At 44.1% G+C, this 144,179-nt stretch overlaps 2 protein-coding genes and 1 long non-coding RNA gene across 11 annotated transcripts; 1 reads left to right on the top strand and 2 right to left on the bottom strand.

Moving 5' to 3' along the window:
• Positions 1-46,721: 46,721 nt before the first annotated feature.
• Positions 46,722-82,429, bottom strand: LOC115611618. Its single transcript, XR_003992645.1, has 3 exons — positions 82,305-82,429; positions 47,674-47,749; positions 46,722-46,762 (listed from the first exon to the last, which is right to left on the bottom strand). It is a non-coding gene; the product is annotated as an uncharacterized LOC115611618 (long non-coding RNA).
• A 7,246-nt stretch (positions 82,430-89,675) lies between these two features.
• ZIC1 (Zic family member 1) lies at positions 89,676-94,607 on the bottom strand. The gene is made up of 3 exons (XM_030495279.1): positions 92,913-94,607; positions 91,576-91,739; positions 89,676-91,026 (listed from the first exon to the last, which is right to left on the bottom strand). Exons 1-3 carry the CDS (start codon positions 93,886-93,888, stop codon positions 90,829-90,831), a joined length of 1,338 nt encoding a protein of 445 aa, XP_030351139.1. The 5' UTR covers positions 93,889-94,607; the 3' UTR covers positions 89,676-90,828.
• A 174-nt stretch (positions 94,608-94,781) lies between these two features.
• On the top strand, positions 94,782-116,151 carry ZIC4 (Zic family member 4). 9 transcript variants are annotated; one of them, XM_030495277.1, is made up of 5 exons: positions 94,782-94,804; positions 100,116-100,200; positions 105,790-106,410; positions 110,863-111,187; positions 113,267-116,067. In XM_030495277.1, coding segments are annotated over exons 2-5 (993 nt in total). In that variant the 5' UTR covers positions 94,782-94,804; positions 100,116-100,154; the 3' UTR covers positions 113,268-116,067. The 9 variants fall into 9 exon arrangements, 8 of the variants coding, with proteins under 8 accessions (XP_030351137.1, XP_030351136.1, XP_030351134.1 ...); XM_030495276.1 differs by lacking the exon at positions 94,782-94,804 and adding an exon at positions 95,220-95,305; XM_030495274.1 differs by lacking the exon at positions 94,782-94,804 and adding an exon at positions 97,243-97,307.
• Positions 116,152-144,179: the final 28,028 nt, after the last annotated feature.

Below are 144,179 nucleotides of genomic sequence, written 5' to 3'. Positions count from 1 at the left end.
AGTAGGAAAATTCTACCTACCCAAATTTCCTTCATGGTTTCAAGACCTTACATGCTTACATGCATGTTTACAGACATGTCACTTTTTAGTTAGGATGGAGGACTTTCTGGCAAATGGTGTAGTACAAGATGTGTCTGTGCAAAGGGGCAGAGCCAACCCCAGATGCTAAAGTTAAGTAACAATCACTTGCACTGGCCCATGAGGGAAAAATACCTTCTCTTCTCTCCCAAGGTGTTCTCCAGTGCCCCTCTGAATTACTTGGACTGGTGCTGGGAGACCATGTTGTCTTTGCTCCCTTAAACCCGTTGTGTCATACTGCTGTGTGCTGTTAAACAGCTGCCACAATTCATCCCTGGGCTAGCCATACTTCAATAGTGGGTGAAGTGATTCATGCATGTATGGACTGTAAAGTTTGTAAAGCACTTCAGGATCCTTTGACATAAAAGCTGCTACATCACTGTAATTTATTAGCAGAGCGGGTTAAGTCTTAGTGACAATACCCTTGGAGGTAATGCAGCTCAGACCATTAGTCTGAAATGGTCTTGAAAACTTTACATACAAAACTAAATGTATACTGTAAAAGTGTTCCTCAGCTTGCAGTCTGGGGCCACTATGTGTCCACAAAAAGAGTTAAGAATTCCTTGTCATGGTTGTTTCTTTAGATTGTATGTCATTTAGAAGATGGAAATAAGCATATATCCAGAGCCCTCCTTACACTGTATTGCAGTGCAATAGAAGTGGTTGCTGCACTCATGAGAATATTATCTGATTGAAAATGTGGGGAAGGGAAAATCTCTGCAGTCACACATAGTTCAAACTCTGAACAAAATTGCTGAGCACCTCTGTTCAAACCTTCCTTTTGTTTCCTGATTTATCACTGGAGCCAAATTTTCAGATCAGGCCATATAATACATACTTCAAGTGAACCCACTTCCTGTCAGGAAGAAAAAATACAGGATAACAGTGACCAAGAAAAAAAGACTGAACTCTATTTCAGGTCCAGGATGTGGCATTCATATTTCCGTGCTACCTTTGTGGAGCTTTGCATAATCTCAACAGTTTGATCTATGATAGATAAAAAAAAGCACTGTATCCAGGAAGCAAATCCTTACATATATACAGCATGGGTTTTCAGTATCTGTAAGATGTTGGAAATTTATTGCAGGAAGAGAAAGAAGATGATCTGTACAGCATTACAGAGGCCTCTCAGCTAAAACTTAGAAATTTTCTTTTTTTCTTTCCTACATAAATTTTGCAGCTCTGGCCCCTCTCTATATTCCTTGGGGCTAATGTTTAATGTTCTGTTATTTCAATAACAGATTAATAAGCCAAGTAGCAGGTTAACAGACCCTAAGACAAAAGGGAGAATTGCAATCATTTAGTTCGCCTGTATACCTCAAGCCACCGCTGTGGTACATGGCATTGAATGTCATGGGGAGGTGGTTATCTGGGCCTCAGGTCTCTCATTGTCACTGCCTTCCAAGGCAGAGTTTGCCATCCTGGAAATCTTTGATCCTAGATACAAGGTCTGTCATCCAGTCATGTTAAAATCTATACTGTTGAATTGACATTTGATCCAGAACAAGTCAAGGACTGATGCATGTATATAGTCTCAGGGTTGTTACCTCTCTGCTCATAGACTGAGTTTGAATCAAGAGCAGGTTCACTGCTTCACCAGGTTTACACAGTGTTATGGGTTTCTGTGTAAAATCAGTAGGGTACTAAGTGAAATACAGCGGAGTATTATCAGTAGACTTTTAAACTCCACAAAAACAAGATATTGAATTTGACTCCTTTCGTGGTTTTTTATCCCATTGCCCTTTTCCTATTGGCATTGAGTTCTGGTGTAAGAATCTAATCCAAACTCTGTATGTTTTGGAGCTACTACACCCTAAGAAGCAGAGAAGCTGGGGGAGTACAAGACGTCTGATGTTATCTGGGACATGTCCTATGTGTTTTTTCCTTAAAGCAGTGGGACGAAACCTCAGGTTCTCCCTGGGTGCTGAAAGAGCACTGTCTTCCCATTTTCTCAACTACTAGAGCAATGCTTAGTAATAATTAGTGCACAATAAGAAGAGATACCCTTCAGAAACAGAAACAATGGAAGAGAAACTACAAGTAAAACAAAGCTTACTTCAGATTTTAATAAATTAGCTGCCAATGGAGGGAGATGGAGCAGATGGTCGGCCAGAGCATCCTAAGCCCAGGCAGTCCTACACGAAGAAGCAGAAAGCCAACTGGGCAGCTCGCAGAGGAGGGCCAGCTCAGGCATCCAGGGCTGGAGAGCCCACTACTATCCAACGCTGAGGCAAGCAGGCAGCCCAGAGCCCACTAAAATGAAAACACACAGCCTACAGTAAACCTTCAGGCAGACTGCTAAAAAAAATAACCAGTAAGCCAACTAAGTATCAGCAGCTGTTCAGGTAAAACAAACTCTCAACTAAGCACCCACAGGATTCACCTCAATCAAACAAGAAAGAGAGCATCTTATTTGTCCTTTAATCTCTGTTGAACCAAGTGGCCAGAGAAGTTAAGAATCTAGGGCTTGGTATGGTCATATAGGGTGGAACAGCTGAAAGAAAACAAGCTCAGCAGTATCAGATCGTTTCCCAAAGGGCCTCTCATACCACTGCTGGCAAGAGCTGCCTTTCTTCTTGGCAGGCACAGCCGAGCCAAGGACAAAGTGGGTCTGAAGGTTGCCCACACTTTCCTGGATAATATTTTGTTAGCCCAGCGGACACTGCAGGGATAATGAGATGGAATTTGTATTTACTGTTACCCAGCCTTAGTTAAGGCAGGACTTCAGCATCCAGTCCATTGCTTTAACTACCCCTCTTACAAGCACAAAACCAAAACAGATCTTTTTTTTTTTTTTAACAAGACATGGCTGCGTGAAGGATTAAATACGTTTTGAAGTAAGTCTTTATGCTTTGTATAGAAAATTCAGTGAATGTCATCTTTACCCCTGGCAAGCACAGAGCTCATGTTCAAAGAAACTTCTCAAGAAGTGTGAAGGCAGATGCTCTTTGTTTAATGCCACTTACTAAATTTTAGATCAAAATCCAGCAGATAATGGATGTCTCCAGCTAAATAAAACAGGTCATGGACCCAGGAAAACAATTTTAAGTATGGTTGTAATAACATAATGCTTGCACTTAAATTGATTTTACTTTCTAAAATGATTGAATTTCAAAAAAAAGTGTGATTACTCTCAGTTTTTTCTTGATACTAGATTGTTATTATATAGGCTTAGCCCTGAAAGTATCACTCATTCCAGGTATATTTAAACCTAACAGCTGCTGATTCATGATATAAACAGCATGTTTTGCCACTCTTCAGACTACTGTACAAAGTGTGCTTTAGACAGAAAGGCTGTACAAGCTGACCTAGAACAAAGTCCAAATATGACTCCTATTATGGACACTGGTGGACTTTCGTCAGATTCTGCTAGAGGAAGTGTCATCAGGGTGTTCCTATAGCGGAGTATGAAACAAAGGAAATCAATAATTTCAGGAGTTTTTCCCCCTGCTTGTTACTGTTTCCTGTCAGGAGATGTATCAGATCTCAGATAAAAGTGTTAGTAAGCCTAAATAATCTTTACAGGAAATGTAAAGTCATCCTGGTCTGAAGATCTGGACCACATAAGGCAAAAGTGATTTATCTGTTTTATGGCCATGTATACCTACACCCTTGTATATATGGCTTTTATTCCACATTTGATTCAAAGAATGAGTTAATTCTGGAAAGTCTGTATTTTCTTTGCAGTTAAAAAAAAAAAAAGAAAAAAGAAAAAAACTTGCTGAAAACAAAACAATGCAAACAAAGTAGAAAAATATCATAATAGCATAACTATAGAAAGCTGAATCATCAACAGTCTTCTCATATTTGACTGTGATTTTTCGAAGTGCTAAGTTTCTCTATTAAAAAGACATGGAGATCTAGTTTTACAGCATATTTGAAACACACAGAAAAATGTTACATGCTGGGCCATGAAATTGAATATTTTTTATTCTTGAAAGAGACCTATCCATTTCATTCAGATCTGCCATATTTTTAAGTAAAAAAACAATAGGAATCTACAAAAATATTTTGGTAAAATTCGTGAATATCTGCAGGGGTTCTGGAACTGAAAGTGATATTTCTTCCAACCTTCACATGAATAACTCATCTGCTAGCCCTATTCTTATTTAGCTCAAATGAAATAATAAGAAGGATACATAGAAAACAGTTTCCCTGCTCATACAATACTTCATGCTTGTTATAGTTCCATTAATACGAGCCAGGCACTTTTTGTGTTAAAGATTGAAGTAATAGAGCAGCTATGTGTGCCTGTGGCTAAATATTTATAAAAGGCAGTCTTCGTGTTGGAAAAGTTACTGTGTCATTACAAGTAGCTGCATCCTGAAGAGTACACTTCAGCAAAGTAGGTGAGCCATAGGAAGGCAAAGGCAGGGATAAACAAACCAAAGCAGTACAGTGATTTTAACCCTGGGGCAGCCCCCAGGAATACAGCCAGGTATCATTAGAGGAGCATAACTGGTAAGGTAACTCTCCCAAAGCTACGAAGATCAACAAACAACATGCCTTACATACTACAGCTTGGTATTTTTTTAATGAAAAAAATGAAGGACAGTGCTGGTTTTTTACAAGATAGATATTAAACGGTCTGTGCAGAAGCTCCCCTGCTGATTTCAACAGAAATGTAGCAGCACAACAGAGACCTTAGGCCACTTTTTGCAACTGTGTGCTTCAGGTCTTGAGAAGATAGAAATTGTGGGGTTTAGTGTTGCGTCTTGATTATTCAAAATAAAAGTTGGCTTTGCCAAGATTTCAGTTTAAAACTTATGTCACCCTGCCAAAACCAAAAAATATTTCCAACTACACTTGCAAAAACAACCTTGAATATTTTATCTATTTAGTATTTTTAATATTAGTGTTCTCTTTTCACCAAATTTCTATGTATTAGTCTTCTCTCTTATTCTGCCTACTTCATATAACTCAGCTGAGACATTTCCTGAAGAACTTCCTGATTAGCATAATTTACAATGGATAGAGTCAAGCTTTATAGCTATTAAGAAGAAAAATTTGGGTAATGTGATATTATGAAAATATCACTACACCTAGGGTAGGCTGTGAAATAGAAAGCCAAAGGTTAAGTGTCCTTCAGTATGGTTACAGTAATGATATTATGCTTTTGCCAAGGTGTTTTAGATTGGTTTATTGAATGAAAAACTTAAGAGTGGTTAACCCTCACCACCTCAGCTCCACCCACAGTGTAGTGCTAATTAAACAATGTAACGCAAATTAAATAGATAAATAAATAAATATTTTCTGTTGTTTCTCAAGCTTACAGTCTCTAGAAAAACTAATATTAACATGCCATCATCTGTAAAGACCGCACCATGCTGTGCTAGGTTTTTGTCACATCCCACCTTAGACTGTAAACTGCTTTTGAGAGCAGCCTTCCTAATTCATTTTCAACAGGTCAGGTAGGGCCAGACCAGGATTTGGCTTTTGCTGCTGAAAATTATATTTGAACATAATGCCATACAAATAATGAAAACTTTAAATGTTTACCATTTGCTGGAATATCCCCAGGTCAACGAAAATCTTGCTGCTTTGTGATTAGTGGTCTATTAATGTGCACTGTAGCTATATCATCTTGCTTTCCCATGGTGACATTATAAGCCTATTAAATAACTAAGTATATACATAAATGTTGGGAGTGGAGGAGGAAGGCATTAAAACATGAAGAGGAATCAATTTCTTTTCTTTTTTGCTTTTTGCTGCTGTTTTTAATCACAGTGCCTTTTTAGTTCTCACTGTACCTCATGTCCCTCACCCTCCAGCAACTTCTATGGGCAGCAAGAAAAAGCATCCATTGCAACAAGCCTCTTGAAGACTCATCTGTTGGTCTGGCTACACTTTCTGGTCAGAGGACCACTTTCTATCAGGAACTGGTGGTAGAGGGGAAAGGAGGTCTGCTCTATGCCTTGGAGTGTCTGAAACCTCTTCCCTTTCTATGTAGCGCCACACAGATCTCTTGGATATGTAGATGTTGGATTCCTACCTGCACTTATATACCTTTGTGCCATGTACGCTCATTTGTGTGCTCTCATACTTATTGTGCGTCTTCCAAACTCAGCAGCAAGGCCTGACATAAATCCTTCTTCCTGGCTATCTTGGCCAGACTGTGCATACAGCAGGACAGCTGCCAAGAGCAGTAATCTCTTGGTCTGCCATAACCTCAGGGTCTCGGGCTTGCTGAAATACCCAGTCCACTGCACTCAGGCAGGGCCCACCACTCTCTCTAGTGCACTAAAAATTAGAACCAATGGGTAATTCAAACTGGTAGCAACATCAGGAGGTTTCTAGTCCACCTCCCAGCCCAAAGCAGGGTCAGCTGCCAGGCTGCTCAGGGTTTTTTCCATCACATCTTGGAAACCTCCAGGGACCACACCCATAAAGGAGGCTTCATCCACCCCTTGACTGGTTGGTCTGCGATGCACTGCCACCATAATGACACCCTCACTGACCTCTCTTCTCATCCTGACCCTCAAACTCTCACCCAGCCTGTTGCCCATCCCACAGAGGATATCCATTCATCTGACACATTGCTTCACATAAAGGCAAACCCCTGCCTTAATGCGAAGGTCCTCTGCCTGCCCCTCCTGAAGAACTTGTGTCCATCCAGCAAGCAGTCCACACATGCAACTCTCCCATCTTGCCTCAGCTATTCCAAGAACGTTGGAAGTTCTGTGACTGAACACACCAATCTGGTTCCTCCAGAGCTCCAGCTTGAGCAATACACTCTCCATCCACCAAATTTCTACTTCAAAGCACTCCAGTTTACCACTCATGATTTTCAATAGGGTTTCGGTACATATTCCTTACATATATCAGTTTCACCCATTAAGGAATTGGGATTTGTTCCTAGAAGATAGACAGCGCAGCAGAGGAGGTATCAGTCAGACTCTTTTTCCTGGCGTCTCTCCAGGAAAGCGACTTCTGTGCCACAAGCAAAGTTCAAAGCTCCCATTCCAAGAAAGAAGCCTGGCAGAGTGGTGCTTGCAAAACTGCCATGCACCTCTTCACCATTTTGGCAGTAGTTTTCTCTGTGTCTCTGGGAAGGACACAAACTAAGTATGCAAATGCAAACCAGAATATGAACACTTCTAAATTATGAAATCTGGGTTATTATAAACAATGCACATTTACCATAGAAAATCTGGTTTGTGTTAGGAAAGCAGACTAATTCAAGCAAGTTTACAGATTTGAAATACAATCTGAACTCCTGTAGGGCTTATCAAATATAATTTTCACAAGTTATTTAGTTGAAGTCACATTTTCTTGGTTTTACTCTCTTATTGGATGACTAAATTATGATATACAGTAAACTAACCCTTAACCACTAAAAGCTGTGTTCAGACACTATGCTACTCTGTCTGGCACATGCTAGCCAGGAGGGAAGAGCTTTATTCTCATTAGCTGAGACCTTCTAGTGGAAAGCTGCTTCTTCCACAGGAAACAGCATGCCATTCATTTCAGGCAACAAGGGTTTGCCCTCATATAGCCTTGGGAATACCTAAATACAGCATTGTGCTATGAATCTGCTTGGCAGGGAAAACTCAAACTCCCGACTTGGAAATCCTGGCTTCCATCTGTCATATCCTGGTAAAGGCAGGCATTTTTCAGGCTTTCCCTTCCACTATGTGGAAGATATTTATTAGATTTTTATTTATTTAATCCAGCCCAGAGCTGGTTTAACAGTATCATATTCTGCTAATTACACAGTCTTAACATTCGGTGTTCCTGGCTGTGAAATCTACCCAGCCTCAACATCTCCATTTGATGGACTTGATGTTTTGGTTGCTGAGGCTCAGACCCATCTGTTGGAATGGCATTATGCCCACTCATCAATTGGTTGGACCTTTTCATTACAATATAGATGTCTATCATTCATGAGTTTATGATGGTTCTCCAGCTAGCATTAGACTTGACAGCCATGTATTGCTTTAAGGAAAGCAAAAGGTGCATATATTGACACAAGATAATGAAATCTGGTTTCATTAACAATGAAGATAGTACAGTGGAGGGAGATGTATATTTAGAGTATTCATTGTGAACGATTTTTCAACTATCCCTTTTTACTTCTGTTTTGAAAAAAAATTCATGCCCAGGCAATTTTTCTTCCAGCTTGTTCTTCACTGAGTCAGCAGTAAATATACAAACAACTGCATAGCTTTCAAAGTTCAACCTCTAGATATTTGTATATTTTTCGTCATGATTTTTCTTAAATTCTCATACTTCTGTTTGTGTAGACAGATACCAAGAAACGAAATTAAAAAGCAAATAAATAATTAATGTTTAATAGTGAGTAATTGGCTATAAGGCATGATCTTCAGGCAAATATGTGAGAATTTGGGCCCTCAGCTAAAGAATATTTGTTCCTGAAAGTTATCTTCTGGAAAATCCCTCCTGAATAAGTATTAAGAGACAAAAAGAGGAGTTAATGTAGCCAAACTACACAGCCACTTGAGACTTTAATTCAAGTTTATGAACTTCGTTGCAGATAATTTGTGTCATCTGTGGATTTTTTCTGTATTTGCAGAACTCATTTTACTTTATTTAACACAAGTCCTCATTTTTGTAAAGGAGGGATCAAAATTTTCTATCAGCATCACATGTTATGTTAAGTGTTAGCCAAATATAAATCTTAAAACAAAATGGTGATAAGGAATAAACTAATACAAGAAGAGTAACCAGCCAGAAGATATTATTACTAAGATTATTTTAGATGCTTCCACACTATTTTCAGTGATGACATAATTTAAAAGCCTTTAAATAGCTATTTCTCTCCCTTTTTTGTTACCTGTCAAAATAGCAGCACCAGGAAAGGAATTTCAGACAAACAGTGTCTGTGTCATATCACAAATTTAACAAAATCATTTCAAGCACTTTTTAAGACAGACAGCCCCACTCAGATTTTTTTTTTTCTTTTTTTTTTTTGAGGTAACAGCAATACATAGATAAGGAAAGACTATATATAAAATCATAAAATGCAGTAGGAAAAAAGACTTCTTAATAGTGATCCAGTTCCTTCCAGGTTTGTCAACAGCAGTGTGTTGTCATTTTGCTTGCTTAGTTTTTAGATCCTGGTGTTACTTCTGATGTTCATGGAGAAATCCAGTTTAACACCTCCCATGTCACCAGAGAGGTCTGCTTAGTAACCAAGCCTCTAGTCTTATCCTCTTTTTTTTTTTTCCCCCCCACATGAAACACATGTAGCATATTTTAACCATTCAGCACTTCACTGGGAAGTTATTAAACGCCCCATATACCACATGCTAAGGTGATGGGGTGAAGCCCAGGATTAGGCGCCCAGTGCTAGGGTAGCGCACTGCGACACTCAATGCCAGGTGCGCCCAGCTCGCCAGCAAGCAAGCGCTGGTGTCCGTCCTTACATGGCAAAGTCACACAGGACCCGATCAATGTGCTGTGGGGTACTTGTGATTGCAGCTTGTCAGATACTGTCAGCTGCTATCTCATGCGTGCATGTGTCATGAGTAATGAACACGTTCGTTTTGCTCTTTCTCCCCCAGTGCAGACACAGGGAGGATGCAGGCTATTGTCTGTTGTTCCTCCCTAGGAGCTATGTCAACATGCTCTGAAACTATTTTATGAATGGTTATAGAGTGATTTTCAGGCTGTGGAAGCAGGGAATTCTTTGGCCAAGGGTATATTTTGTGGACTACAGCTAGAGAATTATCACTCCCTGAGTCAGAAAGTCGGCCTTGAGCTGCCACAGAATTCCAGAAATACTGGTTTTGGGAAACAGTCTGAACAGTAACAGTGATGACACTATCTTCTCTGGAAAGTCCCCTCTGCACTGAGATACTACTGAAGTAGGAACACCAGTTCCTTACTTACACTTAATCAGACTCGTTGACATTTAAATGGAGAAAAAATAAAAGGCCACACTGAGTTCATTAATGGTGTAGAAAAGAAAGATACAGATTACATGGACCCTCTATAGAAGCAAATCTTGCATGAAATTCCTGTCATTTGATTAATATCTCAAATCAAAAGTCTTACCACATTGCAATCTGGGATTCAAGCCAGCTTAGAAACTAAAACATATATTTTCAGTATAACTGTGTTCATAATGACAGGACCACATGGTCACGGCTTCAAATTAAATAAAATCTTTCTATTACTGTCCTATTTCTAGGACACCAGGCAGTACCTTTAAAAACGAAACAAAGCACATCAGCTTGTGGAAAGAAAGATACTCTTTGCATCTCTTTGATGATGGAGATGCATACGGTGCTGGAAGCTGGAATACAATGAGGGCCTTTGGGATTTTCCACCTTGTGGGGCAGGGAGTGACTTCCATTAATTTTTCACTCTTGTAAACTTTGAATCACCTTTGCTTCATCCTTTTTTTAATGGATATGTGCTAGACTGTCCTACTAGCAAAATCAACTCTCATCAACTTAACACACACCTATACACCACCACGCTAATTAACACCTCTAAGTGCTCACCTGCCTACATGTTGCTAGGCCTGCAGTTACTACAGAGTTCCTTTGCTGTTGCCCAAAACAAAATCTGACCTCACAAGCACTCCTATTTTAGAAAATATTTCTTTACATATCAAGCCTGACACCCTTTGGCACAGATAGTAATGATGATCTTATTTAAGCACTACCCTAGGAAAAGAGAAGCAGAGCAATTGCAAATCTCTACCCCTCTCTCTCTGTACACCTGCTCCAGCAACAGACACCTCCCCAGCAGCATCATTTCTAGGCAGCCCAGGGCTCCCTGTCATATGCTGAAGTTTGTGCTGGGAGCCGTTCAAACACAGAGATGGTCCTTCCTGCAAAGCACTTATCCTGCTCATAATCACAGCACACTTCAAATTTCTTTCATGTTTCCATAATGGTGTTTTATTCTACCAGGAATTAGCTTAGCTCCTGTACGGAGGACAACAAGGTGCATTTGAAATGCCAAAATCTTACTCAGATTTTAAACTACTGTGCAAATATAGGCCTGTGTAGGGAAAAAACTTTGCTTCAAAAAAACATCGCAAAATGAGAAAAACCTGGACATTATAGGGTTGTGGGTTTTTTTGCTTATTTAGCATTATATAAAGTATGAAAATGAATGTGACATGTGGATAACTTGTTCTCTCCAGAATGTGCTTTACAAGTCATAGATTCTATATGATGTTGCAGTTGCTATAGCAACTCTTTTTTACGGCAGAGCAAACAGTCATACAAAACCTTTTGACTTTTAGTAAGAAAATCTGCATTCTCAAAATGTTTTCAAGTAAAGTTTATGACCTAAAAATAATAGATTCATTGTCTTTCTCTTCCTCTATCTCTCTTAGCTAGATAAAAGCAATTAAAAATATGCTTCCTTGGTCAAAGAGTTATTCTGTGATCTGAAAAAGTGATTTCATCTCACAGCTACATTCAGTAACTTAAAATCAAATGAGGCTTCCTATGTTAACTACTGTAGTAGATTTCCCTTTTTTTTCCTTTTCCCTTTTTTTTGGGGGGTAGGGAGTGGGTTGTTTAAACATGATTAACTACTCAAATGCAGTGTGAACCATTCACTTAATACATGGTGTGTAAGCTCAGCCCTTTTTATCTTCTCTGTTTTGAACACCCAACCGGCCAGTTTTACTCCACTGAACTAATGCAAGACAAAAAAAAAAAAAAGAAAATCAATGGCACACACTTTGAATACCTCTACACTGTACATTTGCCAAGAGAGCGTCTAAGATCAGCTCTGTAAATGTCATGATCCTTAATGCTATTGTGGTATAACTGAAGAGCGTTCCTTGAGCCCATTTGGCTAGGCTGACTAGCGCACTTTGTTTTCCCAGGAGAAGAAAGCAGAGTAGTAAACCATTTTTGCAGAATGTCATTCTCCCACAACAGTTTATGAAAGAAACATCTGTGACAAGAATCTTTAATGCTTTTCTCAAAGCCAAGCTGACACTAAAAGAGCATTGCTAAAAGTGGCAAATCAATCCCATTCCACTCCTTCTAGAGCAGGACACCTAATTTGCTATGTATCACATGTATTTCCTTCACATGTGCTGAGAGGCTGTGACATTGATGTGGTGGCTGTCGTCCAAGCTTCTGTTGAATAAACACTTTGGCCATATAGCAGGCAAGCTGGCATGTTTAGCAATGTCTGGTGTCCGGTGTGAGTGTGAGCTTACTTCACCTCGGGGAAAGGTTTGTTTAAATTACAGATTGCAGTTTGGGAATATAAACAGTATCTTTGAAGGCTGATTTGAAAACCCTAAATCATAACATAGTGTGCACTCGGTACTTCTAGGGGGATTTTTTAACTTGGCTTCCTTAGTATAGTGTGAGGGGTTTTGTACTACCTGGAAACACAAGACAGATGAGACAGAAGAAAGTAACAGCAAATACAGTTCAGCAGCTAAAAACTGTTTCATTACTGGGCTTATGCTGATTATGGTGTAAAAATAAGATGATTTAGCTGAAACCAGCTTCACAAAGTGTAACTGGATCAGAGAGAGTAGTTTTTATATTTAGTTAGTTAAAACATCTGAAAGCTTTTACTGGCATTGGACAATGAATCAAAGCTCTGGTGAATGGTGCGCTGAGGAAACTGAGAAGTCGGCTGTGAATCAGAAGGATTTTTCTTAAGTTACTGTTATTTTTTAAAAGATGTAACACTACTGAAAGTTGTTTTTATTATCCCAAATTAAAGTAAATCCTTAAATAAACTTCTGATGCCTGCAACATTTAAATTGATCTATTTTGAAGCTTTTTACAAAAGAAAATAAGGTAGAAAGAGAACCACAACTTTTGGCATTGTTCATATACACTATAGCATTCCTTTCATGTAAGGATGTTAAATGTAATGCTTCTCTTGTCTCCCTTCCCAGCATGAGCACATGGGCCAAGCCATGTAGTTTTTCAGCACTATCAGATCTCCCACTGAATCCCATAGGAGTTTTGGCTGAGGATGGAGTACACAGTGTAATGAGATGGATCTAGATAGTGAATTGATAGCTCCAAGGGCCTTTCCTGTCAGAGAGTTAGATATCCACAGCTCTGAAAGCTGAGCGAGATTAAAGGCTGAAATGACATGCACTGCAGTGAAAACAGCCATGCACATTGATGGTAAATGGCTCGTACCTCATTCTTTGCAAGGAGAACAGTAAAAGTGCTGAGACAGAAACTTAGAACCCAAATTTTGCACTTAAAATATGGGAGCCCTATGAAGGGTAGCTGTAAGAATTTCTTATTAACAGGGGGTTTCTGAATTCAGGCTATGGCATTTAGCTGTTGTATGTTATAGAGTTGAGAAAGGTCTGAGTTCCAGGGAAGATCTATTTATTCCATTAGTTGCCATGGATAACATTTGGTTTTACACATCTTCAGAACCAAAGGAGTGGAATTGCATAAATAGAGGGACTGGAATTCAGAACACTTTCCAAACATATGTAACCGGCATCTCCTTAGTTTCTCCACAATCTCCAATTAGTGGCACTTGATTGAATAACCAAGCTCATCTCAGTCCTCCTGAATCCCTCCATGGCTTGTAAATCAGCTCAGTGACTTGTGGGTAGAGAACGCATGGAGTTAATATTTAGAATGATAATCCACAGCTCCCAGTTAACAATACAGAGAGAAGGAAGACAGACTCATCCTGAGGTTACATGAATGGAAAGGAAGAATTGTTTTCAGATCAAAAGGTGGACCTAAAAGATTTAATCCCAATGAGAACAAGCCACCTGTTACGTCACAGGCATTTCCTCTCCCTTTCTCTTTCCACCTGCCTTATGGAGGGGCAAGGAATTTCATGTCTTCAGGAGGCAGGAGATTCAGTGTTTAGGGGTTTTTTTAGGAAGAAAGTCCCTCCACACAGTGAGAAATGTCCTTTGCAATTTTCAAGTTCATTTGAACTTGAGAATCTGCTCATTTGACTTCAATGCGACAGCTCTTCAGTAGGACACGCTTGGCTGGGCTGGATACTCAGTGAGAAAACCACTGTTTGCAACCACCTGTCGGCTGCTGGTCCCTTTTGTGAACCTTCAGCTCTTTGAGGATAGGACCTTATTTTTGCATCTGTACAGCTCTGAGCACATTCTGTCCTGGTGAAAGCGTGGAGCTTACACTACCCAAAACAAGCAAATTTTTTGAAACATTGCAATAGCTGCAGTAATAAACAGGCATGCTAACAAATCCCTGCCAGGTTAACCATGAGCCCTGAATTTGCCCAGAGTATAATATAAGCAGGTAGTTTGCACACTGCTGGGATTTTTAAAGGAAATAAATATGGTGCAATAAATAACAAACTGCTTTTTTTTTTAGCTTGCTCTTTGCTTCCTGTTGTGTGTCCCCGCTTCCATATAGTAGATATCCAAAACATCAAAATACAATTTTGTTTTAATTTTTCAGAGTTCATTTACTTGAACTTGAAGGCTTTTGTTGCAAAGAACAAAGCACATGTGTCTAACAGTTTGACCCTTCCTCCATCCTTCCTTAGGGGCTGCAATTAAACTTTCATTTAAGTAGTCGTTTGGTGTGTGGGATACTATGCTAAAATAGTTTGAATTGCTGGTTTTCGCCAGGCCCCCAGCTGCTCTATCTGCTGCACCCAGTAACATTTCTGATCACATTGGAAAGACACTGCTAACATTGAGTATCCTTGGGGGGAGTGATTATTTAGATAGAAGAAATGAAAATAGAGAAAGGATTCTTTTTAGGGGAAGGCACTAACTGCAAAGGACAACTGCAGTGTGTACTATGTGCCTATCCATTTCTTGCCCATCATTTTGTTTCTGCCATGGGAATACATCAAAATATTGGCTTCCTGTGAATAAGGGTCTTATTCATGACTTAGGACCTTGTAAATTCCATATGTGATTGTGTTAAACCGTCCTTATGTTTCCCATGCTCATACTAGATTTTTATGTGTGCCGGCACGTTCTCCCCGCCCCTCCTCCTGTATATGCACAGAAATGGAAAATTTGGCTTCCTGACTGGATTTGTACAACAGATTCTGAAAAAAATGCCTGACTGATAGGAAAAGACAAAGGGGTCAGAAAGTCCCTTGTTCTCAGTTATACCACCTCTTGCCCCCTTTTCTTTGTCATTCTTTTCCACATTTGGGAAAAAAAAAAAAAAAAGTCATATTTACTCCTGAGTGATTTTGGAGTTGTTCCCCCTCTCTAATCCTCCTTTACCCACCCTCAGTTTCATTGTTTTTATTCCTCTTCTCATTCATTTCCTTGAAAACACTCACACCAGAGGAGCTTCATCCACTAGTCTGTGGTTGCAAATCAGATTCCTTTGGAGAAAACTAAGCCTAAAGCCATGCTTCAACACCAAAGTGATACTCGAGTCACAACCAGAAGGAGGGCTGCACCGTCAGCCAGTCTTCCAGCTAATACATTCCTTTCAGAAAGTTATACATCACATGTGCAGTGGAGACAGTCAACCCAGAGGTCCAAACTCTATTTAATTAAATATAACTCCTGTGAACCACATGAAATGGAGTCACGAGGAGACCTAAGCACGTATTGGTCCGGTTTACAAGATCTGTTTCAATTGCACTGAATTGCAGGCTAATGTAGTGTATATACTATATGTAATGTCTGCCAAGTCGGCAACCTCCCTTTCAGCTGGATCATTAAAAATCTCTGTCCTTTATAAGGCTATTTTCACCAAGTACATAGAAAGATCGAGACTTCTGTCTTTACAGTTTGAGACTTGTGTCTCTACAGGTTCACAGTTCCTGGATGGACAAAAGACCGATATTTTCATACAAGCTGCATTTCCTCAGAAATCTAACTAAAAGTTGTGGCACTCATTGAGATATAAATCCATGCCTGCACAGTGATGACAATAACAATTCTCCATAATTATGCCAAAATGTTGTTGCATTAAGAAGTTATAGTTGTCATCTCATATGTTTCCACCAAATGCGTGCTCTAAGTCTAAACTGAAACTCTGAATTTTGAATTTCCCAAACTTTTGGGGGCAGGGGTAGTCATTTGAATCTTGCATGTGCCTATCATGAAAGGCTTAATCAAAACTCAATCAATTCCCGCCTCACCAAGTTTAGAAAGGGATTTAAATCCAGTACCAGATTTGGATCTGAATGTTGTGCCTAGGGGCTCATTTCTGTTATCAATTAGTAGTTGCTCTTGTGATGTATCAAAGGGCAATAGCATATAGGCTGTTGTTTAGAGATGTACATAATGTAGCTTTAAATTTCATTGGGAAACTAAACAAAACCCCTGGCCTTAGGGCTGCATGTTCAAATACTACAGTCCCATAGTGCATTACACCAGTCAACACTTCTTTTCAAATACCACCCGCATAACAATTAACCTCACTTCAACCTTGAGGTCTCTGATTAGTGATGGCCTATTGTTTAAGTCCCATTAACATAGCCCCTGTGTTGCCCTATTCTCACTCAAATGGACTAATCAAATCAGTCACCAAGGACTTAAGCTCAGAGTCCAACTTCTTTAGTAAGCAGTGATTTTCAATTTAAGTAGAATGCTGGACGTCATCATCACAGTCACAATTAGTATCGCTCTGACATGGAAAACATTCTTAATGATCCCCAATTTGTGAAATATCAAGGGTCCCAGCAACTTGCAATATGAGAATTTCTATGTATACCAGAAAAATTACAATATCAATAGGATAGTCAATGTACTATTTTGTACCAGACTCACCTCTGAAAAGATAGAACCTCAATTGGATTCCATTTAATTTCAAGAAGCAAACGATATTTTGAACCAGTATAAATAAAAACATGTTCCAGCAATTTTAAAATGTTATTTTTCACTTCTCACACCACATTTACTATATGAAGAGGAAAGCGTTGTTACAAAGTTGTTATTCTTTACATTCTTCTTACTTGGATTGCACAACTATGTTTTCATTCGCATTAGTTGATACTTGCTATTTCAATCATTTGTAATTAAAAATGGTCTAGTATTATTTCTTTGGATTATTTTTAACATTATCTTCTATTTCTGTCAAGGTAATGGAGGATTTGAGCACAAACTTCTGAGAAGATACAGTAGAAGAGTCATGGAAAATACGACTTGAACGTAACCAGTAGAATTCAGGGCCAAATCTTCAAAGGAGCAATATGCATGTAATGAGAGTTACTGCCCAATTACCAGCATAGTTACCCACTGTGCACAGGCAAGAAATTCTTTTATTTTCGTGCACATGCAGTTATTGCGTGAGCAGCATGTACATTTTCCAGCCATTCAGTTCTTACTTTCCTTTGAGTACACAGCAAAAAGTCAAAGTGGGAAGCCACTGGCCATTGAGCAGGACATTGAGGACACCAAGGATTTTCAAAATGGAGCCTTTGTTGCAGATAAGAATTTGCTGTGATTGTAACTGGTAATTCCTACTTAATGGAAAAGAACCATTTGGGTTTTTTCTTTTTCTCTTGTCATATTGTTTTCTTGCCAAACTGCATCTGCTTTCTCAGTCAAATACTTTTTCAGACTGTGGCAGAATCGTGCCCTCTCATCTCCTCAGAATATGATGAAGTTTCTAGATAATGTTCACATGTAGATTTTCTTTTATGATCAGCTAGAACATTGTGCACAGAATAAACATTGCCAGATGCATTAAATGCTTTATTTCTCTGCTTCAGAGAATGAAGTTTGGCAGAAATATTCCCTAATTTAAATCCAGCTTTTGTCTGCCTCATTGCTTTACACACCATGTAGTGAAAGAACTGGCTTCACACTGCTCCCACACCACCAGTCCATCTGACTGACAATAGATCCAATCTGCATTACATGGGAGGCCATGCGAGTGGTCCATTCTGCTCTTCCATCTCCACCGACAGCTGGACCTGGACTTGGAGTAAATGCCAAGGGAATTTGCATGATAGTCCATTTGAAGCACATATGCTATAAATTCACCATGGCTGCAAAATGGCAAGCCATAGGCCTCGTCTACACAGAAGTTACAAGAATTTAAATTAAAACCAATTTAGTCTAAACCAGAATGAACTTCTGTGTGAACACGTGTAATAGTTTAAAATCATCTCGCTTCAGTTTATCCACCACGGGTGGTGTTTCCCAACAGGCGGTTTACCAAATGCCAGAGAAAGCGTAGACATTACCACGCATTAAAATCACCTTAAACCCCACGTTAAGCCCCTTTGCTGACAGGGGGTCTGCTGAATCAGCTGGGGCTATTTATTCATACCTGTCATTTAGAATCAGGGGCAGATCCTCTTGCAGTCAGTTCTCTTCTTGCTTGTGTCACCCACAGTCAGTCATTGCCTGCTCTTTGGAGGACTCCAGAAGTGACGTCACACATCACCCGCCGATGGGTCAGGTTTGACCCTTCCAGCCCTTCAATGAAGGCACTGGGGCAGTAGCTTCTGGAGTGGCAAAAGCTATTACACACATTCTCCAGCCATTGTTTTGGCGATGTTACCCCTGGGCACTGCCCCCCCCCGCCTGCACTGCCTCCTGTTGCTCTGTTGTTTAAGAGGAAACTTGTCATTTAGAGGTCGATTATTAGTTTTCTTTTCTCTTCCCCGCAAGCCCCCCTTTAACTGTATCATCACCAGTTTTAGAAGAGCTGCCGCTTTCTAAAGAAAACAAAACAGAATAAACAACCTCTTCCCAGTCCCTGTCAGAGCTCTCTTCTTTTCACCAACATCCATTTTCTCCCCAGCAAAATGAAAGGACAGGGAGAAAAAGACAGCTTCTTCCCTCCCCCCACAATGAAACAACAAAGAGCACAAACAAAATTAAAATCAGGCATTTAAAGCTGATTTTCACCACTTAACTTTTGACATGTTTTTGCAAATTTCCTTCAAGTCGCCTCTGAAGATTGAGCCAATGAAACCCACTATATCAAGTGGTGTTTCTAAGCCTTTTTGCATAAATTCTGTGAAACAGCCCACGTGTTGTTTGGAGTGGCAAAGACACCTTTTTGCTAATGTGAAATTTGGAGGCTATGACAGAACAAAGTATCCACCCCTTTGGGAGAAATCAAGGATGAAGTGAATAATTGTTCAACTTTAGGTAACTCTAAAAATATTTTGGGTCTGATACATCCAAATTCACTTTGCAAAAAGATCTCCAGGTGGGTGATTTATTAGAAGTTAAAGCCCTTGCTCAAAAGTTCTGTTTTATTTTATGCCCATGTAGCATTGGTTCAGCTTCATTGTCTTGCTTTGAGAAGTAATTGTTTTTCTCCTCAGAAATATATTTTTCTTCCAGTAAGTCTGCATCATATTCATCATCTGGAACATATTGGGAGTGCTGCACTGTGCTCAGCTTGCAGCTGCTCCCAATCATAACCGGTGTGCTCAGAGCAGACCTGTGAAATAGTCGGCAGGCAAGGGTGGGACTGCCTGCCCCAGTACTACTCCTCCTTCCCACGGCTGCATCCACGCTCCAGAGACTTTGCCACTCTCCACTTCATTTCCAGGTGTAATTCAAAATGGCATTTTTGATCCACAAAGCCATTCATGGTTTAAGAGCTTGTATTTCTTTGAGACTGCTTCTCTGTTTCAACATCGTGTTTCACTTGGCAGCCAAGATCGGCTGCAGTTGCATGAGATGAATAGCAATGTTGACTCCGTAAAACACGTGAGTTTGCAGAAAGATAGGCCATTCTCAGTGGATATGCAGCAAAGGAGCAGTAGAAAGATGGGGAGTATCTCATTTCACAGTAGAGAAAAGAAAGCAGGGCTTCTTTTCATTTGAAAAAGAAAAAATAATATTCTCTGCTTTTTGTTAAAATGTCAAGAAATTGAACCACTCCCCTGCAAATGTTCTGCAGTAGAATTGCTAAGAATTGTGTATATGATTTGTGCCCATATTTGTATTGTGGGTTACACCAGTAGTTACACCCTTAGGTACTTTAATGGTCTTCTCTAGATTTGGAAAATCTAGAAGAAAAAAAAAAAAACACATACATGAAAACCATGAGATGTTACCACGATAGGAAATCATGTAAATAGAACATTGACTGCTGGAGCCAGAAACAGTAGAATCTCATTTAATAAGGGAATGAGTTTAATACAACAAAAAGAAAGCACACAGTATATGCTGTAGGCAGGTAGCTGCATATTTCTTCACTAAGAACTGCTCCCTATGTCCAGAAGAAACCTTTTTTTCTGGTCTGTGCAGATGTCATCAGATGACAGTATGCCTTCATGGCTCTGCAATCATCCAGCTTCTCTGCTACCTCCAGCCTATTACCCCTTTGCCTTTCAAAGGCACCCAGGCCTCTCCACGTTCCCTCTCCCCCTTTCCCACCTTCCCACACACTCATCCTGAGGTATCTCACATTTCTTTGCTTATACAGCAGCCAGCCAAGGATCTTATTTAAACTAAGAGAAAACTATTTTCTCCAACTCAACCAATTAACCAGTAAGTTCAACAGAACTTAAAATAACAGGCTGAGACATAAAACACATAATATTGTCTATGGTTGTGATTTTAATGCAAGTCTAGAAATATTCTGTGGTTTCCCTATAGGTAGAAGATCTTCATAATTCCCTTTTAACATAAATGGAAATATTTAACAATCATGCCTGTAATTAAAAGGTTGAGTAGAGGACTTAAGAGCATTCCACAAGCAGAAGGTAAATAGAAAATTAGTAGCTTTCTCTTATTTCATTTCTCTTTTTTTTTAACAAAAACCCTTTTAAAATAAAATTTTATGCTTGATATGATTGTAACAAGCTGTCATATGACTTCTGTAGGTGCCAAACTGCCCCTAGCCCTATACAGGCTATGGTCCAAATTCCTGTGTTGCATAACAAGCTGTGCCCATTGCAATAGTTTCAGCTGCATTAAGCCAGCTCAGTAAAGATAACTGAATTGAAGAAAACCACCATTTTAACTCGCTTAGATGAGACTTGAGTTGAAAGGGTTCGCGAACCCTCAGCACTACATAGAGCAAGAGGATAGGAAACCATCTGCTCCACCACTGTCGGCTTTTCTGAGCCTAGGGACCTGAGAGATGCCCTAGGCTCCTCAGCAGCAGTTGCTAAGGAAACATTTTAGGGAACCTTTTTCATAAATTCATAGTAATCTCCATTTCTCAAATGTCAAGTCTAATGACTCACCCTTTGATTGCAAATGGGATTTACTACCACAGAATTGCTGGCAGCCTTCAAAGCTAAATTGTATTTGTCAGCATTTGAAGACTTTTAGTACGTTGGTTACCACTGCTCCCCTTGAGTGAGCAGAAAATGTAGATACATGAATATCTGGCAGAATTCCCTCAGAAATATTTCAACCATTTCCTAAGTTTCCACATAGGAAAGAAGGTGGGGATTGGTGTCTGCAGGGCTCCTGCAGTAGGGAATCCCCACAGCAGAGCCTGTGCCTCCAGGGGTTTCTGGCCCAAGGTGCCACCAGGCAGCAACAGTGGGGAGCTGGGATCAGCCTAAAGCTATCTCTGGAGATGAACAGTGGAGACATACACCCTGCCTTTCCTCCTGGAGGTTAGATCTGCTTGAAGGCAGCTGGATATGCCCATGGATTTTGTGCAAGTCACACCTGAATCAGTGTCCTTGGTTTTCCTTTGATTAATTGCTATGCAAGTCTAATAAAGCAGTTTTACCCCTCACATTTGGGATATCACCTGAAACCAAACCAAGAACCTGATACTACAGTACTTTGCACCTTCACGATCCTTTTTCTGCCAAGTGCCAAGTTTGCAAATGTACCCTGAGACTTCGTTCTTCAAAGTATTTGACAAGGTATCAACAAACCCAGACTTCAAGGATGATATCTATTGCTTTGAAGGCAATATATATTTAGAACAAGATTCTCTCTCAAGTAATACAGACCTCACTGCAGATGGATCTATTTCCAAGCTAAAAGCTTATAGGCCAGAATACAGCTTAAAGAGTGGATACTTTAATAACTAGTGCATTAAAAATACATAAAAGGGCCTCAAAGAAATACAAACCTAACAGCAAAGTTTATGTACCTTTTTTTTGTGAATATGAACTTCATATTTATATAAATTCATATTATAAATCTATTTGAACATTGGTTCACACTGTATTTAATAAATTTATATTTAATATAAAAGTTACAATATAATGTACTTTAAATAGATTTCTATTATAAATCACTGTGGCTCATGGAAATCCTTTCTCCCTGGAATTGCCAGTCACAGGTATGTGGAGGATACCACTGATGAGACCAAAAACTTTGCTGTCCGTAACATTACATTGTTAGGTGGTGCATTCCCCGAGACAAAAGCAGTATACACCCATTTAGGAATATGTACTTAAAACATGTAGAAATGCCTGCAAAGGAACACTTGTATGTTATTTTGAAGTGTTTCCAGCACTTCAATGTTGTTTCCAACACTTCATGTTGAACGCTATTGTCAAAAACAGGCAGATGGAGAAAACACTCATCGAACTTCTGCTTGCTCTATCTAGGGAAAATGTAACCCTCAGCTATATTTTGTACCAGTCTGCCTAGAGACAGGCAATTTTGCTTTCCTGTTGTGTCTGGCTACAGGATTTCACAGTGTAGATTTGCTCATTTTTCAGCTGGTATATTCAGCCAAATTGCCAGAATACACATGTCCTATCCCAGGCCCAGGTGCTGGGAGAAGAATTGCCTAGAATACAAAAAGAGGAATCACTGCCTCTGAGATGCTAACACTGGTATTTCTAATGCCATTTTTATTTCTCCACTGATCGGCTTCTAATTCTATAATCTTTCACAGAACTTTGCTTTTACTGATACTGCAAAATGAAGTATTGCAAATGTAAAGGTGGTTTTAAGCAGTTCCCCCCTTCCTTAGTTTCCAGATGGCCCTATCTAAAATAATAGTCAAAAAATACACTTAGTTCAGAAAATGTCTCCAAAACTTGACTGAAAACATGTGGCCCCAAAATGTAGATGAAAAATGAACAAACATCTGCATTATCATACTGTTTACCAAATACTGAAATCAAAGCCCAGTCTATGCAGTATTTCCTCTTTCCGTAACCAAAACATTTGCTTAGTTACAACACATTTCAGCAAAAAACTTGATAGCATATTATTTTAGTCACATTGAGGCTTCTTATGCACCTAACAACCATTTACATAATTTCCTGACCAAAAAAAAAAAAAAAAAAAAAAAAATCCTAATCTGACTAGGAGGATCTGAGTTCTTTTAGTTTTAGATTTATCAATACCTATACTTTCTGCACCTGTATGCCTTATTTCCCGGGAAGTAAACTGCCATGTGTACTGTACCATGTAGCACACGTTACCACAGTAGCTCTGAAACACTCAGGCTGATCCTTAATTTGTAAATATCAAGTTGGTACCTGCACACTTAGAAACAATCGCATAGTTGCATGGGGCTACAGGGCAAGTGTTTGCGGGTTAACCTTTAAAAAGAATTGGGGTTTTGGTTCTATTAGAAAATGGAGATACTGTCTCTGGGAGGTTATGACCAATTTTATTCCCGTAAAGTAGATGTGAAATCAGCAGGACTTCGAAGCATTCTGTAGTTCAAACAAAGTTTTATTGTTTCCTGAAAGGCAACAACCATTAGGAAATAATGTAGGTAGATTAACACCTTGTTGTCTTGCTTCATAGATCATAACTATGATCTATCAGCACAGTAGATGTTCCTAATGCTCTCTGTTCAGCTGAAGCAGGGAATTTCCTCTAATTTTGGCAAATGATATGCTGAGAGAAATGTTACTAAACTCACTACATAGCCATAAATCTGCTTTGTAAATCTTGCACTTTTTTGGAGGCTTACTGCTAGAAGTTTTGCTTCAGAAGCATATTTAAGGGGTTTAAATTTAATAAGGTTAAAAACCATCTGAGCTTTTTGAGACTACAAAGAAATAATATATCTATAGTGTCCCTTGCGATAGATTAGAGACAGGACTTGGTTGCGGTAATGAATATAAATGGGATTCTTTATTAAAGCCACTGGACACAGGCAGGACTGTAGCTCTCTGCTCTCCAGCTCGCAGGCTAAGCGCACACAACCTATGCTTTCTAATAGCACGGCACAGGTCCGTCCTAAATCCTGGCCTAGATTTAGCAGTTTTGGAAGGGATTGTCAGGCTCCAGGAAACCTAGCTGCTTAAATTGTTCAGCAACGGGAACAACTTCCAGGGCATTGCCTGCCAAGACTTGTACAATCCCTACGTTTGCGTGCACGTGAATTAAACAGTGAAAAGACTGGAGATTCTGCAACTGGGAATAGAAGTATTCTCCATGCAAAAATCTTTCTTTTTGTTGCAAGTTTGAGGATAAAAAGAGATCAGGGACTTGGAAGCCTAGCTATTTAATGTTTTTTATATCATTTTAATTACAAAATTAACTTGAACAATAAATGTAAATATACAGAAGAGAGAGATAGTCACCTCTCCATATGCCTTAACCAGCATTATAGTATTCCTCCAAGTGCTTTCATTTTTTCGTGGAGGTTGGTCAGGGGAGTTAATGAACATTTATGGTCTTTGTACTGAGACCAGAACAGGCTCAAGGCATAGACAAAGTAGGTAATGTCTGATCATCTCCTCTGCTTAGGACAGGGTAGAAAGGAACTGGCTACTGACCCTGAAAAGCCCATTCTTACAGATGCAAGCCTTTGCTCTTCCACTTGCTGTCAGGCCAAGGTGAGTTAACGACTTGTAGCCCACTGCCTGGCAGGCAGAAGGAACAGAAATGCCTCCCTCCTCCTCCACAGTCTGCTTGCCCTCATTCCCCCAGCCCAAAGTGCACAGAGGTACATGCAGGGGCTGCAGCACAGAGCAGGGACAGCCCCACAATAGAAGGGAGATAGTGGAGGAGGGTGGAGGATGTTGGTCCAGTTGGGAAAGGGATAGACTGAGGGTAGATGGCCTAGGCTTTGGGGAGAGCCTCTCCCTCCCTCATCACCTCCTCCTCAAACTTCATTTGCTCCTCCTAACCTTCCTGTTCCCTTTCTGCAGCCCCCAATCTGCTGCAAAGATGCCACCTGCCTTTGCTGCCTGCCCTACCAGCAAGCCCACCTTGGCCCAAAGCACTCAGCTTGGAGCAGAGATTGGCCCAATACCCCTACTTTGGTTTTCCTAGATGCAGCCTTACACTCCCCACACCTTCAGGGGCTTGGCCACTGTTGAGATGTTAAACTTGAAGGTGTGAATCCCCTTTGAAAGGTGTTCCTGATGCTGTTATCAGACCTTACCATTAAGGATGCTTTTAACCAAGGAGCAGCAAACATGGTGCCTTTTCCTCATTTTCCAAGGGGCGAGGGAGAACACTACTGGCTCTCACTTGCTAATTCAGACCAGCCACCTAGGTCCTGGCCTGAGGAGTATCTGCCAGAAACATCATAATCCCTCCATAGAAAATAGACTGCTAAAGTCAAACACATTCAGCTCAGCTTTGGAAACTTCTCCAAAAAGGGTTGTGGCAGATTTTTAGGCTGTGGCACAATTTCTCTCATAGGGATTATGTCCGCCCTTTCACCCGCGCACATACAAAAACAGCCACACACCTTCCTGGGACAGGACCTCCACAGCCCTCCTCAGCAAGGGACTTACTGAATGGCAGGAGAGTACACTGTAGGTGTGGATCTCAGGATATTAAGAGGTGAAAGGGTGATACTGCTTTCTGAGTTGAAGAGCTAACTTGAGGAAAGCCTGTGATCACATCAGTGGGCCACATGTACCAAGTGAGTGTTGCACATGTTAGTATATTAAACGTATGTGGTTCTTATTTCCTATGTTAAAGGAATACGGTTTGCAAGCATCAGGGTGCGTCATTGTTCAAATGCATGGTAAGTGTATATTAAGGACACTTCAAGATTCCCATGATCTGATGACTACAAATACCTGCAACATCCAACTTTGATATTAAAGTTTCTCCTACCTTTAAAATGTCTGCCTTGCAACACTGGTGCAGGGTCTGGGTTCATTTCAAAGGCTCATGGAAATGGCCAGGGCAACAGGAACAATAACAGTACCCTTTTAGGAAATACAGGAAATCTTTTCAGCCAGATGTACTGCAGCACTGGGGCCACCATGAAAGTCTTACAGTTAAAGAACCTCACAACAGCTTCAAGGCAAAAGCCAAAGGGAATCATCACGTCTTGTAACGCTTTGTCTTGCATTAGAAATAATTCTTGCTCAAGGATGAAAAAAGAACCAAATAAAATGTTCAAACTTCATTCTTTATTGGCTTTTTGTTGCCTTATTGTTATTAATAAGAATTTAACAACCTTATTTACAGCGTAAGGTTTTAGCACGGAGTGTGCTTTTTTGTAATCTGAATTTTTAAAATGCTTGGGGCATCACAAATTGAACACAATCCTTTAAGAATATTATTAATAGATTTTTGTCTGGGGTCAGATTTTTAAATAACTCTGTAAACTGGACCTTCATATTTTTGTGGGAGAGGAAGTAGGATCTCCTGGACACCTTATGACAGGACGATTGGATACGAAAATGTGGGATTTGCATGTTGCAAACACTGCTCATGACAGGGTGCAGGTGCAGAATGAACGGCCAGCTTCAGCCTGCAGCCACTTTGAAGCACACTTCCTGATTTGCAGGCTCTGTGAATGCACTTTTAAATGTCAATTTGATGGGTGAGGGGGCTGTAGGAATGCTTTGGGGGGGTAAATATCACAAAATAGTGGCATAATCACATTCTTACTTATCTGACAGAGAGACAAAGACTATAGTCTTTGAAGCAGTAAGTGTGGTGGAAGACATTTAGAAGTCTTCTCTTGGCCAGTGTTGACTATTGGTAGGGTTATCCTATAAAATAAACCAAAACAAAACAAACAAACAAACAAAAAATAACATGAGCAGTCAAAACCTGAGGCTCCTGAATTAGAGAATACACATTAAAATGTCGGCCAGAGGCTTCCGATTTGTATATTCCCATCTCCCCCTTCCTCCCTCTCTCTCTTTCCTCTCCAATACGAGTGCTGTGTTGAGTTGGAAATGTATAAATGTTACATGTAAGACGCAGCCTTACTGTTGCATCTTTATTCAACATCAACTTCCAGATGGGAACTATTTTTCATGGTTCATAAAGCCAAATCCAGCTGCTACATTTGGACCTACATAAGGAATCCACATTTTATTGCCTTAGCAGTGCGTATAAAACAATTGCTGTTGTTTCTTTAGTACTAGTGCACCTCACATTTCTCAATACATTTTAGATATTTAAATTTTTAAAACTGTATTTTATAGTCACTCATTTAGCTGTGCACCATAACGAGATCCTGCTTTTACAACATTTTCCAGATATCTAACATAACTGAAAGAAAAATTATCTTGGACAAATGGTATTCGATATAACAGCCATATATTCAGTTACTTACTAAGAGTGTTCAGACAATTTCCTATGTAAACCACAATGATATTAAATACTTCTGGAATCTCAGCTTTATTAAGACACAGGAAGTGCAAACTCAGGAGCCTTTCCCCTCCCCCTCAGCTAATCTGACTCTTTGATAGTCATGTGTTAGGAATAACCATGGAGTTTCTCCTAATGCAAAATATTCCCACAGCTAAGAGAAAATTAACCCTTGCGAAACCTCAAAAGAGAGAGTGGAGACCATGTGTTCTCAGAGAGAGAAAAAAAATAACCATTAGGAGGAAGATGATACCAGCCCCAGGTCTACACAAACCTGTCAGCTATTATATGCAGGCATAATTCATTTGCATTTTAGATGGTATTGTCAAAGCAAGTACAGCACATTCATTTCAGAGGAGAATTATCCAGCCTGGCAAAATTAGCCATCTTTATGCCTCTCTCACTCGTCATAGAGGGAAACGCTCTGCCATCACTCAGTCATGTTACGTGCTGGGGATTTTTCTCCTCCACTCCCGACTAGCAGATGTCAGGTTGTTTGCTAGAAAGCAAACAAATCCCCACAAAAAGCACCGAGGTGGGACAGAGAGAGTTAATGCACGAGTATGACAGGGAAGCAAGTTTGCTGTGAATTGGGAAGCACAAACTATAGTAATCCCCACCCTGCTGAGTGGCTTCCCCAGAGGTCTGATACAGTGCCAAAGCCTCTTACGCATACTGAGACAAGCTTATTTCAAGCCGAATTCAGCTCCTGAAGCCACCATACTGCTTCCTGACAGCTCCAATTGCACTGCCTCTGTATTTGTGTTTCCTGCTGTTTATATTTACCTGTTCCCCAGAGCCACAACAGCTACAAAACAAATAGTCCCTATTTGCCAGGGCTCTGTATCAACACAGGTAAAGTGCTTCGCTTCCCTTTTAGTTTTTGCAAAGATTGTGCAAATAGGTTTTTAATACCTCAGAGAGATTAATTTGGTAATTATAAACCAGTTTAGGAACACGTGCCTAAACAATTGGTCGTATAATCAGCATTCTTGTTTCAGAGTATTAGTGCGGCTGAGGCAAAAGATTTTTAAACTATAGGGGCTACACAAACACTCCTTCGATTATATTGCTATTATTTTCACATTCCACTTAGAGACAAGCTTGAAATATACTTTTTTGTCAAGTGTCTGTGGATACTTTCCGATGTGTGTTCCTGTCTCTTTGGCATCTGTAACAGCTATTGTGATAGCGTCTGATTTGGGTAATGGAGATCTTGTTTGATATACTTAAAGGATCAGCTTAAGGAAGCCTAAAAGCCATCAACTCTCTTAATTAACTGCAGAGAAATGATTAATGCTATAAATACAGAATTGATGAGGAAAAAATTATAGTACATAGGATTTAATATGAGTTGTTCAACCAACATTTAAGACATTAATATAATAAATCTGCCTGGTACCCTTGATGTTCATTCATACTACCCAAGTGATTTATGAACCTCAGAAATATATCCGAGCCACATAGACACAGGGCTGTAGGTTTCTAACTGGAGCTGGGCAGTGCTTTTCAGGTAGAAGAAGTTGCTTTTTCGAAATAAAAAAGAGTCCTCAAGAAATGGGTTCATTTCAGCAGCACTGTGCTCTTTAAACCAAACAGAACAGAAGTTTCAAAGCATTTTATTCTGGACTTATCTGAAAACAACATTTTCATTTCAAAACAGTTACATTTAAAATTCATTTTGTTTCGCATACATTGATGCTGTCTTAAATAATGCAGAAGTTTCATTTATCAGGAATTTTTTAAAAATACAAATTATTTTGATACAGGCCAGAAGATGGGCCTCCAAGCCATCCATTTCAGAAGCACCAATGCCAAATATTCCCCCCTGCTGAAGAAGCAGCAAAGAAAAGCAAAGCAAAAAATCAGGCAATTGGCAATTAAGCCTGTTGCAATCCCCCCCACTTCTCCTCTCTTGAAAACTGAACTCCAGCAGCAGCATGGTCAAGAACACACACACACCCCCCGTATCTCAGACATGCTGCTGCTATTGCCTTTGCACCTCCTAAAATGTCTGTCTGCTTTTTACTCCTTGACTGTCAATGAAAATGCAGTATGGGCATAAGTGGGGAACATCTAACCTGTGCACCCAGCTTTTGTGATTTCCATTTGTCACCCAAAACCACATCTGAAGAGCTTCGTGGTATTGCAGCCCTCCCTGATGAACTGCAGTCACGTTGGCATTGTGCAAAAATACTTAGTTTGCATTTTTTGTGATGGCTGGCATTGTCCACAGGGTCTGTGAGAGATGGGGAGGAAGGCAGTTGGAGGGCATAGCCCCAGATTAAGGACCGGTGGTAGGAGTTGCTGGAGTTGTCCCCCCATCCTTCAATCTCTGTCATAACACAAATTGAATTAAAAGCTAAGACAAAAATCCAGTAACGCAGTAATTTTGTAGATGTCTAGAAACCAGTACTTTTAGAGCTCAAGCATGCAGCATCCAAGAGAGCTGGGGTTTTATCTTTTACTTTTTATGATAGTTAGCCTCACAATTCTTCCCCTCCCTATCTCTCCCAATCCCTGAGAATGAGTGTTATGGAAATAACATCTCCTGAGACCATTTCCCAAGAACTCTGTGCCTTGGTCCAGAAGAAATGCAATGCCAGATCCGCCCACATCTGATGAGCAACACATCCTGGAGCACAATTTTTAGAGGAGATGTCAGAGAGACAGAAATGTCACTACCTTCAGTACAGAGCATGGATCCACACAGGGAGGACTAACCTCCATTCCCCAGGGAAGCTGCCTGAACTCTGCCCAGCCTCAGCTTCACATCTGCTTTTCCTTCAGGATTACTCATCACCCAACACGGGGTGGGAAGATCTGTCAGAGATCAACCTCCCTCTTGGCAGCTACATGTAGTTTGGTGGCTCTCAGGGCCTGTCCACAACCTGCTCATCCACTGCTGCAGATTCAGCAGAGGCAGGACAGCCACCAGGAAAGACCACCACTTGGCTACCTTTGGGATGGAGACACAACAGGCTGAGCCTTTGCCTCTGCTTGGGGCTGCTACCTGTGTACAGCACACGATGTAGAAAGGAACGCAGTCATGACCAACAGCTTCAGACAATGGCATCCCCTCACTAGCTGGCATGAAGCAAAAATAAGGAAGTCTGAAAAATGTTCCTGTCTCAGCCTGTGATGTGATAGATCTCCCCAGAGCTTGGGGAAGGCATATGTGCTCCCTGGTGGCATGAGCCACAGACGGATTTGAAGGAGAAGAGAGGACTTGAAAGCCAGAAGTAGCTGAGCACACAAGAGAAACTACAAGCCATCAGCTCACCTGAGCTCCTAGATGGGACACATGATGATTATAAATGGATGGTATCTTAGAGTGTCCCACAAGCTAGACATTGTTGTATCATTTAACACTCAAAATCCATCTAAACTTCATGCTTAAGTAGTCTGAATACAAGCACTCAAGAGAGGAACACTATCTTTGGAAAACTACAGAACTAAGGCTCCCAGTGCTCACCAGCATCTCAGCAGCCAACACACTGAACAGACAGATATCCACTAGGGACTGCTCCCTATCAGTATGTCCCTGCCCCTGTGACCCCCACACTGTGGAGAAGACATCCGAAGGGGATGAGCAATGGCAGCGGGGTGCCACAGGGGCAGAGTACAATGCATTTCAGTGGCCCCTGAAATCGAGGTGCTCAAGATTTGATTTTTCCATTGGATCCTGAGGCTTGTTGTAATTTTAGGGCTGAGACCAATTTAATTTTTATAGAGATGTGTAATCCGCCATTTCAACACACTAATTGAAATAGGCTGACATGCAGCTATATGCCCTGTGAGTCTTCCAAAGCACATATCTTGGCACTTTCCACTAGAGGCTAAATGATATGAGTAGAAACTGTACCAGATCCTCTGTTTTTACATGGCTCTGTTTCTACATTATTATTTTGATTGCTGGCTTTACCAACAAACATCCAAGTGGCAGAATCTACTTGGAGAACATAAAAGAAAGCAAAGCTGAAAAAAAATAAAGAGGTCAAAAATCAACTGTACCTATGCTATTTTTGGCATATGTTTATTTAACTGGTTTTTAAAGTCCTTCAGCAGTGGAAATGCACACATTTTCCCAACACAATCTGATCTGTTCTTTAATTATGACTTTTATAATGGCAAAATTAAATTTTTCTTGGAGTAATTTAAGTCTATATTTTCTTACCAATTCAGAGAAAAAGTGTTAAACAACTAGTTATTTTCCTCTCTGCAACAATTTTTTACATGTTTGAAGACAGTTGTGGTCCCTTTTGTACACTGTACAGAGTCCCCATCCTTTCGATTTCCCTGTCAGCTGTTCTGACCACTTGGTTCAGGATTCTCTCCTTTGCTCCACATCCTTTTTGGAAAGAAAGCTTAAAACTTGCCCATGCTGAGCAAGCTAGAAGGATGCATACACCTGCCTTCAAGATAAAGCTCATATAAAAACTTCATCCTTTTGTTGAATGTTTAAGTACAGGTTGAACCCGTCATAACTTCTCCATTATTTTCTTCAGAAGCAAATATTTTGCTCTTCATTCTGCATTTCTGCACCTGACGTTTCCTCTATATATATAGTAAGTAGCTTTCACTTTCTTCCCCCAAAGAATAACATTTTTTCCAGTAACTTCTCCACTAATCAGTGATACCAAACTGCAGCACAGGATCTTGCTTGGTGAAGATTTCCATTTGAACTGTGTCTTACTGATAACTGATCTCCAAGTATGGTTTTCCAACTGGGAAAATACCTATCTTATGGCAAGTTTCATCAAGACTGTACTGCTTTAGCTTTGCTTATGAGTTTATCAAGAGAGTTATCCAGAGAGATTAAACAGGATCTGAGGTATTCACCATTTTTCCTATCAGACATTTAATGTCATGATAAAGCACATTTGAATAATGAATCAGTTTCAGAAGTCTTACTTAAATTATTTGACCACTGGACCAGTACATCTGCTAAGAATATCAAAGTGACTCCAAGTGACATGTAAGTACAGTCTGTACAGATCCTACAGAGCCTATTGCAGACATAAAAACAAATGCAATGAGGTGGGGCAGAGTTGTCATCTGTCTAAAAGATGGAGGGGTAGAAAAATAGAGCTCATACAGCAGAACTTACTGACACTCAGAACTTGCTTTGTTCCATTCCAGCTTTTCTCTTATTATTTATCTTGCAAACTCAAACTTTACTCCTCAGGATGTGAACTTTGTCATAGATATTGTGATATGAATCGTCATGTGGTTTCCAACACCACATTCCTCCTGTTTCTATTCCACCTTTGAGGAAAACCCACAGCAGACTAAAATATGACCCAAATAATAATCTTCAAGATATTTTTACAGAGACTTTGCATTTGATTGGAGCTTCACAACACTACTAAAAGCATGGATATATTCATAATCTTTGCTTAACATTGAAATATATCTTTTTTAAAAAGGAACTACCTGTCCATCTACGTGGTTAACAATAATTCCATTAGGAAAATTATAAATCATACTTGTCAGAAAGCCAACATTTGACAAACCATTGAGCCTATGTTTATAGAGTAAAGTCACAGATATATGAACTAAAATGTATACATTGGGAAATAAATTAGAATTCAGTAATTAATGTGAATTGTAAAATATTGTTTTGCTCAATGAGAGCAATTATCATCAAAAATTTTGATTGTTCACATTTAAAATATTAGCAATCTAACAGGCCTTTAAAACATCTATTTTGGTTGCTAGTTAAAATATCTTTTCAGTTGATAGAGTCATTCATTTCACAAATTAAAAAAGAAGAGTTTACATGAGGAAAGCACAGTAGCGTATTAGCCGAATTTTTGGGTTGAGCTCCAGCCAACAAATTTCAGTTCATTGGTCAAGCTGCCACCTTTACAAATTTCAGATATGGTATCCCAGTTTTACCTATCGTCTTTCTGAGGAGCCAGTCATGAACTTCAGATCCATATGCTAATTTGATTTCTGTAAGATCAGGCTACACAGTACTCCCATTCAGGCTGAAAGTCCTGCTAGGAGAATTGCTTTTAAGTCACAGACAGAAAATGAAGACAAGAATCCTCCTCAACTCGTTGTTCAGGACATCAGCTATATCCTTCCACCTCCTGGTTCATTCTCTTGGTGTTTCAAGAGAAAAAATAGTCTTTCTTTTTAGAAAGAATTAATATCACACTTGTTCCTGTTTTGCAGCCTTTTATCATACAACTTCTTTGTCTTCTGTTTTAATTCACCCTTCCATTAAGACCTCATTTACCTTGTCTGCTCAGAGGCACCACAACTTGTCTTAAGTTCCTCCATATTTTCAGGATGGCACACTTTTTTGCAAAAATTAATCTGATGGTAAGTGCAAGATATTATTGGTTATATCTTGTCAATTTGATATGTGCTAGTACCTGAAAAAGGGTCTCTATGAATTCACAGAAAATGAGAGCAAGTAAAACACCATCTACATAATAGCTCCATGAATGGAAATAAAGGCCTTATTTTACCATAATGGTCCTTTAACCCTGCTTTCATCCATGATTTTAATTTAATTCGAGTTCTTCAATATATCTTGCATTCCTACACGTCTCTCACACTGTCAAGAAAGCCGCCTTTGCAAAGAGAAGTGTATGCCTGAAACGTTCTTTCCCCCCACTGGGGATCCACCAAAGTACATTCATTACCTTAAATTAAAAGGAAACACTCAAAAATAATGTATTCAGGGATGTGTCTGCAGCAATTCAGGGTGGCAGGTCGGTTTTAACCCAAGTGTGCAATATTTCTATGTGTGAAAGATGTTATGGTCCAGTGGAGCAAGCAGGCTGCTGAAAGCATGAGGCACATTATGCGTCAGTTATGCACAGAGCTCACGTTTGTGTCAATAGGAGCCACTTGCATGCAGGGGTGCATGTAACTTGAACCAGGATTTGCCAGCTCTCTCCTTTGCCTCCCATTGCAGAAGGCACAGCATGCACACCAGAGCATGCAGGAAGAGTAGAGAAAGGGAAAGGGGAAAGAAGAGATATTCAGACCATCTAAAACAGAAGGAATTAATAAATACATATCTACTAGCCATAGGTACTGTGTGATCTACTGAAATAAACATCGCTTGCTTTCCTGAAAAATTACAGAGCCAGATGAACGCGAAATGCCCATAGAATAAAAGCTAGAAGCTGAAGTGAAAGGCATGATACAGTCAAAAAGTGAGTGAGTGACACCAAAAATATTTTTTAATTACATCAGTTTGTAGTTTCGGAGTTAGCACTTCATATCTCTAAGCATTTCAGTTAAGAGGGACTGCAGTGAGCCATAAGTGAGGATCAAACACCTGGCTGTACAGGAAGATGTGTGCCATTGCAAAGGACATCCAGAATGAAAATAGGTTTCTCTGCTTAAAGATAAGTCCAATTGTCATGCTGTCTGTTGCATTAGCAGCATAAACAAATGTCTACAATAGCCCTCTCTCTTCTGCTTTGAAAGAAATAAGGAAAGATATTTATGAAGCTTTTAGGGAGAGAGACAAGGAGGGCAGACCAGCTTCCCTCTCGCTCCTCTGACTGATGTCACCATTCCTGTGGCCAAAACATGTTTGTTGCTAAGCAACTATGTATATATTACACTCTTCTGCTTCCATTTGGGATTTAACATATGCATTTTCACTTTCATCTCTGATGCATAGTTACATTTGTTTGCAGTGGGTGCCAGAGTGAATGGAAGCTGTCCAGTATGGGATATGCATAAGAACTGAAAGGCGCACACGGTGATTTACCAATGTGCATCATTGTTTCGCAGCATAGTTCAATGGGAAACCTACTGAGTGCCATTCACCAGTGGTTGGGCCAATTTTTTCATTCAGGATTGATGCTGGTTGCTATATAGTGGCTATTGGTTCAAGAAGTGCAGCAGTTCTCAGATGTCACGAAGTAACATAGTGTGCGGATTGTCTGACTGGTAATTATTGCAGATGGATTCTTTCTACGATGATAAAAGAGGTCCCTTCTTTCATCTGGATTTTTGCGTTTTATGCATAAAACCACTTTTTCCTACACCTCAACCACTTACTTGGCAGGCAATAAAAAAAAAAAAAAAAAAAAATCACCTTTTCCTTTTGAATTGCGTGCAGATGACCCAAATCAGTGGCACGCATCTCTTGCATTTCCCTATGACTCAAATCTAAAAAGAAATTAAAAGAGGGTAAGGAGAAAAAGAAGGCAGGATGTGAGAGTTCATTTATATTATAAACACTCTGTAACAGAAAATGAAAAAAAAATCAGTTTTAAAAACCACATGTCCATTACCCTGTAATGAAATTATAAGAGAATGCTATTAGTCATGTCTGTACATTTATTCACATTGTGAGTCCAACAATTAAATTAGAAGATCTGACATGGAGTTTACTAAACAAAAATTCACGCTATAATAAAAAAGAAAAAGAACAGGATATTGCTAGCTTCCTTTTGGGTTTAGTATTGTCTCTATTAATAAGCATTAAAGAATAAAACACTGGAGGAATTCTTGCAGTCTAGATGATTTGGGTTTTGTTATGCTTTTCAGTTTAGCTTAATTTCCCACTGGAAGCTTCTCTCTAAGTGCAGGCCTAGGATTATCATCACATAAGCAAAAAAAAAAAAAAAAAAAAAAGGAATATTAAGCTATTAAGCTCAGTTTCAGCTTGCTGGTTTTTCTTACTCTCTCTTCCCTGGGAACGAGAACAGGAGAGGGAGCACAGAAAGGAGGCAAGGCAACCTTTACACTGGCCATAGTTGTTATACAACTTTGAGAAAGAGTGAAGGTTTTTTCTTTACCCTGAAGCTCAAGAGAAATAATCTTATAAAAACGGAATATTGTATGAAAGCAACTTGTTGCACATTCTCATATGCATTGATTCAGGGTTATCGCAGTTGGAAGAAAAACTTTGCTCTGGGTGTGCACTGGTACATTTAGTTACGGTATAGGAACTCTCTCCTGTGGCCTCCTCTTCCACAGAAGACAGATAATGATAATTCAGTCAATGTTATTTTATGTGCTGGCCTCTTTTGGTCTATGAATTTTCTTCATCCTGGGTCTGTGCAAGCCTCCGGCCGGAGCACTGATGGCAAATCCAACCAGGGGAGTGTCTGTTATGCTCTTGCTCCTGGAGTGGAGAAAACAGGCTGTACTGCAAGCAAGAATCAGGCCTAACAGTTAAAAAACAAAATTTGCTTTACAATACTGGTAATTTAAAAACCACCAACTGCCCTACACCTTTAAATTGTCCCCAGTTAGGAACCAGCTGCTGTTTGAAAGCTGCCTTGTTGCAGGACTGCATGCATTTAGCACTTTACCACTAGTCTCAGTGCCACATACACAGCTTTTCGAGTAATAGAATTTGTGCACACAGATGTTCATCTTGAGCTAACACTTGCACAAGTTAAACTGTTATTAAGAGCCACAGAAATGTCTCTGCTTGCCCCTGCCACTACACACACACACTCTCCAAAATTTGAAATTCACTGCACAGCTGAAGGACTGACAGCAGCTTCTACATTTAACTTTTGATCTCTGAATACTTCTCCACCCTTCAAAAAAGCACTGCTTTCTTAATTCACATTCCTGTTGCATTTGTGTCTACCCAATATTAAAAGACAGTGTGGCTTAGAGGATGGTTTATGATAATATATATGTGTACATCTATTTTTCTGCCACAGTCTCCACGAAAATGATTAGAAGTCCATCTTTACTTCTGATCTCACAAAATATTTTCTTTAAAATTTAATAAACAGGCAGCAGCTTCAATCCATGTTGATATTTTTTAACCAACTGAGCAGCATCTTAGAAAGCAATTTAAGGTGGCATCCACAGTGACACGACCAGGTCACAAGAGCAGTATCTTTGGTCAGTTGCTGAAGCAGAGCTATGCTGGAGTTATTCTAGAGGCACATCAAAAACTATCATCCATGCTTAGTGAACATATCCCTCTCTTCTCCAAATTAGCCTGTCACATACTAATAATACATAACAGTAATATTTAGAGCACTGCTAGAGAGTACTATTTTTTCCCATTTTTGAAGTCATCCTGAAATATTCAGCTGAATAAATTATTTTTCATTGTTTTCCCCCAGAGTCTACATTTGGAGAATATTACTAAAAGCTGATGCTAACACAGATGCACACATTCCAGGGATTCATGTAAAGTCCTGCCATTGTAAGCCCAACTGAGGCAATGAACCTTTGTGGACCTTCCAGGAAGCTTGTGAATTTTGTTACCAAGCTCCAACAGCTCTAAAATACATAAGGAAATGAGATCCCATGGTATTTATACAAATTCCCATGTCAGACATAAATGACTACCTTTGTCTACTGTTCAACAAAAAAACAAACTTGCACGAATCTTTCCCAAATGTAGAAGTGGCTATACCATTACAGTGCTAAATCTGGCAAAAGGTACGTGAAGTATATGTATTGAGACCAGGCTGGGGGTTTTGGGAGGGTGGAGGATATTGCTGTTACAATGCATTTTTTTTTTAATCTGTTCTATCTGCTGTAACCTTCTTTTAACATATATATGTCCCTAAGATATAGTCACATAAAATCAATAATCACATACTACTTTAATACTAGTTGTAACTCAGCAGATATGCAGAAGAGAATGGTTTTTATTGCTTCTTGTGCTTAACTTCAAAAAAAAATTAATCGAACTCTCCTTTTAGGAAAATATTCATGAAGCAAAACTGGCAATAGAAAATAATTATTGAAAAACATTATATGAGGTGAGTTGTTGCTTCCCTACTGGATGCCAGTATAAATTGAGCTAATTTGTTTTACCAGTAGCTTAAGAAAACCCCAGCACAGCAGCATGACAATTATATCCAGGTGCAAGGACTTAATTCAACAAATTCTAGGTGGATCCTTCCATTCGGCTCAGTGGGCCCCATCCTCAGCTGTGCTAAGAACAGATGCCCTTGAAAAAAAACTCTGTAATCACAATCCATTCAATCCTTGAATAGTGAAGCTGAAGTGTGTTCAGAAAAAAAAAAAAAAAATAAATAAATGATATTTCTATGCCTAGAGTATCAATTGAACCATGACTGAGAAACAAAAACATTTCAGGTAAGACATAAATCTGAATAAACACTTAGATACATTCTTACGCTATTGTTACATTACACACATAAAAACAATAGCTCATCTGCAAAATATAAGATTATGGTTCACCAGTTCTCTAGGTTTTAAAAGTGACACCTGAAAAATCAAAATCATAAATCTAGCTTTCTTAATTTGGGGAATATTTTAATATAAAGATCAAACTGTAGAGCTTCGTGGTTTAATTGGTCTATGTCTAGACATAATAAAAGTTAAAACATTTTCAAAGACAAGAATGTAGGGAAGAATTCAAGATAAATAAGCACTACATAGATACAGATCATAATACAAAAAAAATAGATTTGTAGGGTGGGCTGATCCTTTAAAGGCAGTAATTGCACAAGTACAATAATTTTCAAGCTTCATTTTTTGACAATCTGCAATAACATGCTAATGGACTGGTTCTGACTCAGGAAAAACTTATATATCATTTATTGCAACAGGCTAAGACTAAGAAACAATTTATATCTAAAACAAGTGCCGCATGCTAATTTGGCAAATTCTGAAATACTCCTAGACACATACATGTTTTACTGATTTGTGCACAATGTAAAGTTAGAGTCAATTATTAGATTAGCAGGAACAAGAATTGAAGTTCATAAATGCATTTGTATCTACACACACTGAGTATGTGTGCGCATGCCTAAACGCATAAAGACTAGTTTTCATGGCTTCTTTCAGGAACTTAGCTTTGTTACATAGTGTTGTCGTCATCATAATTCACGTATTTTAATTTTTAATAATATCGCAAACTATCTTTTCCCTCTTACAATTCTACATTCATGAGTTTACTAAATATATCCCAAAAATGAGGCATTTTGTGTTATTATGAATTTCAACTTTAACTAACACTAATTAGAGGTGTACCAGATGACTCTGATTAAACTAGTGGGTAGTGGTTATTCAGATTTAATGTGAGCAATCTGGACATTTTGAAAAACAGCCAAGCTGGGCTCAAATAAAAACCTGCCAAAAATCCAAACTCTGAAATCAGCCAGGCATGTAAGACTGGTTCCCATGAACATTAAAAATAAAATTAAAATCAGTTGGAAGTCTTGGTTCCCTTCAAACAAGAGAACATCCTCTGATACCCTCAAGAAATATTTCTGCTTTATACATACTGCCCTTTCATAGCCACCTCACAGCACCTAGAACAAACAGCGAACATAAACAAAGAGGTTTTGCTATTCTTGAAATTATCAGCTAAGACATCGCTGGATGCTTTTTTGGTGAGGGTGGAGTAAAATAGGAAGAGGGCAGCTTCCAGTTGAAACACATTTTCCAAGACTGTCATCAAGAAATCGAGAGACATGTTTTTCACTAGCTTTTAATTTAAAACACACTTTACAGAGACATATCTTATTCATCTGAACCTTTGAACATCTGATGTAAGGTGAGATTTAGGAATCAAATATAGAGGGCTGAGTTTTCTGCTGGTGTAAGATGACATAACCACTTCACATAATAGACTTGTGGCTGCTTATACCCACATTTGGATTTTATAGATTACACCCCACCACCACCACCACCACCCCTATTGTTCACTCGCAGTGCATGTTTCCTATTTACGCTGGTGTTAACTTGGAAAGAAAAAAAATCAGAATCAAACCCACTGTGAGATAGTGTATCTTAACAAGAGCTCAAGTAGAGCTAAACCCATCAATTTGGGTAAACTTGAGCAACATGAAGGTCTCAGGTCAAAATTCAATTGGTAATCATCTCTTCTTTTACACATACCTCCAAAATTCATGGTTTCAAAGATGGAAACACTGAAGATTTAAGGAAAGGGCTACTTTTACGCTGTCTATCTCTGTACAGTGCAAAGTACCAAACTCCTCCACGTGAGTTTATTTTCCAAAGCTGTGTTTCCTCAAACCAAGATCTAGAGATGGGTAAGGACAGTACAGATGTTAAACTACCCTGTGCATATTAAGATTTGTTAAAGTGAAGATGTGCTTTATAAAGCAAAAGGGTCAAATATTTAAGATGTTAAAGGTCTCATCTCCTATTAGGGATCTAGTTCATTGGGTTTCAACAAGACTTTTCCTGAGCTACACTGTTTAAAAAAAAATAAAAAATAAAAACACCAAAACGCACTACTGGACTTTATTTTTAAAAATAAATTTCTCCCCTAAATAAAATGTAAGGTCTTGCTTTATTAAATATGAATTTAAAAAATAAAAAAAAACCAACACAACCTTTCCATGTATGTTTTATGCTTAGCTAGAATGAAGAACATATTACTTCATTGGAGACTCGCCGCAATTAACCTTTTGGTTCTGTATGCGAATATCTGTACAAGTCATACAGATGTGGGCAAAGTTTTTTTCCATCTGTGATATTTTGTTTTACAAAGTGAAATGCCCAAAAAGTAGTTTGCGGTAGAGATCTCAAAATTCATGCTTACATAAAATTAAATTCTAATCCTGGTTTAAAAATTCATCTGTAAATGAGAACATTTAACAACAAACTAAGATTTCTGAAGTAGGTTCATCAAAAAAACATAGTTCTGTAGGGCTAGGACTTCTACTCAGTGTATCAACCTGTTGAAATGTTTTGGAAATAAAATAATCGAAAATTACTAACGTTAGCATATGATCAGAAAAGAACTTTCTGTATGTTTTTCTCATCAACTGCTAAAACAATTTTAGCATTGTTTAACACTACACTTTCAGTGCAGTTTATTTTTGCTTCCAACACCTTTTCTGATATCTATTTTAGCCTGTATTTCACAATGGATGATTACATCCATAATCATTCTTGGTCATTGGTCATTAATTTATTTCAGAGTACATACCTCTGTAGGCAGTAATTACTGCACAGCTTTCAAAAAGATATCATTAACAAAATGAGAAGATAGCAAATGTTAATTACTGTAAATGTTCTACTAGTTTCTCTCTGGAAAGAGTATGCCTGGAGACTAAGATCACATGTAATTTTTCCTAGAAACTGTCACGTAGCATAACAAGATAAGAAAGAAAAGAAAGAACATTAGAAGTCCTGGAGGGGACTTTCCCTGGCACTTTCAAATTTTCTTTTTAAAGATGTTACAATAATGTTAATTGAAAATGGGTTTAATTTTGTATTTGCAAATTCGATCCTATGTGTTTATGCACACTCTGCCAATACCGAATCCACCCATGTATAATTTTATCTCTAATAGCTGATAGTGGGCTGAATCATTAACTATTATAGGCTTTAGTAGCATGTTTTGTATAGGTAGAGGTCTTTGTATGCTCTTCTTTCACCAGTGAAAATCCTGTTTGCCCAAACTCAGTGAAAAAAGTTTCCAAACCCAACTTTCCAGCAAGCATGAAGATCTGATGCAAAACATCCTTTGAATCTGCTATGTGAAGTTTTACTGTCACATAGCTTGTAGTTTAGAGCAGGCTGTTTTCAAAAGGTTCAGAGCAGGTTTTTGGTGGTGGTGGTTTGTTTTGGCTTAAAAAGAAAAAAAAAGAAAAAAAAAAGCTCATTACACTATTACACTTCTCAACTCATTTGTTCTTAAATGCAAGACCTTTTAGACCATTATTACAAGATAACATGGAACGCATTTTCTTGTTTTCCCCCAAGATACCACGGTGGTAAGTTACGCTTCAGTTTCTCCTGGAACATTGTCTGAAATAGCATGTTAGGGAAACCCTTTGATTTAAATCTGCACCTTTCCAACATAAAACATGTATCTGTAAACCATAACCTAAATAGGCTTTTTCTTGCAAGAGCAATGCCTCCAGTGTCCTATTGCGTGGCCTCAGCTCATAGCTTGGTGCACACAGACTTACATATTCATGACTATGAGGCAAAAAAAAAAATCCACCTGTTGTGTGGATGTGCATGGTGAGAGAGTGCTGAGAGAAAACAACATTGCCAGAGATTCAGATCAAAATCTGGTCATCACTGTGACCATAAAACTCTCCATGCTTCCCCAGGAAGATTTTATTTTTAAGTGTATGGGGAAGCAGGAAGAGGGATGATCTTTTACACATGGTCAGGAGCATATCAGCAGACACAGGAAGGTAGAGGGTGACTGCATCTACAACACCCCCCAACCAAATAATACAGCCATTCTAGATTTACACCACTGGGACCACACAGAAAATGGATGTATGAATGCCTGTGGAAAAGAAAGCAAACAAAGCCTCATGATTGCTTACATGGCCGTGCAGGATTCATCTGAACCAACATTTGCCAATGTGGTTTTTGAAATATTTACCCTGCTCAGTATGAGACACCAGAGTGAATAAACTAAACTGAGAAAATAGTTTCCCATACAGCAAAAGTAAACGCTCCAAGAATATCCAACTAGAAAATGTACCATGGCACAGCACAGTGTTTTGTAGGCCATTGTACCATGGCACTGCACAGTGTTTTGTAGGCCATTGTGACTCCCCTAATGCCCTTAAATACATAAATTGGCTATGTAACTACCCAAGCTACATCAAAAACTTAACTTCATACTGAAGAGTATCTAACTTCCCTTAAAAACTGAGCAGATTAAGCACCATCCACTGGTGTCCTTTCGACAGCTCCACACTTGAGTGGATCATATTGACTAAACATCACAGGCTAGACAAATTCTTACCTTTTGAAATTACCTCCATTCAGTTTTTAAGCTGACATAACATTCAAAACTCTAATATGATTTACAGTTAAATTAAACATAAAAACATCATCATTAAAATAACTGTGAAAAGGTTAAGATCTAATGCCACATATACTTTCTGAAGGCAGCCAAAGATGTAAACATTTTGGTCTGTGGTGCCCTGTCAGCCCAGAAGCATAACCATCTACACTGTGCTTATGCAGCATGTATGAGTTGCAGGCTTTCAATATTTTATAAAATATTCCCTTTACTCAGCTTGACTCCCTTTTTACCACGTTCACAATTATTCATGCACCTTGTCTGTTGATGTTTTATTTCAAACTGTAAAGCCCTATAATTTTTCTGTGCCATTTCTAGAAGTAACATTGCAAGAAAGATCAGCATGAGCATCAAGTGTTTTGATTTTGAAAGTATTGTATAGCCAATAAAATCAATCTATTTAGGGAGAGTGCTAATACAATACTGTTTGCAAAAAAAAAAAAAAAAACAAACACAAAAACAAACTGTATTTGTGCTTAAAGAAAAAAGAAATGAAGTATTTCCAACAAACATTTCTTCTTCCAAAGTTTTATCAAAATGTGAATGGAGGACATTATATTCCTCTAGATTCATGCCTCACCAGCCACCTGGTATATGATCAAGGCATCTGGTAGTATAAACCAGATAATTCAGATACAGTTTCAGTAGTCTGAAATCCTTTCAAAAATACTTAGGTGGCCTTACAGATACTTAAGTCTCCTCTCAGAGAGAAAAAGTCCTCAAACAAAAAGCAAGAGTCTTGAATACACACTTACTGTCCCAAATCGTCTTTTCACTAATATCTCAACAATACCTTGGCCTACATCCTGTGCATCTGGTGAAAATATGTTTTTTCTGCTGTTATACTTTGTCAAAAAGTCCAGTTCTTTGTATATCACATTATTAAGGAGGAATGACCAGACTTAAAAATAAATTGCTTCTTTCTTCCTTATACTTCAAATCTCTGCCTATTTTCAACAGGTAAAGTGGAACATCCTGGAATGCTTATGGATGCTATCAGCTGAAAAAGGTTGTCATGAAAATAAAATACTAACTTGTTGCAAGCATTTTTCATCAAAGCATTTGCAGGTGGTTTCATCATTCCCACTTCCTCTAATAGAGGAACTAAGATGCAGATATAATAAAGATGACATGCTTACAGGTCTACATCAGCATACACTACCTGAGAATCTCAGACACCCTTTAACTTTTCTAACTAAAAATAGAAGTGGGAATCACCAAATGAGAATGAGTGCTAAGACAATCTCCACATATACAAGATTTAAACCAAGTATCACAAAGGAAATTAAGACAGGGAAACCTTTCCTGGAAAAAACAAAGGCACAAAGAGAGAGTATCTTCCATGCCCTCTTCAGTAGTATCCAGCTCATTGGATGGACTTTCTAAAAATCTATGTCTTTTCTTAGCAGATGATATTTTGCAGGTCCCTTCAGATTTCCAGAGCTGAACCAAAACATCAAACTTCTCAGCAGCAATATCATCACAGCAATGTTTAAAGAACCCCACACAATGAGGCACTATTTTAGTGTGCTGCGTTTTTATACTCATTTCTGTCCTTTGGAAGACTTGGAAAATATCTGAAAAATTATTCTGAATCTGCTTCCTTCCTGATGAAACCAAGAGGCATTACATCATCTTTCCCCACTTCTTAGCATACAAGTTCCCCTTCAAGTTCCTTCAATGGTTTCCCCTTCACCTTTTGTATCATATTCTAGTATTTCATCTTTACTTCAAGGCACCACACTACCAGTCTTTCCTGTCTGTCAGCCCTTCTTTCCTCATAGTAAACCTCCCACTGGCTGTGCTCTTCTCACATAGCTCTTCCTAATGCTTCTTCATAACCTTCTCATGATTTTTCTTAAATGCTGCCACTTTTTACACAGAAAAATCTATTCAAGCTCTTGATTATCAACTACTCTTTTCCACTGAATTATTTCTGTAAAAAAATGTCTCTTCAAACCTTAGGAAGAAAGAAAAAGAAAAAAAAGGATTAAAAAAAAAAAAAAAAAAAAAAAAAAAAAAAAATTAAGTGGCATAGTGTAGAGAGATACTTGGGGGTTTGGTCTGTTTGTAAAAAGCAGGCTTGATATACAGCTTAAAACAATTGTGAAACTACTGAATTTATAGAATATGCTGAAAATGAAAGCCAAAGAATGAATATCAAGATAATACTTCAGGAAAGAGTAACTAATAATTAAGTCACTGCAGATTAAGGTAAATTAATGTATGTTGGGAAAAACAGAACTTGCTCCATGTATAAAATGTCATTGGCTCTGAGCTAGTCATTGTCACTCAGACATGAAGTCTTGGGGTTATAATAGTGGCATGAAAATATCACACAAGTACTTGGTAACAGAAAAGTCATTCAAATTTTAGAAGGAATGAAGAATGGAACAGAAAAAGATAAAATAGATGTCTTTTATTTTCACTGTAAAAACCCATGCTTCTACACTTTGTAAACTATATTTACTTATAAGCCCTGCACCTGGTAAAATATCTTAGAACTGGAAAATGTGCAGAGGAGCAGTGAAGATGAATGGCTTCTACACAACAAATGACTCAGTTGGCTAAAACTTTTCATCCAGAAAGAGAGACATCTTAGGGGAAAAGCGATGGAGGTCCACAAAACCGTTGAGTGACCATGAGATAGAGAGATGGATTGCTCATTGCTTCTTTCAATATAGAAAATAGCAGCCAAAGGAAGCTAGTTGATTCCAGCTCAAAACAAGCAAGCAGTTCTCCATTCATAGCAGAATTATGTAAATTCTTGCCAAAAGATGTGGCAGAAGCAAAACTTCACTGGGTTCAAGGGCAGAATTAATAAGTACTTGGAAAAGAGATCTGGAGAGTAAATAGGCAAGCCACAGTGCTCTTAAAGTCCTGACACAGCAGAGTTAGAAGCCAGAAGAACACTCAGTGGACAGATTTTATACATTTGCCTTGTGCATACTGTGTAATTCTCCCCTGGCACCCAGGTTTGGCCACTGTTACAAACAGAATAATGCTAGACAAGCCTTCTGCCTGAAATACTGCAGTTGCTTTTATGAAGTTATTTCTGAACATCATAACAAAAATACTCAGGACACATTTCATGTTTCTGAGCAGTGCCATGTCTTGAAAAAGCATTATCAGAAAGAGAAAAGGGGTGAAGGTAATGCTTCATTGGGCTATGCTATAATCCAAGGGCAAGAAAGATTTTAATAGCAGGAGGCAAACTCAGAATATAAATCATTTTAGAGATAATCTCACATGTACAAACCTACTTACCTAAACCATTCCTGTATGTTAGAGCCAATTTGGGATTTACACAGTTTAAGGCTGACTGGTGCTCTCTCAATTTTTTAATGGATTATGCCTGGGATCATTCAGTAACACATCAAACCTAGGTGAACGATCCCTTGGCTCTGAGACTCTGTTACCCTCGTCCTCAGACATAACCAGGAGACTGAAGTGTAATCTGCAGTGCAATAGGTGCTGTCCGTGACCTTTCTGAAAATCTCATACAATAACAAAACAGGTTGCCATCAACAGCTATGTCACTTCTTAATGTTCTGTTCACCACTTACATGAACGAGGACCATCTTCTTTCTTGTCTCATACATCAGCGGGGCACCCTGTCAGGGATTAATAAAGAGTAATCCAGCAATAAATTACAGTCGGAGAATCTGGAACAGATTCCATGGGATGATGAAACTTTGGCTAGCATACAGCACTCACAACATTTGGAACATCTTCTGTGTCAATGATTAACACTTTGCTGAGTATTATGAATACATAGGGTACTTCATATGCAATAACTGACCTTATTGAGGACAAAAGATAAGTTAGCTTTTAGAATCTTAGGGAGAAACATACTGAAAAGCTTTCAACCATGACAATATCTTGAGTCAACACATTGTCTCTGCAGAAGCAGGACTTCCTACAAAAATCCCTTGTGAAAGATTTCAGAATACCAATAATAGCCAACTTTTATATTCCTTCTTGACAAACAACCGATACTTCGAAAAAGTTCTGGAGTGTGCATATTGCTGTGAGGCAATGAACACATCTAGGCCTTCACTCCAGTAAGTTCTGGGAGCATGCTGTAAAGCTAAAGGAGGTGCTACTTGGAAGCTGTTCAAATGACAAAGTCTTGCAGAACACAGGTGAGGCTTATGGCTCTTTCCTAGGCTTGCGCAAAGCATCCCACAGATCCTTGTTACTTAGATGAGCGTATAACTGCTAGAATGAAGTGCTAGACAAGAATGGCATTGTTTTAACTATGAGCAATCCTTCCTCAGACACGACATGCTGTTTAGATGTACATTGCTGAATGAAGCCTGTGATATCCCCCTCTGTATTCATATTTCAACTACAGCAGAGCTATTCCCAGAAGAGGAATAAATAATAATATATAATAGCTGAAAAATGCAGACCATTTCTAAAGTAGAGCAGAAACAGAATATGTAACAACTAAACATACTGTAATATTCAAAACAAGGTGCTGTTTGGTTTTAGTACCTTACCTTTATGTAGAACTTCTTACCTGAAAAAACCCGGTTTCCTCACGTAAATTATTATGCTTAAACCTGGAAAAGCTTGAAGCAGACAGAAGCAACCCACTAAAGGCAAGGGAGGGAAAAAAAAAAAAAAACCATGTTGAGGCTCAAACTAAAGTAGTCTAAGCTACTTGCTAGAGAAGGTACTACAACACATTGCTGTCCCTGTAGCAGAAGTTGTAGATTGTTGACAATACTCTGATTCAGAGATAGATAAAGTGAAAGGAAACCCACCCTGAGAGTAAGCCAGGCACTGTAAGCCTGTTGTTAAAAGCATTCAAGTGTCAGAGAGAGAGTAAGTAATCCTTCTACTGCATTTAACTCAATAGCAAGGCAAGAGGCATATTGCAGATCTGAAAACCAAGACTCCTTAAGATCTCACCCTCTTGTATACATAGACATGGAGATTTCCTCCGGCATCACACATTTATTGCCCACTCCTGCCCACACCAACCCACCCATCTTCATGTGCTGCATTTGGCTGAGGCCATCCACTGATCTTCCTTCAGTCTAGGCTTTCCTACCGCCCTGACTTTAGATCCAGGCAAAAGTGTCACAAAGGCTCCATTAAAAAGTTAGAAAATAAAGGATTAGAAAAATGGAAAGAGCACCCTTTTTCCTCACAGAAATGTAACAAAAGAAAAACCACAAAAAAAAAAAAAGAAACAACAAAAACCCTTCCTTTCCTCGCATGACATTCAGAAGGAAACAAGAACATTATTTACTCAGCTACTCATTCCTGCTTACATTTCTCACAGCTACAATACCCAGCCCAAATTACCACCTCCTCCTCCTCCTCCTCCTCCTCCTCCTCCCTGAATCACAAGAGGATTTGGAGTCACCCTGTAGTCCCCCCCCCCCCCCCCCCCCCCCCCCCCCCCCCCCTTTTATAGACTGGTGAGTGAATCAATTAAATACCCACAGCTGGCTACCCTGAAAATCCCTGCACTCAGTTCAGGCAGCTGTGGCCCTTCCTCTAGCAAAAGGAAGATGATTTAACCTCCTTCCCAACCATTCCTGGACATTGGTTTTATAGCCTGTTTCATGCACCACCATCACAATCAAGCACTCAAAGCCCTTAAAGCCTGAATAAAATAAAAGCTAGAAAATACCTAAACCGCTATGTTACCTCTGATTTTTTATTTTTTATTTTTTTTTACTGCAGAGACCTAGTCTGTTAATTTCCATTAAGAAACTAAATTTGATAAATAGATAACATTATAAAGAGAAAATGTAATTAGCGTGTAGCCTTAGTAGATGTAAACTTACTGGTACCCAGGAGTAATAGCAGTTTATGTGAAAACTAGAATGTTAACATAATTATGAAAATGAATGTATAATTTATGCACAGAAGATGGAAAATATGCAAGGTGTGTAGAGCATACAATTATATTGCATTTTCTCGTTTCTATGATAGATGATAAATCTTTAGTATATGTTGAAAACATGTATAAGTCTGCATGATTTTGGATGGCCGTGATTCTGATAAAGTTTTTTTTCTTTTGTTTTTAATTAAACCATTTTACAACAGCAGCCCTTCGCCTGCTTTATTATGCCAAAGAAGCATATGGAAATATAAACTCTGAGAATGTTACTGATTTATTTTGATGTTGGGAGCATTTTGCTCTTGTGTAAACATTTCTTGTGACATGAATATGGATAGTTCAAATCTTAGAAGAGTTCATTACTAAAGGTAGCATATGTTTTTGACTCCTGAACCATGAGGGAAATGAGAACACCCAGCTTGCCAAACAGTAAATTGTAAACAGTTGGTACACCCCTAAGCAAAAGACTGAAATAATTACCATATCTGTGGTGTAAAGTAGCCAGCTCATTTTTATGTCTCTTTTTTGTTTGTGGATTTTTTTTTCATTTTGCTGATTTAATGTTTTTCTGCAAGGTTTGTAGATGCAGTCTAAATATATACTTTGGGCCTGCAGCATCATGATTCTAAGTGTGCAGATGTCACTGTGGATTCATGGATTTCCAGATACCCTACGATCATGTGTAAAAGCCTGTGCTGAAAGAAGCAGTCAGCTGTTTCACTTCCAGACCTACTCCTATGATACGTATTTTTTTTAACTTGGACTCAGTCTTGCAAGGTACCAGGCTTCTCCAGCCCATCAAGTTCTGAATACTTTCGCTGCTTTGAATACCATGAGAAACTCAAGCCAGTAACTATTCTGGCATACTTACACAGAACATGGCTAGAGCTGAAAGACATGAACGGTTATTTTGTGCATCATCTGTAAATTCTTACTGTGATTTTCCAAGGAGCCTGGCATTCTCATGTCCTTGCCTTTCATGGAGCTTCCTATTCAAATGGTTCAGCTCATGCTGGAAGTGTTCCCTGCTCTTGTGGCATCAAGGTCCAAGACTGTGCTCAGCTGTGCCTGGCAACACCTCCACACACGCACATGCTGCCTTGGAGAGTGTCCTAAGGCAGCAAAAAGCAGGAAGCTAGGGCCCACACGTAGTTCTTCAGAGACACATAGACATTACGTTTAACTGTGTGCTGCCTTTTCCTCCTTAGTGACAGTTTTCACTGCTCCTGCTGAAAATTAGGCACCCAGCCTTGTCCCTCAGGGCAGGGGAGAGCAAGGAAGGAGCTGGGTGGGGAGTTGCACGCACCAGTCTGGAGTGCAGAGGCTAACAGATGGGGTTTGAGTATATTCACTGTGTCCTAGTGCCTGCTTGGACTCTCGGCCATAAATGCTCATCTGTGAGGTTACCATGCTTGATTTTCCTTCTTTCCTGTAATTCCCAAGAAAAAGTGAAAGACATTTCACAGAGTATCTGGTAGTTTACTGGTTTGGACACTTGTTTGGGATCTGTGGCCAAATCCCAGGCTGATTCCCTAACCAGCAAATGACCCAGGTAACCTCCCCTTCTTTGCCTCCACATTCCCTAAATCTCTGTCTTATGCGTACACTGAATAAAGATACACCCTTGGACTCCAGGGCTTCCAGGCCACCAACCATAGACAAGCTTTTCCATTTTTATCATATGCACAGCAGAAATGTTGGTTCCCTTTGCAACATGCATTATCTAAGGATGTGGGTGGAGCTGAAATGGTGGACGTGGATGAAGAACAGATACAGCTTTAAAAGTAGGAGAGAAAACTGCCCAGTCACCCAGATGCAACCTCATCACAGGATTGCTTATGAGTTGCAACCAGCACTCAGACAAACCTGCCCTGGACGTCAGTATTTAAAGACCTTAGGTGCTTATCTGTCTTTGGGAATCTGGGTCAAGTGATTTGCCCAGGTCCCATGCAGCATGTTGGGTTGACAGCATAGCTAGGATTAGGAATCCTGGGCCCTGAGTCACAGAATATTGCTCTCTTCAGTGCATGCTATTACCTCCTTAGCACATAAACCAAACATACCACATTCGCAGCAAATACTGGCTACAGACAGGACTTGAATTCAGGGAGCCACTACACTGTACGTAATATCACAAGCTTGTATGGGTACATACAGTTAAAAAGAACAAAACCTCCAAAGCAAGACATTTCTTTATGCATGCCTTTCTCCTGGGGAAGAAGAGAGAAAGAACAGCATTGTACAGATGTGATTGACATTGTTTAACATATTAATGGATTGGCTTGTCAGACACTATGGTAAAGTGCATAATATCAGAACAGGGACAGAGGCCACACACCCTTGCCTGGCCTCCATCTCCCCATCAGTACCACTGTTTCACTCAGACCTCAAGAACCCATAGAATCAAGCACAGACACCCACTGAGTACTCCTCCTGACATGCAGATGGGTGGATTTACCCAACTTTGTGTTACATTGCAAATATTGAGAAAAGTACTTTCCAGGAGCAAGCAAAGATTTATACACCCTCAGCACAGGCATAATTAAATCACTTTTTCTTAAAATTAAGCTTGATGTTTCAACACCTGGGCCTGGTTTCACATTAGGTACTTTTGAAGAAAGGCAAGTAGGCTCCAACATTCAGATCTGTAGCAATATACTAAATCTGGCATGTATCACGAACCTTTCACACAGCTCTAGAAAGAATTCTTTTTGTCCCTACAAGAGTTATATATTTGGAAAATTCATCTCTTGTGTAACGTTATTGTCTTCGAGTGTAGTAACATGAAGGATGAATTAATCCTGTTACCAAATGATTTTTTACAAACAAATAATTGAGGCTTACTGAATGAGGAATAAATAGACTCTGCTGTTTAAAAGCCAAAGCAAGACAAAAACTGCTTCCCATATTAACTCCTTTAAATCTCTGGAAAAAAAAAAAGTGTCAAAGGTCAGGAAATATAACACAACCCTGAACTGCAACGTTGCATGCTCTTTCAGTAAAAGCAGGAACTCAAGTGCTAGTGAAGGACAAGGAATTGATCAAGCAGCAACAAGTTCATTCTTCTGACATATAAAGAGTAGAACATAGCTCCTTTGTTCCACATTTGTTCCATGCAGTTATCAACCAGAATTTACTTAGGCTTTCATTCAAGTGTCATTGTGCAGACTTATTCAAAGAGTACGGATGGAGCGGTAGCACGGAGATAACTGCCCCATTTCTCTCTCTCTCATCCCCACATCTAATGGATTCCATTAAATGTGATCCATCTTGAGTTTTTAGGTAAAATAAAATGTAAAGTAGAAGAGGAAAGATATATTTTAAGAGAAATAAGATGTGTGTAAAAAGCCACAAAGTGTAGAGCAGCAAGTTAGGAAAGTCCTCAGAAAAGATCCAACATACCTGTGAATTATGTTACCTGAGTACAGCAGATTTTATGGTAGTAAGTAATATTTGGGTGACAGGCTAAAATGTATGCTGAATGGGTACAGCACAAGCGTAGCTTAAGGAGTGATCATAAGATTTCTCTTCTCTGAATGCTTGGTGATATTTATTTCCGTGGTCACGGAGCCTTTATTACTCTGCTTTAGCTCTTCTGCTCTAGCTGCTCTTCCTGAAAGTTTCAGTATCACCTCAGTACATTTTAAAATCTCACAGAAGAAAGCCATTTCATTTGATCCATTTTACTTGCTAAATATGTGGTATAGATTACACTGCTATTTAGTAAACCACAAAGATATATCACACATCAGTATACCCAAGGCAGCTGACAGGGTCCTGTGCAAGCACTGGCAGGTGTGGCAGGACTGCCCTTCTCTGAGCACCCCAGCAGGAGTGGGGGAAAAAATCACCTCAAGGGAGAACTGCAGAAGAACCAGTCATTGCTTCCCATTTTTTCCTCATCATTTGCTGCTGACAGGAGGAACAAAACTTCTGCCTGTCTCAGGTACGCCCATCCCCAGTTTCACCCTTTTGGGTTCAGCCAACACTGACCAACCTGTGGGGCACTTCCCTCACAAAACTTGTCTATGGAAGATTTTCTTTCTCTTTGGATAGGCATTGTGGATAAAGATAGTAAAAGCTGGCATAAAGCAAGGCTACATTTGGCTCAGTGTTTCTGGTATGCTTTTCATCCAGTTACAACAAAAGTTTCTATCCAGCTCCCTTGTTTCTGTCTTGAAGGAAATTTTCATCTTCACTAAAATTCATTGTTCCTTATTCTCCCTCCAGGGCTTCTTATTGTTGATTCCATCTTTGCTATCACTATATCTACTATAAATATCCCAGCTTTGCTTGTCTTTCCCTCTGCCCTCTGTTGTCTGGGTCACAGCCACTTCCTAGTACTTGCATTTTGCTACAAAACAATTTACCGATTGGCTTTAAAGAGCACTTGAGTATTTGTATCTCACCAGAGATCAACAGGTCTGTGCCCATATCCTACTTTTATTGATCTCTATTCAGCCACTTCACAGTCCCTTCAAGCCTTTTCTCCCAGAAGTCTCTCACATTCAGACCCTCATGCTTCATAACCTAACCTTCTGTTTTCCATTTTTACAGGTGATAAAGTCCAGAGAGACAAAAAGCACCCAGACAGCTGTACCCAGGTTTTCCAAGTCCTTGGTTGACTGACTAGAAACTAAGCCGCTCTTCTTTCCTCTGTGATCTCCTACACTGCATGGATGTTCTTTTTTGCCCTGCTGCCTCACCTCCCTCTCCTAGAAACATTGTTGTTCTTAAATCTCATCCGAATAATTTTCCAATTCCCTTTCACTTTTTTGTTGTTACACAACTTATTTCCTTTCCCTTCCCTTTTCCCTTCTTCTTTGGCCCCTAAACTCAATCTAGGTTTCAAAAATAATTCTGCTACTATTTCTTCTTTATTTCTAATTTTCTTATGTTCATGGTACTCTATCCTCAGAGATTGTTTTTTGGTTTTGTCGCCTTGAGAGTCACTGCGGCAATGAGTGTAAAACATTCCTTCTTTTTCTTTGTGTCTCTCTGCAAAGTGTTTTGCACTACTTGTTTTGGAGGATGCTTTTATATAAATAAATTAGATTCTGATTGTATGGGAAATGAAAAGACTATAGTAAGCAAGCTCAGAGGACACTAGAAGCATTGTAAGTAGCAATATTTATTCTTTAGCCATCTTTATTTAAAAACAAATGCAAAACAAAACAAAAAAAATAGCACACAGGTAATACACTTGAAAATCTTAGTACACAAAATATAATTTGTGTGTCCTCATAATGATTAGTGTAAATTCAATTTTGTACTTGGTAGCCCATTTTGGGACATTGCTCAAAGCAAGTTCTAAAATAAAGAAAGTCAGAGAGAAAGGGAGGAGAAGGAGAGGGAGAGAGAAAGATTTATCTATACTTAAAATCAATGTCTGCACTTTCAGAAAATGTAGTGGCTTTCCTCATATTCACACTCATTTTAACGTCCATGTCGTGGCTCATTATATCCTGTCTTTAATATATAAGCTTTCGCTTATAGGTACTCTTTTGCTTCAGTGTCACCAACAGGAAAAGAAAATAGATCTTAAATCTGTAACAGCTGCATATGCTTCCCGCTAAACCAAATGCAGTGTAGATCAAGCCTTCACTGTTAAATATTTTCAGCTGTTTATGTGATGTATACATGTGGCAAGTCAGCAAAGTGTTAGCTTGCAATGCTTCCAGCCAGTCATATATATTTTTTCTCCACGTGGTGTTGTCTTCTATCTTACACGTATCTATATAATCTTTACTACCTATCTCCACTTTTTGTAATGCACCTAATATAAATCTACCTGAATGTTTGCATAATACAGAAAAAGATGTATCTTAATATGGAGATTTAGAAATTAAATTGAGAAATCCATTTTATGAAATTTCATCAGTCTCTACTGTAAAAAGGTATATAGACTTTATTTGGTTTTGGAAGAAATTGGGGAATTTAGGTTCTCATCACAAATTCTGATATTTCAGAAATAAAATGGTCCTGTCAGCTCTTGCAGACAAAAAATACTCCCATTAGAGCCCTCTGGACCCTAAAAGATACTCACTTTGGCTGCAACACCTCAAACAAGGGAGGGTGGCGGGCTGCTGCGGGCTGGGCTTATCCACCATTTGGACAAACCTTGCCTCATGTTCCTCTTTGCAGCACACATGTCAGGTCTACTACTGAGCAGCGCCACTTGGAGTCACCACCATGCCTGTTTTGCACCCTTTCTAATCATTGCACACCAATGTAAACCTCAAAGAAAACAGAGCTTGTTCTGGGCAGAAACTGGTAGCCTTCACTTGAGAAACACAAACGTAATTTCTGTCACTCTCCTTGCAACCCACCCTTTCTGCTCTACAATGCCTAACAGCAGCACTGTGGGTTTGCCTGATAGCTAAAGGATATGAAGAAGGAAAAATGAGGACAGAAATTCTCTTCTTGTCAATCCAACATAGCAGTTGATGAAGACAGACAAATTCCTGGCCCACAAGACTTCAATAGTTCCTATTGAAGTCTGAACTGAACCCCCCATGTTTTTCCGTATGCTCTTGTTCAGTCTAATAGAACAATGATACTTTTTTCTACAAACCTGGTCTCAATAATTTATGGCACTTCAACATAGAGAAAGCTTCATTCACCATCATCCCCCACATGCTAAGATACCTCAGAAATTATCACAGTGGTTTGGTGCAGGCAGTGAGTGACTGGGGACTTTCACCTGGGGCCAGTCTGCTCACACAGAGCGGATGACATGGATGCATCAGCCTGCCCTATTGCTCCATGCCTATTAGCACTCACAGAACTGATTGTGTTTCCTGTCACAGCTCAGCTATTATCAAGTTCTGCTCTTCATATGTGGACCACAGTGAATTTGAACCAACTCCAGCAAAACATAAAAAGAGATACTTTGGATTCCCATATGTGACAGGATACTATTTGACCTGTGTGGCCCACAACTCATATGCCTTAATCATGAAAATCCCTTGTGAAGTCAGTGTGTAAAGCTGTGTGTAGGCTCGTTAGGGTTTTGCCCCTGTTATTATTCCTCTAGACAAATCAGACACTGTCTTCAAATAATTGAAGTACAGGGTATCCTATAGATAGCCACTTGTATTATTTCATATGTGACTATAGCCAGAAAACAATACATCCCCCTGTGAGAAGACCCTCCATTGGCCAGAGCTTTGAGGTCACTTTTTCTAGACCTATTGCTTATACTGAGCTCTCCAAATAACACAAGTTTTTAAATGCAAAAGCAAAATTTTATTACGATATAAATTAGAATACTTAACTTTTCAAACAGAGAAACATGCAAATAAAATGAACACTATTATAGATGCCTACAGCATTAAGACTATTACTTCCAAATTTAGGCTTCCAAATAAAATTTGCTTGATTATTCAGAGGCAGTTCCCAACTAGAAGCTCTGACTTCAGCAGAGAATTATGAGTACTGGGTATATAGCCATGCATAATTAGGAAACTTAATATCAGTTTAGAACTAAATTTTAATCCTAAACATTTGAAAATTTCAGTCAACATGTGTGAATGTGCTAGCTGTACATGTAAGGTTTTGCTCCACTGCATCCAGATACATGTCTTCAGCTATTCTGCAAAAATGTAAATTCAGCCAGGTCTCCCCAGTGGCTTACCATGTTTCTCTTGTTAATAACTAACAGTTTTAAGAGTTATCCATGTGTTTTTTGTCAGTCTTCAGCTTTCTAGGATTACCTGTGTACCACAACTTGAATGACAGAAATATCATGATCTCATAATTTATACATTGTTGAGTCACTATAGATTGTGCCCATGTGAAGCACCTTAAAAACTGATATTTATGTATTAAATCAAAGCAGATCTATCTTGTGCCTTTCTCCAGATGTAGAGATCTGAAGGGAGATGGCAGTATTAGTACAACTTTGTGGCAAAACAGCAAGGCTGCTTGGGCAGTGAAAGTCACATTTGTACCCCTCAGGAACAGCTCACTGCCAGGTTACTCTGCTTGCCTCCAAGTACATCTGTTCTGGAACCATGCAGAATAGACTTTCTGTGGGCTTTTTCTTAGGTACTGGTGGTTCTTACTATTTAAATTTACAGATTCAACAAAACCAAAAAAGCAGCACAGATAGTGTTAATATTTACCTTTTTCCCTGTTAATTCAGTCAATCTTTTCTTGTTGACTTCAAAAAGAGGTAGCTATAAATGTAAAATTAATATGCATTTCAGGACTCATGTAAGCACACTGCTTCATATTTTAGCCACAAAGTTAGTCTCGTTTTATCCATTATAGTTCTTAACTATCTTCGTTCATTTCCAAAAGGTCCTTAGTTCTGTGACATACATTGATAGGTAATGTTCAGTGTCAAAGAACAATGCCATTGCCCAGCAGTGAAAAGGTGATGTAAATATTGCTATTGCTTATACTGTAAGAAAAAAGCTTCTACAGAGGTATCTAAATTCATATAACAATCCAGATGTATGTCATATTCTGTCAACATTCATGGTAAACTCAGGCCAATGTTTTCAAAAGTGAATAGTGCTTATGAGTGAATTCGTACCAACTGGGAGGACTCAAAAAATGCCTGCTCCCAAATTCTTTGAATGGACCTTATCTTGGTCACCACAGAACTTTAGGATCCTGAAACTAACCTTTCTTTGCAATCTTGGGAAAAGTCACACAATCGCAAGCCAGTTCTGACTTTTTGAAATGTATTCACTCTCAGCTTCAGTGCTAAGTTTTGCATGTAAGATATGGACTGCACGCAGCAGACTTACACTGGTCATATTTGTTGTCAGCTTTCTGTGAGAATAGACCTAATTCACACAGCATCATCTTTACCCCATGACTGACTGAATAAAATCTCTTTGAAGAGGTGGAGATCAGTGAGTAATTATATCAGAATTTTCATAGGTATTTTCAACACCACCAATATAGTTTTTGAAACATTTGGATTTTATGTAAGTCTTACAGATATTTGCAGAACCTGTCAATATCAAAACAGGATGATTAAAATAACTCCCAAATTATATTGGGTCAGTCCAGCATTATTTGCAATTGAATTCTGCTTTGCTTTGAAAATATTTACATCTGATATCACTAGAAATAAGTATTAGTCTTCCAAGCTGCAGTCAGGATCAAGGTTTCATGGTGCGAAGTGCTGAATATTGAGAAGAGACAGTCCCTGCTCCAAGCAGGCTGCTAGTTTAAGAGACAAAAAAAAAACAGAATCCAGATGGGGAAATGCGATATAACATACAAGCACAGTGGTTAAGGTGATGATAGCTTCACATCTTAGCCAAGAGCGTGCAAACTGCACAGAACTGGTTGATATTCACACCCATACAGTAACCCATTGATTCCAGTGGGGCTCTGACAGGCAGCTAAAGCTTCCTTGAAAGCACTGATGCCGAAACAGGGGTGTATTAATTCCTCCTCTAGGGCTTTTCCCCCTTCTATTTCATTAATTCTATTTGGGGGTTTCTTACTTCTTACTACTTTCATTTTTACCCTTCACCTATACTTTTAATCAGCCTAGGCTACTTCTGTTTCCATATACAATTAAAACTGTCTAATGTAACCTCTGCTTTTTTAATTTAAAAAAGTTGCTATTCATAATTTTAATTTTCAAACCTTTTTCATTCTTTAAATTAATTCCTTTCCAGCTAGTTATACCTTTTTCAGTCTTCTCCTTTTACTGTTTAATTCCATCCCTTCCTCCTCCTCAACTCTCAGAGTTAAACTTTTAGTTCTTGTTCTCGCCCTCACCAAATTTTCAGAGAATCAAATTACTTCTTCTACAGACAGCACAACTTCCTTATTATCATTACATTGTCTAATTTAATCTTTACTAACCCATTCAGCAATATGAATTCTGAAATAAAGTACTATATGAAAAATAGTGTGAAAATAAACTATCTAGTAATGATTAGAACTCCTGCTGATTGCCTGGCTTTATGTGAAATGATGGCAATCACATGTTCAAAGCATGCCAACTGAAGTGTGGCTACCATACTTAGCAGTTCAGTTTCTTATGTGACAGTATTATGAAATACAGCAAAGAACCTTTCTATGGCTGTACGATCTTTCATGGTGCTTAATGAGAAAGCTGTGTCAGAACTTACAGTGAAGGTGGGTCTTTCATATAACAACAGGTAAGCTAGAAAAAGTTAGAGGATAAGGTTTTGTGGTGGAAAAAAGAAAAAGCAAACACAAGCTGTTTGCTTCTGTAAGGAAGTTTGTTGTTGAACAAGGACCAGTTAAACTATAGGGTTCCAGGGTTGTTGCATATCAGCCCTAGCCGAGAAGGGTCAGATATTTTTTGTTGATGAGTTAACAGAACATAAATTGAATAAATTACATGACTGTGTGTTTAAAAGGTGAATACATCTGTATCAGTTTGACCACAGATACCTCAAAGACAAAAGTGGGGGGTTTGGATGTCTGTGGCATTATCATAAGTCCTCTGGATAAATCTTGCTTCAGCCCTTCTTACACCGTTCGAGGAGCAATGAATGGTGCAGACTGGAGGATGATTCATGGCAGCTGTCTCCTGTGTTCCATGTCCCTCCTCCTCCACAGGGAAAGAGCTGTCTGAAGTGCAGGATTTGGGGTTGAGGGCTTTTGCTTTCGTCTGGTTTTAAAATTACAAATATGCAGTGTTAAGTTTTTCTGGCAACAAAGACTACATATGAGATACATCTTGTTCTTGGAAGGGGAGATAAGTTTTAAGATGCTTCTTACTTCCAGTAGAAGATCTCACGAAAGCTGACTGTTTAGCTGCTGTATCTCTGTCAGACAGGAGTTGTAATTTTGGTAGTATTATAAGGGCAAATATTCCTACTGTCAAAAAATGTCCTTTTGTCAGCATAGTTTTCCACTTAGGGAAGTAGCAGAAACTATGCTGACAAAAGCACATTTTTGCTGGTATACAGTAAATCTACCTGAGGAAGGTCTGCTGATACAGCTACTCCAACAAACATTGTACAGGTAGACAAAGCCTAGAGCTGACTCTCAAGAAATTTCTGCCTTCTGCAGAGATGAGTTTCTTCTGCTAGTAGATACTTCTGTTCCTCCTCAGGAGTCACTGTCAATACAACTTTCATCCCAAAGATTAAAACGAGCAGAGCTGAACTCTGCATTTGGATTGATGACAAAAAATCTAATGAGTAAGTGGATTTCAAAGTTTCTATGGTATAGTCAGGAATCAAGAAGCATAAAAAAAGCCTTATGTGACATAGGTGATTGCAAGGTGTTTCCATATTGACACTGAAGTACCATATACCTGAGCTGGGTGTTGTTCCTGTACAAACCACAATCTATTCCCATGTATATACTTAAGCCTCAGAAGCTGCCATTTTTGCACATAGCGAGGCCCAATGAAATTCTCCAGGAGTCATTTTCCCATCAGTTGACCATGCAATGAACCGCAGGATCACAGCCCAAAAATACTAGGAGGAACACATACTTTACAACCTGGTTTATGGCTGCTACTAGGTAATTCAGTGATAAATGTTTGTAAAACAAGTATAAATGTCATGGTACTGGCAGGAAAATAAGGGGAAAGTGGCATAAGATATACACTGTATTGAAAGATTATTGAAACCTCCTACAATGTGAGTTTATCTTATTGGTATAAAATACATTTTTGACCTTTGGCTTACACCATACTTTAAAATCAATTTTGTAGCTTCTGTATTAGAGGACTACAACTCTCTTATGGGTTGGGAAAAACAAAATATCTATCCGATCACTTCTAACTTACAACTTTCTGAACTAATGCTCTCATTGCTAGCATAATTCTTGGTTCCACACAAAGATCTTCAGGAGCAGACTAGGCTTTAGCCATGCAACTCTCATTAAAAGCAGCTGGGAGAGTAAATCCTCGTGTGACTAAAATGCAGGGAAATGAGTTTGTTAGCAATATGCCTCTCAGTCTATGTGACTAATCAGTCTCATATGTGATAGCATGATACAGGTAACTATGAGGATCACACTTTCACTTTTCTATGGTTCATTAAGCTGTAAATCAATCAAATCAATCACCTTTTTGGAAAGTGACACTATCACATTGGCATATGATTATGATACCTCAGATGCCCCCAAGGAGACACATTACAGCCCTATTTCGCACAGTGCACAAGGAGGTTATTACTACTCCTCAAGTTCATAGATGGCCTCAACTGTCCCAGGGCTCTTCCTACACTCAAAGAATGAACAACAAGAAAAAATAATATGACAATTATTGAAATTACTATTCAAGCCAAAATTTCCTAACACTTTCAAAAGTTTGACAAGTACATATGCCTTTGCAAAATTAAGTGAAGGTTTACACTGCGATTACATAAATCCTCCATTAAATAGTACAAATTGTCAATTATTAAAGTTATCCAGGTGTTTTGATTTAGTAAGGGAGTTAGGAATCTAGGTATGCTAAAAATCTTTCCTGAATTCTAGCACATCACCACATACAGGTTTGTTCATTCATTTGAAATGTGCACACAGCCCACATTTCTACCAGGGCAGGAGTTGAGATTGACTTCAACAGGGATTACATGTTCAAATGTTCTGTAAGTGTAAGTCTTCATGTCATAATTTTTTGCTAAGATTATTGTACCATTATTTTTTCTCAAATGTAATAATCCTACCATTGGACATTCGTATAATATTCTGTATCCTCTGCTGGCCCTTTTTCCAAGGGTGCACATTTATAAAACAAGGATATAAATAATTAGTACAATTTAATTTTCAATACTATGCAAAAGGATACTCTTGCTGTATCTTTCGTAAAGTAGGTTGAAACAGAATGAACTTGTGAGCTTTGACTGAACAGAAAGTTGATATAACTTGTGATATTTTCCAAATGTCAAAAAACCAATATTGGTTGGCTAGTTAGTGTTTTATAATGTAGTTATTAATTTCAATGAGATTATGCCACAATAGAATCCTCTCAGTAATTTTAAATACATTTGCACAAAATGACCCAGCAGCTGAAAGAATTAATCATTTTTTGTTCCTACAAACTCTACTCCAAAATTAATTTCTGCGCATAATTTATTGTACTCATCAAAATTCTGAATTCAAATATATAGCTATAAATATTTAAAAATAGGTTTCCATTTGTAATTTCCAGTGCTTTATTATAAAACAACATAAAGTCAAATATCCAAAGCTATGACCGATGTAGTTTGGTTAGTTCCATCAAGATCAATAGCTAATGCTGATTAACAACAGCTTAGGATCTGGCCCAGTAACTAGCTAACTACATAAAAAGCAACATAAACCACTCTGTTATTAATTACAAAAAGAGCTAATGAACACTTAAACCAAATACTGGGGTTTGCAGAGGGTGTTCCAAAGCACGTAGGCAGTTGTGGGCAATTTGGGAGCGGATCAATGTGTCAAGTTGTGGAGTTCTCACATTTCTCTGTTCTCGGCTGTTAAACCCTTTGCATATTTTGGGAGCAAAGGAGGAGTCCACATTTTTTGCAGATGCTGGCAATGTTCCAAATCCTCCTATTACATATATTTCTACATACTGCCAAATGCTCCCATTGGGAATACTCCTTGTATCCCCATAACTACTGGTTTTGCTCAGTCCATCACTCAATAAAACTAGCCACTAGTCCAGCTGGAATAGTCTGGTCAGAGATAGAGGGCACCAGAAATTCAGATACATCTAGCTGAAGAAACTGGGCTGTTAATAAATCCAGCTTGCTGAGATATATTACATGATTTTTGCGTTAAAAGAAAACATAAAGCACTGCCTCACAAGCGCAAATATGTTTTACTGAAGATCATGTAATGACATGACTTGAAATGATAACAGTATTTAAAAGTATGATGTGAGAGAAATGGTCTAGTGATAATAGCTGTAAATTTCTTTTAGACCTGTATTTTCCACTCATTCATCTATCACTGACTTCAGTGAGGCCAATAGTTCAACACTGATGTCCTAATGATTTAGGAAAATTTGAAAGTATCTTAGCTTTAAAATTTTTTATTTTCCACATATAAGCAGTACTTGAGATCAAGTATGTTTTCCCTGGTGAATCTGAAAAGAAGGGAATTCGTGTATTTGCTACCTTCTACTTTCTACATGCAATTTTTCTATTTTCTTATCATTCTGTAACAATGAAAGATGCCACATTAGTGCATAGAGCCTTAATCTTAACCTGTCAGATGCATTCATTCCTTTCACTATAAAAATTGCATTTCACATTTTCTTTCCTTAGACCACAAATTTGCAAACACTTAAGCATGTGCTTAATATTAAGTCTCATTTGGTACAGAATGGGAAAGCAATGAACTGCACTTAAGAGACATCAGTGCTCTACAGAAATATTTTATAGCTGTTTTTCTAGACTACATTTAATTATTTTAATACCAAATTGAACTGTTTTATCTCATCTCAAATATACCAGAGAAATCTTGAAGCTACTCTTTAGGCTTCTTTTGATCTGGTGAATATTTTCTGGTTTTGGGAATTTCTTCGAACAACCCAATGATTTAATTGTAGCTCTTTTTCCTCTAGCGTAGCAACTAAGCCAGAGCCATCCCACATTAAAGGCAATGAGAATAGACTAGACTGATTTACAATAAAAATATTTATATTTAATATTAGTGTTTCTATAGTAGGTCACTAAAGAAATAATAAAAATGATAGGCTGTTGTTACTGTCTTAAAAAAGGGATTTTTATTTAAGCAAATCATGTTAGTATCTGAAGCTTACTGGATTATCTTCTAACATATGGTAAGTATTGGTTATGTGGTGTGCTGGCTTGCATTTCATTGTTGGAAAAGCATAGAAAACTGATTTTAGTATGCCTTTGCTCTTAGCAGCAGGGTATAATCATTTTTAAAAGAAATTATGGAATCAAGCATTAGCATACTGTGTAAATTTAGGATTTATGGAAGGATGTCATATATCACACACATATTGCTTTGGGATGCTTAGAAAATCTTCAGTACCACATGTCACTGTTTTGTAGTTGTTTAAAATGGTAACTAAGCACATGCAAAAAGATAGCAATGCTAGGATAGTCTTCTAAAAAATTACATTGTTAAGTATTTAATAAACACGCTGAAACATTAATACGTTATCCATTTTACAACCACTGAACATTAGTGAATTTCCTTCTGTGAAGGCATCACTTATCATTATCCCTGAGGGTATTAGTGACGCCCCAGGTATTTAGCACCTTGCTGCCTTGCTCTTTTCACAGGATTTGGTTCAGGTGCCTGGAGGTGGGAGGATGAGTGTGGGTTGAAGTGGGGATCCTCACACCCACAGAAGAGAAAATCAACTCTTCAAGTCCCTTCACAATCTCTCACTGCAGGCAAACTCTTTTCTCTGTGTGAGGGGAATGAGAGCTGTGTCAGCAGGTGACACTGGCTGGCTGGCCGGCCAACCCTATGCATCTCCAACAGGCAAAGGATGAACACACAAGGCTTCTACCCAGCAAAACACTGGTAGATGTGTTAGATGTGCTCCAATTTAACACCAGCAGGTATCTGCCAGATCTTCTGAAACAACAACCTGCACATTGTCACTCTAAACAGGAAGCTGAAATTGTAATTGTAGGGTGAGGGAAAACTACACATTAGATACTTCCTGGCTCACACTTACTACTGATGGTAGGCTTGAATTTACCCTTCACTTCAGCTTTCAGCAGCTTAATTAATCTACTAATGTCAAAAGGAAAATAATCTGTTCCAAGCATTCATTCTAAAGACTCAGTGCTTTGAAACTTCATTTCAAAATCAACCTCTCCTCTATCAAAATGAATGTAAAACTCAGAGGTGAGAAGAATCCTGTCCTGTGGCCCTCCACCACTGTCACTTTTGTTCCACCAGACCTCTGTAATGGGGCATCTCCCATTTGATCACTGCTTTTTATTTTGCACTGTGCCTAAATAAGGCTGTATGTTATTTATCCATGCAGTGAGATCCAAACCACAAAACCCCAAAATTAAGGGGATTTAAGGGTATTGGCAGTTACAGGTCTGTACTGTTAGATTAGGGCTATATGGGGGGTTGTAGTGAAGCCACTGTGGTGGCAAGTTCTGGCAGCAGACCACGAAGAGGCCAGAAAGTCAGGGAATCCCCCTTCTTTCGTTTCCCCATGGCCCATGCAACCCAATGGTACTGGGTTGCCTGTCTTAGACATCGAGCAGTTGGCTGGACAAAGTCCTCCAAGCTATGGGGTTAACACAGCTCTTTAGTTGTCAAGTGCCAGGCAGAAAATGGCACTGTGTAAATAGTGAACACTACAAGTGCCTGGAGATAAACACAGGAGATGGGAGGAGACAGAAGGGGATTTGGACTGCTACATTTAGAGACCAACAAGACAATAATGGGAGGAGTGCTATAGATGCAAAAGATGGTTAACAGTCATTTAGGAGAGACCATATTGTGTCCATGTAAAACTGCTCAAAGGTGATTGCTGAAGAATAAGACATCTTGACGTTTCCCTAGGAGCCAGTCCTGGTCCTGCCCTCAGCTAGGTGCTTGCTTGATGAGAGATAGAAAAGTAAAGCACGTATCAAAATTCTGATATGTTGGATCTCTTTAAACTTTAAACTGCTATCTGCTCATGGAAGGAACAGGCACCGCCAGAAGTGGGATCAATTAGGTTAAATTATAACATGCAATGCCAGAGTCAGCAATCACACCATCTTGTCCAAGCTGCTTCAAAGGAGCAAGGGTACACGTCAAAGCACAAGTGTCACCCCATGCAACTAGCTCACTGCATTGAGAGTGACTATAACTCACATTTGCAGACAAATATTGAGCAACCTTGACATAGCCTGTGATCTATCACTTAGAAATGTCCCTGCAAAAAAAAAAAAAAAATGTTAACAACCTAGACAAATCCCAGCTTTTGCTATTGCGCCATGGCCCAGCATCTGGCGGTGCCCCATCCATGTTCCTTGGGCAGCAAGCTCTCCAGATACAGCATTTCGATGGACCATGAGATATGTTGGTTCTGCGCAAGAAAGGGGACCTCGGGTGAAGCTACAGGAAAGCCACCTTTGGAGTCAGATGTGAGCCTCCAAGGTCTGCTGTGCCTGATAAGAGTTTTTTCTTCTTATCGTTTCCTTGATCCAGCCCCTAATTCCTCACTGGAGCTTTGCAAAGCCCAGGGACCTGAAGGTGAGCTGGCTGCCTCTGCCCAGGTGTCTAGGAGGGCGGTGTCAGGAAATGGTTCTCCAATCTAAATCATTTTGAAAATGCAGTTATATCTAATTAATGTTTAGCATTGGCTGTCTTCAGTGTTTACATTGGTTTGTTTCCATGAACCGAGAGTTCTGGGTTATTTATTACTGCTGATATATTATGCCCTGCTTTGTCACCTTATTATTATATCACCTTATGTTTTGCCAATTTGGGGGTTTTTGTCAATTACCTTGATTTCATGTATGATTCCTGATTTTTATCTACACATTCTTTTCACTGCATGTCACAAGACAGGAGTTCGTCCTTGTTGCCAGATGGATTGTAAGGGCTGGACTGTAGAATAACTGCACAAGGAATAAGGGATTTGTTTACAAACAGCTTGACAAGGTAAGTTTGCCCAAACACACAAGCTATCCAAATTTTGTGTAAAACGGACTTCTTGCAATGAAGGAAAGAAAAGCTGTGGCTCACGGCTGGGTTTATATTTACATTTTCCATCAAGGAGTTATTTGATCCTCTCTGCAGGGAGCATTTGAAAGATGGGTCTCAGCCACAAAATGCAAATTCCATTTCACTCTCCCCAAAAGTTTGGGGCTGTTCAGATCTCCCAAGTTCTGATCCTCCTCCATGCCAAACAGTCCATGGAACAAGAGCTACCTTCCTCCACATTTCAGCTGTCTTTTTAATATACACTCCTCTCTTTCACTGTTAATCATGTCTCAGCCTCTTGCTCACATGTGACGATGTCAGTTCAAGCATATGCAACAAATTAATAATTCAAAATTACTTGGCTCTGCAACACAAGACAATCTGAAGGAACAACTGTGAATTAAATACCATAATACAATATTCACATATATGTTACCCGATAATGTACACTGTGATTTAAATCCTACTACTGTCAAATTCTTTGAATCATTGAACACATGATACCCAGTGGACAGTTTGTTCATTCTAGAAATGTTTTGACATTTTGTATCAAAACAGTTTTTAGCATGGTTAGCTAACTTCCTTAGCAATTGTTTTCTGGTGTGCTGCATAAACTAAGAACACTTTAGCAGTTATGGTCAATTATTTCTAACTCAGGATTACAGAAGTATATAAAAATTCACATATTCAACAGTGGAAGTTATTTAGAAAATAACAACCTTTACGACTCATTAAGGACTAAAGGCTATTGTGTCTTGACATTATGGGATGCTGGGATATTAAGAATGCAAGCTTCTACCAAAAAGCTTTTTCTTTTTTCTTTACATTAGAATTAAGCTTAAAAAATTATATTTTACTTCCAAAATTTGACTGAGATACCACCAAGGTTGCCAGTATCCCAGTGCTATGAATGAATTGTACAGCTGGATTAGAGCAATTAGTCCCCAAACCAAACATTAAGCAAGCTTTTATTAATATTAGTTCGTGCAGTTGCATTCTGTTACAAAAGCAATATTTTAAGGGTGAACAGCAACACATTTCAATTTCCTTGTAGACACTGAGTACAGAGTCAGAATCTAGAGCGTAACACATTTAGTAGTGTAATCAGTTCATCTTGCTTATTTTCCTGAAGCTCTAGTAACAGTTTATTTTTACTTTTTTATATCCTTACCTAGTGATGGTTATTCAAATGCTGTTATATCATCTACAGTGAACGCTTCGAAGAGACAAGAAGAGGAGGGGTGTGTAAAAAAAAAGCAGTTTTATCACAGTCATACAGCTACCAACTCTGCTATCAAATGTTTTATTTTATCCTTTTTTATTAAAGCATGCTAATGGTTCAGACATGCACTGAACCACACGTGAAGAGCTTACAACAACCTCTCAACAAAGTTATTCTTGTTTAAGCATACTCTTGGGGTCAGCTGTAGCCTGGGTGCCAAAGTCCGCTCCTGTCCTCCTTCAAATGGGGCCAACCACAGTGGGTTGTGCCTTGCTGTCTTTGGAGACAAATGAGAGCTACCACAGATGTATGCAGAAGCAGAATCGGCTTCTCTGGGAACCACCAGGAAGGACCTGGGGCTCCTGCATGGGAGAAGCTGACATCTGACACCAACAAGGAGGGACAGGGATATGGCGCTTCGAGACACAGACCCTGATTTCAACCTTACCTAAGGTCCAATAGTCTCTTGCCAAACAGACTGTTTCATACAGAGAGATGCTTCTCTACATGCAGATTGCAAGACTAAAGATTGTATTAAATGTTGTTTTGCATTAAAAAAAATATCAATGCTGATGCCGTTTTCCAGGATTTCATCTTCCTATAGGTATTAACATTGTGCCTCACATTTCAGTGACTTTTATTCAAACTTACTACAGCTGAGTTGCAAAATGTTGTCTTTGTCCTCAAGCCCATGACAGAGAACTTTATCTGCATTCAGATGCCTACTGGTTTGTGGTATTTCAATAATAAAACAGCAGGATTGAAGGCTCATGATGAGAAATCTGACTAATTACCTGTTAGATGATAGATGGTTGTAACTCGGCAGTGCCAGTCACTGAAAACAAAACACTTCTAGATATCAATCAGCTTCCCGACAAATTCAATTTCCATCACATTCAGTGGAAAATAAATGTGAATTTTACCTCAGCAGCTATATACTTTTGACTTTTAACTTTCCTATATGCATAATGATGTTTTAATAAAGTGGAGATTTTTTTAAGTAAATTAGTATTTAAATACCTGACATATTCATGTTTCAGGCTTAAAGCTGGTAGAAATAATGAATGTTGTAAATCTGTCTTGTGTTCTACTGCAGACAGCAAAGGTGTACTCAACAGTTTTACAGGTTTTTTCCATATATTTTTATTTAACCAATTATTTACAACACTTGTAATGGAGATATTCACCTTCTTTTTCCATCACTTTATTCATCACTATGTCAATGAGTTGGGTGCATATTCTACATATGACTCAAAAAACAAAATGTCCAATTATCATCATGACATACCAGCATGTAAACAAAGTTAAAACAAAGGATTGGAGCATGGAAATTTAATATGGGCTTGAAGAAACACTTCTTTCCCCATAAGGACCAATTGCATTGTCAACATCTCGAAGTTGTGGGTAAGCTTGTTCAATTCAGAATTAATTTGAGTCCACTTACTCTGTTATAAATCAAGAGAGGTCAATTTACAGTGTGTTTAATATCCATGTCAACTGTGTGAGATAAGAATTAGGCTCTAGAGGTCATCAATCCCTTTGTTACATTGGACACGATAAACTGAAAGCTAAAAGGAAACATAAGCATTGCTCCCACATTGTTATGTGCCTCTTTGTATCACTGCAACTAATCGCCCTGATGAGCAATCTTCTGCCCTGTGCATCATACAAACACAGAGCAGACATAGCAGCATCTGTCCCAAACATCTGAAATCTTCACATATTGTGGCATACAAATTCAGACCAAATCATTTATCTCTGCTTTATGATGTGCTTTATGATGCAGGCAGCATTAACACAACAAAAAGGAAGAGCAACATGATTATGTTTATACTTGGTTTAGACCACTGTGGCTCTCCTATTCTATTTCACCTAATAAAACACTGGAAAAAAAAATATAATCAACCCTTAATACAATTGTCCTTCTCGGAGGTGGGGACATCAGACACAGCAATTTCAATGTGCTCTGTCAGCTGCTGGTGGCAAAGCGCAGCTCCGAGGAGCCACCATAGGTGTCCACCCAGCCCTCGGTGCAGGAGCTGCAGGGAACTTTGTCCTTGGGAAATGGGATAATTATTAAGCAGGTAACATCTGGGACCTGCTTCTCTCAAACAACATCGGGGAAAGATAACTGTATTAGTGTAAATGACAGCCGAGGTTTTCCAGAGCTGGCCACTCATCTGTGTGTTCAATTTGATTGATTGGCAGGTGCTGGGAGAAGCCTTGTCTGTTCATTTCTCCAAACCAGAAACAGCCTCCATCTTTATCCGAGCTCCCTTCCCAAGCTCCCTCTCAGCAGTGGGTCTGCAGGTGGCTGCTGGACCAGGGATGGGCAGAAGACACCTGAGCAACCCTGAGGACCAGCCTGCCCCAGGGCTGAAGCAGGGACCCAGTGGAAGAGCATGGAGAATGCTGGCTGCCTGGGCTGTTGGGAACTTTGTGACAGAGATGAGTGGTGTGAAAAAAATACATGGGATGAAGGGATTCAGAATTTTTCATTGGAGTCAGAGTTTAATCAGGAAACACACTATGGCGCAGCCATTTCTCCTAAACATGAGTTTCTTTTTTTTCCAGCTCCTGCCTCAGCATCTCACCATAAGCACCCCAGGAAGCGCTGCCTGAGCACCAGCCGCAGTTTGCAGGTTTCCCAGGGCACTGCAGGTCACACACATATGGATTAGATGTGGCTGCCTGGTGTTATGTTGGGTTTAAATGGTTTTACGCTGGAAGCTGAGGCCAATTTTCTCTCCAAACCACATCCCTTTCTGCAGCCTGGCATTTTGCGAGTAACTGTTAGTTTCCAATTTGCAATGACACATGCTGTTGTTTCTGGATTTCCAGGAACTATTTCTACTTTGTGTTAAGAAGAACCCTTACTAGTACTGTCAGAGTTTGTCTGTCATTTTGTACAGTCAGGCTATCACTGTAAAAAGTTCCAATACTAATGTATCAGTGAAAAATTATGTTCTTAAATTCAGATTATTAAAGATTATGTCACCAATCAGCATGCATGTACGTATATATACATATATAAAAAAAATATATATGCAGGTAATCAAATAAGTATAGTTTGTATTACTACATCCTTTGGAAATAATGATGGTTGAATCAACAAATTCTTCTATTTCTGATACCAATAATAAATTACTAGGCTCACATTTATATACTGCTTTTCATTATATAAGTGTTGAAGACTTTGTAATGTTTTTTTCTTAATCAAACCGCTGTGCAGAGGAGGCCTACTTAGGCCTTTCTTAAAGCAGCCTAACATCAGAAGATTTCAAAAGGACAAATGCTGCTTTTAAAAGCTGACATACTATTTATGAATTCAAATGGCAGAGGTATGACTTAGCCTGCCTTGTTACAGATGCTATAAAGGATCTTTCATTTCAGAATGGTATTCTATCACTGCTTTCCAGGTAGAGTTTCTACTAGCTTCATTAAAATGCCTGAATGTAAAACAGCTGCAGAACCCTGAACTGGGGGCTGGCAAGTGAAATGGCTCTTTTTTTTTTTTTTTTTTTAATCGTTTGACATGGCAACATGGCAGCTATTTAATTATACTCATACAAGATCAATAAATAAAAGTCATATGACCTTATTTTTCAATAAAAAAAAAATCCACTGATTCTTTTTAACTAAAATGTCATTTCCCATTTATTTTCCTGCAATGTGGTTGCCAGTGTCCAATTTTTAGGCTCAGTGCACAACAGTGATAAGGTCAAAACCTGAGACACGGTGATGTGATTAGCCCTGTCCTAGGCTACCTCATAAAAATGTCCGCCACACAGCACATGTTCTGTCATGCAAGAAAAATTGTTTACCAAAGGGTTCAACCAAACAGAGTTGTATGAACATGCAGAGTGCTACCCTGACTTTTTAGTCTCCTCTCAACTGATTTGTACAAGGGGATGCAGTGGGAGGAATGGGGGGGAAAGAAATAAATAAATAGAAAACAAAACTAGACACTCTGGAAAATCAAAAAATTTAGGTGGGTGGTCTGGCACCTCAAATAACTGTTTCAGATGACCTTATAAAGCTGAGGTGTGATTCATCAATCCCATAATACTTGCGATACATGATATTTTCTCTGCTTCAGAATAGGCACCAACCCAAACAAAACCTGACCTGATGAGGTTTGGTTCACAGAGGTCTCATCTCTCCATGAAAATGGGTGGAATTACAAGCATCAGTACCAAGCACTAATATGGTACCATAGACAGAGACTTTATTTATCATGCGGAGAGTGAAAACAAAGTTTTCTAATAGATTTATTAGTAAAAGGGAACAGAAGAATCTAGTACAGACAAACTGTATGTTCGCCACATCTCAGCTGCCAGGACTTCCTGCCCTCAGGCTTAGATATATTTAACTGGTTATAATTCAGTAAAGTTGTGTGATTTCAAGCCATTCCAAACAAACAAAACATCTAGGATATCATTCAAGGATGTCCTGACAATGCAATATTTCACATTTCAGTTTAAAATAAAAGATCGTAATGCTAATTAAATATTCTCACAAAGATGAGTTGTTCCTCTCAGAAATTGTTTTTATTAATTTTATTTTTTAAACAGTTTAAGGACTGTAAAAATTAAAATGAGGACAGTTTTATCTGGATGAAATTACTGTAACATGTACATCACTGGAAGAGAGAAAAGCATATGGAATATACATATATTCAGAGCTTGATTGTGCTGTTTCTTTGTATTCAAAGGCCTCTTTTACTTCACTGAAAATTTTACATATGTGACAGTTGCAGAAATGAGTCCTCAAATTGTAGAGAAATCAAATTTCCATGTTAAAGAGACCCTGTTTCTAATTTCACTTGGAAAAATCAGGTTTTCATATGTCCCACATATCTCATTATTTTTCCTTTTCCAGCCTTTCTAAACACTGGTGCTTTTTATAAGTGAGGGACACTGGAGGAAGGGGTGGGCGTAAGAGAAAGAAAAGCAAAAAATACTTTGTGTTTACCAGGGGACAAATATGCTACTGGAACAAGTGTTTGGTGTCGAGTGTACTGTCAGGAGTAAAGAGAAACATGGCTAATACCATTTGCGCCCCAATGCTCAAATAAAATATTAATGGCAGCATTTCCTGAGAAATTAGATTACTACAGAAAAAAAAAATCTTAAAAATATGCATTCCACTGCCTTGTTGAAAGCCCTCGCACAAATTATGGTCAAATTAATATCCCTTTGTCTTCAGCACACATACTTTATGACCTTGAGACATGTTCTCATGTAAATGTCTGAGTTTTTCTTAGTTAGAAACACTCATATTTTGCATGCATGCACTGGCCAAGGAAAAAAGCACAGCCATTAGCTAGGTTTGAATGGGTGAAAGTCAGCTGTTTACTTGAAGGAGTCATGAGATGATCTGGGCCCCATTTAGCCTCCACTTAAACCCCCGAAACGGTTCAACTTCAGTCATTCTTGACATAAATGCATTGATGCCAAAGGGTTAAGCCTGACCAGACCACGTTGTCCCCAGCTGCACAAATGGACAGTCAGATTCAGCACATTAGAAGAATTCTCTTTTTATTGTAACGCTTCAACATTTCTTTATGGTTCATACTCAGCCATCAGCAGTGACTCGCTGGATGTTAGATAACTGCAGTTCTCACTAACCTGAAAACAAAAAAATCAAGATCTGTTCTAACACCAGTCCTCCATATATGATAAATTCTGGCTACTATGCCTCTAAGAAGAATATAATTATCTAAAACATAATTCACTAGCTTGAGTTTCTAATGCACATAATATTATCAACAAAAGTAAAAAAGGAAAAATTAGATTATGCTTATTTCAAAAAGTGATGATATGAAGGAGGGAAACATTATGACTCATCCTATCAATTTTCTATTGCCTAAATTCAATTCCAACTGGAAAAAAAAAATCATTAAAAAATTCAATCACCTTCCAATAAATTGAAATTGTTAGCATGTTTTATACACATTAAAATAATGTTTCAAGTAGGTTAATAATACCCCACCAGCCTCATAAGCAGTGAAGGACAGAGCCTTCATTTGCCCTGACTGTGTAACACATGAAAAGGATTGTTCCTGCTGAGAATGTGAGGGGACTAAAACTTTCCTTTCTTAATAAGGTCACCAAGAAACAAAGATATTTGGGGCATAAACCTGCAATTAGTCGAATAGTGTCAAATGAGGAAAATCTGTGTACCTCATATGGTGCTTAGCATCTTGTCAAACACTGTTGCGCTGACTTAAGGTCAGACCAAGCGTGTCTCCTACTCCGGTTTTTGCAAGAAGACTGCCCTGAACACTGTCACAATTAAAATTATATAAATAAGTATCTTCCACAATCATAAATATTTTTTACAGCAAGATTTTTCATTGTTGTCCCCCATTTTCAGATATAATCCACTCAGCTAAATTTTAAGGACAGTTTTGCAGAATTGATGCAAACATGGTTAAACCTAAGATCCCACAGCAGCATAATAAATATTCATCAGTACTGCATTTGCCTTTATGCACTTCCCAAGCTCCAAAATAGCTAAATGACACAAATTTGTTACAGTGGTAACAGCAACACAATTATGGTTAGTGGCCTGTCGCTGCTACCATCCAAACTTCAGCTTACAATAATATAAAACTCTTGACAGGCCATTCATGGATCAAACTTCAAATCTAAGGAAAGAAAGAGAAATGGTTTTAACAACTGAAAGTTTATGGAACTGCCAGATGCCAAGCTAGCACATGGAGGAAAAAATAAAAAAAAGAACATGAGCATTGCTCATAGGTTTTATGCATACACACATTATTTACCTTGACACTTTTAAAAACCAGTGCATTTCTTACAGGAATGACCAGAAATAAAGACCCTTAGGGGATGTTCTCCACCATGTCAGAAGTCCAGACTGAGCTCAGGAAAGAAGTTCACCCCACACCATGAAACAAATTATTTCTGCCCAGCTGGGCAAACAGCAAAAACTGGTGCTGGAAGTGGACGCCTTGGAGGGAAAGCCAGGGATACATTAGGCAGCAAATGCTGCTATCCTTGCATGCAACAACTACCTAGTAGAAAAGCTTTCATTCCCTGAGTCATTACTAGACATTAAGCCAGAAATAAGATGTGTAAAAGATACAGTTTGGTGGTGTTCATGCTCTGGGCTTGTTTTATGGACCAGAAAAGGAGAAGGAAGGAGGGAAGGAGCAAGAGAGAAAGATTTCCTCTAGTGAGCAGCCACAAGCCTCAAGTCAGGTTCCTGCTCTAACCTGCCAGGGCCGAGTTTCTCTCTCTTTGTCAGCTCTTTGGAAGCCAACACAGGTGAGTAGCGAGCCCAGCTGCAGTGACCTTCCCAAGGTGAGCAGCACTCCTCCCCAGCATCTCCACCAGGATGAATCAGGCTGGCCCCAAGGGTCTAGGACCTTCTTAGGCATTATTTCTGAAATGAGGTCCCCCACTCAAGAAAGAAGCGCCTACCCATCTTCTCACAAAGGATTGAATATCAGAGTGGTACAATGGGGCCTTAGGTTACTAAAACGTAACTTAAAAAAAAAAAAAAAAAAACCAAAACCACATTCTGTAGCCCCATGTGCTAGCACCCAATGAATTATTAACACAAATAATTAAAACTAATATATGGTTGTAAATATAAATGAATAAAGTGTATTTCATTATGCAGTATCCTTGATTTTTATGGTGTTTGTTTGATTACTCACTAATTTGCAAAATGTGGTAATCTGCAGTATGCATCCCAGTCATTAGTGAAATCATACTGTACTTTAGTCAACAGGCTGATGAACTGACATGTTGCACCAGCAGCAACCAATGCCCCGTATAGAAGGGCAAAAATTTATTAAAGGGCCTGATTCTTCTTGTTTTTACAAAAGCCAGTTTACAACACATAAGCAATGAAGAGTAACCACTGAATTTCTGCAGAAAGGCTAATGGTGATATCAATGAACATTAAACTAAATAATAATCTGACCCAAGACACTTATGTCTTTTGGTTAGGGTTTTTTTCACATATTTTATCTTTTAGTATCTCTGATTGAATTTGGTGAGAATATCTAGGTGACACCTAGAAGACAAATACAACTTGGTATGGATCAACAGCATTAAGTTCCAACACCCAGTTTTGAGAAACATGTTCTCAAATACGTTTTCTGGCATGGTATAAATAAATATTAAATCCTCATCAGTCAAAATAAGGAGTACTCTAAGATTTCATTTTCATCAGATAACAATAACACCTCTGGAAAAACATTAAGTCTAAATGCTAGCATATTTATTATTTGACAAAAACTGTCTTACAAAATATTTTGGTTTAATTCCCAGATGATTTACATAATAGATTATAACAGCTGCTATAACAATTCCACAGTTATTTTTTTCTGAAAACTCTTTGAATCCTCTAGCACTACAAGTGTTTTTCCAGGTCTTATTTTTTAAATTAGCATGCCTTGAAAAAATACCGACATGTATTTTCCTAGAACCATGCTAGCTATTGATCTCAGCTCAACAACAGTGGAAGAATTCATAGGTCACTTTGAAGTCACCTGTTGAACTAAAGTTCAGAGAACAAATATTTCTCCTTTGCCAGCCTAGAACTTCTGCAGACCAGAGGGCGGTACAAAGGCTTTGCAGGGCACGTATGGCTGCAGTGCACAGACAGAGCAGAGCCTCCTGACAGACAGGATTGTATTCCAGCATTTTAATCTGAGCCTTGAAATAACTGGTTCTATCCCAAGTTTCTTCATAGGCAAAACTCCTCCTGAAGCAGTGGTGGGCCTTTTGTTTAATTCTAGCCATGTACAAATTTATTTTGGGATGAGCAAATAATTAATCTATTAAAAGGTTCCATAGGACATTCCGAAAGTTGCTGTGAAAAATTATTGTCAGTGCGCAGCTGAGATGCTGCTTTATAGAATTAGCTCATAAAATAGTATCGTGTGTAATTGCATTCATGTTGTTACTGTCTCTTTGTAAATCTCCAGAGATTTACGGCACCATACACTGGAGTAAGAATATCTAATATTTATAATGTTTCGTTATTTTCACCTACTTTGAACAAAACCTATAGACTTACAGAAAATGCAACACGATGTGTCAGAAATAGCAGTGTCCACTTGCAGGATTTATAGCAGTACACAAACACAGGCAGACACAATACCGCTGTAATTGCAGGCTACCAAACAGCTGCATGGCATTTACTCAAAATACTTTATGCATTTAACACACTTATTGAGCGGAACTTGAAACAGGCTCATTGTTTATTTGGGCATGTCAGAGGGGAAATTTTGTTTCTTTACTAGACCTGCAGAGTATAAACAGATCTGGGTCGTAAAGCCCTTTCATCGTACTTCCACAGGTAAAAATAATATTTTAACTAATGACAGCTTTGGCTGGGGAAAAGTTAAAAGGCTTCAGAACTTTTCCTATAGTTCAACTCAAAGTCCTGCTTGGAAGAGGACTGCCAGATAGTTCTGGCATAGCTTTTGTATCAGAAGTGAGTTGTTTACAGCTTTAGGATTTCATCTTAACATTTCCTAATTTATGACCAGAAAAACTAGGAGCATGCAGCTTTCTGATTGCTACTGCCAGCCAGCAGGCAAACACTGCAGCAAGAGCAAAGCAATTTACTTGTAATTGGTGGATCTTAAAATATATGTCCAAGCTTCATAAAGAACATAACACTGATGCAAATGGGAATTTTGCCAGATTAAGAAAGCAAGAATTTGCCCCTTTCTCTACAAGTACTGACAATACTGCACAATTCTATGTTGTTAGGATTTTTTAATTAAATGTGCTATTCTTCAGTACACAATAGAACTTAAAAGGAAAGAGTACCTAAATATGAAGCTAAGTTTGTAAAGGAGTCTCTAGGTCCTTTCCAAATGAGGGGAGAAAATTAAAAATTCCAATGATACTGACATTTTCTAGATAAGCAAGTCCATATATTTTTAAGGGATGAGGGGTATTTTTAATAAGTATGCCTCTGCTACAGTCAGTAAGTATCATGAGAAGGAGAAATATGATATTAAGCAGGATCTGATCCTAAACTCACAGCTCCAGCGGGAACAGACTAAAACCCATTTATAGCATATCCCAACAGAAACAATCCATTTGCTGTAGCAGTGTTTACTGCATCTGAATTCTCCTAGCAGAAAACAGCATTTTCACAGTCAAGTTACAATATTAGCAGGGAATTAATTACTAAGTTATATTTGTAGAGCAGTGTTGGGGGGGGTGGAGGGGGTGCCTCATTGCTGTTACTCCTTGGCAAAGAAGAATATAGATTTGGTAATCTGGACAATTTTCAACTTTTAGTCATGTGGCTGAAAAAAAATTATTTACTGGAAAAGACCTGACCAAATCTTTTAGATAGTTGCTGCATTCATACAAAACTATACTTTTATTTAAAAGAACAATAGTTCAAGAGATATCCTAAAAGCAATAATTGCTCAGATAAGGTGAACCTTGCGTATCATTTCCATCAGCTCTGCATTACCAGTCCAGCTTTCCTGCCTGTGCTTACATCCAAACACAGAGCTTTTTATGTCAGACATGAATCAATAAATTTTAATCTAGCTCAAGAATGTTACCTGTAAATACTTTGCTGTAAACCAAAGCAAAACTGGAAAGAGATTAAAAGTGCTGTACCTGTACAGTGATTTATACTGTACTGTGCCTGAAACCTGTTCTAACTCAACAGGATTCTCCCACTGATTTCAGTGTGGTTTCGTTCAGTCTCTTCTTTCAGCCGTCATGTGTTTCACCAGTTTAATGTAGTTACCCTTCCTGGAAGCCTTTGTCCATTGCTCCTTTCAGGAACATTCAACAATTTGCGGTATGATTAAAAATGTTTGCGGAAGCATGAACCAAACTGTATATTGATCAAATATACAGACTAAGCAAGTCCCACAAATATCACAGCAGAAAACTAATCCAGAGTTGATTTTTTTTTTTTTATTCAGTTTTTAAAAAAATACCCCAAGTGTTTTAAACAAACTAGCCAGACAATTCTAAATGCTTATAGTAAGGATATTCACCTCGGTGAAAGTCCTGCTGGAAGCAGTAGTGGTAAATAAAAATCAATAACTAAACAAATCAGAGAAATATGACTGACACTAACATTGCCATAAGCAAACAACCTGCTTCACTCACCTGCATGAAAGATAATGATTTTGAATTAGACATAGATATTTGCATTAGCTATGTAACTGTCTGTATTATAACCCCACTTCCTAAACCAAACATGCCAGTAATCAGAAGTCTAAGGGTTCAACAGCTTTCAATAAAGAATAAAGTTAAGACAAGGAAAACACAAACCTGAACACTTAAACATGTATTTTTATAAATAGGAAAAATATCCTGAGTGCTGTGATGCTGGCATTGCATTTACAAATTCTTGATTTATCAATCATATGGCATTTACAATGTTGCTTGATTTGTATTGCAGAGCTAGTGGAAATACATTATTATTCAGCATTCACATTACCTAGCAGATTAATATTTTCAGGGTATTTCCTAGATGATAGTTCTTTCAGATGTCAAACAGAAACTACACTTGCTCTGTTATAATTTTTTTTTAGTGTACAATACTTTAAAACCTAAAATTCCACTGCAACCACCCTCTATTACAATGCTTCATGATGACCTGGGTGTAAATTTGCACCATTCAAGAAAATCAAAGAAAGGTGAAATTTTAAGTGCAAAACAATACCTATTTGTGGGGGAGTAGGGGGACTGGATGGGGAAGAATGTTCTTCTTTCAGCAATATTACACCTAGTTCAAATTTATTTCTAACACATGAGCTGTTTGAGCTTGCTTGGCCTGCCACCTGCAAAGGTATCCTGTTGGGGTGGGTCTCCAATTTTTTTGCTGTGAATTGTTAGTATAATCTATTCGAAATAAAATGAAGAGATATACAGTAACATCTACATAGGGTTTTTATCAACTTCTGAGGTGACCTTTTTACATTCTGACTGTAAAATATGCACAGAAAATGGGCCTAAGAATTCCAAACCTTGCAGCATTTGGTTTGTATTTTTTGACTAGAAGTGTAGTGTCTGGCACATCATTCATTTCCTCCCAGAAGGTGCAGATTTGAGGACATGTTCAACCCTGCTCTAACTTTAGAAAGTTTTGGTACAAAAGGGAACTATTCCCAAAGTCTCTGCCCTCTATGTCTGCCTTTTAGATAATGAAGTTTCTGAAGGCATTTCTCAACACAGACCAACTAAGGAGGAAAGAAAAAAAAAAAAAGGGGAGGGAGGTGACAGAAAAGCATATGTTTTTGCATTTCTTCTGAGTTTATTCAGAATTATATCCATCTGGATGAAACAGCTAGCTCCCCAGCAAATTAATGGTCTGATGATTCAGGGAAACGTGGAGCTAGGTTCTTAGTCGTAAAATGCATGTCAATGTAGAAAGGAGTGCATGGAGGTGAATCTAGTTTGGTAGGATAGACTTTCTGATAGATTACGTATTAATTTGGAAACAATAACCTCCTAATAAAATGCCAACGTTACAGCAGCTTCATTAAAACACATCTTCAAATAAAAGATCAAATTCTCCCGGGCTCAGCTGCAGACCACTGAGGAACCTGAGCAGAGGCATCATTTATTAGGAGAGGCGACTCATTAGACTGGGGGAGATCGCTGTCGGCACGGAACTCTGTCCTGTTTCAGCTGGAAGTTTTTCCTAAGGATCTCAGGATCGGGCCCTTCCCCCTGCCGCAGGAAGGGAATGGCTCTCACCTCTTCCGGGGGGGGTGGGGGGGGAGACATTAGCCTGCGCTTGGAAAACGCTCCGTTGTCTCTAAAACAGCATTCCCCAAGCAAGCCTGCGTGAGCAGAGCAGCAGTATCCGCAGATGCTCAACAAATGATCGGTTAAAACACAAAACGCGGTGTTCCTTCTCTTTTTTGTTCCTTCCTTCCTTTTTTCTCCTTTTTTTTTTTTTTTTTCCTTTGAGGGGGGGAGTTTGGGGTTTGTTTGTTTGTTTCTGTGTTTTGGTTGTTTGGGGGTTTTTTTTGTTTGGTTTTGGGATTTTTATTGACAGCAACTTCTGGAGATTAAGCCCTCTCCAGAGTTTGCCCGTGCCTTGTCATGTGAGTAACGTCCTGCACAACTTAACGAGATAAACTCTGACAAGCTAATAAGGCAGGGCGGGGGGCTGCGCTTGCCGGCGCCCGGGCATCGAGTCCCCGGGCCGGCCGCCCGCTTCGCGCCCTCGCCGCGGCCCGCGGAGCCCAGCCACGCCGTAGATCGATAACCGCTCCGGCAGAGAGGCAGAGGATCATCCCCGGCTCCGGCTCCCCGCGGCCGGGCAGAGCCCGCTGGCGCGGAGCGGTGCGGCGACAGCACGGGGCTGGAGCCTCCGGGGCCCTACCCCGCCGCTCGTGCGCACCCGCGACCTCTGCCCGGTTGCGGAGCGGGGACGTGCGAGAGGGGAATCATTAGCATGCGGTTTTCAGCCTCGTTTCTCAGCGGCGCGCAGGGGCGGCTTTCGGCAGAGGGGACGTGCCCTGAACTTGGCGGTGCCCGGCGGCTCTCGGCGACCCTCCGCCGCGACCGTCCTCCCGCCGCCGCCCTGAGGGCCTAAAGGCCGCGGGGTAGCCCCTGCCCCGGCTTCTTTCGGTGCGAGCCGGGCGCTGGGTATCTCTTTACCCGGAGAACTAGAGCGTCTAATTTACCCAATTCTCATTTGCGAACGGTCTCCTGCTAAATTATGTCAGCCAAAGGTCAGCCGGACTCAGCGGTTCTCTTCATTTTCTTAATTTTTAAAACAAACAAGAAAAAAAAAAAGAGAGGGGGAGGCTGATGAGGGAGGGCGGGGGAGAGAAACCAGCAAGTTATTCAAATTCAGCCTCATCTGAATAATCGTGAATTTGATCCAGTCGGAGCTGCAGACTGTACATTAAAAATAAATGTCCAGGAGGCATTTACTGTAGCTGATTTAAAAAAAAAAAAAAAAAAAAGAGAGAGGTTTTAAAAATGCAACGCCTGTCCGACCCCTCCCCCCAAATATGGAGTGAGTTTTCAGGTATTGCGCGAACCTTGCGGATGGTATCAGTGTGTCTGTAACACTTAGGTTGAATGCACGAACCCCCCCAATCATAATTGTATGTTCACAAAGCACATATGGCAGCTGCATTCTTTGTATAGTTTGTTATGGTCTGGTGTGCTTTGTAAATATCAAGATCAGACCCAAAACACAGGCTCGCTCTTCGCATAACAAAAAAAAAAAAAAAAAAAAAAGAAGTTGCTTTGCAAACTTAAAAAGAATTACATTAGTGCCATGCTACTGTCTGAGCCAGCAATGATTATTTGGTCTGTTTGCTCCCATTCAGAGTTAATACACGACAATAGTTTTACTCTGTGCTGCTTGACGTGAAACCACTGGGGTTGGGCAGTTCTGTTCCAAACAAATACTACTTCTACACCCATCCCTGGGACAGCGAGCCGAGAGCTGAGCGAGTTTTGCAATGGAGAAAAGTATCACTTACCACGGCGGGGATCTAGATCACGGCAAATGCTGCCAGTAGGTCTGAGAAGTGAAAAAAACTGGAAGGAAAGCGCAAAAGGCAGAAAGTTGGAAAGGGGGATTTGTGTGTGTGTGCGTGTGTGTGTGTAAAAGCCAGAGGGAAATGCGAGCACAGCGCTCCCTGCTCTCCCTGGTCGCCACCAAAACAAAGATCCAGGAGTTAAGGGAGCAAAGCTGTGCCAGATCTACACACATAGCTCCTCAGGGCCAAACCTCAGCTCCTCACTCACTCCAGCTAGCGATAAGGGTTAATGCTCCGGAGGGACAGGCTAGCCGGCCCCCGCCACCATTGGCTAGGAAAGAAATCAGGTTTAAGGTAAATGTACAGGCACTTTCCAAGTTACAAAGGGCTAATTTTAAATTGAATGCAATAATAATAACAATAACAATAATAATAGGAATAATAATAGAGCCCATCCTGGTCCAGCTGGCTATAAAGTGTAGGCTCGTCCCCTTTCCCTGCCCCCGCCGCAAACGCTCCCCTGTCGTGCCCCGGCGCGGAGCCCGCGCCCTGCGCCTGCCCCAGCGCTGCCGGAGGGATCCAGGCAGCTCTGGAAGCACAACGGAAAGACGAACCCGGGGGAAAAGAAAGGAGCTGGGTGGGAGGGAAGGAGGAAGCGACTCAGCCATGAGCACTAAACGCAAAGGTTCAGCCTCGCACTTGGAGGAGATCAACAGTTTTCTTGGGAGTTACGTGGTGGGAGCGGGTTCCCCGGTGAAGGTGGGGGCATGTGGCTCAGGTGTGTGCCAGGGTGCCCCCGGCCCCTTCAACGCCCCCTGCGTCCCCTGCAAATACCGGGGGGCTTTCCCTTCGGCTAAGGGGGTAAATGAAAGGGGGGGGGGGAAAGAAAGCCTGGTTGGAAGGGAAGGAAAAAATATAGGTCCATACACATCTGTGTAAAGGTCGGAGTAAATGGTGCCCACAGTGCGAGTCCGAAACAAGCTTCCACTGGGGGAAACTGAGGTCGGGATGTGCCCTTTCTGAAATAAACAGGCGACATGATGGACATAGACTTTATTGTCGCCTCTTGTAGTTGGCCGGGGCACGCAGGGAACCTCAGCCAGGCGGGGATGGGGCCCCTGGGTCTCAAGGTGCGGTTCGGAGGGGCTTTCACAGCCCAGCCCTGCGCACACACCGATGGACGCGCGTCGGTCTACAGTGCCGGGCAAGGAGGAGAGGGGAGGCGATGGAGAGGGGTGGGTTGTGGCGGAGCGGGAGAAGGAGAAAGAGGCTGCGGAGAGGGAACTGTCGCTCGGAGATTTCCAGCCAGCTCTGCTCCACCCGGAAGGGCCTTTCTGGGAACTTCGGAGGGGCCGGCCCGGGCTGGGCTGCGCGGCCGCCGTCGTGCCCTCTCCGGGGCAGCGGGCCCAGGTGTGCCCGGTAGCCCCGGGCGGGCTCCTGCCTCCGTCCTACCCACTCCCCACCGAGCTCTGAAGGGAAAGAAAGACCCACCTAATTAGGAAGATTGAGACGCACATTTCTGATAACATGGGATGTAATTTTGCCACAGTACAAAAGGCTTTAAAATCACTTTGTGCAGTTGAACAATGAGTGCTGGGAATTACTACTGTCCGTTCAAAAAAAAAAACAACCAACCATAAATCCCTGCAGCCTACAAACGGAACAAATGCCAAGACCTTGCGTTCATTCCTCAAATCTATCATGCAATGTCGATATATCAGCAATAAAATATGATGTGCCATACAGTATAATGAGGTTTTACTAAGAAGAGCGAAACAGAAAGGAATCCATTATGCGAACCTTTCTCCCTTTCCCCGAGACTGTACTTTTCTGGCGGATGCCTCCGTTACGTTTTCCCGCACAAGTCCACCAAAAGCAACCCGGCCGGCGGACCCCGGGGCCGAGAATCACTGTGCGGAGGGGGCGGTGATTTGCTGGAGCACCCGTTAAATGAAGGTCGCGTTTGCTCGGGAAGACAGGGATGGGGACAGCGCCTTCCCGGGCGCACCGGAGGGCGCAGGGTGGACGGCGCGGCAGGAGCAGCCCCGAACGGGACGGAACGGGCCGCCCTGGAGGAGCGGCGGGCGCGGAGCGTGCGGGCAGCACGTGCGGCGGCGCTGCCCTGCGCGGGCGCGGAGGCGGACGCGGTTACCTTCCGCGGTGAGAGTCATAAATATTCAACAGCACGTGGAGCCGGGCCGCGGGCGCGCATGCGCCGCCGGGGCTGCCGCCGGGGCGCGCGCGCGCGCGCACACACACACACACACACACACACACACACACACACACACACATCTACATGCACACGGGCGCACACACGCACACGGCCCTCGCTCACTGCCGCGATTTCCAGGAGCCGTCCCCGGACGGGCAGCCCTGCATCTACCGCTGCCCCCGGCCACCGACATCAAACACACGTCCCGGCGGGCGGGACCGGGGACTGCTGGAGGGAACGGCTCCTTCCCTTCCTTCTTTTTATCGCCCCCTCCCCCTCCCCAGCCTTTTTGGCCGTGTTTTTCACGGGATTTGGGGAAATGAGAAAGATCCGAAAGGATCTTAAAGTCCATGCCAACAGGCAACTCTCAGGTTCTGGCTAAGCAAAGCTTTGGCCCCGTCTCGCGAAGGGGCATGCGTGGACGTGGGCTGGAGTGTCTCCCGCCGATCGTGTGCTCTACCTTGCTCCAGCCACCCTCAGGCAGCACATTCTGGGTTCGGGTCCCGAGATGTAAACACATGCACAATCACAGAGGCACACACGGAGCATTTTTTTAATAGCAGTTTCATAGAGAGGTAGTATGATCGTATATAGCTAAAAAGGTAATTAATTTGATTTATTATACTTGAAAAATCCTGTCTGCAGTACGGGCGTCATCTGGAAACTTCATGCTATTTTATACTATCGTTCTAAAGCCGAAATAAATGTTACGAATCGATGACAGCTTCCAGCTGCATGATAAAAATAGCCCCTTCGCTTCACAGGATCGTGTTTCTTGTTATCGAAGATGAACCAAATCTGACCCATAGACATTCGCAGCGAAAAAAATAATTTGATGCAAAATAAAAAACATTGGCTATTTTTAATAAACAATGCACCCTAAAACGCAGCCTCTTTGCGGTGAAACGAAACCCACCTTGGTACGTTCAGCAAGTTGAACAAATCTCTCCTGTGCCTTGTTCAAAATAGGAATCTCAGTTATTAATCTTTCCAGGCGAATTTGGAAAATACACCCGTCTTGTTACAAACGCGATCCATTGTACGTAGACATTTGCATTAAATAATAGACGTTACGTGAACCTTCAAAAATATATCTCCATATAAACACATGAACATGTGTCTTTCTAGAAACACTGCTCTTTCTTTACACATAAATATAGATCAAGAGATATATGTGTATTTAGAGATAGGTGTATATTTGTAATAAAGCCAGTAACAGGAACGGTGATTCCGGCAAGCGTGTGTGCATCTGCAGCGGTGACAGTGTGACCTGCGCATTATGCCCACAAAACAGACCGTGCCCGTCCCCACCGTGGGATCCCCCGCTCCTGCGGTGGCGGCCCGCGGCCAGGCGCGGAGGACGGGTGCGGCAGAACGGCTCCGCGGGCCGGGCTGCGAGGCCGAGCCGGGCCCCGGACGGGCCTCCCCATGCTCCCCGGCCTCTCTCCGGCCGCAAATCCCCGCTCGGAGTAAGATCGCCACATTTGAGGGAAAAACGTGCTGGTTCCAGCGGAAACGCCGCGCTGCGCGGCGGGGATTGATCCTTTATTTCGAGGTGTAGAGCGCGCACGTGTGCGCGGGGCGGCGGGCTCTTCCCACCCGCGGGCACGGGCAAGCACACCCGTGTGCGGGCTCATGGATGTGCTGCGAGTGTGAACGGGGTGCGCGGGTGTGTACACCCACTTGCACATCTTACACCGGTGATAGATAACGTGCCCAGGGAAGAGTACAGCCTCCTTCACGCGTATACAGCTCGCAAATTCTTTCCTTCAGAGTTCTAGCGGTAAAATTCATACCGGCTCCCTCAGCATCAGGTCACTTGGAACACTCTGCCCCGGGTCAGCAGTCTTCTCCAGAGGGGACCTCCTCCCTCTCCCTGCCTGCTGGACGGGGGCTTTGTAGTGGGTCTCCGGCTCTGCGAAGGGGTTCCCGCCGACCCGGCCGCGCCCCGGGGCTCCCTGCGCGGCCGCGGCACCGGCGCGCGCCAAGCTGGCACCGGGTCCCTTCGAAAGTAGCCCCTAAAGGAGCAAGAGCTCTGGACGTGGGGAAAACTTAGGAAGTCGGAGCCGTTTACCAGAGGGGTCAGAAAATCAGTAAATAAAAGTCGCGACGTTAAGTGCATCAGTCCAGGGACTGCTGCTTCCTTACGGCTAACACAAGGGCGATAAGAGTCGAGGCCAGCACGGAGTGTGTGCCCTCATTTCAAACAGTGTCTGCTTTAGAGAAGCTAACTTTGTCTTATGAATGTCGGACTCGCCTTTTAAAAAATTCAAGCGATTATTCACAAGCCATTAAAGCTACCTGAAAGGCAAGTCTTTCGAGGGGGAACTGGAAGCAACCGATTATTGTTTTTCATTTAACTTTCTGGGCGCAAACAGCTCAAGCTGGGCCAGGGGTGGCTGCGTGCGCCCCGCGGGCACATCACCCGAGAGGGGACAGCACACACAGAGCTCCCTGCACTCCCACCCACCCCGAACGGCCTCCTGCACGCTTCCCGAGCATCGCCGTGCTGCGGTGGGTATCTCCGAATGCTCCCCTCGGCGGCGGGAGCCTCCGCGGACGCGCAGTCTGCTGAAGCCGGCCCCAGCGTTTTGGCTGCCACGGAAGAGGCAGGGCGGACCGGCGCGGGGATGCCGGCACGGCCTGCCCTGAGCTCGGCAGGCAGCCCCCGCCAATTTCGAAACCGAATAACCCACACAGGAAAAGTACCCCGACAGCATCTCAAGAGCCAGACGTTAGAAAGAAAACCAGGGCCCCCGTCGAGGCTGGAGAGCCGGGGTTCGCGTTTCTCCCCGCAAGCCCTGGTGAGTAAATCCGCAAAGGGCGCTTGCTGGGAGGAAGTTAGCTTTAGGGAATGAAAGAGCGGAGGAACAGCCGAGAGGCACCTCACCACCTCTCTGCCTGCAAACCCACCCCTCTCTCGGCCGGGGGTCTCAAAGCAGCGCTTCCCCTCCAGAGCCACGCGAACAGTACAGCCACGGCGTGGACTGGAAATCCTCCTTAGCAATTCCAGCCCCAGTGCTCCTTGCTAATTCAGAACGTGCACGGGATGGAGAACAACCAGGATTGCGTCGTGTCCCCTGGCTCAGATAAAGAATCAACAGCAGCAACATCACCACTAAAATCATTCTTTCTGCTGCAGGACTCTCAAACAAACCTCAGACCAAAAGTTTAACAGAATACTCATTAAACAAGGGCTCCACCACACACAAGTCACCACACATCTGTGTTAAGCGACCGCTAGGGACTTTACACAAGTTCAAAGAAACTTGCAGTAAGCATCTTTAAAATATATCACCCCCACCACGTTTCTCCGGGTTTATTTTACAGTGGGATGGCTCAGACTATCTCTACGATTGTATTCTTTTTTTTTTCCTAGCCACGCTCAAGATATTTTCTTAAAACCGCTGTCTGGCCAACTCGGCGGGACAGTTAACCTGAAAGATTCGCAAGTTTTGTTTTCGGCACATGAAACATTTTTTTTCCCCTGGCTCTTTCGCCCGGTCGGTGCGTTACATTTCCTCAAGTACCAACACTTTCTGCCTGGGTCCCACAGGGCTCCAACTTTTTCTATCTCGCCAAACCCTGCAAGGTGGCGCTCTTTTCATTGAAAACTGATATTAGCCTTATAATAATAACATTTTGTAGAAAGTAAAGTTAAAGCGAAGCCTTCCCACGGGTGCTGCAGGGAGCAAAGGGTGACGCCGAGCTGGCAGGAGTGGGACTTCAACTGATCAAGTCAAACTCTTTCTTTCTGGAGGGGGAGGGGCGAGAGGGGTGCTTTGAGGCAGCGGAAAAACTCCGAGGGAGATCCCCAAATGTTAAGGACAAAGGAAAATACTGCGGGGTTTTGCTGTGGGAGAGGCTGCTGGGCTCGGGGCGGGGGGTTAGAGCCGGAGCTGCGGAGCGCCCGCACGGGTGCAAGCAGAGAACGGCATCCTCAGCACCCCCTCCCCCCCGAGCAGTTAATATGGCTATTGACTCGCTGTACACATAATATTTCTTTAAAGAAGCTGTTAAAGTGTCATCCTGGTCTACTGGAAGGTCAGTTTGTGCAATTCACTCTATGACATATCACAAGCCCTCGCAGCTTTAGCCAACCTCATGATTTGTGTTGTCTGTTGATATGTTGTCTGCTTAATGGGGCGATCATGCAAGCTACAACCAGGAACAAAGCCCAACAGTTTCAACAACCGTAGCTAAGTTAGTGGAAGCAGTACAGCTTGCAAATCTATCAAACTAAACTGCAAGGAAGACAATCTGATTTAGAGAAAAGGCGTTCTGCTACAGTCATTAAGCACAAGTAATTTAGATTTTTTATATTGTCTTCTCATTTACAAATTTACTGTATCAACGCCAGCCAATGGAACGAATTTCTTAAGTAAATGAGAAATAAATAAAAGAGATAGAAAGATAATCAAATTACATAAAATAATTCTTGTTCCCTAGATTTATTTTTTTAGAAAGCTATTAACACTGGCAAAATTATAGTAATAATAATAACATAACATAAGCAGTAATTGATTTAAATTAACATCACGTTTTAAGGAATATCAGCCAAAAAAAAAAAAAATAGGAAGGGGAAAAAAAAATACACCCATCAACAACAGCCTTCATGAAACAATGCTGTACTTCCTGGAGTAAAAGGCCCAAGGAAAGTCATGAATCCACTGCCTGAGAATTAGTTATGGTCATAAATGCCTTAAATTAAAATAGCAACCGAAATCTCCTCTGTTTTAAATCTCCTAATATATGTTATCCGAATTAATTTAATTTAGGGACCCAGTCTATGCAGATTCATGGGCAGTCTTGGAGTGGAATGCAGCACTTCTCTTGTAACAATTCCCCACATTAATATTTATGTAGCACATGCAATCTATTTCTGTTATTTTTATGGTTGTTATTCTATGTCTGCAAAGGTCATTTAAATTATACTGCGGCCGAAAATTTGTTTCATAAATTTTGATATAAATACTAATTACACACTATAGTAATGCCAGCAGGGATCCTTTCATTTATCACATTTATATCACCTTCGCTGCTTTAGTGATGACATAATGGAAAGCAGTGAAAAACTGGGACAGTTTTATTCTAATATCCTAAAGCTAGTTGGAGTTGCAGCAGGTTGACTTAGCGAATAAGGATTCCTACCACAATTCATGGGATTTAAGAATCTTTAATAAGGTACGAAATGTTACCAAACAGTTCTGTAAACTAAATTTTACATACCAATTCTTCTAGCCATAAATATTGAATATCTTGTAACATGTATAACCGGACCTTTACATGCGGATAAATATGGAAATTAGGATTTATATACATTATGTTCTTGTATTTGCCAAAAGCAACGGACAGATATAGTTTATATCTTTTTTTCTTTTTTTAATATCACTTTACATAAACAAATGTAACAGTTTGACACGCAGATCCAGGCTTTTACTATACGAATTTCTTGACAGGACGTGTAACAACATTTTACTGCACTACTTAGACTGGACTTTGGGACAAAATGTTGCACTTTATACAAAAAAGCACATTAATACCAATAATATTCTGTTAGATCGACGTTTAGACTGTAATAATACAAAGTAATTCACATTTTGGTACACATTTACTAGAACATTCTTGCCATTCAGTACAAATAGTTGAATTTCTACCTCTTCCCTCTGCCCCCCCACCACCTCCGCCCCCCCGCCACCGTTCCCGCCCGCCCGCCCCTCCCCCCACATATATGCAAAGACCACAAATCCACATATCCCCTTATTCAACTTGCGATATAACTATTTACAAAATCAAACAGTACTTTTTGTTGTTGTTGTTGTTTTGTTTCTGAAGCTAATAATTCTGTATTTACAAGAGGGGATGGGGGGAAGGCCGCTGCCCGAGCAGATATGCAGTTGGAGATCTCTAATCAGTGGTTGCCAGTAAAGCCCTACACAGTTGGCATTTGCCCTGGTAACCTTGTCTTCTTATGCATTCTACTAACCCCTTCGTCTATCAAGCCTTGGAACAGAGCAGAGTAGAACAGTCAAAAAAAAAAAAAAAAAAAGGAAAAAAAAAGGAGAGAAAAAAAAGATAAATAAAAGAGAGGGAAGAAAGGAATAATTAAAAAAGAAAAATAAAAAGTGAAGTCTTCATTTTACTCAGTCCTGGGTCTACTGGCAGCATTTTATTTTTGTTTGCTTATTTAAATTCTGATTTCAAAGTGTTCATTATTTTTGGAGTCTTTAAATAGGGTATTTGTTTGCTCGCTTGGGGCTTTTTTGTTTTGTTTCTGTTTGTGTTTTTTTGTTGTTTTGTTTTAGCGTTTTAGACGTACCATTCGTTAAAATTTGATGTAAGCGTACTGTGGCTGGACGTGTGGTGAACTGCGGAGGAGGAAGGGGATAAGGAGCTGGCGGTCTGGTTTTCTGTGGATGGAGACACGATGGTTGGAGGGGTGGAGGACTCGTAGCCTGAGCTGGCGGCGGGAGAAGGCTGGGACCCCTGCGAGGACGATTCATGGACCTGCAAGAGAAAACCCGGGCAGAAATAGAAAGCGTCGGAAGACGGAGGCCCTGCCGGCGGTCGCCTTCGGGTGGGGATGCGCCAGACAACGCGACCCAGCGCCGAGCCCCAGGCTCGGGCATCCCCGCGGGGCTCCCAGCCGGTCCCGGCCCCGGGGCCGCCTCCCCGACCCCAGCCTTGGCCCCGGCCCCGGCCCCGGCCCCTGCCCGGTGGGGAAGGCCGGGCAGCGCCCACCGGCTGCCTTCTCGCAGAGTCCCCCCTTCCCTCCCCGGATAAAACGCACCGACAAAAGGCCCTGCCCGAGGGGCCGGGGCTGAGTGCCGCAGGGCGGGGTGCGGTGCGGCCCGGCGGGCCCTGGGAGGACGCCGGGGCTGGGCCCGGGCTCGGACCGGGCCGCAGCAACACGAAGCCCCGCAACCGCCAGCCCCGGGCTGCGCTCCACCCGCAGGCACCGGCCCGGGCGCGCCTGCCCGCCGTCCCTGTAGCCCTTTCCCCGGGCCAGGCCCGAGGCGGCTTCCGAGCCCCGCACATCAGGCGCCCTCCATTTACCTTCATGTGCTTTCTGAGGGAGCTGGGGTGCGTGTAGGACTTGTCACACATTTTGCAGAGATAGGGCTTGTCGGAAGTGTGCACATGCATGTGCTTTTTGCGGTCGCTGCTGTTTGCAAAGCGCCTGTCGCAGCCCTCGAATTCACACTTAAATGGTTTTTCACCTATTGCAGAGGGAAGGGGGAGGAAAAACGGATCTGATTAAGCAGGGCTGGCCGGATCGCTCATTGTCCCTCTCGCACGGCCGGACGGAAGCCCGGAGCTCCATTTCAAACACTTGCAACTTTCTAACTTCAACGAAGCTCAAAACCCCAAAACCTCGCCTCTTCTCTGTCCTTTCCGCACCTTCGACCCCTGCTCAGCTCCCATTTCGGCGGGCTGGTGGTAGGTGTGTATATTAATTAACTTTTTTTGGTTTTTTTCTTCGGAGGGAAGAGTTCTATTTGCAGCCCCAGACCTGGGCACCTCTCCCTCCTCTCAATGCTCCAAGCGAGACAGCAGGCGTGGTGGTATTTACACACGATCCTCAGTGTCTAGTATCCGGTTTTACAGCTCATTCTCGTGATATTTTACGCTCCCAACCAGCCCAGCCCCCTCCCCAGTATTTTTTTGCAATATTGAAAATTATTCGGCCAGGGAACACAATGAGAGAGCGGCCCCACAACCCCCCTGCAAAAACGCTCAGGAAAGCGGCGCTGGCTGCCGGCACTCAGGGGTGGAGGCAGGGGGAGAGACTCTCCCAGCCAGGGGCTGCTGTATTTCCACCTCTCACGATAGAGAAAAGTTCTCGGGGAGCCCGGTGCCTGTCCCTCCGCACAACAATAACACACTAAAGCGCCGAGCTCGGTTTATTTAAAATCGCTCCTCGGAATTAAATATTTACCAAGCCCTGAATTGCAGAGGGGAGACGGATGAGCTGCCTGAAATATTTAGCACAATTTCTCATCATGCCACAGTCAAAACTGCCGAACAACAATTAATTAAAACCCATAAATTTAAACAGGACAGGTTGCTACGATTCTCCCTCCTCCACAACACCCCCTCCCCCCCCCCCCCCGCGAAACAATCCCAGCAGCAAACCCTGCCTTTCTCCCCCTCTGCCTCCTCGGCGGGGATAATTTTCTTTTTGTTGCTGCTGCTGGCGTGGCTGTGACCGAGCTCATTTTGCAGCGGAGCTCCGAGCCTGCCTCTCCCGGAAAAATCGGTGGCCCTGGACCGTACCCCCACGCCCAGCCCGAGCTTCAGCCAAGCAGCGCCCCGGCCCCCCTCCCCGGCCCTGTCCCGGCGCTCGGCGCTTCCGCTCGCAGAGAGAAAAGCTACAGAGAAGGTTACCGTACCTGTATGAGTTCTTTTGTGTATTTTGAGATTCTCTGATCTGGCAAACACTTTGCCACAGCCTGGGAAAGGGCAGGGGAAAGGTTTTTCACCTGTGTGGACTCTGATGTGATTTACGAGTTTATATTTGGCCTTGAAAGGTTTCCCTTCTCTTGGACACTCTTCCCAGAAACATATGTGATTGGACTGCTCGGGTCCTCCAACGTGCTCCACCGTGACATGAGTCACCAGCTCGTGCATCGTACTGAAAGTTTTGTTGCAGGACTTTTTGGGGTTTGACAATTGCTCGGGCTCAATCCACTTACAGATGAGTTCCTGTTTGATGGGCTGCCGCATGTAACGAAAGAAGGCCCCTGCCCCATGGTGGGCTGCCATGTTCATGTTCATGTGGCCGTAGCCGTGTAGCTGGGTCGAGGCGTAGTGCTCGGAGCGGGGACTGGTGACCTGGCCGTACTGATCGGGTCTGCCGTACATGTCTCCGGAGAAGCCCAGGCGCATCTGCCCGTTCACCACGTTAGGCGAAGCATGGCTGGTGGCTTGCTCGTGCAGCCCCGGGAAAAGTATATGTCCCGCGGCATCGGTGTGTCCGTGCGGTCCGGCGAAGCTGCCGGCGGCGGAGGCGAAGAGGCTGTGCTGGGCGCTGGCGGCAGCCGCCTCCCCGAAGCCGCGGTTGCGGAACAGAAAGTCCCGTGTGGAGTTGAAAGCGGCGCTGGAGTAAGAGCCGACGTGGGTCGGGTGGTGGTGGTGCCCCAGGGCCGCCGCCGCGTAGCCGGGCGCCTGTGAGGTGAAAGCGGTCTGGCCGGCCGAGGCCAGCTCGTGGGTGCTGGGGTTGATTTTGAAGGCGCCCATGCCGTCGGCAAACGGGTTGATCCCCAGTCCCACTTCTCTGTCCGTGACATCGGCCGCGGAGTGGTGGCGAGAGGATCCGAAGGTAGTGACTCCTATGGCGGGATACTGCGGTCCAGCATCCAGAAGCATCTTCCCAGCGTCGATGCAGCAACCAAAAAAAAAGCACGCGCGCACACACACAACGCGGAGAGAAGCAGCAGCAGCAGCAGCAGCAGCGGCGAAAACACCCTCTTTGGAAAGTCAGCGACGATCACCACCAAAGCAACCACATCAAAAACACCCCCTTCGGCATCAGCGCAGGGGGAATCAAAAAAAAAAAAAAAAAAGAGGGGGAGAAGAAGGGGAAAAAAAAAAAAAGAGGCTGGTGCGGAAGGGGGGAAGAGATCTTCGCAGTTGCAAATAACAATAATAAAAATGTGCCCCAAAAATATTCACTGTCTCTCTGCTTTGACTTTTCAGGGAGGTTTAAGTGGGGAGGGGGGGTTGGGTGGGCTCAAAAATAAACGGGCTGCAAACAACAATAACGGAGAGAGATCAACACGGGCAGCAAAAAATAAAAAAAATAAAAACAAAACAAAAAAGAAACTTCCTTCAGTGATTTTTTTGGCTATAGGAATGTTGCAAAGTGGCCGAGAGATTGTTTCTCTCTCCTCTTCGAGCTTCCCTTCACTCTCCCGATTTTTTTTTTTCGGGGGGCCTTTTTTTTTTTTTTTTTTTTCGCTTTGCAAAAAAAGGCGCAAATCATGCACAATATTGTCTTTTGCGGTTTATCTTCCTGGGGAGAAACTTTCACCTCCTCAGCCGGGCGGTGAACGCGAGACTGATAGCGGCAATCATTCCTGCAGATAAATGAATTGAAAAGACGACACCGTCCCCCCCCTTGATGAATGGGAGCCGGGGGCGGAGCGACGTGCGGGCGGACGTGGGCGCTCATTGGCCGCCAGCGGCTCCCCCTTCCCCGCGTAACTCCCCCCGGCCCCGCCAAAGACGGGCGCGGGCGGCCGCCCCCCGCCGCTGATTGGCCAGTCCGCCTCATCAATCGCAGGTATTGTGAGCGCCCTGACATCCCGCCTGGCGAACGGGGCTGCGGAGCTCTAACTTTTTTTTTAATATATAAAGCTCTTTTTTTTTTTTTTTTCTTCTCCACGAAAATATTTTCCAGCGCATCTTTTTGTGTGTATGTATCCTAAGGAAAAAAAAAAAAAAAAATTTGATTCTTATTAGGGTCATTTTCTCCCCGGTCTCCCTCTCTCTGTCCCTTCTCCCTCCTGCACCCTGATAGTGATGGTAATGATGATTTCTTGGTGATCCAGAATTTTTAAGATCACTGAGCAACTTTTTAGCCTTTGAAAAGAGGAGCCCTGTAGGGACTCGCTTCTTTTGAAGTTATTTTCCGCTTGTTTAAAACCGAAGCTCTCCGAGAGTAGGTGCTGGGTGCATTTGATTTTATTTTTAAACACCAGGCGTGATTTCTCTGGGTAGCTGACTCTATCCCTCCATCAGGTTTCTGAAATAAATCTTGTTTTCTGCACCCATCAAAACGCAGGTGGGTGAGAACTCTTAACTTTCTACTTTTATTGTTGTTGTTTCGCCTCTTTTTTGTTATTTTCTTTCTCATTTCCCTCTCGCTCTCCCTTTCTTTCACTCTCTTTTTACGGAGTCTCTTTCATTCAGGTAAAACTGTAAATTTCCCAAACCTACATTGTTTCTCCTCTTGCTGCATGAAACTCCCGGATACTTCTTCTCTCTCTTTCTCTCTCTCTCTCTTTTGAAAAATTTATTTAAAAACCTCGATAGGAGCAATGTAAATTTTCTGACATTCAAACCTTTTCTAGTTCACAAATCAGTCACCCTTGTCACAGTTATTGAAATTCCTCAACTTGCCACACCAGGACGGTGGAAAAAGCAGGCGGTGTCTTTGTTGCTGACGAGGCTTTTGATCGCCAGAGAAAATTTACTTACCTTCAGATGAGTGAGCAGAAAAAGAAATAACACTCCCTTTGATTTAGTTAGAAAAATGCAGACATTTGGATTCAGTGCAAACATACAACACTTGGTTGTTTTCTAGATGCAACCCTCGATTAACCTGTCTTTCCCCAGCTCAAAGTCTATTGAAAAACTGCGGATAGTTCTTTTTTGTTCTCTCTACAAAGACCCATTGACCATATATTAAAATGATTATTGAAAGGTATGAGTATGGTATTTAAAAGCAGAAATCTTTTGTGGCTTAATCAATTAAGCTAAGCAACATTTGTACAATATTTTAAACCATGCTTCGGCACTAAAAAAAAAAAAAAAGGAAAGAAAGGATCTCGTGAAACTTCAAAATGCAGACGTCTTTGTGTGCGTATGTGTATATACACTTACGTCTGCGACCGTGTGTGTGTGTACATATATGAAACTGGCAAATTATTTATTTACTCAGTCGCCTGCATATTCATTAGGTCTAATTATTTTCTAGTAACGAAAACACCAAAGGCTCGCTAAGAGTCGGACTCCATCTATTTCGCCTTTGTTCAGCCCTTCTGTTGCCTCCTTCGCAGCTCAGTCCGAGCCCCTCCAATTCCTAGTGCCAAACAAAGAAACTTTAAACTCATCCTCCCTAATGAAAGGCGCCGGTAAGGATCCGCAGCGCAGGTACTGGGGATGAGATCGGCAGCGCTGCGGCGCGAACCCTGCTCTGGTGAGACCTGACTCATTTCGAGAGGGATAAAAATGGCCATTGCGCCCAGAGAACAAACAAACAACAACAAATAAACTTTGATGCGCCTTGAAGGAATGTCTCGCTGCAGTTTATCTGCAAATGCAGTTTGCCTGTGCTCTGTGTATGGAGATCGCTTTCAAAGCAGATGTATTATGTAATTTCCCTTGGCTCTTGAGAGGCTTTGCAGGTTGGGGGATTTTGTTTTGGGTTTGGGTTTTTTTTAGAATAATGTTAGGCTGAATCTGCATGTTTGTGTTTATTCTGCCAAATCCATTAGAAGGAATTGCAGTAGCTTATAGCAACAGGTACCCCCACCCTAGGAGCGTGCCTGGCTGTGGACATGGTCTTTAGGCGGCTGTTACATGACTTTATGTATTTGCTGCTAAAATCAAGCGAAGGACAGAGTTGTGAGCGTTATTGTGAAGTTCATCAGGGCGATGGCATTAGGAGATCTAAAAAGTTAGGTAGTCCACGGCTAGCCTGCCTCCCAGTGCAAGGGGAACCCAGTGATTATTCCAGGCCGGTGCAAAATATACGAGAAGGCAGACGAGAAGGTATTTTTAGGAAGCGTATCTAAATATATACAGTGTAAGAGTGAATGTAAAAAAAAAAAAAAAAAATGTTGTGGGTTGTAGAAGTTATCAAGTGGGATTTGCGGCGCGCTCTCTGCAGGAAACGAAAGCTGCTCCAGTTCAAAGCCACATGCACCAACGTGACATATAAGCCATTAAAATATCATCCTGACGGCTCATTTCTGCTTCATCATACATTCCCTAACTGCTTCCAGAAAGCAAGAAAAGAAGAAATGAAGGATGACCGCCTCGATGGAAGCGCCAAAGAGGTGGTGGGTTCTTGGGGGGGGGGGGTTATTGTTTTCTTCTTTCATTCTTCATTTCCTCCCCCCGCCCCCCTTTATTTTTGCTAGTTCAGAAATGAGGAGAAACCTTCAACAGGTCGCAGGGGTAAGTGCCTCGGAGCAGGGGTTGCCTGGGCAGCCCAGGCAGCTGGCTAGCCCCCACCACCTGCCCAAGATCTGGACCAGAGCTCCCTGCCCTCGAGGGGCTCCGTTGGGAGGAGGTTTGGCCGCCGTGGGGGAAAAGGGTTGGTGCCCTGCGGAGCGGGGGGCAGTGCCTCGGCCGCCCCTCGCCCACGTGGGACCGGTTCCCGGCGGTACCAAGGCGGGTGGCGGCGGGCGGAGGGAGAAGCACCCGGGCGCCGTCGAGGGGGGCTCTGACACCCGCCGCCGGGCGCCGCGCACGCCCCCCGAGTCCGAGGGGGATCCCGGCCTGTTGGTCCGCACAGCGCAGGGTGGCGGGGTCCACGGAGCGGGACGGAGGCGCTCCCAGCCCCGAGAGCGGCTGGGCTCGGCGAGGACGGGCAGGCGACGAATCGGGCTGAGTTCTGCTGCCGCCCAGGAGGGGCCGGGGGCCCCGGGCGGCGGGCAGGGGGCGAGGAGCACTGACAATGGCGAGCCCCATGGCGAGGCGTCCCGGGGGACGAGCTCCCCGCCCAGCGCCTCGCCCACCGCCGCTCCCGGTGCCATGGGGGCGCGCCAGGGGAGCGGCGCTCCAGCTCTGCACTCCTTCGCCCTTCTTTATAGGCGGGTGCAGGAAGGACGGAGCCCAGGAGGCGGCCGGCCCCCTCCACCCTCCCTCACCCCCCCGCGGGCAGGTCCGGGGGAGCTACCAAAGGAGCTGAGTGCCGCTGCCAACTTCGCGCAGAGCCCGCGGAGGGGCTGAGACCCCGGTCCCGGCACCGAGGGGCCGTCCCGCGCCCTGCGCTGGCTGGGAAAGGGGAGATGGTCTCACATCCCTTCCGAGGGTGATGCCCTCGAGGGTGACCTCTGACCCGACCCCGGCTCAGTGTGCCAGCCCCGGGCACCGGCACAGCGCCCGACCGAACGGGACCGGGGACCGAGATCCCCTGGCCCCCACCTGGCTGCTCCTTTGTCATGCGTGATCTTTCAGCCCTGGGGAGCCCGGCCGGGCGGGGATACCGTTGGCCGGGCTGGGGTCGGGGCTTGTTCCACCGGAGACGAGGAACTTTATTTCTGCACCGAGACCTTTCCGGCGAGAGCTCTCTCCGCCCTATGTGGCCGTGGGACGAGATGGTGCCGGCGGGGCACATGCCCTTCCTGCTACCACAGGCTCAGCCCGGCTCACGCGTCCCGGGGCAACGGCGCCGAACCCGCCCGGGGCCGCCGGGGTCCCATGGAGGCGGCGGCTGTTCCAGCCCCACTCCGCCGGCGCAGCCGTGGCTGGATGTAGAAGCAAGCATTTGGGGAAGGGGAACCAGGTCCTGCCTGCGCGGGCTGCAGCCCCTCGCACGCCCAGCCCCATAGAGGGACGGGGGGGGAAGACACTGGTACCCCGCACCGGAGGCCCGGGGCTCGGCCCAACCTGGGCAATGGAGCATCCTCACCCTCCTGTTCTGCCAGTGGCACTCCGCAGATGAGAAAGGCGTGTGCGAGTTTTAGTCAATATTTACACTGAAATCCATAACTGTTTTGCCTTCTTTTTTTGTCATCTGGTAACCATTTGAAATATTAAATGCAGCAGGGTTTTTTTTGGTTTTTTTTTTAATTGTCGTCCAGTTTCAACAAGTTTTGGCGAACGCTTGGGAACTGAGCACTCCTCCAGCTTCCCATCCTAACCAATAAAGCACAGCTCCTGTAAACCTCTTGCAAGCGAGGCAGTGTTCGCTGCTCTGACCTGATGGAAGTGTGAGGATGAATGGAAGTTGACTAGAAAACATAATTCCCAAGGGATTCCTCTAGTTCTTTTTATTTCGGCAGCAATTTTCAACACCATGGTGAAAATACTGAAGACGATAAATAATTTGTGATAGAGTATGACTGTGGTACGCTGATGAAGTTTCATAATTATTAGCATCAAGTATTTGTATTGGTATAGGTATTTATTTAGCAGCACTGGACTCCCTATAATGATACTAGCAAGAGCAATAATATTAATAATCTCCCTTTCAGTAACTGATTCCAGATTCTGATTTTTCCAGATTAGAATAAATAAAAAAAATAATTAAAAAAAAAAAATCAAAGATATCTGCGAAAATTCAGAATCGGACACGGCATTAAACCCCAGATCTTCTCTCAGGGTTCTTGCTGCCGCTCAAAGAAAGATGTACAACGTTCTGTCTGCAGTAGTGGCATTGCTCTGCCTTGCAGAGTGCAAAGAGCAAGCTGAAAATTATAGGCAAGGGAGAAGTGCCAGGGTGGTGCTATACTAATCCTTGCTGAGACAACAACTTGCTTTGGAGGCTCGCAGAGAGTCCGAAATTTAATTTCGGGAGGGAAGGATCTGTAAACAACACAGTCAAGTTGGTAAAAACCTGCCTTACAATAGCCTGCCAGAAGGTGAATGTCAGATCAAAGGAGAACTGAAAAGATGTCCTTTCATATTTTTTTTCCTAAATCAGCCATGGAAACTTCATGACTCCATAAAACATGTGCTGCTTTGCTAGGGAGACAGTCTCCAGTTCCCCCTCAGAGAAAGCATCTTGTCCCCCCACCCTCGCTGCTTATCTCCTGTACTTTGGTTTTTTCTGAGTCCATAATACCCGAGCCATATAGTGCTTTACTCATATCACACACAAATGGTTTTGCTTTTAACTTTCCACCTCTCTTCCCAAACAGGGACAAAGTCAGGAAACGAGGCACAAGACTCCCCTTGTAATGAGGAAAAGAAAACGACTTTACAGAAACATCCTGGAAAAGTCAAGTAAGTTAAAATATGTCTTTTTTTAAAGTTCAAAGGAAACAATTTTTTTCTTTTTCCAGCTTAGTGTTGAACGTAGTTGCATACACACAAATCAGCAACACAACTCCCCACCAGCATCTGCCTAATCCTGCTCAATGCCTATTCATTTGGTGGTTCTAGAATTAATATTTGACGACTCTCTCATTGAAACAACAACCCCTGACCCCATGTGATTGCACTGTCACATTATTCTATGACATATTCATCTTGAATTCATTTACGGACGATTTGATTGGAATGAGGTTTGTCATGTATTGGATCCTATTAAAGAAGAAGACTTTGATCTTGTTGATGGGGTTTACATGATATGTATCATCTTTACCAGGGATACCAGGCTTCCACAATGTGGTGTCTAAGTAGTTAGTGACTGACAGCTTATCTGACAGGAATACCTTAATCTTGAGATACTGAATGAAATATTCTATTTAAAATAAGCATATTATTTGCCTGTCCTAAGGTAGCTCTAGGTCACAAAAAGCGAGAGGCAAACCCAGGCACAAACCATTGCTCGTCTGGTAGCTGAGTTCCCGTCATCCGGGAACCCTAAAATGTAAGTGGGAATGGGGCGAGGGAGCAGAAACAAAGGCAGAGTGTGCTCCCGAGCCACTCGGTCCCATCTCCGAGGAGGTGCTGGGGTCACCGAAAGACTTTCCTGAACACCCTGTTACTAACCAGCAGTGCTGAGGTAGGCAGTGACTCAGGCTCGGGTCCTGTGCCTGCCACTGTGTCACTAGCTGCCTCCCTCACCCCTCCTGCCCAGTGCCGGTTTGGGGGATAAGGAATGGCACAGGGTGACTTGCCGGTACTCTCTGTTTCTATTCCTCGCTTTTCCCCTCTTTCTCACACTAAATATTAGGATTTTCAGATTAAGCGGTTGCCATCCTCTCATCCGGGAGTTGAAGCCTAAAGTTAACTCCTGGAACATGCTGTCTGGAGGGTTCAGGCCTCCCGTCCCAGCCTCTGGAAAGTTTCCAGCTGGCTCATTGGGAAGGGAAGTTTCCACAGAGGCAGGAGCAGAAGGGCACGGCAGTGGGCGAAGGTCAGATTTTGCTCACTCCGATGCTTCCCGGGACAGGAGCTATTCCTTGCGCTGAGCATGACTCTGAGCGAGCAGGATTTGCCCCCAAGTCAAGGAAAACAGCACTTTGTTTTCCGGGGTTTTTCATAATACCTTCATAGCAATCCATGACTTTGGTAAAGGTAGAAATATGGGTAAGAACCTTGCTGTGTAGATAGGTTTCCTACCAAAAAAACAAGGCAATGTGCGGTGGATCTGTAAAACCGTCAGGCAGCCGGGGCTGCCCGCACTCCCAAAGGCCGTGCGGCTCGGTTTTCAGTCCCTAGGCCCCAGCAGCCCGGCGCGGGGCAGGGGTGCGGGCAGCGGCCACAGCTTTGGGACTGCCCAGCTCGGCCCCGCGCCCAAGGGGTGGGCAGGCGAAGCTCTGGGTCCCGCACGGCAACACAGAAAGCAGGGAGGCAGCTCAGCCGCCGTCCTGGGTCACAGCCGCTCCGTGCGGGACTCTCACCTTCTTCCGACGCTGCTGCGGCCAACTCGCCTCCTCTCCGAGGGAGCCGGGTCGGACGGGGGCAGCGAGGAAGAAAAGTGCTTGTGACCCGTCTTTGCAACATGTCATCCCTGCAGAACAGCGCTCCAGCACGGGCAGGCTTTGGGGCTGTGGGCTGTGGCCGGGGTCGCAGAAACACAGCCACTGGAAAATTTGTGCTCAGGATCAAACTGCCCCCCTGTTCTTGTTGATTTGGCACTCGAAAGAGCACCGTGGTCCCTCTAAACTTCACTTCACTTAAGATAAGATCTCTACCCTCTAAATCTTATAAAAATATTGTGCTATGGACCTGCCCTGATGTCCGAGTTTCGGCTTCAGCTCATGATGTTTCTGTTCTGCTGCATGAGAAACCTTGGTTTCTCCCTGGAAAGGCTTAGGGTTCATCCAGCCCTTGAGTCCCAAGGGTAGTCTAGAAAGGGTTGCCCTCACCATAGCCAGGTGGGTTAGAAGGGTAGTAATAGTAGTGGTAATAATAATAATACCCAAAAAACAAAAAAAACAAACAAACAAAAAAAAAAACACCCAACAAAACCAACCATTCCCTGGCCCTGCACAAGCTGATGTTGACACAGTTGCCAGTTTGGCTAGAGCCCGACTCATCTGGTCAAACATGGCTCAGGCCGCTGCCAAGAAGTGGGAGACCTTGGTCGCCCCTCGAGTGGCAGCCATACAAGCTCCAGCTGCCAAAGGGCTGCACAAACAGGCATTCAAGTTTTCCAGACACTCTGGGAGATGCGCAGAGCTCGGCCGGGTCTGGCCCCACTCCCCTCCTCTTCCCAGTTTCTCCTCCTCCTTCAGTCATGTGGCGGCCCCCGCCCGCCCCTCGCCCCACTCCCTCCCGCCCGCAACCGGGGCTCACACCAACTTCACCTAACAGTGAGGGACACCGACGGCCAGGTTCGCCTGCATTGCCTGGATAAAGGAGTGAGAGAGAGCCCTGAGGGGCGAGCTGAGAGCCATGAGTGTCTGATGAGAAACCATCACAACATTTAAAATGAGTTTAGGGCAATCCGGTTATGACATTTTTTTTAATTGATAAACTGTTCCAGATGTTTCCTCCCTTGACTGAGAAGTGTCAGAATTGATGGATAACAAGTATGTAGAGATGCAGTGTTTTAAGGAGGTATAAGGAAAGCAGCTTTATTTGGAATTCACACTCTCAGTACATTTGTAAGTAACAGATTCGTACTTCCTAACGTTTGTCTCTTCTGTGCACTCCTGTTGAGATGGTCATGAATAGGACTGTCAAATCCATTTCGTAGAGCAAGTAGACTTGAGGGTTGAGATATTGCGAGGATGGTGTGTGGTTTAAAATGCCTGTGTAAACATGTTATGTAAGGATGGAGAGCTAATTGCATCATTTGTCACTTTTCATCATCTCCACTCAGAAGGATGTGCACAAGGATGTATCTATAGCTAGCTGCCTAAGTATCAGCCTTGTGTTACAGGGGAAATATGGCGAAAGCCAAGCAGCCAAATTATGTGACTGCAGCCAGCCCAGAGTATGCAAAGCTGTGACAGAAACGTCCCCTCTGTAGTTATGGATGTCCTACACTTTAATCTTACGGTTTCCGACCATTGGCTGGTAGCTTCTGTTATGATAATGTCTGGGTTGATATTGCCAGGCAGTTTCTTGGCTTACTACTGAACATAAAGCTTATCAATCGCCAATATTGTTAGATTTTCATGGACATGCAAAATTCCATGCTGGGAGCTTTACCTGGAGTGCATGTGGTAAAGTATCCACTGGAAAATTAACAGCTGAGAGTTTGACAGGATGAACAGAGAATTAATTGTTGCTTTATTTCTTAAGACTGTGCGTTTACTGCTGGAGTCATTCTCATGTCAGGATCCAAGTTCTGTGGATCTGTGGTGTTCTGTGGTGGGCAGATCTTTACAGCTGTGTTTTTATTTCTTGAAGCAGAAGAATCTTTTCCCATGTTTCATTTACGTTCTTTAAACTCACGATTCCCTTCTGAAAGACTTGCGCAGATGCTTCCTTCTGTACTGAAGCCCTAAGCTATTGTAAACCTGTGAGGCCCCAGTGTACCACGCTGAAACCCTAACCTACGCGGCTAGCGAAGTAAACCCTGCAGCCTATGTTGTTTCCTTCAGGTGAGAAGCATCAGAAGTGAGTCGGTTATGAATGTTTTGCGGTGCTTTTCCTTCAAGCCAAAGATGGGGGTTTTACGTGGAACTGTAAGTCCGTGAAAGAGAGCGGAAAGGGGAGAGAGACTCCCTCTTCTGGGTTAAGCACTCAGATTCAGCCTGAGCACCACGATTTCTCGCATCGCTCCGTCGGCCAGTAACCAGATAACTGTTAAAATTTTTCAGACGAGGAGAGGGGACGGGGAGTCTTCCAGGAACTCTTTGTCAGGGCTCAGGCACAGCTACGGAGGCTTGAGCACCAGGCCAAACGCAGACGCCTCGCAAGCAAGCTGCCGGAAAGGCTCCAGCGCTGCTTTTGCGGAGAAAGATCCGCTCCTCGCTCTGTCAACAAGTGTCGGGGACCCGCCGCCGGGCCCGGGCCCGCGTCACGGGGGGCGCGGGGCCGCTTTGCCTCCCGCTGCTCCGGCCAGGCGGCGACTACCGGCAGAGCTGCGGGGGTTCTGCCGGGGGAGAACCCCGCGGGCTGCGGCCCGAATCGGGGCAGGGCAGCCGGAACGGACAAAGGCCGGGGTGGGCGGCCGGGGCGCTGCCCCCCTAGCGACCCCCCCCCCGCTTTGCCTTTGTTTGTCCACAGCCGCAGGCCGGCGGCGGAAGCTCGCCAGCGGCATGGTGGCAGGGAGGAGCGCGGTCCGGAGCAAGACCCCGGTCAGGGCCTCCCGCCGCCGGGCGTCGGGCCGAGCCTCGGGGCTGCGCAGGGCGGGGGGGAACACACCGGGGGAAGGGGACGCCCGGAAGCAGCGCATGCGCAGTCCCTGACCCGTGCACAACCCCCCCGCGCCTTACCGAGCGATAACCCTTTCAGTCAGCGGCGGGACCTGTCATCGGTGACGTCACCCCGGCGTCAGCCAATGGGAACTCGCGGCGATTGTTCGGCCGGCGGGGCCAGCGCCACGACCCGGAGGCGGCGCGCGGCCGCCGGCCTCCCGTCCCGTCCCGTCCCGTCCCGTCTCGCGGCCGCGCCGCGAGGGGCTCCCCGCCGGCCCCGCGGGAGGACGGGCCGCGCGGCAGGACCTCCCCGGCACGCCGCCGCCAAACGCGAGTCCCCGCCGTCCCCACCGAGCCCACCCGCTGGCAGCGCCGCCCGTGCGCCCCGCCGCCGGAGCCGCGGGACTGCGAAACTTTTCTAAGGGAGAAAGACAAAAAACCCAAAACAGTCGTTTTTCCCCCTCCCCCGTGTCTCTCTCCTCCCGCTGTCAGGTGGCTTTTTAGCGTTAGAAGCTAATGAGCGTGGATGCTCGGGGGATCCCAGTGATGGACCCTACTGCTCTCTCCAGGCGGAACACGGCGCTGAGATTAGTAGACTTGGCGGGGTCTCCTCGCCAGCACCACCATCACCACCCCCCTCAGAGCATGACAGGCTTCCCGGGCTTCGGCGGGCACCCCCACTCCACGGCGCCCACGCAGCCGAGGGAGCACGCCGCCGAGTCCCGCCTCGGGCCGCACCCGCTCCGGCCAGAACACATGGGGCACCGCCACCATCCTCCTCCTCATCCTCCTCCTCAGCATCACCCCGCGGCCCTTAAGCTCAGCCCTGCCCCTCATCCCCACCACCAGCTCCACCACCACCACCACCACCATCATCATCATCATCATCATCATATGGCAGGCCAAGCCGAGGTGGTCTCTAGTCAAACGGCAGCGTTTGGCCCGGCGCAGTCATCAGCAGCCCCTTACCCCGTCTCTCACCCAGCCCAGGCTCTGGCAGCAGGTAGGGACTTCTTCATCCACAGGGACCTGCCGGCCCCATTCATGCCAGGGCTGACCGAGCAGTACCCCGCTGCAAGTTCTCACCACGGACTGTTTGTCTCAACAACAGGTAGCTACCCCGGACACCATGGTCACCACCACCACCACCACTCAGAAGCCGGGAATCCCTCTCTGTTCACTGGACTCCATGAGCAGCCTCCCCATGCAGCTCCAGGTGGCCATCTAAACGGACAGATAAGACTGGGGTTACCTGGAGAAATGTACGCCAGGTCTGAACATTTCACTCAAGTACCAGCATCCAGGACAGAGCCTTTTGCTGCTTCTTCACTTCATAGCTACGGTGGCATGAACCTGAACGTGAACCTGGCTCCACACCACTGCCCGGGTGCCTTCTTTCGTTACATGAGGCAGCCCATCAAACAGGAACTCATCTGTAAGTGGATTGAGTTGGACCAGACTCCCAAAAAATTATGCTCGAAAACTTTCAGCACGATGCACGAGCTGGTGACTCATGTCACGGTGGAGCACGTTGGAGGACCCGAGCAGTCCAATCACATATGTTTCTGGGAAGAGTGTCCAAGAGAAGGGAAACCTTTCAAGGCCAAATATAAACTCGTAAATCACATCAGAGTCCACACAGGTGAAAAACCTTTCCCCTGCCCTTTCCCAGGCTGTGGCAAAGTGTTTGCCAGATCAGAGAATCTCAAAATACACAAAAGAACTCATACAGGTCAGTATGTAAAGCTCTCTTTACTCTCTCTCTCTGTTATCCAGCATACTGTTTTGCTTTATTTTGTTTTGTTTGGTTTGTTTGGGTTTTTTTGGTTTTTTTAATGTATCCTTTGCGTTGTCATTGAATGCACGCCAAGTACTTCTGGAAAATAAATTCTCAGATTTGTTTGCTGCTTTAACTTTTGGAGGAGACGGGAGAAAAAAGTGGGGGAAAAAAGAGAGGGAGAACAAATCTCAGAATTCTCGTCCATGTTTTTTTGTGGTTGTGCGGAGAGGCTGCTGTAATGTTTATGCGGGTGGATCTGTGTAAATACCGAGTGATATAGCTACTATTTCTGCTTATTCACACAGGCGAGGATTTTTTTTTTTTTTTTTTTTTTTGGCAATTTAGAGTAGTTGGGAAGAAAAAATGAAATCATTGTGCAAGCTCACAAATTAAAAGTGAACAATAGAAGTTACAACTTGTCTAGTCAGTTTTGACTGATGTCGCTGAGATGATGCTGCTCGAACATTGTGAGAATAACACAGCTGCGACCTTTTCGTTCAACAGTTTTGTTTTGGGCAGAGGGAGTTTCAAATGTTTGATCTGAATAACACTGACATTTTTAATGAGCATTGCCTTCCAACGACTCTCTGCATTCGCAAATACGGGGAGCTGCAAGTTCTGATTCTCGGGAGGGAAAAGAAAAAAAAAAAAAGGAGAAGAAAACAAGGTATTGTTTCGGCCTGTACATTTTGAAATGTCATTTGCAGATCTGTTAAGCGAAATTGGGACATGTGTCAGAAACATCTGTTAGTTCTAGTTAACAGAAAATAAAGTAACTCGATGGACGATCTTGCAAAACTACGTTTGAACTCTTCCGGCCAGGAAAGCATTTATAATTAATGAAATTGCACGTAGAAAGTTTTCACACTTCCAGGAGCAGCTTGTGAAGTTGTATTAATTAGTTTAGCAGCCGCTGTTTGTAGTCTGTAGAGCTGGCTCCTTTTTTTATATTTTTTTCCCTCTTCCTTTTTTTTTTTTTTTTCCCCCCCGCTCTGAAGAAGAAGATAAGAAATAAGCCCTTTTGGGAAAATTTAATCTGTTCCAGTGTAGGGTTTTCCACCTCCCACCCTCTTCTGTACAGCCTTACGCACTGCGAGGGAAACTACATAATCCTATTGTAAGATCTGCTTACAGCCAAACGATTTTTTTCGCCTTCCAGTTCATAAAACTCCCCTTCCCCCATGCTCGGTGCAGGGCTTGACCTTCCAGGAGTTATGATATAACTCGACGTGATATAAGATGCAGAACGTATACTGATTTCGTATCGCTGTCTTCTAAGCATAGCACGGAGATTTTACAGCGACCGTCACTCGTCACCTAATTATTTTTCCATCGCTCTATGAATAGCTCATCTGGGGGCGGGGGGAGCGGGGGGAAGAGAGGGGGCGATGGCAAAGTTGTGTTCCTGTGCTGCCTTCTCGGCCCCCTTTTTCCAGGAGAAAGGGATATCCCCGGGTCACATAAGTTGTATCCGAGCCAGCTCCTTGTCGGATCAGCACAGGTACAGCCATTAACCGGGAGAGCTCATCCCTTAATGACAGTGCTTTTCTTAAGTAAACAAACTTTTACTGCTCTTTAACGGCCTCACTGTTTGAAGCCTCTGAAGCAGAAAATGGTTAAATTCTTGGCAAAACTGACCTACATCGGAGAGGCAGGTTCCGGGCAGACCCGAGATCGGAGGTTTGCGTTTATTAAACATCATTCCGCGTGTCTGTACTTTTCGCTTTAACTTTCCCGGTGATTAATTGCTGTATTGTGAAAACTCCTGCAGGGCCTTTATGGTTCCACCGTTTCTATTAAACACCCAGAAGTTGTCAAAAACGCAATGTTTCTGAAACCCTAATAGAACTCGCTACGAATTATTCATGAAGACAGTTCTAGATTCAACAGGAAAATTATTGCCTCGTCAAATATTAATGACTTCTGATGTCTCCGAGGCTGGGCAGCAGGCAGAGGGTTTTCTGGGAATGTGAGAATTTTCCAGGTTGGAGGCTAAGGCCGTTAAGGCGGCGGGAGCAGGACGAGCAGGACGGGCAGGGAGCACTTCGCCGCCTTCCCAGAGGGCCAGGAACAATGGGTCTAGGCGGGGGACTGAGCCCCTCGCCCTCCCGGACGGCCCCCGCGCCTCACCCGCAGCCCGGGGACCGCCACCGCCGCTTCCCCCCACCCCCTCAACGTCCTCCCCACAACCCCCCTCCCCCCCCCCCCCGAGAAGTTGGTAAATACCTTAATCCACTCCCGGAGACGGGGGATTATGCCACAGTTTCCAAGCTGAATTTCACTGAACATTTTTGCCCAGCTACAAGTGTGGGGGGAAAATGGCGGTTAAGGTCCTGCGCTTCTCCATCGCCCCGGGAATTTCCTGCGTGGCTGCACCTCCGTGCCCGGGCTGCGGCAGTCGGGACCTGTAATATGTCCTCTCCCTGCCTGGTAGGGATTTCCACGTAAGAAAACCTGCTCTCGCGAAAGGAATACTTGCAAATGGCTCGGATGGCTCCTCTTTATTGAGGCGTTCAGAGAAGGCAACCTGGGCAGCTGAGAAAATGCTGCCCTCTTCCCTCTTGAAACCTGACTGTATGGAGGGATCTTTCTGTTACTCTTTCAGGGGGTTAAGCGAAGTTGAACATTTTTCAGCTCTCGGGAAAGCGGAACGTGCCGCAGCCCGCTTTTACCTGAATGTAACTCACTTTGCACAAGCAGAGTGCTTATGAGGATGGCTTTCCCTGGGGTCTCCTAACTTACTGCTTGCTTGTACTACACTAATATCCTTGATTTGTTGTCTCAACTCAGATGTTGAAGGTCAAATTATTTCCTTACGTGAAACTGTAATTAGATTATAGGCATGCATGTGTCTATGCATATGCACCGCTGTATGTCGACTGTATTTGGTTACAGGATGCACATCGTTTTCTGAGAAGACCTTAGATTTAACCTCTTCCCCCTTCCCTTTAACGCCAGGTATTTACCCATCCTCTGTGCAAATGTTAGAGGTGCAGGATGTGAGAGCTCTTCATTGATTCTTACAGTGCAGAAAGGACATACTTTAAACGCGGAGCCATGAGGTTTTTCCCATCCACCTTGCATAAACTGCATTCATGTGAAATATTTATGTGCCTCTGCTCTCAGCCGAGAACGAGGTGGGCTGAAGCCCTCCAAAATTTAATCGTGACGAACCGAGAGGGGGAAAAAAACCACAATAAATTAGAAAAATACAAAACCTGGAAGCTTTTACAAATATTGGAAGTCCTTTCGACCACATACGCCATGATGGTGAACACAGTGGCTTTGTTTGCACTTCATGTTTAAGGTTCGGCCGCATATTTTTGTGGTGTCCTCTGTGCCCTGATACTTTTGGCTTTTGGCGGATGGGGGGGTTATTTTCATACTCGGTTGGTGCAGGACCTGGGTATTCCTTGGCGAGCAGGGTTTGGCAGTCTGCTATTATCAGCAACAATAAGGTAGTAAGCATTTCATTCCGAAGCTGTCTGTGGCGTGTTTCCTTGAAAACCTCCTCTCTATCGTGTACCATGCCCGGTCCACACGATCCGAGCTTAAACTTTTACACGAGTCCAGCAACACGATTGTATTTATATTATGCTTAACGTCACTTATCATATTACCAGACAAATTAATCCCGATTGCAATTCCTTCCGTGACTGAGTAGGTTCAAATGAAAAGGGAATCCTACCCTCACGACAGTGCTGTGCACCGGCCTACTCATCCTCCTGCTGAATCTCTGTCGTTTTGTCCCCCATAACCAATGTCTTTTTGAAATGTTTTGTGCCTTAGCACACGGTATCAGCAAGCCGGGGAGCTGGGAAAGGAGGGGGCATACGGATCTTCCACGGGACTGTAATCAGTGCAAGAATGGAGTGGACGAGATGTTATCTAGCCGTATCTAGTTATGAATAATATTTCCACATGGACCTGGTGGAGTGTGAGAAATCTATTTAGCGTAAAAACCTTCCCAGGGATAAATCACTGACGGCTCTGCCTGCAGGACACAGGAGTCTGCGGGGAAAACACAGGTTGTGTGCTCGGAATGAGCACTTGGCCTCTAAGTTTTCCTTATCTCGGGGCCTTGTCTTTTGCAGAAACCCCTGCGTTGACAGGGCAGGGGAAGGGGGAGGAGAAGCTGGCCTGGCCGGGCGCTCCCGGTGTGGAGCCGGGTGGTCACAGAGCGGCGGCGCCAGGGGAGATCGGCGGGGCGGGCGGGGAAGGGCAGGGCTGATGGCGCGGCGGCAGGCAGAGGCCGAAGAGGAGCTGCTCCGGGGAGAGGAGCCGTGCCGGGGCCCGAGAGAAGGGCCCGGGGAGGCTGCGGGCTCGGGGGGGTGCCGGGCTGCGCCGCTGCTTGCCCCGCGGCCGCCGTCGCTAATGGCTGTGCTCGCCCATTGCCTCCTGCAGGGGAGAAGCCGTTCAAATGTGAGTTCGAGGGCTGTGACAGACGCTTCGCCAACAGCAGCGACAGGAAGAAGCACTCTCACGTCCACACCAGCGACAAGCCCTACAACTGCAAAGTGAGAGGCTGCGACAAGTCCTACACCCACCCCAGCTCCCTGAGAAAACACATGAAAGTGCACTGCAAATCCCCTCCTCCCAGCTCCGGCTACGAGTCCTCCACGCCCTCCTTGGTGTCCCCCTCCTCGGACTCCGGCCGGGAGCCCCCCGCCTCCTGTTCCCACGTCGAGCCCTCCGCGCCCGCGCAGCCCGCCGCCAACCTGAGCGAATGGTACGTGTGTCAGGCCGCGGGGCTCCGCGGCCCCGTCGCGCCCCCCGCCGCCCCCCCGCCGTCGCGCCCCCCCGGCCAGCCCCGGCCCCGCTGCTAGGGCGCGCCGCCCGGTGACGGGGAGCGCTGCTCTGGGCCACGGGGAGGCCGAGAGGGAGAGGCCGAGAGGCGTTTGGCAGAGGAAGAGGCGGCGCGCTGTGGAGAGCACGGGTGGGCAGGCGGCGGGCCCCGGCCGGCACTCGCGGCGCCCCGCACACTGGAGGGCTGCTCCCGCCTCGGCCGGGGCGCTGCCGCCTCCTCCCTCCGTGCCACACACCCCCCCGCCTCACTGTCTTGCTCCAGTCTGTTTACGAGTCCACTGATTTGCATTTTCTTCCCTTTTCCTTTTCTCTTTCCCTTTCCATTTTCCTTTCCATTTCCCTTTCCCTTTTTCTTTTCCTTTTCCTTTTCCTTTCCCTTTTCCTAGTCTTTTCCCTTTTCCTTTCCATTTCCATTTCTCTTTTCACTTCCCTTCTCCTTTCCCTTTTCTTTTCCCCTTTCCTTTCCCTTTTCCTTTCTCTTTTCCTTTTCCCTTCCCTTCCTTTCTCCTTCCCCTCCGCCACTCCTTCTCCCCTCCTTCCCCTCATTTCTTCTCTCCTTCCCCTCATTTCACCTCCCCAAAGACCAAAGTGGCTCCATACAGATTTTGGCTGTACAGATTTTTCTCCTGTCAACAGTGCCGTGTGCTGAAGTGTTCTGTTCGCCCACGATTTTCTGTGAGAGTGCGGTTTTTAAAGAAAAAAAGATATATAAAAACTATTATTTGTTACCGAATTGTATAAAACGGATCCATTAAATTCTTTGATTCATTAACCCGTTCAATGGACGTTTCTGTAAAGAATCTCCTTACTTTCCTCTCTTGCTGTATATAAATACATATATATTCCCCCCCCCCCCCCCACAGTAGTCGCTAATAAAGAAAGGCTCGGGGAGGTGCTATGATTGACTGTCCATTTTGGCTCCCACTGGTAATGACTTCTAATACCCAAACATGCCCGTCCCCACCCAGAGCGCGGCTCCTGTCGAATCGTGGGCGCTGGGGCTCCCGGGGCGGAGGGGGGAGGGGAGAGAGCCCGCTCGATGACGTCACGGCCGGGGCCGGGCAGCCCCCCGGCAGCGCGAGGACCCGGGGCCGCTGCTGCACGGCGTCTGCCCTGAGAATGGTCCCGATGACAAACGCTTGTACCGGTTCGGCAACGCGGCTTTAGCATCTTCGTCCTGCCCCGGAGCTACAAACTAGACCCCACACAAACCCAGAAGGTTCAATCCCCTGGTTCAGAGAAAGAAGCAAGGGGAAAAAAACCCCAGCAAACCAAAACAAAAAACCAACCCAACAAAAAACAACTCCCTCCACTGGGGTAGCTTGAAACTGCCGAATGGTGCCGTTTTAATTACTTTAATGATGTTTAAGTATACCAGATAGTATAGGCAAATAAATAGCATGGGCTGCTGGAAGGGGTTTCCGTGGCTTGCTGAGCGCAGACAGAAGGCTGCTGTGACCTCATCTCCCCGGGTCTGATACATCACCACTGCGCCCAGGTTACTGGGGCTAGTGCGTGTATACAATGTACATACATGCATACGCACGCGAGTATGTATGTATCTATAAATATAAAAGCTAGGGGAAAATAAATAGCTGGTCAGTGGCTAAAAACACTCCTGCCCAACGCTTCCTCAGCTGATGCAGCTTTATTTTCCCCCCAAGGCACCAAGTCGGGGTTCCCTTGTGAGCTCGCCCAAACTCGGCAACTTTTGTATCTGAACACCTCGAATAGTAACAACGTGTCGCTGCCGGTAATGCACGTAGGGAATTACCCAGGCAAAACAAATGTGCGAGAGAGGAACCTAAACTAGGCGAGAATTGTGCCCCTCTGCAACCCCTGAAACTTCTGTGGTGGAGATCGAGGGGTACACAATGCAGCTGTGGGCAGGGGAGATGCTTCCATCGTGTCCTGAGATCTGTTTATTTCTTTATTTCTCTATTTACAGAAGTATTTGGAAGTGCAGGCTAATCACCTTTAATTTTTCATTTGCTTGTTACAGATGTCTACCCCGTTGCTCTCAAGGTAATCTAGACAGACACAGCTGAAAGCCTGAATCTTATGCCTTAGACATCAAAGCAAGCTCGCACAAAGAAGTATTTCTTCACAACGGTGAATCTTCATGGTAAGTTAGGATTTCTATGGCAATAGGCAAGTCATACTTAAATAGTGAAAGGCGAAGTCTGGAGCCCGTCCGTCTTTTCATTAAGGACATAATATTTACGTCTAACAGGCCCTTTTTCTTGTGCATACAAGTATATATTTTTGTTTGACGCGAACTAAATCATTTTCATTTAATTTCCGGTAAACAAAACCCACGCGAACAGGGCACTTGTTCCAGACCATAATAAAAATGGATAAGACTGTCAGGAAGAAAAGGCCCGCTTGAACCGTTGCCTCAGCTCACTTTTGTTTCTGCTTTCTGCCGGGATCAGAGAATGCGTTTGGGATTTGAGAGCCAGTTTCTAAAGGCAAGGAAATGGTTTTTAAGGGGGAAAAGAAAAGGAGAAAGGTCTAATCAAGCTCGGGTTGTTCAAAGGGCCTGATTTTGGGGTTGAAAGTGTGAGTTTTATGGTGCATCAGCATGCCACGTTAGGATCGCTATGGTAATGAGGAGAGCAATAGCAAGCGGCCTTCAAAGGAGGCACACTCCATTTGAGACAGTCTATTAAGATACATTTGCACTGACCTTTGGTTTCATGCTAGCTTAATACACTCAATCTGCTCCCCGCTAGAGATATACTTCCTCCACCTAATGCACTCCGGCGGAGCCGAGCTTTGCTGGGCTTTGCACTCCCTTCGAAGCGGGCTCCGCTCAGGCGCGGCAGCCCTGCGCCCCTTTCCCCCAAAGCAAGGAAGGGGCTGCCAGCCAGGCTCGGGGTGAGCTCAAGTCCCCTTTCTCCGGCATTTCTGCCCTGCTTTCCGCAGCAAAACGCGGCCACAAAGCCCGAGAAATGCCTCCTTCTCCACTTCCACCCTGCCACAGCGGAAGATAAGGTGGGGGCCGAAGGACCCCTACTTGGGCTGCCTCGGTCCTAGGAAGTAGGTGAGCTGCTGAAAGCCCCCCACGACCTGGGAAAGCGGGCCTCGGGCCCCGGGGAGCTACTCGCGCCCCCCTTCTCTTCGCTTCCCATCCCCCCGGTCCAGCCCGGTCCGGCCGGAGCTGCGCGGAGGCAGGCGGAGGCTCCGCGGTGCGGGGGAACTTGACACCCGCACGGCCGGGGCCACGGGCGCTGGGCAGTGGGCCCGAGAAAGTTAGAAGTCCATGTTCCAGTAATTGTCTTGTTGTTTATTTTATCCAAGTACCCTAGTGAATAGGGGAAAAATAAACACGGTGAAAAAAAAATTCAAACAGTTGAGTCGTCTTTAGTGCCAGCCCTTGTGGTTGAATAAAAAGGATGGTCCAATTTCTATTGAGCTGAGAAATCTTTGAAGTGGGAGTTATTATCTGAGAAATTCCTGCTCGTCGTCCTAACAACGCTGATGAAACGTAAAAGGTTCTTTGTCAGCGATTTGTTCTCCTCTCTGTCAAACTCACCCTGCCCGTTAGCTTAAAACCGTTTCTAAAGAGATAAAATCAAACTTATAAAGATAACTTTAGGGGCCCAGAGGGTGCAGTAAATACCAAACTATCGAATCCTGTGTATAGACATACATCTGGATATATGTGGCTGTGGCTGTGCGAAACTCTGTCTCTGTACAAATGTCTATAGATGTCTGTATGACCTTACTGTTCGAAAGTTGAAATGATGTCCGTTTTTTTACATTTTATGCTCTGAACTTTTCCATCGAATAAATTATTCCTACACATATACTGCACAGAATGCGATTCTTGGGAGAAGGCAGAAATGTTTGGTTTCATTAACACCTTTATGTGACCAACAAAAGTTTTCTTTCCAGTAGAGTGAAAGCAAGAGCGTAGACACAAAAGTAAAGACTTTGATCATTTTAACAGTTCGAATACCTATTAAGCATGTATATACTGCAATGTATCGAAGTTGTTAACGCATTCAAAGGGATGGCTTCCATATGCTCTCATCTTTTATTGTCCGTAAATGTAAAAATAGTCAAGCTGCATCCCTTTTGTATCTTCATTTTATAAAGATCATGGTGTGTACTGAAATGATTCCCCGATCAAGGTCTATTTAGTAGTTTCTCTTTGGAGATCATGAAATGCTCTGTTCATAACATGGATTCCTTGAAGTTGTAACTCATCAGTGTACTTCTGGTTTAGTTGCTACAAAATGATCTGAGCCCAATCCTGCCATTCTAAGTCACCCCATTAAGTTAATGGAACTTTTCCTGAGTAAAGACAGAGTCAAACTGCGGTGGAGTAGGTATTATTATTATTATTGTTATTATTAATTCTGGATCTTGTCGTATTTATGGAAAATCTACCACATTCCTTGTGAACTGTACAGGGGAGAAGACTGAAAACGTAGCTCGCAAAAAAACCCACAAAACATTTGCAACGTTGATAACGCTGTACTCTTTCCAGACTTCTTATATTCCATATTTTCCTTCATCATATGTTTGGTGATGAAGGAATGTTCTGTTGTGTGTTTAAACATGCTATTTATTTTTAATATTTAGGTTTTTTTGCAATAAATATTTATAAACGGTTCAATTCTATGGTTATTTTTACAGATGTGCACTTTTAAATATGTGTTTGTTTTGATGATACCGAGCCATTCTTAAAACACTGTGTGATCAACCTTGTCTTTCTGTTGGTTTTTATATTACGTGAAAAAATATTTCCCCAAACCGGTGTACTATTAATGTGGTGTACAATCAAGTACTAATGCGTGGTTTTTGTTGGTCTTTAACCTTTTTTAATGTTAATCATTTTAGGTTGGCATTTACATTAAAAGAACAAAAGGAAACAAACCACTTCTTTGACTTCATTTCTGAGATTACATTTTTCAGATCGGAGATTTTAAATACCGACCAAAATGCAGAGCGCAAAAACCGAGCCCAGTGGCACCCGAGACGGACCCTGTCCTGCTGTTGCCTCTTCCTCTCCCCTTTCCCTCCTCCCGGTTACCTCTGCAGCGGCACCCTGACTCCTGCACCCCCAGTTTGGGGCTCCGGGGTCACTGATACTCTGGATATTGGCGAGGGTTTCCAGATGGAGCAGCACCAAAGGGCTCTGCTCCCCCCGCCCCCGAGGGGTTGTTGTTTTGGCAGAGCGGATGGGTGATGAAACTGTTCTTTTGAAGAACTTTCTCCCCAAAATGAGTCCCTGTCACGGTGACACTTTTTATAAGATTCCTAAGAGGATGTAGAACATTTTATTTATTTTTAAGGGAAAAATCATTCGTCAGCTAAAGTAATATGAAGGTAAGTCTTCTTTGCCTTGCATATTCCCCTAACCGATTTTAGTACATTGCAGGGTTTTGCAGCTCCCGAACATGCTCACAGTTTTCTTCGCATGTCTTTTCAAACCTCAGCTTTGCAATTTAGAGGGATGCAGCAGCCTCGGGCACACTGCAGTCCCAGCCCCGGCGGGCGCCGTGCGCATGCGCGCTGCCCTAACTCCTTTTAAAAAAGAAAAACTCGAAAGAAGTTGCCTAACACAGGGAGATGACAAAAAGTTGGCTTTGGTTGGTAGGGATATTGTCAATAAAGAATACATTTGACTACAGAAAGAGAGAGAAAGAAATAAAATAATTAAAGAAAGAAAAGAATTCAAGAAAAAGAACCGAAAGAAAATATTTTCTCTGGTCTATAAAAGGGGGGAAAAAAAAAAAAAACAACTCAAAAAAAAAAAAAAAGGAAAGGAGGGCTAACAGTACATGCTAATTAAAGAATACAATTCTATGGTCTACAATGATTGAGCGAAGACATGTACTTATTACACTTGACTGTCAACAAGGGAAGGAATGTCCCCTCAGACAACATGGTGAGAGACGTGTGGGCATTATTAGTGGTCCTTTTATAGACATCGCCTTTTCTTTCTCAATGCTGACAAACCATTTTGGAGGGAACCATCCCCTGTTGCTTCCTATCATCGATCCCCATACAAGCCCCTGCATTGTGCAAGTGCATTAATTAAAGACCATTCATTTAACAAAAGAACATTGTATGTTCAGGAAAGGAAGATTAGAAATATGAATCAGTAACCCAGATCCGTTTCCGCCGCCTTATCGGGAGAAATGGAGGGGAAAGAGGTGCGGCGTGAGGCTAGGCACACCGCACCTCCCCAGCCTGAGGGTGGGTCTGCTCCCGTGTAGGCTCCCTAGGACAAAAACCCTAAAAAGGATTGCATCTGGGGAGAGAAATGAAAAATAGGGTTGTTGTCAAGTGTCTCTGAGCCGTCGGATTGCTTGGCCCTCCCCTGCACTCCGTCAGCCTGCCCGCTTCCAGTGCCGGCCCGGCCCGGCATTGCCCGGCCCGCACCGGCCCGCGCCGGGACCCGACCCTCTAAAACAGGGAGCGACCGCGTCCGGGGCGGGTGTGCTTGTGTGCACACATCCCCACGCACATTTGTTACGTCAATAGGGGTTTTCTAGCTGCACGTAGAGGTACAGACACACAGACGTGCGCCCATCCCTCCCCGTCCCTTCCCTGCCTTTTTCCAGTCCGAAGGAAAAACCGGCTAGACGCCCAAAAGCCGGCCTCTACACGACCGTGACTTATCGTGAGAAGGTAGAAGGATTGCACAGGGAAGTGGAGGTTACGCGGGAGTGGGGAGAAGGAGAGAAGTCGGATTCCCAGTATCGCCCATATGACTTGCTAAGCTGCTCCAGCTTCTCTAAAACCTCTGGGCCATATGTTAGTTTATTTACACCCTTTGTCTTTTCGTGTGTCGCCTGGTGAAAGAATATTCCTGGGATATAAATGAAAGTAAGCTAGAGTAAACAAACAAGGGGAGCGCCTGCTTAAGGGGTTTGTAGCATTTCTGAGATCCCAACAGAGCATATCGTTCCCATGGCTATAATGGGGCCAGAATAGCAATTAAAGCTTTTAGTTAAAACCCCCAGATTTTTAATGCTGAATGACACGTTGACTCTATTTTCTCCTACACGATTTAGAGGTTTTGCAGGATTACACTAGCAGAGGAAAAGGAGGGGGGACTACAAAAGTCACCGCAAAAACCACTCTTTAACATAAATAAATAAATAAATAAATAAATAGCCGCAACAGATTAAGGTGTTCCTAATGGTGGCAACAGCTCAGAGAAACCTCTGCAGCTTTCCCGTGAGGTTGAATTTGTTCTCAACTTCTGCACTGTGAGCTGCCCTGCTCCGAGGCGAGGACCGCGCTAGTTTGCCTGGGTTGGGAAACGAGACCCTGCGGCTTCGAGCACCATCTCCGGCTCTTGGAAATCAGTGCATCAGCTCATCAGCTTTGTCATCTTCTTCTTCTTCCACGGCGGCAGTCAACCACATAGCAGGGCTGGAACACGCCAGGCTACGAGGAAACCTTTTACCTAAAATAAACAGGACTCCCTAACAAATCGGCTGATTTTTTTTTTTTTCTTAATTATTTTTTGCCTCCAAGACAATGTTACCCAGAGGAACGGCTCATTACCGCTGCAAAACCTGTCTCCTGGTCACTGTACTAGTGTGTGCGGAGTGGGGAAGCCCCCCGGGGTGCCGGGCTAAGCATCCGGGCAGCGGGAGCCGGGGTGAACGGTGCGGAGCTGCTCTCCCCACCCGGGCCGAGGACCCCCGGGGATCCTGCCCTCTCCCGGCCTCGTTCCTGGCCCCGACGATACGTGCTCCAGCCCGCCTTGAAAGCCAGACAAAAGCGCGGATCTACCCCTCCTTCCCCTCCCTTCGCCCCCCCATCCTCATCTTCCCTCTCCCCTTCCCCCCCAAGCTGTTTTGGGAAGACACACACACATAAATTTATTCTCCAACTTTTGACTGGTCACTGCTGGCTTAAATTATCCTCTGCCCTGAGGGGGCTATGGTGAAGCAATGGGAGCTCCTTGCTCCAACGCCTGCCCCTGCTCGCGGCTGGGAAACTGGGAACAGGGTGCATCTGAACTTGGTCAGAACTGGGCTGCCCTCACGCAGCCCTCTTCCGCCGCTCCCCGGGGCCAGGACGCTGGGCTGGGAGTCTCGGGGCAAGGGGAGGTGTTGTGTTAAAGTGAGGCTTCAAGGAGGGAGGTTTTATTCTCCCTACCTGAGGACAGATTAATCCTTGGGTATACTTGGTAAAGATGAAGATCTTACTGGGAAGAAGGGGGGAAAAATGGGTAGGAAAAGAAAGAAGGAGTCACTGGATTGTTATTGTCTAGAAAACAGGCCACCTTTAAAAGCCTGTTGTAGAAATACAGAGACTCCTTTAAGTGTGAAATATCATTTCATTGTAAATAGTCAAGAAAGAGTCGGTAATCCAACTTCCGGAAACTGTTCTGAATTATTTCAGCAGACTCTTTTAAAAGGGGATTAGCAGGGCTTTAGGGGCAAAATCCTTCTGTTTTATTCAATCTCTGATTTTATGTTATAATTACTAGATGTAAAGACTCGCGAATTAGTATGCAGGAGTCGTTCAGACATTATGCAGGTGCTATTCTAATCATTCAGCTTTTTAATTAAGGAACGAGGTAAGAAAACAGAATCATAAAAACACTTTTGTGAGAGCTGAGAAAATCGTGAGCGACTGCATGAATAAAGCCTTTATACCTTCTCCTGACAGGTCAGACACCAATTGCCTGACTTACGACCTTTTCTTGCTGAAACAATGGTTAACAGCTTTCTCACCTTGTTCCCATTATAGCCTTTATTCTCGCAGAGAATTTGTGGAAATGGCGCTAAAATGCTTACACTAAAGAAGGATGCAAAAAGGTATTGCAATTTTAATTGGTGTGTGTCCCGTACAAAGATACTTTCATTCGGGTCATTCGGGAATGGAGGGTCTCAGCCCGGCACGAGGGTTTGGGTAGGTCGAAGAGGTTTGAAGCATAAAATTCTCCTCCAGGAGAGGAGGGGGCACAAACAAACAAAAAGCCACCCAAAGTTCCCAGAATGCCCGGGCAGCCGCCGCGGCTGGGACGGCGCCGGTTCGCCCTTTGTTCAGCGCATCAGAAGGCATCGTGCTCCTTGATTCCGTGATGCAAACTTAAAGGCTTTGTGGGGTTTTGTTATTATTATTTAATTTCTTTCCTTGCCTTCCTCCCCTCCCCTCCACCCTCCCCACGCCTGGCACTACCGCATCACGTGTATTAACATATGAATGAAACAACCAGAGCCAATGCACTTAAGGTAATACCTATGCTCCGTTCTTGCCTGATTATCTTTTTATAGAAAGTTACATTAACTAATGACATTTACATAAATATGAATAATTAGTAAGGTAAGTAATTCTGCTCCGACGGGGGAAGGCGGAGTAGAGAAGTGCCTGAAACCTGCGCCCAATTTTCGGCTCTGCAGACCTGGGCGCCACTGCGCCCTGGCACCGGGCAGGAGCCGTGGGGTCCTCTGCGCAGAGGAGGGGAACTGGCACATTTATATTGTTCTCTCTCTCTTTCTTTTTTTTCTTTTTGCCTCTAATGTGAAACTTTTCTCTTGTGCCCCTCTTTTATCTCCCCTCCAGACCTCCAGTTCTGAGCAGAGTTCAGTGGCTGTAAATGATAGGTTCCCAAAAGCATCAATCCGCGCTCCTCTAGTACTTGGCCGAGAACAATGCAAGTATTAGGATATCAGCAGCACTCGAAATGATCACGCGTTAAATTATTTTGCTTTCACGGATGAGGGGGCTTTTTTCCAATGTAAATCAAGCCCTTTAGTTATTAAGTCTGAACACTAATCTCCAACAACCTTTACATAATGTGGCAGAATGTGCCACACCACTTCGCACCTGCACTCTGAATAGAGCCGCCTTTTCAATGTAAGACACGCTTGTTGCCCCTGGGCTCCAAAGGAGTTGTGTGAATAAGTCAAGCTTTTTGAATACCCCTACTCGCTTTCTCTTCCTCCTTTGATCACAGAAAATGTCTTCTAATTTGTCCTTTTTCATTGTAACAACGTTTTCAAGTCTCTTTTTATTTTCCAAACCACATATTTATAAAGAACATAAATCGCCCCAGAAAACAAAAGTTCTCTCCTCGCCAACTGGCCGAATAGCCTATGACCACTTTGTTGTTCACAAGGAGAAGGGGAAAACAAGGTTCTCGCATAGACTGTTGCTTCTCGAGATTGTCCTAAACAAACGTTTAACTTTGAGACGGGACGCGGGGGGAGAAACATGTTTGTTCCATTCAAAAATAAGGGCAGATCCATTTGACTTGGGGATCCGCTCGCTGCTCTGTCTAGCCTGGTGCACAGCTGTGCTTCAACCTCTTAGGTACCGGCGGTAAGTGGCATGGCAGAGGGCAGGAGGGACTGGTAGCTTGCCCGCCGGAGTGGCTGGAGCCTCCGCCTGCTTCTTGAGCCCATCAGACGGCTCTGGGAGCTGTAGCGAGCGCGATTGCGCACATTAATTCCTAGCCGAGGTGCCTACTGTAACGACCTTCGAGGATAATGAACTCTAATTTATAAATCCGCGCAAGATGTCAAAGTTAATAGGGAGCGGAACGGCTGCAAAATACCCCGGCCTGGCTCCTTTCCCGCCCCCCTGACCCTCGACCCTCCGCCGGGACCCGGGTGGCGGCTGCCCCGCCGTGAGTGCGCGGTGCCCGGCCTGGCTGCTCCGGCTGCTCTGTCCGCCGCAGCCCCACATCAGCTGCTGCAGGGGCTGAGGCGGGAGCCCAGCAGGGATTCCACCTCCTGCTTCGGCCTCGGCCCCGTCTCAGACATCTCCGAGGTGTTTTGCCCGAGTGTCTACTAAGGAGCAGTAGGTTAACGGCATTTTAGTTGAGTTGGTCCCTCTGCAGGCTAAGGCCAGCCTAGGAGTTTCTCACTCCCCCTTCTCACAGACGGCTTTGCGGGCGACTCTTTAACATCACTGTTCATTAGCACTTTAATCAAGGCTGTAATCCCAGCGAAGAGGTGCCCGTGCATTCCTGCTGCAGCTCGAAGCGCCTCTCGAGCGTGCACCTCTGTGCAAGCGCGGCGCAGCGCCCGCTCCCCCCTCCGACAGGCTGCCTCCGCCGAGAGGCGCTTTCCTTGCATTACCGTAGGCTCTGGGCAAGAAAACCAACAAACCCTTCTAATACAGTTTAAAACACTTTGATGTCTTGCCAAGAAACACACTTCCTTCAAGAGACAAGTCAACATTTGTTTTTCACATTAAATGGCGTTTAGTTGCCACTGAAAAAATGATGCTGAAGGACCACTTTTTAATTCGATGTATAACAACCGCGGGGGTCTAAGAGAAAATAACGGCGAAAGCTATAGACACAAATAACTAAATTACCAAAACGTTAGTATATCTCCTAGGTTCATTAATATGTAACAGACTCCCCAGTTAATCTCCAAAAGCCAGTGTTCCCCCTCTAAAATAGCACTCTGGGACGAATTGTACAGGAGATCAATCACTGCTAATGCAGTAAGGTTTACTGCAAGGGGGGGAAAAGCTATTTACACCTTCAAATAGAAGCTTTTGAGATTTAAGAGTAAGGGTCATACATCACCAAGAATAAATGATTATGAATCGGTAAACGTGCCCTCCAGCCATTAGCTATGCAACGCGATTTATCATTTCTGGGTGTTTTTCTTTTTAAAATCATCCGGCTGTTTGAAAAGAAAAGCATGACGGAGAAAAAAACCACCGCGGGAAAGTTTGTTTTTGCATATACTATAACTCATCAAAACATGGCTATTCAGAAATAAACGGGGTCACTTATGAACTGCCTAACGAGAGACAATAAAGCTCTTCCATTGTATACTTCTATGACTAAGTGATCAGTGGGCTTCTCCCAGTCCAGCCTCTGGCCTCCCTTGCCTTTCTTCCTTCTTTCGTTGTTACAGCCCCGCAAGTGTTGTAAGAAACCCTTTGCGTCCTAAAAATGAGTTGCAAGTGTCTTCTCGTCGACTGTCATATATTTAACCTAATTTACAGGGGACATTTTTCGCATTTTCAACAACTGCCAATTGTTCGCCAAGATGCTCACAAACAGCCATATAAGGAGTGGACGGGGAGGACCTGGCCTGGCAGCAGATGTGGGATGGTAGGACAGGACATCCTTGTCTCCAGTAGAAAAAAACCAGGCGAGGGGAGCTTGCAAGCCAGGTCGGTGGAAGCCGGCTCAGCCCCTCTGGCGATGTTTGGAGAGCTTTTTTTGCTTGTGTGCGCGTCATTGGCTTCTTTTTATTTTTTAATTATTATTGATATTGCTTCGCAATGCCGAGTAAACCTATTTCCACTTAGGCTGTGCTCAGGGCAGTGGGAATGTTGCTCATCAGATTAAATAATCTATAATAAAACACATACTTCAGAGCTGGAAAAGAATGGCAGTGTGGTGTCGAAAGGCGTAGGGGGGAACGACACGGGACGACTAGCCGGCCCCGGCTCCTGGGGTTCGGTGTGGCGAATCCCAGCGCCGGGCAGCGCTGCCGCCGGGCCCTGCCTTTGGGCTGGCACCTGGACCGGCCGTCGGGGAGAAAGCCGGGACAACAGACGGGGCAGAGTGGGGCATGAAAAAAGGCGTTCGAGGGAGGGAATCACCTGCCATCCCGTCGAAATCTCCTTCACCCCATAAATACCTGAGCGCCAGGCCAGAGGCGAGGTGCTGGAGGTGTACGGGGGAGACGGGCGAGGGCACCTCTCGGGAGCACCTCTCTGGACAGGGCCTTCAGGAAGATTGAAGCCAGGGCAAACCCTTCAGGCTTCTGGGGGAGGCGTGTTAGGGAGCTCCACTCGGAAGGGCCTCCGGGGAAAATATAAAGTTCCCTAAACTGTTACATCCCGCTGCCGCGTTACGTCGGGTTTCAATTGTGACAAGTGCATGTTTTCTTAGGGTAAGAGATTTAATATGTCTGGTGAAAGGGTCTGTGGCAGTGAGGCTCACAGCAGGTAACCAGCTCTGCTAGGGGGCTTTTTAGTCCCACTTCTAACACTCCTGACATATTTGCAAGATTTAGGAATAAAGCAACTTGCTTGTAGACTCGAGGAAGAGCTGAGATTTCTGGTTTGTTTTACAAGCTCGTTACAGGCACATTTGGCTAAAGGGCACTGTTTTATGTAAAGACAAAGACACAGAGCCCATTCTGGGGAATGCGGGTCTTTTACACAACTCTGCTTCCCTGGCTTATTCCCCGGCTTATTCCCCGGCTTACTGTCTAATGCGTGGTTTTGGGAAGGAAAAAAAAAAAAAAGAGGAGCCAGGCACTTGCACGCGATGGGTTTACTGACCCTTTGGGTGCAAACAGCTTGTTGGAGGCACCTGGAGACATTGCTCAGGCCATGCTGCACCCTTCTCGGTTTCTGGGCGTCTGCCCGCTCTCCGTGGGAAGCAGCGAAGCGCTCCTGCCCCAGCCGCGGAGAGCCGCGGAGCGGAGGGGGCGCAGGACGCCACGCGGTGGAGTTGCCCTGTGCCCCTGCCCACCGAAACAGTGGCAACTTCGCCGTGGGCTGCGCTGAGGTAGGAGCCAGTGTGAGAGCGTGGTCACTGTGAGAACCTCCCCGGGTCCCGCCGGGGGTGCGGAGAGAGCAGGCAGGAGGGCCCGCAGCTGCCCGGCCTGCCCGCGCCTCAGCCCCGGCCCTGCCCAGCGACTTCCGCACGCGTACGCTCAAAGCAGCGCCTCCTGCCTCCCCTCTCCCCGAGACGAGGAGTGATCATAAACTCGTAATTCCCCTTTGTCACAGGAGAGCGAAGGGAGCCGGACGCTGCTCCCTGCCTCCCCCGTATCCCCACTGTAAGGTCCACTTCTTGGTCCACCGAAGAGGACTGGGGTGCAACACGTTTTCCTCAGAAATCCTCTTATCTTTAAGATGCCTGTTTCACAAGGCAGAGGAAGGAAAAAAACTAGTATTCTGAGATAATCTAGTTCTTTTAAATAGATGAGATTGTTTCCTTGAATATCTAATGTTGCAATTCCAGTTCGAAGTATACCCATTTCCTCTTTATTACACCATTCTGCATTTTATTTCTATGATTTTATGTTTTACTGCGGTTCCTGCGAAAGTCTGTATCTTCAGCGTTACAGAAAGTCTCTGAAGATCCATAAGATTATTATTTATCTGACTTTGTGTGTCTTCGAGTGCTGTATACATTATATAATTGCTTTAAAATGTTTTCATAAATTACATTCAGAAATGTGTCATAGTAAATTACCTTTGTAATAAAATGTAAAAAATGCAAATGGCTGTTGTCTTTATTACGTTTTAAACCATTGGTTTATCTGCACTATTTCACTTGTCAGTTGCACAATATGTTGTATAAAGGGAAAGCACAGTTTGATAACAGATAGATGGAACCTCGTGTGTAATCTAGCAGGCACGTACAGTTTGGGTCATTTCCTTATCTCCCGCAGAAAAGACATTATCCCTCTCATATTTACATACTTTTCAATATTTGTCAAACAATCATAAATTATAAATTAATGAAATGTTCGACAGTCTTCAGAGATCAGACTAATGAAGACATTTACCTTTTTGGTGATTTGGATTCTCATCTTTGTAAGTTTAATGACATTTAGACTCTCACGGTTTATTAGGCTTTATTAGATTTGTCCTTCACTCCTGCTGTCATTCAGATGTCTCTGCATAAACATCACCTGCTTCAGGTACAAGAACAAATCGACTTCTTCCAGAAAGGCTCCCGAGCAGCAGCGCCACCGCGCCTGGGCGCGGAGAGGGGCGCGGAGCAGGGCGCGGGGGGCCGCGCAGGCCGCGCGGAGCTGGCCTCGCCCGGCACTCGAAGGCTGCTCGCCGACTGGCTGGGGCTGCCAACCCGCTCGCCAGCCCTTCCCCGCGCTTGGGAGTTATTAAATGCCCTCTCAAGCCAAGAAACCCATGTGCGTCTGATTACACTGAGCCCCAGCCTGGGCAGACAAGCACAGCCACCCACCCGGCGGCCTCTCGAGGCCCTCCTAGACGGGCTCCTGAGCCGCGCCCGAGCGTGCCGAGGGAAGCGGAGGCTTTTGTTACAGTGGTTTTTCTTTTCTTTTTTTCTTTTCTTTTCTTTTCTTTTCTTTTCTTTTCTTTTCTTTTCTTTTCTTTTCTTTTCTTTTCTTTTCTTTTCTTTTCTTTTCTTTTCTTTTTTCTTTTCTTTTCTTTTTCTTCGTTTCTTTTTTTTTTAACTTTTTTTGGCAGAGTGTGCCTGGTGCTCCGGAGCCCTTGGCCGGGTGCGACGACGCCCGCCCGGGCAGGCAGCCTGTCCCCTGCCCGGCACCGTGCGGGGACCTCGCTCTGGTGGATGGTACCTGCCTCCCCAACATGATTAGGCTGCAGAAATTCGGTTGCCCCCAGAAAGGTCGGCACTCGTCCGCCTCCACCTTTGCGTGGAGAAGTGCACGCTAAATCCCGCAGGTCGGAGCCTGGCGCCATCTTTCTGGGAACAAAGGCCCGGGGCTCCCCCAGCCTCGCCGCTGCCCTGTAATCGAGTTTTCTAATTGCATTACTGCGCTTGCAAATGTCAGGAGCATGTGTTGGGGCACGGTCTCCCCCCCTTCTCCACACGCCGCTCTCCCCTGGGACCGCGCGGCGGTCCGCCGACGTGCCTCGACGCCCGGCGCATCGGGCCTTCCCGGCCTCGCTCCTCTCCACTCTGCTCCGCCGGACCCGGGAACAGGGAGCGGGCAGGCGGGGATGGGCGCTGCCTCAGAGTCTTTGCGCTTCATCAAACATAGATCAGGTCTAAACCTCGCGCTCGGAACCTCGAACACTGTTTGCAGAGGCTTCTAAATATTTCCAAACAACGCTTTTTTAAAACACAACGGAGAGTTGTTAAGGCGCTTGTTGGTAAAGTGAGCATGTGTTCTGCAATCATCAAAAATTGATATGTACCGCCAGTAAAGTAATTATGCACCATCCTGAGGATACGAGAACAGTACATTGTTAATCCACTTGCACACCCGTTGACTTGCAGCATCAGGCTGCAAATAGCTTAATTAAGTCATACACGTGGAATATAACCATATTGTTACATTGCATTATGCACACTATATCTCAATTTATTGGGACAATTAATGCTAGTGATAGACCTCGGGCAAAAAATATTAACCGCAAAGCACTGAAGTTACATTCTGGTGACATTTGCAGTACGGGGAGTAAACACTGAGACAAGACACAACCTTCCGAGAACTGCGAGGACTTCCGAGGGTGCCTCCTGCCTCCAAGCCCGTCCTTAACAGACACTTTGGCCAGCCGGAGGGAAAAGATCTCTGCAATTTTCCGATAGTTAGATGTGCCTGACTTGCGAAAACACTTCGAGAGCCAAACCCGCTCACTCCTTTTTACTCCGGAAAAGTTTGGGCTCAGGGATCGGTCCTCGGAGGATGTAAAGTCCAGAGCAAGAGGGCTCAGAGCGGGTTTCACTGAAGGGTTTAGGAAGGGTGACATACCAAGGCGGAGACGGAAACACCAGCATTTCACGAGCAGCCTGGTGCTGGGAGGGCGCGCCAGCCTGTCTGAAAGCTTGCACACTCATGAATGTGACCATATGTCAGTATGAGGATGCACCTCAGGGAGTGACTCCGGAGTGGCTCCGGGCCCGCCGTGCCCCGAGCGGGGTGTAGCCGTCCCAGTGCGCCCGGATCCCTGCGGAGACGTGGCACAACGAATGAAGCCGGTGGCCAGGGTGCGCAGTCCGGCCGGCAGCGTTCAGCCTCCCGCCCGGGGTGACCGTGCCCCCTCACTGCCCCAAACTGCCGTGTGTTGCCCCAAGGGGGTCGTCCCCCGAAGGTGAATCTAACGCCATTAGTGCTCACAGCACCCCGTCTCCCTGGGGGATCTCCACACAGGCTGCAAGAGCCGGGAATGAGCTGGCGCTGGAAGAGGCTGAAAGACCTGCCCCACGCAGCGGGCAGCGCCAAGGGGACAGCTCGGGGAGGGGGGGCGGCTACTAGACTTGTCCAGGTCATTTGTGTAAGCAGGCTCAGGTACACTTTCGGGAGCGCGCGGGTGGGACGCACTTCTTTATCACCTGATTTACCCCCTTTTCTGCAAAACCACTCACAATCGATATTATGTTCTGGGGAATAAAATATCCCCAAACCACACCCAAAATCTCATTGCTTGACTGATTTAACAGCCTTCTCCAAAGCTTCTAAACGCCCCTCGATGATGTCCTGTCATTTGCATCGGGATGAAGTTTCTTCAAGTTTCCCCAGCCTGTGCTCTTTGGGAATGCAAAGGGCGATTTCCGACCTCGCGAGGTCTTTGATTTAACGGATTTCTTAAACGTTTCGGGAAAAAGGCTCCCAGAAAGTAACCAGGATTCCCCCAGACGCCTAACCTGCCTACGTCGAGGTGACCCGTTGAGGGCAGCCCAAGGTGCAGGCAGGATGTCGAGTTAGACCCGTGCGCTGGGCAGCAGCGGGGGCTGCGGCAGGGCAGCGAGTGTCAAGAGGGACACGCGAATGCGTTCCTCTGCCCTGTATACACATGGATGGGAGTGGTCCGGATACGGGTTTTCCGACGTTTTCCCCGCCAACTCCTTTTCACTCTGATTTCTGCGCTTTTCACAAACTGCTGCACCAGCGGGGCAAACGAGTGTAAACTGGTTTGCGCTCCTGCCCACAGGCATAGCTGGTGCCGTGGTCACCCGGCAGCACCTGTTGGGGAACCAGCCTCGGGCACGGAGGTCATGAGGCGTTACGAAACTGCACAGTGAATCTGCTCTTTGGAGGTAACTGTGCCCAGTGCGCGACTCGCACACCCGGATAGACACACAAACACAAGTTCTTTCTTCTGCTCTGTGTCCAGCTTTCAGCAGAGTTACACGTTATTCTCCTTCCATTTCGTTTAATCGTTTACGATTTGAGCCCAATATTACATTTTGAATCCCCAGCACCCTCGGGAAACAGCCGGCTCACGGGGCACCCCTTCTGTCTTCGGCTCCCAGGGGCTGTCCGCGTCATCCCCCGCCCATAGGCTGGACCCACGGGCAGGACCCTCCACCCTGCGGGCCGCACCTGCCGCCCTCACGCGTAGGCACCGCGGCTCCCGCCCCGCGCAGGGGTGCTCAGCCCGCCCGCTGGGACCCGCTCACTGGCCACCGCGCTGGCAGAGGCGCGGGATCTGCGTTCCCCGGATGCGGGGCCGACCGCGGCCAGAGGCTCCCTGGCTGCCGGGGCACAGGTGGCTTCTGGTGTCGCGCGGGGGCCGCGGGTGGCGGAGCGACCGCCCGGGCCCCTCCGTGGGCCACCGGGGGTAGGAGGGGCCGGATCGGTCCCGCCAGGTCTCCGTCCCGTGGCACGGGGGGCAGCGGCGGGGCGGGAGGAAATCTGCTCCAGCTGAGGCGAAGGGGATTTACCCGCGGGCGGGCAGCAGCTCCCCTGCAGCGAGGACCCTTGTTTTGCACGATGGGAATAACTATGAACCAAGGGGCAAGAGGTGAGGGCAGCCTGGGAAGGGAGTACAGGGCGCTTCTAGCCCTTACCTCTGCAAATTACTCCCCGCTCCGCACAGCTCATATTGACATCTGCGCCGGACCAGCGCATCCAATGGTCCGTCCTGTTAACAAAGCAGGTGGACACGGCCTCAGGTCCACGCTAAGGCGCCAGATCTCTGCCCTCGCTGAGAGCCAGGACAACTTTCTGGAAGCCAGTGGTAGCCTCCGAGTGCCACTGAAATCAAAAGAATTTCGAAGGGGTTTACGCCAGAAAAGAATAGAGTTTACTAGTGGCTTTGGGGCTGTTTATGGATGTTTCCTAAGAACAAACAAAACCCACATCGTATTCCACGCCCTGCCCCACAGTGTCTCTAGTCTGAGGTATTTATAACTATTATTATTATTAATCGTTGTTATTATTTAGATCTATTGCTCAGGAGAAGGACAGGAGCTCATTCACAGCACAGCCTTCAGTTCCGATTCCTGCAGTCCTTTCGACTTGTCCTTTCTGGTTACGGCCGGGAAGCCCTCCCTGGATATGAGAGATAAGGTGCTGGCAAAATAAAGAATAACACCTTGCCCAGGGGCTTTGAGATGCCGTCTTGTTCTAAATAAAAGCAAGTAAGCAAGCAAGCAAACAAAGAAACAAACAAAAATCCTGCCTTGTCACGGTTCCAGAGGCAGAAAGAAAATTGGTGCGTGACACATGAATTGTAAAATTTCACTTTTGTTTATTTGTTTGTTGAGATATGTTGGGTGGGGGAGAAAGAAAATACGACAAACACGAAAAAAAGCTAAAAGCCAGGAGGACTGTAACTTCAGTGGATGGGTTTGAAGCGGGCAGGCTCTGGCTACCTTTGGCCATCTGGCTGGTTTAAGCTTTTGCCCCCATGCTGTATGGTTTTAGCTTAAAATCTCTTCCGTTGCAGTGCCGCTTTTATTGAAATCATCAAAAGCAAACTTTCCCTGAGTTTTCTTTTTTTTTTTTTTTTTTTTAAGAAAGGGCTAAAATAATAAGTCGACCACTGTGACATTCTCTGGGCTTAGGCCATTTTTCATAACGCAGCTGATACGCTTTTGTGCAGCTAAGGCGACCAAACAGATGAATAACGAGAAAAGTCTCTCGAAAACTAAAGCTTCCAGCTTTTCCCATCTTTAAAAAGTTAAGTAAAATGAGAGGTGCATGTAAAAAATCCCCTCCCAAATCCAAAAAACAAACCCCCTCACGCCAAAGATCAGGGCAATACTTTTATACCTCTGAATGGTAACGGTGCCTTTTGAACAACTTACTGCACACACGCACATACGCACGCACACACACGCACACACACACTCTCACACAAAACTTTAAAGCTTGTGAAACTGCCCAGGTGGTGTTTATAGGACCGTAGCCAGTGGGTTGTAAAGAAATCCGAGACATTTGAAGGAGATTAGACTATTTAGAAATACATGACAAAACATTTTCTTTCTTTCTTTCTTGTTTTTTTTTTTTTTTTTAATTTATTTTATTCCTATTTCACTGTATCCACCGTGTTTAACTCAGGGCTTGAAGGGCCAAGTTGTCTGCAGCACTAAAGAAGAGTCCCACCAATTGTGATGTTTGGCAGGCGGGGGTAAGTTTATTAATTTTTTTCCCAAACGTGTTTTCTCGTGAGTATATGCTTGTGTTTGAAGCTTGCGCTGCAAAGAAAATATGCCCTGGTGATTTTAATGTCATTTTAGCCATAAAACAGTTTTGTGCTTAGAATCACATCTCTAATGTTGTTGATGCTCTTCCTGGAATTTTGTCAAAAATAACCCTAACCAACAAAACCCCAAACAAAAAAACACCAACAAAGAAAAGCTTTAACCAAACCCAACCAAGCCACCCGCTTCTCCCCGCAGCAGAGGCAGGCAGCAGCCAGACCCCACGGTGCGGGACTGGGAGGCGAGTGCCTGTAGAGCAGAAGGCAACAAGTAAGAATTTCACGAGCTTTCGCCTGAGTTCAAAATAATCGGTTTTATTTGGCGGTTTGTTTGAGGGTTTTTTGGTTGATGTTTGGTTTGGCTGGTTTTTTTTGTTTTTTTTTTTACTCCCACAAGTGTTTGTTTGTTTGTTTATTTATTTATTTATTTCGCATGTGCACCCCCCAAACCTGGATACTTTAAGACCACAACTGTGAACCTCCGGTTTATTATGAAAACTACTGTAGGTACAGCCTGGATGGAAGCACAGCCATTGGCTCAAACAAAATGACTATTGATTCAAAGTGTGAGCCCTCCAGGCTGAACTGAGAAGGAAGGAATGGGTCCCCCTTTTCTTTTTCCTTTTTATTTTCCTTTTTTTTTTTTTTCCCTCTTAAAAGAGAGAGAGAGACTTCTAAGCTGCGTGTGTGACAACCACCACGCAGCCCTTTGATTCTTCTCTATTTTTTTGGATGTCAGGAAGAATTTCTCTAGAAGAAATAATAAGGTTTGCTTGGAAAATTTTGCAGGCAGATCACCCTCAGAGATAAATTCCAGCCTTTCCTATTCAAAACATGGCTTTAGTTTATTGCGACGACGTGGGGAGGAATGAGGATAATAAAGTAACTCGGTTCCTCCTCCCCCCTCCTCCTCACGCACTTTCAATGAGGAGTCAAACTGCACTTTCCTGCCATTGGTCTCCGCTAGCCCCGTTTTTCCGGAGCTGCTCAGCGCACGGAGCCGGCCAGCGATGGGCAGCCCAGAGTAGTCTGTCCAGGGAACGGGAAGGGAGAGGAAGAAAATGCAGGGGAAGAAAAAAATAACAAGAAAAAGGGGGTGAGGGAGCAGAACAGCACAAAAAGCACCAGCTTACTGGAAGGCTCTTGTTAGCAAAGGGAGGTGACGGTGCAGGAGCTGCACCCCGGGCACCCTCAGAGCCTCCAGCCCTTCCACCCGGGAGCTGTCTGGAACCGATCACAGCTAGCTCCCAGCTAATAATGCCCTTCGCAGAGGTTTGGTATGCGGTGCTCGCAGAAAATGCAACTTTTGCCCCATTGGTTAGCTAGGTGAATTAGCACACACTGCAACTGAACAGTACTTGACCTTTGCCTTTATGTTTGCTCAAATGTTTGCCTAAAACACAATCACCCTTGACAAGAGAGCATGCTACCGTGTGACACTGCCTATTCAATAGATAGATGTTCCCTGCCACACACAACCCAGTTCAGCATTTTAAATAGCTTAGGTATTTGTAAAAGCCGTATAAATTAATGTCTGATGATTGCTAGCTGCTGGTTAAAGACCACACCATTTAACATGTAGAATAAAAGTCGCCTTAAAAAAGCCCAAACCAGACCAACAACCAAACCCAAACCCGACAACCAGCCAGACTAGGATACAGGGTCAGAAAAGCGAACTTGTAGCCAGGGCGATCAACAGATTCTTATTCTGCCCCATTCGCAGCATGGCTTGTCGAGCTGCGCTGGCAGCTGAGGTGTGGAACCGGCTGTGGGGAGCGCAGGGGCTGTCCAGGGGCTGCGGATGGCAGGGGTGTGCACGAGTGAGATGATACCGCGCACCTGAGAAATTCCTAGGTGAAACGGGCGAAAGGATGGAGGCAGGCAGGTTACCTTGATATAAATCTGACCTATCCTTTGCCCCACGAACCTCTCTTGGGCAGACATAGCATAACTTCTTGTTTTCCTTTTTGAAAAAAAACCTAAAAAAAAAAGAAAAAGAAAAAGAAAAGAAAGAGTTTGCCTTTTGGCGGGAGTGTTTGGCACATGAATTTGATCGCTGAAGTCGGGGTCCGAGGCATCCCTCCTGAAGCCTGCACGGAAGAGACCTGTAGCCGGCTGAGCCAGCCGCAGGCAGGCTGCACTCCGTGGGGACTGCTGGGCTCTGCACTCCGCCGCTGCGGGACCGGACGGGACGGGCAGCGGGAGGAACGGAGCAGAGGACAGTCACCCTCCCTATTTATCAGGCAGAGCATCATTCATTAGTAAAATGACACCTGATGTTGGCTTTTGTTTGGAAGGCTACTTTATTATTTGGAAGCATGTGATAAAGCTGTTCTCTGGAGCAAAATATTTATACCAACTGCAGTTTATAATGGAAGCGGATACCTGCACATCTTGCTAGAACTTCCACTGGGTAAAATACTGCGCAGCCCAACAGGAAAAGTACAAGTGGTATTGCAAACAGTTGCTCTGCTTTGATTTACCTTTACTGCGTTCATCTGGAGATTTTTTTTTTTGATGACCAGTTTTTTACTGTCTTTCAATTTTTGGAAACACAACTTCCACTCCTTCCCTCCTTCTGTGATTTATTTTCACGACATGATTTAGTCAGGAACATTTTGAAAAAGTTGATTCATATTTATACGAACATCCTCCTTTAGATCTAAAGTTAACTTGGCATTAAAACCAAATATATAGGCAGAAGTCAGCAATGTAGCTTAAACAAAACCGTTGTTACAGGAGCGGGATTGTAAAGCACCGAGTTAAATATTCAGCTGTCACTCGTTGACAGTTATGTAGAGAATTTATTTCTATCAATAATTTCAATTTTTTCACCAACAATTATGTTATCTCGTTTACAACGATGTAGTGAATGATGTTTAGAAAAATAGCAATAGAACTTCACAAATAAGATATTTGTAAATGAAAGGAATCAAAATCTCTTTTATTTGGAGCCTGGCTGCTCCCCGATGAGTGTATTTCCGATCACACAGACACGCGTGAAGTGGGTGCCCAGCTCAGTACACCCAGCGCTGCCGGCTAGAGCTGCCACGGAGCACCGGCTCCGCGCTCGCCGAGGCTGATGCTAAAGCCAAATTCACTGCCAAGGTCATAGTCTCGAGCAGCGCCTGTCCCCTGGCACTGCACGGCATCCCTGGCGAGGGAGACGAGCCCTGGCTTGGGAGCTTCTCGTCTTGGATCTGCTCTGCTTTTTGACAGAGCCAAGCTTGACCTGGTGGAAACGATCTTCCCTATAGGCTGAAATGGTGCCTTGGCTTATTTGCTTCTGTGTGACTGGGGCTTGACGTGGACACACGTTCACTCCAGCTTATAGGTCACTGGTGACCCAGGCTAACATAGCACGTACCCCTAGAGGCAAAACAACCGAAGTGAACTTTAAGGCCAGATGACGATAATTAAAGCGAAGTTTTGTGGAAAGCTCTGGGGCTCGTTTCATCCGGGGAAAGCGGGGACGAGCCCCGCGGGGCCGGGCACGGCGCAGCTTCACCCGCTCACAGAGCACACTCCTCGGCTGGTCGCCAAGGGGCTCCCTGGAAAACTTCACCTGAAAGAAACGGGCGTTGGGGAAGTCCTCAGGTGAAATGGGCATCGGCACCAGGAGAGTTTTCAGGATTGTTTCGGAGTGTTTTCCGTGGTTTTGCTGGGATTAGTGTTTATTGTAGGGGGAATCACCGATTAGAGGAGAGACAGATGATGCTGCGCAAGGAGGGTCAATAATGATTTCAAAATAAAAAATTGGGGGGGGGGGGAGGGGGGGAAGGAACAATCTCTATACCAGAAATAAATATTTATATTCCTTTAGGTATAGAAAAGCAAGCGTTTCTTTTTTCCCCCAAAGCCAAGAAAAAAAAATTAAATATAAACCCCAGTACGAAATAAGAGCTTGATATGTTCCCGAACTGTTTGTTCCAGTTAATTTTGGCTGAGCGCTCTTTTATATTTGTTAGCTTTCTCTGTGGAAAAGGTAATTCTCTGGGCACCTTGAAAAAAGTTTTGGGTTCGGCCCCCCCCTTTATTTTTCTCCCCAGCAGTGCCATTCCGGTCAGAAATCCTGTCCGTTCTTCCCAGTAAAGCTCTCTCCCAGAGGCAGAGGGCACAGCTTAGCATCATCGCCTCTTTCAGGAATACCCACAAGGCTTGTTTTGCCTTTATGTCTTTAATTTTTAAAGGATGACTTTTACTGGCAGGAAGATCAAGGATATGTCTCTCTTCTATAGTTGCTATGCTGTGCAGGTATCCCTAATTAGAATAAGACACCCAGCACAATGAGCAGCTATTGTATGGGAGTTTGAAGCACGACAGTTCCTCTTCTGGTTCAGAATCACTGCCTACAGTTATTCTCCGATTTCCGATGCCTATTATGTATACAATCGAGACTATAATTATCTGCTGATTTCTTTGTAGTAGTTAAAGAGAGTTTGTACTGTTCGGGCAATATTGTCCAGTCGTTATGTCTCCAGAAGCTGTCATGAAAGCTTGAATATACTCTGTACAATCTGCAAGTAATCAATGAAATTTACGATCTCGACCCCTCCTTCACGCACATTTCCTGTCCAAAGAAGAAAAATTGAGATATGAAGGTGTCTGGGTCTCCTTCGCTGCACCTCTTACACGGCGGCTTTGAAAGGGAAATGAATGCCAGGCTCTGTGGTTTCACACGGGAGCGAGATCTGGGTGGGTGGTGGGAGTTTCCCGCGGGGCAGAGCTCTGGCAGCACCGTGGCTGCTCATAGCCCCGGGGAGTCGCCGCGGTCGGGGCGCACCGAGGGGGCCGCTGCTTCCCGGGGGGGCGCCGGGCGCTGCGCCCGCTCCTCCACGCTCCGCGCTTTTGCTGGTAGCGGAGTGAAAGGGCTGGCGCTGAGGGGCGGCAGCGGGAGGCTGGGCGAGCCGCACGACCTCCCTGCGCCCGCTTCGCACACGGGCTGCGCGGGTCCGCCGACTGCGGCGATGACGGCCCGAGAGCCCCCAGTTCGGCCGGCCCCAGCCATGCTCCTCGGTGCCATCCCTTGAGCTAAAGCAAGCGTGGAGGCGCCGCCTCTCTGTGCGCCTGGCTCCGCTCTCGCCGTGCGCGGCTCTCCGCGCTAGCTCTGGCCCCCACGGCCGGGCCGCTGCTCCCCGGCCAAGGCTTCCCGGGCCACGTCCCTGCCCGCTCCCGCCTGGATCTCCCGGGGCGCCGCTGCCCGGAGAAGAGCCGGAGCTTCCCGCGGGAATAGGGTCACTCCACCGAGGTGCTAGGTGCGCTTTCACCCTTCCCCCCGCAAAGCTGTTCGGAGTCTATCTGTGTGTGTGTGAGGGAGAGAGCGAGCTGCTCCAGGCATCTCACCGCTTTTCTTAAACACCAACCCGCTGCGGGTTTTTTTCAAACGCTGTTATTAAAACAACATTTAGGGAGTGTGTATAATTGTACAGTTAAAAGGCATGGCTGATGCCTCTCAGCCCAGAAGGTCGGATCAGGGTAGCAGCCCCCCGCCCTAAAAGATGGGGGAGGAGGCAAGAAGGAGGAGGCCTGGAATTTGACTAAGGATCTCTTAAAAAAAGAAAAAAAAGAGAGAGAGAGAAAGAGAAAGAAGAGAAAGGCACTTGCAGGCTGACACAATGGTGAATCCGCCCTGACCCAACAATTAATCTTGGGAAGAGAATGTGACCAGATAGGGTGGGAAGCCAGTTCCCCGGGGAATCAGGTTGGGGGGAACAGGAGGAGGAGGAGGAGGAGGGAAGGGGTATTGATCTTGGGCCCCAGGCCTGCTACATCTTCTCCCAGTGGTTATCTTTCAGACAGGTGAAATACAGCCCTTTCCCATCCTTTCCCATTCTCTCTGAGGCCCAGATACTGCCTGCAAGTGGATGTTGTGGCCCCCAATCCTCCAAGCGCCATGCAAACCCACTGCCTTAGCAACCATTTTTATGACTGGCTCACCTCTACAGTCCTCTGGGTCCAGACCCTGAGAAGGGGATACCCCCTATGGTAAACGGTCAGCTCCTGCGCTCTGAGCTGAGGGCTCTTGTGGGCTTTGCATAGGACCAGGGTTCAGAAATCCAATGCAGGTCATAGGCAATTGCTAGAAGGCACTTGTAAGAGTGAGGTGGAGACCTGCCTCTCTCCTGTTGCACCTTAAACATCTCAGTTATCTACAGCCAGACCTAAAACTGCCATGGCACACTGCTGGGACTTGCAATGCCCTAACACTCCCTTGTGCCCACTCACGGGATTCCAGTACTGGGAAAAAGCTGAGTGTCACCCCTGTTTTGCATCTGTCTGACGTAAAGGCCTGCCGTAAAGGGCCCCGAGCACCGTGAAGCCATCCCAGCCGCAGCTCACAGCCCTTCAGCGAAGGGTGCCTCTGCCTCTGCCTCCATTTGGAGCCCATGGCGAATGTTCTCCAGCAGCACAAACCCAGACAGGGGGGCAGATGCCCTTGTCTGAATTAATTTATTTTAACTGAACGTTTTGAAACCGGTGATTTTCTTTCAAAAATAACTAAGAAAAGGTGGCCAGAGACAGAACAACCTCTCACCAAGGATGTCTGAGTTTCTTAAATAAACCTTCCTCTAATTTCCACTCTTTTCCCAAACTACAGTATTGTCTTGCCCAGAAATTGGCTTCTTCAAATTAGGAAACCAGTTTGTGATGGAGTTAATCACCAGATCGTGAGGGAACACGTTTTAGCCAGGGCACCAAAGCCAGTGTAACCGATACAGCACAGACCAGTCATTTCTGTTGTTTCTTTGTTGGCATTTTAATGAAAAGGAAGTAGCTGTAATGCAATCCTTTTGGAGAAATCAACACTTCCTGCTGTTCGAAGCCAGGCAAGGAACTGAGCTGAGCTCGAGTGATTAGGGTTAATTCCAGAAGCGTTACGTGCATAGAGTCACATGTGAACCCAAATAGCCACTTGTCCCCATGGAAAGAACCAGAACTAGACCCAGTTTTCCATCTAGGATTATTTATAGCCTGCCTTACACGTGCATGACAATGCCTGTTGCCACTTACAAAGAAGTCAAATGCACACTTGCATATTTGCATGGACACTCCAGTTTCTTTTCTTTGTTGGCACGTCAAGCCAAGATTTCAGTATCTCAGGGCCTCATGCCGTCCAAATTTTTCTGTTTTCTTAGAAAAGGGTGTCAGTCTCATGAACATTCCTCTAACATTTATACAAAATCGTGACTTGGAAAACAGCATCATTTTGCATCATGCATTAAAACATACTGTGATGGACATGCTGTCACTCGCATGCATCTCTGTTATTAACATCAGTATTAATTAGCAGGCTTGGGTGATCCTATCTTGGCCTGGGCAAGGGTCAGTGCCACCCCAGCAATGGACTGGGCCTGGCAGGTGGCGAGAGGCCAGCCTACAGGAAAGGTCTCAGGGCCAAGGCTGGGGTGTGGGGGACACCCAGGCTGGGCAGCACCCGTCTTCATCCCTGGCTGCTTTGGGAAGCAGGAAGAGGGGAAAGGGAGGGGAGCCTTTGGCACACGCCGTGCCTGGGGTCGACAGGGCTGGAGAGAGCCCAACACACGAACAAACTACCCTCATTCCCTGCCCCTGCAATCCTCAGGCACAAAAGTAGGCCCAAATTATAAAAGCCTGTTCTGTGCATCAACAACAACAAAAAAATCCCCCTATTCTCCCCTGACTTTGTTCTTTTGATTTTTTATAGATCAAAGGCAGGATAGAGAGAAAAAAAAAAAAAAAAAATTGGCAGGCGAAGATAGACATTGTTCTAGTGACAAGATGAGGGTCCCGAAAGGAGAATGCTTGCTCCATCGGAAGTGGCTGCGTGGTAAAGGGAGAAACCTCACTTTTCAAGTCCCTTTGCGAGGCATTGTCTTTGGGGCTGGCGCTGCTGCCATACAGTAGGGTCCCCATGGCAACGCAACCTGCTGCTGCTGCTGCTGCCCCTCTTCCAGAGTTGAAGGCACTGAAAGGCAGCTGAAGTGACTGGGCTTAAAGAGCAACAGAATAAACAATATTTTGATTCATTGGGAGAAGAGAGAGTCTCCCGCCCCCCCACCCCCGCCCCCCGACCCATGAATGCTGGCATTGTCCATGCTTTTCTGAATCTGATTTACCATATCATAACCCCTAGGAAGAAGAAAACATCAATATCCCGAAGGAATGGAGATGTTTCTATGGAAAACCTAGGAATTTTAGTCCATAACAGATCTGGTGTAAAAATCAAAGAGATCAAAGGCGGCGCTCCCAGGAGTATAGATGCGTCTCTGAATTAAAGATGGACGATGCAGACTACAAAGTACTTTTTTTCCACCCTTCTTTATTCAGGCCTCTGTTTCCATTTCAAGAGAGGCGCTGTCCCAACATCTTATCTGAGCCCAGACAGTCACTGCGAACAATGCTCGCGAAGGGGGAGAAAAGCTAAAGCAAGCAAATCATAACAGCCATCCGGCCTCGCAGGATTGTTTCCATTACAAACCCGAGCGCAACAATTAATTACGAAATTGTTAAAAAGTAAAAGTGGGGAGAGAAGACTCAACTGAAGCGATTAATATGGACGGTGAAGGCTGCGGGGAGTGGTGCTCAGTGATTTGGGGAGGGAAGAGGGCAGGTCGGCTGTCCTCTGCCACCTCCTGCTCCCGAGCCCGGCGGTCCTCGGGCTCCCACCACCTCCCTGCCGGCCGGGCTGCCCTGGGAGCAGGGTTTCCGTGCCGGGCGGACGAGCGGGGCGGCCCCGACCCCGCGGATCTACCTGAGGCGGGTGGGAAGGCTCTGCCCGCTCAGGGTATCCGCAGGCTGTGCTCGCCCGCTCAGCCCAGCGCTGCCGGTCAGGGCCGGTCAGGACCGATCGATGGGCAGCTCCAAGGGTGGTGCCGGGTCTCCGGGGGCTGGCACCTGCCCACCGAGCACCATAAACCAAAGCAAAGCCACGTTCAGAACATGGCCGGTGCGGGCAGCTCGCCTGTCTACCAGTAGCCGCTCCATGACGCTCGGCCCGCACCCGTTGCATCAGCCGGGTCGGCCCTGGGGACACGGCTGTCCCCTCTGCGTGCGGGCTGCCCCCGCGTCTCCCTGCCCTGCCGCTCCATCCGAAAGGTGAAGCTCTCTCCGTGCAGACACCACTGGGCCTTTTTCCCGGAGACAGGGAAGCGTGGAGAGAAAACCCGGTTGTTTAGAGCCCAAGTAGGTGAATATTAGCGAAGTCAATTAAGTTGTTTGGAAACACATGTAGGGGAGAAAAAGCGCTGGGACTAATGTTATGAAGAAAGCCAATTAAAATGGTTTGATAAGCATACGTATTAGCAACAAGTGTAGCACAGAGGTCAGAAACAACACTAAGTAAACAGAGTTGACAGAAGAGTGAATCTTTTGTGGCGGGTACGCAGCTGTCCAGCCTCCCTTTGTCCGGGCTGAGGCTGGGTGCACGCTCCCTGCTGCCCTCTCCCCAACTCAATGCACAAAAACAGATTGGGATGTTCTGCATGCATAGGCAACATTGCAGCTCCAGTCCTCCCTTTTCTGTTCCTTCTTTAGGCGACAGGGCTCTCCAGGCATTTTTTCCTGACAGTAACAAAGCGGGGCTGTAAAACAGTTCAGAATAGGAGGGGAGAAAGAAGAGAAAGGAGTCCCCGAGGGGGAAAAAAGCGCCATGTCACGGGACAAAAGAATAGGAAGTTGAAAATAGAAATAAAACTGAAAGCAAGAATTATCTTGTTAAACAGAGGTGCTTTTTGTCCAGAGTCGTCTTTGTGAAAGTTTTTAAAGTATCACGACGTGGAACAAGTGTGTAAGTCCCCACATATACTTCAGTCAATGATTCATGAGCTTCCGAGAGCCTTGATGGCTTATTTATGTGTCAGCAAATTCTGCAGCTTAAATACGTTTTAAAAAACAGATCTAGGGTTAGTCGGAGTCCCGCGGACATGGCTTAAAACGTGCGGGCGGGCAGGGGGATTCCTCTCAGGCCAGGGAAAGGAAATGAAAAGATCAAGAAGCAACGAGCCGGTTTCTTTTAATTTCAAGTCTGGAGAATAAGCACAGGCCGGGCTGTTCTCTGCAGGCTCAGTCCCCCGTGCGCACTTAAGGCACTGAGTGCGAATGCTTCAGGACGGGGCCGGGAACGCCCCGTTCAGTGAAAAAACCCAAACTTTTTCTGACGGGGAGGTGAGGTGCCAGGGCTGAGCTGCCCCCGCCATGTCGGCCGGGCTGGGGACTCGGGGCTGACTCCGAGGTATTTTTCTCCCTTAGGGAAGTCAGATACTGTCGCGTGAAAAGACATCACCTTCTCCCGCCACCTTTTCCCAAAGGAAGGATGCACATTTAGGGAGCGATGCCGCACTTATGCAGGCAAAGCCCCGGCACCGCCACCTTGAACGCGCCTTTAGTTCGACACTTGTCTTTCTTGGTTTAATGTCACTGAAGAAAAAAAAATAAAGAAGTTAATTATAGTTAAAAGGGCGGGGGGAAGTGGGGGGAAGGGGAGGGAATCGACACACGAAGTCAAGCCGGGAGCAGCAACGGAGCCTCAAGTCGAGTAAACACACCTCCTCCCTAACTCTGCTCACCCTATATGTTCAATATTGCGCCTGGCTCGCTTTTCCCCAGAATCTTCTTGGAGCACAATTTTTGTTAAACCGGAGCTGACAGGGAAACCTCAGGAGAAACAATACCACTCAGTTCTCAGGGACAACACGTGTTGCTCAATGTTGCCCAAATTGCCCGCAACACTGTCAGGGTAACTACGGTGCAAGTGGTGTTTGCAGTCCCCTGAGAAAGTGATAGCTCTTGCGCGCTTTTGATCGTGGACTCTGGTTTAGTCAAGTTTCGGTTTGGAAAAGACAAATGCGAAAGCCTACATTTTATGACTTCGGGATTTGAATAAGAATCTTCGGCCTGGGCACAAGAACACACCAACCCACTGCAAATCAGAGGGGGAAAATCAGTATAGCCTGTCATTGGAGTTGTTGGTCTGTCTTTGAAGCAGAGTCCAAGCGCAAACTTTTCTGATGAATCGAAGTCGTTAAATTTTAGTGCGGATGAGTTATGGTTTAGCTTCCAAAATAGTTCAAATGTTTAATAAAACTCGTCGCATCCGTGGCCTTTTAGAATTGTCTTGTTTCACCAGCGAAAATTAAAATTGGGACATCTCACCCTTTTCTAAATGCCATCTTCCCAGTAAACTCCATTTATTAACATTATCAATTTTCTCTTTCAAGTCTGTCATTCTCATGATTTAAGGAGACTCTTTGTCTTAAAGCAAAGATTTCACAATCGGAAAGACCCGACTCGAGTCACACCGCTGCGTGATCTCGGAAGCGTGGACAAACGGCCCCGGGGGCACGTGTGCGTCGCGCTAAAAGCCCGTCGATGAGACACGAGGGGCCCGGGCCCGCCGGCCCTGGCCGGGTGCGGTGACGTGAAACCCTCGCTCTGCCCAGGTGCGGGCTCTCGCGGGCTCTGAGCGGCCGGCGGCGTGTCGGGCCGGTGTGGGGTGAGCTTCCACCGCGCTCGGCCCGCCGCCAACTCGCCTCGCACCTCCGATCGCGGCTGGTCCCGGGAGAGGCACCTTCCCCGGCGCTGAGCCCGCTCCCCCCGGACCGCCCGGGGCGCGGCCGGGAACGCTGGGGTAGTTTGCACATTCGACATGAATTTCAGTGAAACCAGATGCCAGTGCCTAAATTAATACTAGTGTTTTGCAGATTCTATAACCATTAAAGCATCGAATTAATTAAGTTCTGCGGCTTTCTTTAAGTTGAACGCTATCGCTTTATTCCCATCGATGGGAGGCGGGTCAGCACACTCGGGCACAGTCATCAGATACTTTCCAGAAGTTTATCTGTACATCAGAACACGTTCTGAAACGATTCCAGGAACACTCTGCTTCTCATCCATGAAGCCTGCAAGCTTTAGAGAGTACAGTATAAATAGCGCGGACAAGCCTGTAATTGCAACAGAGCAGACCCCAGCCCTCCGAACCTGGCCATTTGAAGGAGTATTTGGATTTTTTTTTAAAGTTGTTTTTTTTTCTTTTTGGTGGTTAGGGCTCTTTCAAATTCCCACCCCCCCCCTTTTTTTTTTTTTTGAGAGGCACTTTCTTTTCCGTAACCCCGCCCCGCCACAGTTAGGTAAAGTCAACAGGCAGGGGCTAAATTACAAGTGTTTTAATGGGAGAGGGACTGGCTGGGGACCTCTCTAGTTCACCCCCTTGCAAACAAAAAGTAAAAAGTTTCCTAGAGCACAGGAAACCCCTGATGACCTTACAATTCACCCCACACATTAAAATAGTGGCTGCACGGCTGCCTGCCTGAGAAGAAAAAGCAATAGACTTAAGAGGAAATTGAAACAAGGACATTTCTGCTGAGATCGGAGTTGGTTTGGTACATCTTTTGGATCAAATCAAGACAACTGGGTTTGATTTTGCTTGGCTTTACAGGGAACACTGGGAAGAGAGAACCGCATCACGGTGGGGCCCAGGGCTTCGGAAGCAAGCAGCTGATGAGCCCTTCTCTCCACACCAGAGCCGTGCCTTAAGCTAAGCAGAAAAGACAGGTACAACTGAACCCTTCTCCTGGCTTTTGCACCACATGCCGATACCGGAGAAGGAGGAGGGCTCTGAACGGTCTGCGGGTCTCTCTGCTGAGAGAAGCGCACTCCCGCCACTCCTTGGGGCTACGGGTGCACCCTGTGTCCCGCTCCCTCTTCCGCCCCCTCCCGCGGAGCTTCAAAGGTTGTTCTTCCGCGGAGATTTCCGTCGGCCCTGGCCGCTGCCTGCTCGCCCTGAAATAGCAATCACGTCTGGCGCAGGGGATCTCGCCGTGAGGTTTCCTTCTCCGAGAGGAGCTGCGCCCTGTACGGTGTCGTTA

Source organism: Strigops habroptila, chromosome 8 (genome assembly GCF_004027225.2).
Source record: "Strigops habroptila isolate Jane chromosome 8, bStrHab1.2.pri, whole genome shotgun sequence".
Classification (NCBI taxonomy): domain Eukaryota; kingdom Metazoa; phylum Chordata; class Aves; order Psittaciformes; family Psittacidae; genus Strigops; species Strigops habroptila.
Note: the sequence above shows the minus strand (reverse complement) of the source record. Positions and strands in the feature narration are given on the sequence as shown.

Bases quoted from the DNA above. Each gene is read 5' to 3' on its own strand.
- ZIC1 (XM_030495279.1), bottom strand. From the start codon at position 93,888: ATGCTTCTGGATGCTGGACCGCAGTATCCCGCCATAGGAGTCACTACC. The intron at 91,740-92,912 runs GTACGGTAACCT...CCTCTGCAATAG, and splicing joins ACACAAAAGAACTCATACAG to GTGAAAAACCATTTAAGTGT. The intron at 91,027-91,575 runs GTAAATGGAGGG...TTTCTCTTGCAG, and splicing joins CCCTCAGAAAGCACATGAAG to GTCCATGAATCGTCCTCGCA.
- ZIC4 (XM_030495271.1), top strand. From the start codon at position 105,195: ATGAGCGTGGATGCTCGGGGGATCCCAGTGATGGACCCTACTGCTCTC. The intron at 106,411-110,862 runs GTCAGTATGTAA...TGCCTCCTGCAG, and splicing joins ACACAAAAGAACTCATACAG to GGGAGAAGCCGTTCAAATGT.